The sequence below is a fragment of the Mustela nigripes genome, chromosome 1, assembly GCF_022355385.1.
Source record: "Mustela nigripes isolate SB6536 chromosome 1, MUSNIG.SB6536, whole genome shotgun sequence".
Lineage (NCBI taxonomy): Eukaryota > Metazoa > Chordata > Mammalia > Carnivora > Mustelidae > Mustela > Mustela nigripes.
In genome coordinates this window covers 110917491-111061669 of record NC_081557.1, presented here as the reverse complement: position 1 = coordinate 111061669, position 144179 = coordinate 110917491, and the positions used below count along the sequence as shown (strand labels likewise).

The 144179-nt window shown below is 39.1% G+C and overlaps 3 protein-coding genes and 1 pseudogene across 6 annotated transcripts; 3 read left to right on the top strand and 1 right to left on the bottom strand.

Annotated features, from left to right (window-relative positions):
* Window positions 1-14309: 14309 nt before the first annotated feature.
* Window positions 14310-14376, top strand: LOC132008950 (U4 spliceosomal RNA; annotated as a pseudogene).
* A 29005-nt stretch (window positions 14377-43381) lies between these two features.
* CDCA2 (cell division cycle associated 2) lies at window positions 43382-91856 on the bottom strand. 3 transcript variants are annotated; one of them, XM_059393166.1, is made up of 16 exons: window positions 91475-91856; window positions 90965-91028; window positions 90696-90869; window positions 89421-89575; window positions 77638-77788; window positions 76053-76252; window positions 74368-74452; window positions 68991-69077; window positions 68472-68680; window positions 66159-66243; window positions 65454-65704; window positions 61175-61253; window positions 59795-59883; window positions 58712-58849; window positions 48580-48751; window positions 43382-45447 (listed from the first exon to the last, which is right to left on the bottom strand). In XM_059393166.1, the coding sequence occupies exons 2-16, from the start codon at window positions 91026-91028 to the stop codon at window positions 44219-44221; spliced, it is 3168 nt and encodes a 1055-aa protein (XP_059249149.1). In that variant the 5' UTR covers window positions 91475-91856; the 3' UTR covers window positions 43382-44218. The 3 variants fall into 3 exon arrangements, with proteins under 3 accessions (XP_059249149.1, XP_059249158.1, XP_059249168.1); XM_059393175.1 differs by having other exon boundaries at window positions 91654-91856; XM_059393185.1 differs by lacking the exon at window positions 68991-69077.
* Window positions 91857-92437: 581 nt separating this feature from the next.
* KCTD9 (potassium channel tetramerization domain containing 9) lies at window positions 92438-135985 on the top strand. Of its 2 annotated transcripts, none has more exons than XM_059372009.1 (12): window positions 92438-92512; window positions 101917-102038; window positions 104664-104707; window positions 108253-108349; window positions 109198-109256; window positions 109461-109589; window positions 120008-120075; window positions 120163-120258; window positions 121169-121318; window positions 130945-131050; window positions 131786-131919; window positions 134112-135985. In XM_059372009.1, the coding sequence occupies exons 5-12, from the start codon at window positions 109229-109231 to the stop codon at window positions 134226-134228; spliced, it is 828 nt and encodes a 275-aa protein (XP_059227992.1). In that variant the 5' UTR covers window positions 92438-92512; window positions 101917-102038; window positions 104664-104707; window positions 108253-108349; window positions 109198-109228; the 3' UTR covers window positions 134229-135985. The 2 variants fall into 2 exon arrangements, with proteins under 2 accessions (XP_059227992.1, XP_059227984.1); XM_059372001.1 differs by lacking the exon at window positions 92438-92512 and adding an exon at window positions 92540-92694.
* A 4084-nt stretch (window positions 135986-140069) lies between these two features.
* GNRH1 (gonadotropin releasing hormone 1) lies at window positions 140070-143503 on the top strand. The gene is made up of 3 exons (XM_059393152.1): window positions 140070-140222; window positions 141490-141585; window positions 143331-143503. The coding sequence occupies exons 1-3, from the start codon at window positions 140070-140072 to the stop codon at window positions 143367-143369; spliced, it is 288 nt and encodes a 95-aa protein (XP_059249135.1). The 3' UTR covers window positions 143370-143503.
* The last annotated feature ends 676 nt before the right edge of the window (window positions 143504-144179 follow it).

Below are 144179 nucleotides of genomic sequence, written 5' to 3'. Positions count from 1 at the left end.
GTGTCCAATTTTTAGTTATTATGAAGAGGCTTTGATCAACATTCTAAAAGCAAAATCTTTGCACATATCCATGATTTTTCCTTTCAGACTGATTCTCACTAGTAGAATTTCTGGGTCACAGCACAGTGAAATCGTAAGGCTTTTCTTCTGTATATTGCCAAATATCCCTTGAGAAAAGTTATAGCAATTTACATGGCCACAAGTGGTATAAAAACAAGCACTAATTTCCCTGTAACACTGCCAGCATTTTTATTTTTATCTTTGCCAATTTTTTGGAAGAAAAATTAACTTTCAGTTGTTTAAAATGTGCAATTCTTGACTTTTGCCAAGGAAGTTAAATATATTTTCCATGGGTTCACTGGCCATTTCTCACATTTCTTCTTATATAAAGTGATGTTCATTTCTTTTGTCTGCTTTGAATTAACTTGTTCCTCTTTTTCTTGTTGATTTCTAAATGTTTTATTATTATATCTTCCACTGATAAATATCTTGTGATTAACTCTTTCATAGGCACCAAAAATATTGTCTCCCCGTTTGCTTTTTAATATTATTTAGTATTTGGTATACATAAGTTTTCATGATAAATGTTTATGACGTCAAATTATCTTCTGTATTTTTCTTTATGATTTTTGTACTTTCTGGAACCCTTAGAAAGACCTTCCAAGATTATAAAATATTTATTTCATTATTTCTTAGAACTGTAAAGTTTTGTGGGGTTTTTTTTTTTTCACATTTAAATCTTTATTTTGGATGTGGCCTCGAGCAGAAATTTACCTTTATGTAATGGCTAGTCATTCTCAGGTAATCCATTCTCCTCCCACTGATGTGAAAGGCCAGCGTTATCACAAAAAATTCTGTTCTATTTGGAGTCTCTTTCTATTCCATTTCATTGACTTCACACAGAGTGTCTCTCATCATTCTTCTGTCCTGCCTTTTCCATTTACCCTGCTCCACCAAGGGGAAACGAATTCCTTTTCAGTACAAAATGAAGACAAGTCGCCAGTTTTTAGTGCTCCTTAAAAAAAGCAAAAGAGTGAAAATAATGATTAACCATGGATATTTTTAAATAGAGGAGTGTCATTTCAAAGGGAATCATTCCTAAAGAAATGGGCTTTCATCCCCTTGTTTTTGTTACTATCAGCCATTAGCAACTGAAAGGAGGGAGCCGGGAGTCCTGCTAAAACACTTGTCTCTCTTTGTTAACCCTTGAGTTATAAGGAGATGCATGCAGTTGAAGGGAGTTGGCCAGATTAGCAGGGCTCTACAAGCCACATCTATGAAGCAGAGCGCAGTGACCTATCCATCTGGCCATTTCCATCTGTGGCTGCTCCTTTAAGATGGCAGAGTTAAGAACCCACTTATGATATTGGGTAGTGTAAGTAGGTCTTTGACCTTGCACCAAAGACCTCTATCACTCACTGTTTCGAATCTGTTTCTGGTCAACTCCGGTTGGCCCAAACGCAGCTCTAATGAGACTGAGGTCATGGGTTCAATACCAGTGTGGTCTAATTACCAATAAGTCAACTGTTCCAGGGTCTCCGCTTGTATTTCTAAACCAAGCCAGTCATTTTGCATATGCCCAGCTTTGGTGACTCAGGGGACGAGGTGAGAGAGCACAGATAAATCAGAACAAAACTCCCACCATACTGGGACTTGCACTCAATGCCCTGCTGTTGGCAGGTCAGTAGCAGGGTTTGGGATCCAGGCAAGGAGAGCTCATTTTTATATTGGAACAACAGCCATCAGTAATTGGCATATACTCCGCCCCATTCTCCACCCCATTCTCCCATTATGGGAGAAAGATTGCCAAACTCCCATCTCAAGGGACTTAGTGTTCTAATTTAGAGGATAGAGATTGGAGGGGATGGGAGGTTGATGGGGGGGAATCCAGTGCTTTAACAGGAATGTTTCAGTAACCACCGATACGTACGGGGAGATCAAAAAATGAAATGGAGATGCAACCCTTCTCGTTAATTTCATTATGAAGTAAATAAAACATGTGAAAACTTGGAAAACAAAAGAAGAAAAAGGTCCATTCTCACCCACACAACGCATGCACAATTAGAAATTTTAGATATCGCTTTTTCATTTCATTTCAATGCATTGCACAAATAACATTTTACAGGAGGAAGAAACATTTTTCAAGAAAATGGAAATCACCCACCATCTCTAACAAAGCTATTATTTTACATTTTTCCCAGAGATTTCCAGTCCTCACCCACAGAAGCACTGGGTCTGGGGGTAATTCCTCATAAATGCAAAAGTCCTCCAAGGCGATAACCCTAAAAAAGGCCCATCATTAAAATCCCCCAGGAAATCGAAGATGCCCGGTATTCTCAAGACCCCTTACACTTCACCTACTGAAGAAGTTTCTCTAATCATGAGTATTCAGCGCGATGTCATTTGGAAAACATCAAGGCGGGGGAGGGGAAGTGCTCCTGCCTAACACGAAGGCAGCACAATTGGAACTCCCCTTTAGAACGTACTGTAATTTCTCATGGAAACACTTTGTGAAAAGCCAGTCATATATCGTAGCCCCTAAGTATGAAACCATGGGTCCCTCCAACCACACAAAACAGCTGTGCCCTTGGAGGAAAGGTCATCGGCTGCAGTCGTGTTTCTTTTTACTTTTAAAGAACTGTCAGACCATGTTTTATGCAGTCCTTATGACAGGGTGCTGTTTATTGTATGACCAAAGCTGCCATAACTTCAGGACGAGGAAACTGCCTTTATTTGGAGAGTATATATCTTTCTGACTTGCAGGAAAGATGAAAATTAAGAACGGCCCCTTTTCGAAGTGGGTCTAAGTATTCTTTGACAGTCTCCTACTATATTTCAAACATCTTCGTCAGACCCATAAAACCTGATGCTGGCCTCGCTTAGCCCAGCTGAAGCTGGGTTGGAGTACGGACATTTATCGCCAAGTGTGGTGTGAATGCTGCCACTTGGCAGATGTTTTTGGCCAAGGATTTTTAAACCGGCTTGCTTGGTGCCCCTGAGGACAATGCAGTGTAGATAAAGAAATCACAGGGCGTTAGGAGATCCTAGTGAGAGCCGACGTTTATGTCATGTGCCAGGTTCTGTGCTAAGCGTGCTACATGCATTATCTCAATTCGTAATCCTGTGACACAGATAAGAAAGCCGAGCTGGAAAGAAATCAACCAGCTTGTCCCCAGGTCACACTGCTGCAACGGCAGGGTGTTTGGATTCAAACCCAGGGCTCCACACTCTGAGCCACCCTTGTAATTAACATATGTTGGTCACGTGATGCTTCCCAGGTGCTGTGGCCCCACATGCTAATGACAGTCTCCGCCGCCCTCCCATGTTCCTCTTCCTATCAAAATTGCGTCGGAGAAAGTAAGTTGCCTCCGCAGGGTAACACAACCCCATGACAGTTTACAGTTGAAACCAGCTCTGTATGACCTCCAGCTCCTTCCTCCAACGCCCAAGTTCTTGACCCAGAGAGTCTTCTCAAGACGAGGAGTAAAGCAAATGTGAACCATTTTCAAAAACCTGCTCCAGGGCTTGATTGTCGGAAGGATCAGTTGGGGAGGGAATGGGACAAATTCGCTTGAGAGCTCTGCTCAAAATCCTGGCCAAATTCTGCGTCAGTGTGTTTTTATATTCTAGTGCAGGTGAAACTAGGAACACTGAGCTGCTTCAGAAATCAGTTTGGATCTGCACCAAACTTATGAGGGACCAGTGGTTACTAAATAAATACAACCTGGTCATGTAAGTTAGTCAAGCAATGCCTTGCCTGGGGTCATGCAGTCCACTGTGGCATAGTGAAGTCCAGGAGAGTCTCCTGCCAACTAGAAGTCTCTGTCGGGATGGAGAAACCGTGAAGGTCAGATCGAGTAGATGAAGCAACCATGGAACCTTTTTCTGCTTCGAATAAAGTCACAAGAGAGCCTGACAGCTGACAGACACATTTACCTTTTCTCCTTCCCCTCAGGTCGCCCCTCATCTCACCCATCCCCCCCCCTTGCCCGCGCCCTCTCTCTTCTCACCCCTCCCTTAGCCACCCTGTGATGGTGGGAAATCACTGGATAGGTGGGCTGGCTTCTAGCCCTTGCTCTCACACTCACTAGCTTTGTAACTCTAGACAAGTCACTTAACCTATGTCTTTCGACCTCACTGCTTCATTTTTTTCAGCAGATTTGTATTAAACGCCAAATGAAATGCTCGTATTTCATGGGTGATGTGAGGACTCAGGCCAACTGGACTCTGCAGTCCTTTCAAGGTTTAAAATGCTGTGACTCTCTCCCTCTGCTGTGATACTCCTTTCCTTCTCCTTCTCATCTTCTTCCTTCCTTCTCTGTATTTCCCCTGTAACCTCATTCCAGTCCGCTTCTGCGGCTCCCATGGCACAGACGGAGAGAGACAAAGATAGAGGAGAGAAATTCAAAGATGGTGGGATCTTCCTTCCTTCCTTTCTTCCTTCCTAATCCCAAGGTGCTTTTCTTGGGCTTTTCAGGGACTAAAGAAACCTCTCTTAATTCATTTGTTCCTTCAGGCAAACTTTCTGAGTGTCTGCAGGTGCCAACATTTTGTTAGGCATGGTAAATGACAATGACCACCAATGGGATCTGGGGAATATTTGCTCACACTGATATGCAAACCGTGGTTCCTTGGGGGAACCCAAGGAGCTGATGCTCATTATAATCACTTACCACTAAAGGAATGTCCAAACCAAGCACATGGACTACCTTAAAAGTGACAGTCTCAGGAGCCCACCGCAATAAAGCCTTCCCATAAATGCAATTCTGATGGCCTGTAAGGACTCTGGCAAGTGCCAGTTCTGTGTGTGTCTAATGTACCCGCCTTTCTGGCTTGAAAATTCCAAAGGGCTCAAAGAACAGCTACAGCAGTGCAGTCTAACAGGACTCTAGGATCACGGAAATGTTCTATATCAGAACTGTCTGATACTACACGAAGCTAGAGGCTACCAGTTGGGACAGCACAGATATAGAATATTAGAAGCTCATATGAAAGGACACAGGACTCCTAGACTGGATAGAGCAAATACGTAAAATGGACATCAGGTGATGTCCATTATCTGATAATGGAAATGTTAAGGACAGTCAAATGCTGAATTGTGGGATTTTTAAGAGGAAAAATGCCAAAACAAGAAGGGAGAGATTTTAGTCTTAGAGAGTTTCAGGGGGCCCTGGCACACAGCTCTCTGAAACTTCACTGGATGGATGAATGGTTGCTACTGGTTCTGGTTAGGCTGCTTTGGTTATGATAAAGAACCACCCACATACATCAGCTTGAGCAAATGATGGCAGTAGTTGTAGTAAAACTGTATTTCTTCTACATAGGGGGCAGGATCTTTTGGACCGCCCAAATCAGCTGACGGCAGCTGGGTCTCACAGTGATTGGGTGGAAGACATTTTCACAATTTTTTCAAAAACATGAAGTCAGACACCCTTAAAAACGGTATAAGCACTTTTCTGGGTTTTAGTGCTGATAAATGTCCATGGTAAATGATAAAAATGATAAAATGATAAAAACAGCTTTTAAAGGGTATGTCAGAGGCAAGAAGAATAAGGAGGTCTTCATGTTTGGGGCAGAAGTTCTTGTTAATTGATCACGATAGAAATAAAACTACTTGGCTTCTGTTCATATTTTTCTTCCTATTTCATCCCAGGGAGATCAATCTTCATGTGATAAAAGAGAATGCGAACATTGTAAGAGATAAACCGAAGTTGGTTATTATAACACACCTCATTGCCCTCCGTGAGTTTAAGTCTACACAAATTATGCCACCAGCATCGTGTAGAAGCAATTAAAGCTGAAACGCTACAGATATCTTCTGAACACCCATGGAGAATGAAAGGAGTGTCAGTTGACTGGAGAGGACTCAACATATCCCCAGTTTTCCAGAAAATGTAGGGAAAATGCTTCATAAGCTGAAGACCAAAAGGCTTGATGGCAGTCTCTAGAATAATTTCAAAGTGCGTTTTAAGGGAGGTGGTATGTGGACACACTTCGAAAGGAAAGCAGTGATCACCAAAAGTCAGAATGGGGTCACTGAGAATAAATCATGCCAGTTTACCTTCCATTCTGCTTTTGGCACAGAGAATTGCAAAAACACGTACTAAACTGTAAGGTATTTGACGGGGTCTCTCATTAGCTCCTTTGGACAAGATTTAGAAATGTGAGCTAAATTGCTGGTACCATTGGATAGATTAGTAAGCACTTGGATGGCTATTCTCAAAAATTTGTGATTAATAGATGGCTGTCAACCCAAAGGGAGGCTTCTAGATCATGCCACAGAACTATTTGTCCTTGGCGTGCATGCTCTGTTAAACATTTGCATGACTTAGATGAGGACAGTGGTGATATGCTTATTAAATCAGCAGATGACAGGAAACTAGGAGGGAGAGATAACAGATTTCAGGCCCCAAATTTTCTCAGTCTGAGAAAATAGGCCAACTTTAATAACTTTTCAGTGTGAAAATCTGCCCTAAACCATGTTGACAAACAGCCCCCTTCAGCTCCTTGAAAGACCAGGTAGGATAAAGACAGGGAAACTTGGCCTGTCTTTAACTGAGCGACTATTTTAATTATTGCTGTTACCATCCTTATTTCCAGCTTCCACCATTTTCCATAATCAGACCACCCAAACTAATTTGCTTTCCAGTCTCTTGACTGCTTTGTTTTGCTGTCAGAATAACATCACGACACTTTAAAGTCATCCCCTGGCTCTTGTTAAGAACTGACCTTCAGAATGCCTCCTCTGTCCCTTGTCTTCATGCCCTACTCACCAATAAAAAGTTTCCAAGAGTCAACATCTACTTAGAGCTCCTAGTACTTTACTCCCCTTCCTGGTAAGAAACTCACCAATCTTATAATTTGCCTTGGGATGAAATTGAAGAGGCTTCAGTCCTCAGTGACACACACAGAGCCTGGGCTCTCTGTGTGGAGTTACACTATCCTCTGTCCAGTTCTGTTTGCTCTCTGATGTCATCTAGAAGCCAGCCCTTCTTGGCTCTTTAACACTTTGGGACTATGACCCCTGTAACATACAATGGGCGATTAGAGCTGGTTGCATTCTAAAAATCAGTAAGACAAGCCCAGAGGCACCAGCAACTTGTATTCAACTGATTATGAACTCCAAAATTGATGTGATCCTAAGATGTGCTCTCAGAAGTTACCAATCTGTCATAAAGGAAGAGAACCTCTTGCTCTTCTCTGCTGAGTCAGACCACGCTGGGTACTAACTGGAGAAACACTATCCAATCAAAACCTCCTTGGAGAAGAATGGTATTTGACGGGGTTAAGAGGCTTGACACCAAGTGAATAAAACAAACATTGAAAACTTGGGGTGTTCAGCCCTGAAAAGACCATAAGAGCTGCCCACAGATTTTAGGTCTGGCATATAAAGGACTGGAGTTATCCTCCCAGACAAAGCAAGCATCAAGAGATGAAAAGTCCCGAAAATCAGATTTCTTACAACAATCTCTGACACTGTCCTAGGCCAGCCCAGGCTACCTAAAAATGTTCTGAATTCCCTGCTGCTAGAAATGCTCAAAAAGAGACAGTCTATCATCTTTACTGTTAAATTTGAAATGCAGGGGTTAGCATCTAGTTAATTAGAAAACCTTCAAAGCCCTTTACACCTGAGGTCTATGATTTTATAACTACATGTGTGATTTAACTTGGGCTATTTTGTCTTAATTCTCCTGGTCTACTATTCCAAGAATACATTCTAGAGAAGGTATACGGTCTCTCTCTTTAAGTGTGTAAGGCCAGGCAGAGGAACATTGGGGAAGACCAAGATTAATCCTTCTTTAAAGATACAGCTGGTAAATATCTGCTGGGTTGTACAAAATTCTGCTCATCATTCGTAACAATCTTTGCCCCCACCCGAGCTCCCTTGGGTCCTTTGAAATATGACTTTAATTCTGTTCTCTTATCAGAATCTGGACAACAGGTCAGTTTTCCTCCCAAGCCTTCTTCTTCACAGATAGGAAGTTCTCCAGGACACTGCGGCCAAGCTTGGCGTTGGGGGCCTTGCTTACTCAGCCACTGAAACCCACACAACCACCTGATTGGCTCCTTTTTATCCCAGCATGAGAAGGGGAACAGAGAAAGGAGGGGGTCATTACACAGAAGAAGCTGACTAGGCCCATTCATCTTCCTGCATCAGCCCATGGCCATTCTGCTCCTGGGCTTCTTTCCATCGCTGGGCCTGTCTCTCCACTAAAGAGCCTCAAAGTGACTCCCATCTTTCTCCCATGCCTCTGCGTCAGCCTTCTCAAATAAGCCTTCTGTCTACATCATAGAAATCTCTGTCCAAAACCACACATCTTTTGCATTTTACACAGCTTTCAGACTATTGTCTCTGGGCAAGGAAGGTATGATGATTTTCATTATTTCTGTTACCATCACCATTTCCTGAAAGCTTACAATGTCAACCTTTTACCTTACTTTCTTTAACATATGAGGAAACAAGCCATGATAAAGATTATTGAATAATAGACAAAGGTCAGAGCATGTCCTAGAGAGAACCTAAAATATGTGGATGGAAGGTGCAACCAGATTACATTAAAAGATCTTTTCAAATCTAAGGACACAGAAAAAGGAAGAAAGAGAGAAAGAAGAAGGAAAGACGGAGGGAGGATAGGAGAGAGGGAAAGAAGGAAAAAAAAAAACCCAGAAAGTAGAATGGCAGTTGCCAAGCTCTTGGGGGAAGGAGCCCGTGGGAGTCAACATTTAAGGGGACAGAGTTTGAGATTTAGAAAGTGAAAGGAGTTATACAGATAGATGGTGGCCACAATGGCACAACAATGTGAATGTGGTTCCTACCACTGAATTATACACTTACAAATGGTTAAGATAGTGAATTTTATGTTAGGTGTATTTTACCACAATTTTAAAAATGGGGGAAAAAAAGATTTTTTTTCAAACCTAGATTTTGACTCTATGATTTTCAGTTAGAACTTCTAAGAACAGCACATAGTTAACACACAGGCCACAGGAATCTGAGACATGATGTGAAAGTAAGTGAGGAAGGAAGGAAGACATGCACCCCAGCAGAAAAGTCATAATTCTTATGGGTAAGAGAATTCCTCTATCCAACACTCGACAGTCACCCATCCCAGTCTTGGTTTTCTGGATTCTCAGCCAACAATAAATTCAGAACAGCACATCTGAAGAGAGTAGGACAGAGCAGGGAAAAGACGTTAGGCTAAGATCAGAGTCTAGAAAAGATATTGGATAATGCTTAAAAGCATATACAAAACTAATAAAAATCAGCAGGCTGAGACCATTTAGTGCTGGAGCAAACAGCTCTTCACAACTCAACGGGCCCTGAGGGCTTGACACAATGACTGATGTACATAATCAAGTCATCAAAGCATCATTGAGAAGGTTAAATAACACTCAAAGTTCTTAGTTGATGAAAGAAAAAAGTATCAAATGCTTTTTAGAAATATTCTCATAAGATGCCTTGAATTTCTGTCTAGGTTGTCATTTAAAATGGAATATACAGTTGTCTGGAAGACTCACTGATGCAGAACCCTCATTTTCCCATGATGCCTGATAAATAAGCAGACCAGACAGTTCCAGAAAGCTTAGTAAGCTCCAAGAAGGTTTCTTCCTCTCCTTGTGTTGTCTCACTCTTTTATGTGTGCTTCCAGTTAAGGAAACACACATGGGCCACAAGGAACCAGATTATCAATACAAACAACAGGCCACCCATCCGCTCGGCTTGAGGAAGGCCAGCCACCTCTGAGGACTGGCGGGTAAACTCTGCTCAGTGAAAGTACTCTCAACTGAATGGTAACAACCTGATCCAAATACATACTCTCTTTTGGTAAGAACAAATGTTATGAAATAAAGAGAAGGTGAGCTAACTGAGTTTAGTTCCTCTTCCAAAGCTATTATAGATACCAGACATGTCAGTCAGAATGCTTAACAAGATCACTGGCCATTTATAAGGAGACTTAAGCACCCATAGTCCTCAAGTGATGGCATGCGTTTCTTGAGCAAGGGATAGCCTTAATTGTACCAGAAATGGGCACCTGATCCAAGGTCGGCCAATCTATAGATTGATCTCGACCAGTGAGGGCATAAAACAATCTACCCACAAGGTAATAAGCAACCTTTCATTCCCATCAGAATTTGAAATGAAAAATATAGAGAGACTCAGCCAGTGTGCTTGGGATATATACCGAGTAAGATACATTCTCTGTCCTCATGGAGCTCATTTGTGTACTGGTAAATGCTATTACCATAATTGCCACCAAGTTGTGAGCCAAATGTAAATTGGTGCAACCATTATAGAAAATAGTGTGGAGGTTTCTCAAAAAATTAAAAATAGAAATACCAAAATTCTACTTCTGCATATTCATCTAAAGAAAACAACAACACTGAGTCAGAAAGATCTGCACCGCCATGTTCATTGCAGCATTATTCACAATGGCCAAGACAGGAAAGTAACCTAAGTGTCCTCCATGGGATGTATAGATAAAGAAAATGTGGTATATAGGTAAAAATGGAATATCACTCAGCTACAAAAAAGAAGAAAGTCCTACCATTTCTAACAACATGGATGGAACTTGATGCTATTATGCTGAGTGAGATAAGTCAGACAGAAAAAGACAAAATACTGTATGATCTCACTCATATATAGAATCTAAACAAACAAATTGAATTCATAGATACAGAGAAGAGATTGGTGGCTTGCAGGCTCCCCAGGGCATGGGGAGGAGGAGAGGGCGAAATGGATGAAGGGTGTCAAAGGGTACAAACATCTAGTCATAAGATAGAGAAGTCATGAGATGCAAATGTACAGTATAATGACTGTGGTTAACAACACTCTGTTGCATATTTAAAAGTTACTAAGAAAGTATATCTTAAAAGTTCCCATCACAAGAAAAAGAAATTGTGATGCTGTGTGGTGATGGATGTGAACTAGACTTACTGTGGTGATGATCATTTCACAATATTTATAAATATTGCATTCTGTTGTGTACCTGAAACTAACATAATACTATTAAATGTCAACTACAATACAATAAAAAAATTATAACAAAACCTTTCTACGACCCCCTAAGGCAACTGGGAAAAACATCCACACGTCTTTCTCTGGTCTACACGTGATCGGATCCCACATTTTTTCCCCATACTTCCCCATGTCATACAGGCCTCAGCTCCAGGGCTGTCCAGAGCCATACAGAAGTCTGAGACCAGAGGGGAAATATGCTCCCCTCTCGATGTTTTCATGTATTTTTTGACTGATTAATATTTTTCCAGAGCATTAAAGTAGTTGAAAAAATATCAAAAACTTTAAAAGTTTATTCAAACTCACATTATTTTAAGTTTAAACATTTTATTTATACCCAAACCAGAATTTATTGGCATCAACAGAAGCAAACTCACCAAGAATATGTTCAAAATTTCTTCCTAGATGATCTCATTTTCAATTGAGAGAATTGCCATATTTGATAACATTTCCTGACCAAGTGATAATCTTAAACAATTTTTGATTAGCTTCACCTTACTGATCCTCTTTTATTTAAAGTTTTGATATCTTATTCCTTATGTTTTTTTATACATTAATTTTGCTTTTAAAAAAATATTTCCTTAAAATAGTATTTATTTTGATTATTGAGATTTTGGTGCCCCCCCTAAATTCTGTGCCCAAGTCTGTGCTTACCTGGCCCACGGGGTCACGGGCCTCTTCCACTCAAAGGCCCGCTCCTCAAAGAGGTCTTCTCTGACATTCTATTCAAAGTAGCCTTCCCACCCTACACTTTCCTAGTTACCTTGTCTACTGTTACCCTGATTTAGTTTTAAAAGTAATTCTAGGGCACCTAGATGGCTCAGTGGGTTAAGCCTCTGCCTTTGGCTCAGGTCATGATCCCAAGGTCCTGGGATCGAGTCCTGCATTGGGCTGTCTGCTCAGCAGGGAGCCTGCTTCCCTTCCTCTCCCTCTGCCTGTCTCCCTGCCTTTCAAATTAAAAAAAAAAAAAAAAAAAGTAATTCTATTATTCTAAATCATCCTACCATTTAATTTTTTTTTAAGATTTTATTCATTTATTTGAAAGAAAGAGACAGAGATAGTGAGAGAGCGTGAGCAGGGAGGAGAGGGAGAAGCAGACTCCTCGTAGAGCAGGAAGCCAGACATAGGACTCAATCCCAGGACCCCAAGATCACGACCTGAGCTAAAGGCAAATGCTTAACTAACTGAGCCACCCAAGCACTCTGCTTTTAAATTTTTTCTTAAGTTCTGTCTTCCACAGAAGACATTTAAGTTCTGTCTTCCACAGAAGGATTTTCCACCCCAGGTAGAAAATCCATGCAATGTGTCCATCTTCTTCACTGTTCTAGCAACAGCCCCTATAACAGCAGCTGGCACACATCTGATAAAATAATGCATTTGGGAATAATTGGATTAGAGATGGTCATTGAAGCCTGTGTGTTTCGAAGAATGTATGATATGAAAAGAAAAGCTAGTCTAGAACAAATCTCTGGGAGACAACAACTTTTAGGAGCAGGAAAGAAGAAGACTCTAAAAAGGTAACTGAAGTATCAAATGTTGGTGAGAATGTAATGGCAACAGAGCTCTCATTCACTGCTAGCAGAAGCGCAAAATGGAATAGCTACTTCGGAAGACAGTTTGGAGGTTCCTTATAAAACTAAACATACTCTTATCAGCATAGTCTTACTGTGAGCCAGCAGCAATTGTGCTCTTTGGTATATATCCAAAGCAGTTGAAAATTTATGTCCACAAAAGAACTTGTACGAAGATAAGTATAGCAGTTTTATTTGTGATTATCAACACTTGGAAGCAACCAAGATGTTCTTCAGTAGGTAGATGGACACGAAAACTGTGGTACATCCAGTCTATGAAATAGTATTCAATGCTAAAATACTACTACTCCTAATTATTATTATTATTATTAGAAGAAGAAGAAGAAAAGAGCTATCAAGCCATGGAAAAACATGGAAGAAACAATATTAAGAAGAGGCCAATTTGAAAAGGCTACATACACACTGTGTGATTCTAACTGCACAGCACAAAATAAAGAGCCAGAAAAAGATCCACAGTTGCCAGGAGTTGGGGGAGGAGGAAATGACTAGGCAGACCGCAGATGTTTAGGACAATGAAACTATTCTCTGTGATACTACAATGGTGGATACATGCTATTACACATTTGTCCAAACCCATAGAAGGCACAATATCAGGAGTGAACTCAAATATAAATTATCTGGACTTTGGATGATAATGTGTCAATGTAGGGTCATGGATTGTAACAAATATGCCATGCTGGTGAGGGACATGGATAATGGGGGAAGGGCTAGCCATGTGTGGGGGTAGGGGGTAAAGAGGAACTCTCTGTCCCTTCTGCTTAATTTTGTTGTGAATCTAAAACTGCTCTAAAAAAAAAGCCTATTAAAAAGGAGGGGGGAAAAAAACAACTGCGAAAGTACAGAGAAGCAGAGCGAATCTGAAGAGTAGCTCTTGAAAACAGCAAAGGATAAGATTATTTCAAGAGGGCGTGGCAGTCATTGCCTAATGCTGCCAAGGGCTCATCTAAGATAAGGACTAAAGGGGGGGTCTCTTGAATTTAGAAAGAGGTCATCCTCTACTTTCGCAGAAGCAGATTCGTTGAAGGATGGTGGGTGAAAGCCAGATGGAGGGATGAGGAATAAATGGGTAGTATGACGATAGTAGAGCTTACAATAATGACAACTCTAAATGTCTGGCAGTGAAGGAGCCACAGATAGAGGAAGGGGACAAAGGTCAAGAGACGACTGATGTTTCTAGATTGGGACAGACATGAACATGTTTAAATATTGATAGGGAAAAGCCAAGAAAAAGGAGAGGTAAAGAATGATAATGTAGGAAAGGGGATAACTTATATTGCATCTTCCTAAGTAGGTGGGAGTAGGTAGGAACCAGGACACTGGTGGAGGGATTTACCCTGAACGAGAGGGGAATATCCTATTCTGTTGTAAAAGGTAGAGAGGAGAGAGGACCATGAATAGTCCTGATCAAAGAATGGTGCTTCCTCGGAAGCTTTCTATTTTCTCCCATGAAATTGGAAGTGAGATCTACTGAGGAGAAACTATGAAGCGATTGGATAGGAGGTTTTACTTATTCACTTCACAAATATTTATGGGGTACCTACTATGCCCAGTCACTGTCTTGGGTACTTGGAATACATTAATGAAAAAAGGGAAGACTCCTGTCATTGTGGAGTTTAAATTCCGGCATATGAAAATAGGTAATAAACAATAAACATAATAAATGAATTATCTAGTGTGTTAAGTTATAAATACTGTGAGAGAGCTTTGCGCAGTGGCAGTATCGTAGCCAATGAGGTTTATCCGAGGCACGATTATTGCTAATAAATACTGTGAGAAAGTAGAGGGAAGAGGTGGAGAATGCCTAACAGGGAGGCAGAGAGCAGCTTGCAATGTCCAACAGACAGGTGAAGGTGGGCTTCACTAAGAATAGGAAGTATGAGGAAATATTTGAATATGATGAAGGAATTTGATGAAAATCTGGAGGAAGAGTCTTTGAAGAGGAACGAAGAGTGCAGAAGTTCTAAGGTTGGACACTGTGTTTCCCATTGCTGCTGTAACAAATTACCATGAACTTTATGGTTTAAAACAACACAAAATTGGGTCACCTAGGTGGCTCAGTCAGATAAGTGTCCTACTCTTGGTTTTGGTTCAGGTCATGATCTCATGGATTGTAAGACTGAGCCCCACATGGGGCTCCATGCTTAGTAGGGAGTCTGCTTGAGATTCCCTCTGTCTCTGTCACCTTCCCCCTCTGGCCCCGCTCATGCTCGCTCTCTAAAATAAATAAATAAATCTTTGAAAAAAAAAAACCTACAAAATTTATTCTTTTAAATTCTGGAAGCAGACATCTAAGATCAGTTTCATAGGGTTAAAAGTCAAGGTGTCAGCAGGGCTAGTTCTTTCTGGAGGCTTCAGGGGAAATCTGAACCTTCTAGTTTCTGCAGGCTGCCTAAGTTTCTTCTTTCTCTCATCGCTCCAACCTGTTGCTTCCGTCCTCACATCTCCTACTTTGTTTTCTGTAGTCAAATCTCCCTCCTCTTCTAAAAACAACTGTGATTACATTTAGTGCCCACCAAGACAATCCAGGATAATTTCCCTATCTCAAGATCCTCAGTCACAACTACAAAATCCCTTTGCCGCTGTAAGGTGATATTCACAGGTTGAGCAATTAGAACCTGCATATATTTGGAGGCCATTCTTCAACCTACCACAGTCCATACTCTGGCTCCCAGAGATCCACATTCAACCAATATGTAAAATACATGTAATCCAGGGTGCCTGGGTGGCTCAGTCAGTTAGGCATCTGGCTCTTGATTTCGGCATAGGTCATGATCTCAGGATCATGAGATGGAGCCCTGTCTAGCATGGAACATGCTTAAGATTCTCTCCCTCTGTCCCTCCCCCACTGCACACTGCACATGGGTGTGTGCATGCACTCTTAAAAAAAAAAATACATGTACCGCCATCGCAACATACCTAAAAGTCTCAATCCTATACAGCATCAATTCTAAGTCCACAATTTCATCTAGGTGTCATCAACTCAAAAATCTCAAATATTATCTAAGTCAAATACAGATGGAACTCTGAATAGGATCGATTCTGATGCAAATTTCCTCTCTACCTACGGATTTGTAAAACTAGAAAACAAGTTATCTGTTCCTAAAATTCAAGGGTGGGACCATCATAGGCTGCCAGGTAGAGACATTCCCATTCAAAAAGGAAGGAAAAGGATGGAAAAAAGCATCACTAGTCCTAGACCATCTTGTAATCCAGCAGGGCAAACACCATTAGTTTTCAAGACCTGTAAATAACATCCTGTGGCCTGAGACTCTACGCTTTGGACCCAAGGTTCTGCTTTCTGAGCCATCCTTCTTATTTCATAAAGGGTAGCATGTGTTTGCAGCTGAACAGTTTTACCTGCTTCCTGTCCATAGAATTTGGGGACTTCTACAGCCCTCTTTCATTTTGTCTTCTTAGGTCAAGCTGGTGGTGCTTCCGCTGGTGTGACATTCTCAGAAACCTTGCGGGCCTCCTGCGTCCTGTGTATGTCATGGGGATCCGTTTGACTCCATTAGACCCTTCCACAGGCTTCTCCCAGTTATCTTTTCTCTGTTCCTGGCTTCTGTGGAGAAGGTTGAGTCACACACCTAATCTCTTCAAAGAGTCATCTGTATGACTGAATACTTTAAACCGTGATCCTAGACACTAACTAAAGTTTGCCCAGTCACACTCTTTGCTTTCTCTCCAAAGCACAGCTTCCCTGATAGTAAATCTCCTAGTTTTAACATCTTTTGCTGTCTAGATAACCTGAGAATTTCCCAAATCAAGTCCTCTTCATTTTTCTTAAAAGTTCTTGCTTCACAGAAGGCTATGCCTTCAACATCTTGCTTGGGAATCGCAGGTAAATACCTGCATTCATTGTTTAACAGTTCTGCTTCCCACAAAACTGTAGGACACAACTCTGTTGTTTTGGCTGCTTTATGCCAAAGATTCTTTTTTCTCCTGTTTCCAAAAATGTGTTCCTCATTTACTTCGGAATCCATCCTGGTAGCACCTTTAATATCCAAATTTCTACCAACAATTTAGTTATGGTCATTTGTGTATTCTCCAAGACAATATGGACTTTTCCACAACAGGGAAGGAGTTCTCACTTCCTCCTGAGCCCTCACAGGCAGAGTTTTAACATCTATATTTCTACTGACAGTCTGCTGAAGACAGTCTATCTAGGCTTTTTCTAACGTGCCCTTCAAAATTTTTCTGGCATCTGCCCACTGCCCAATTCCAAAGCCACTTCCACATTTTTAGGTATTTGTTAGAGCAGCAACCACTTTCAGGGCATAAAATCCATGCCAGGATTCAAGCAGAGAAATAAAACAAGTAGAATCAGATATATAGTAAGAGATTTATTGCAAGGAATTGGCTTACATGATGTTGAAGCAAGATGTTGAAGTCACTACTTGGAAATGAGATTGTGAGCCTGTCAGGGGTGAAGGTCAATGGAAAGAAAAGTCCAGCAGACAGCCAGGAAATTGGCGAGGCAAGTGCTAAATCTGTAGGGCAGGCCATCAGGATGGTGAGCTAGAACTTATAGGAATGAGCTAAAGTTGCAAGAACTGAAGAACTGAAGAAAGCTTCAGTTCTGCTCTTAAGGCCTTTCACTCATTGAATCAGGTCCACCCACAGTACCTAAGATAATCTCCCTTATTTAAAGTAAGCTTATTATGAGCTTTAATCTACAATCTACAAAATGCCTTCACAGCAACACCTATATTGATGTTTCAGTAACTAGGAATGATAACTTAGTCAAGTTGACACATAAACCCACCATCAGAGTCATGTTCAAGATTTAGCAAGTGGCTAAATTTGATTGTGGCTGGACAGGTGTCGGCAAGAAAGCAGTAGGAGGTGAGAGCCTGAAATGCTGAGTACTGTAGGGCACTGAGTAGAATGAAAAAGTTTTGAAATAGTTAATTCAGAGAATCAGAAGGCTGAAAAACCCAAGTGAAGAATGTACCAGCCTCCATGATAATGCTATTTTCTTCAGCAGTGAAGCAGTCCCCAGTTTAGGCAAGTTGAAGTCAGACACTAGAATGATCCAAGGGTTTTTAGAGTGTACATAGTGGAAAAAGAAAAGGGGGCAAGGAATTTAATTGGCAAGGAAGATGTGGAACAGTAAAGCATGAGGCCCAAACTGGGTGGGATATAAAGTGAACGGTGGATAGGGGAAGACCTAGGCGTCAAGAGACTCAAGGAAGACAATAATAACAAGGCCATATGATCAAGGAAAATGTAAAATAGGAGTAATTATATGAGACAGGCATGAAATTAAGAGGTCCGGTCAACAGTGGAATGTCTACACTTATTGTTTCTGGGATGGGATAGGTATGGGTCACGATAGGATACGTGATATATTTTTGGAAAGTACAGCTGATGAGGAGTACAGTAAAGCTCTCAGAGATGAGCCAGACCTAGAGTGGAAGTTAGGAAGATGAGCCCCATCCACCAGTGTCTTCACTGAATGAGGGGTATATGTCCAGAAGACAGCTAGTGATACAACCAGAGGAGTAGCCCTATGGTGCAGGCTAGAAGAAAGCAGGGCTTTTCTTTCTGACGGGTGGAGTCAGAAAATGAGAATTATCCATTTGAGATAGCTACCAAGAGAAGCAGTATCCTTAGGAAAGAGGTTGGTTTCAGTTAAGGAATGGATATAGAGGTAATCTTCAGTGAAAAGGTTGAGGATGCAGAGAATTTGCTTCCTAAGGGACCAAGGAAGTCTTGGAAAGGAGAGCAGTGGGAAGGGGAGTGGGGAATCAAAGCAGAGAGCTATAAAGATGAGAAGAAGTTACCTGGATGGTACCAAGGATCACAGAGAGAGGAGGCATGATGGGTTTACTGGTGGGGAGAGGGACACTCAGGCCTTGAGTGGCCCAGGGCCTGAATGGAAGCCACTTGCAAGGGAGGCCTAGTCTGCTGGATGTTTAGATTCTGGCTTCTCCGGCAGACAGCAGTAGTCAAGACTGATGACAATGGGTTCTCTGTAGATGCCATTATACCATCCTGCAGTGGTATTTTTTTTTAAAGGTTTTATTTGTCAGAGAGAGAGAGTATGTACAAGCAGGGAGAGCAGCAGGCAGAGGGAGAAGCAGGCTCCTGCTGAGCAAGGAGTTCAATACAGGATTTGAATCCAGGACCCTGAGATCATGATCTGAGCTAAAGGCAGACACTTAACTGACTGAGCCACCCAGGTGTCCCCTGCAGTGGGATGTAAGGAGATTTAGAACCCTATCTATACAGGTGACTACTTAGAAATGATATTATGAGTCTCTCAAAGGTGAAGTCAATGGAAATAAAAGTCCAGCAAACAGTAAAAACATTGGACAAAGTCATAGTTCTAGATACACACATACAATTTTATATTTATTTCGAGTGCTATCAGTATTAGATACAAATGAAAGTTGAAGTCGTGGTTGTAGAGAAGGCTAAGTGTCATCTAAAGATACCATCAGAGGGACACCTGGGTTTAGTTGGTTAAGCATCTGACTCTTGATTTCAGCTCAGGTCATGGTCTCAGGATCATGAGATGGAATCCTGCCTGGGGCTCCAGACTGGGTGTGAAACCTGCGTGGGTTTCTCTCTCTCTCTCCTACTCCCTTTGCCCCTCCCTCCCACCTCCTCTCTCTCCCTCAAAAAAATAAATAAAGATATTATTAGTAGTAACAATAATAATAATGATAGCAAAACATATTGAGCACTTACTCCATAGAGTAGCTGGCAAGGCACTACTCTAGCACACAGCCTATACCCATTCAATATCCAAACAACCCTATGCATAGGTATTAATATTTTTCCTATTCTACAGATGACATCACAAAACTCATAATGATGGAACTAGTATTGAATCCAGAACCCATACTCTTAATCCCAATGCTAGTCTACCAAAAAGAGAGAAGTGAAGACATAAGCCTGCAGAACATCATTATTAGGAACATACTGTAGAGAAAATATAGAAACTGTATGTTGCTGAGATATGGGTAATGGATCCTAAGTATGGTCTTGAAAGTTGATTTTAAGATAAGGTACTGACAGGGGTGCCTGGGTGGCATAGTCAGTTGAGCATCTGACTCTTGATTCTGGCTCAGGGTCCTGAGCTCGAGCCCTGTGTTAGGCATCATGCTCAGCAGGGAGTCTGGTTGAGATTCTCTTTTTCCCTCTCCCTTTGCCCCTCCCCTGCTCTCTCTCTCCCCCTTAGATAAATAAATAAATCTTTTAATAAAAAAAGATAAGTTGCTGATGGTATCTGGCTTTCTTGCCTTTGACTTTTTTCTTCAAAGTAGAATATGGGATAAAAATGAGTTCAATTTAGTTGGGTTTCAATTAATGGAAGTTTTGTGGTATCTGCTTAGTGGTTTAATAAAAGCAACTTAAGCACTGGGAAAATTTCCTCTAGTCTTCCTGCATTCCCACAAGAAATTTTTATTTAAAAAATAATAATCACCATAATAATAATCATAATTTTTCTTATCTTCTAAAGTGGACTCCTTGGACTTCACTGGCTAAAGCAGTTACTGTGGAAGGATCAGGGGTTAATTTTAGTTCTCCTGGGTTGTGAACACTGACTTGGGACTAAAGGAAAACCTTCATCCAATTTTTTTCCAAATTAAATCAAGAGCATTGATAATTAGTTTCTATCAAAGACATCTAGTGGGAAATGAAAGAACTGAGAAAGCCATAAGCTGCCTTTACTTCTTCATTAATATTTGCTCCCAAATGCAGGTCAAATAAACTACACTCACAGTTTTAAATGAGTTGCTTTAAAGTTGATGAATTATTTTTCTCCTTGGATTTATACCACCCGTTGTGGCTAATTATTCCCACTACATTCTCCTCTCTTACTTGAGGTTTTAGTCAAACAAAGAAAACAAAGCTAAGCTCCATAGATACTCTGTTTTGCTTTAAAAATTTCTTTCACCACATATGCAATCTCACTTTGAATACTGAGAGGTTTGTTCTCACAATCAAAGCCCCTCCTGGCTCTGATAGTGGATGAGGTCAGCTGATTTTATGACTTTTTGAATCCCCAGCACAGAAACACAGTTTAGAAGACAAGCCTGTAGGAGCTACAAGTGCAACTCCATTCTGACCACATCCTAATTTCCCCTGGTTAAAGCTTTCTTTCACTCCACCAGGCCTCAGCTTGCTCATCTCCAAGATAAGGGGAAGAACACTGTGGTAGAGATGGTTAGTTGGTCACCCAAATTTGTGCCTCCCCTCCTAATGCAGAGTTGTTCCTGGGAAGTAATCATTCAGCCAGAAACTAGATTGCCCCACCCCTCTTCTAGCCAAGTGGAGCCACAGGACTAGTTTTCACCAGCAGAAATTCAATGGAGTTCTGTGGGCTTGGGTTTTCAGATGGTGGACGAGCACTCCTGTTTCTGGCTAAAATAGAACAGCAGGGACTAGATTTACCCTGATGTCCAAAACGATTAAAACATCAGATAGTAGATATGAAGCAATGGTTCTCAAGACCTAGGACATCAGAAAACAAAGAGCAGTAGTCCTGGAGTGAGGGGAAAGAAATGAGGTGAGCCCACTTGACTTCCCAAACTAAATGGTCTGGAGAAAGTTTCCAGTGTGCATCATAGGGAGGGGAAATCCAAGCTGAGTCCATCCATCTCCCTGAATTGAGGATACAGAGTAGGAGTCTGGGGAAGCAGAAGCAGCTAGAGGTCACTGGCCAGAGTACAGGGGATGCGAGAGGGTGCTGCATGGAGAGACAAGTCTGGGGCTCCATAGACAGTCCCCATTGAGTACTTAGTCGAGTATTACTTAGCACATGTGTATAATAAACTACCCAAGGCCAAGAAAAGAACCACTCTAAAAGATTAGAGAGAATAATGCTCACACCACACACAGGGCCAGGATCAGTACCTGTTCCAAATACCCAGAGTGGAAGCATCAGAGTACTAAAAAGAGCCTTGCCTCACAACTGAAGACAGATTAATCTTAAATAAACCCTGCTCTGATCTCACCTAAAAAGGCTTACCCAAAAGGATTAAACTGGGGCACCTGGGTGGCTCAATCAGTTAAGAGTCTGACTCTTGATATCAGTTTAGGTCTTGATCTCAAGGTTGTGAGTTCAAGCCCTGCATTTGGCTCCAAACCCAGCATAGAACCTACTTACCAACAACAACAAAAAGATCAAACTGTTTTTAAACAACAGCATCCCAGAACAAAGCTCAAGGCTATTTGTTAGAATGCAAAAACATCCATTACCAAATAATATCAAATAATACAAAATTCACAATGTCTAGCATCCAACAAAAGTTGCCAGGCATACAAAGGAGAAATACACAATCCATAATGAAAAGAAAAAAAATCAATTGAAACTGACCCAGAAATGATACAGATGGTAGTGTCAATAGAAAAGGACAATAAAAAAGACAATAGAAGGTTTATAACTGTATACCATATATTCAAGATGATAGAGGAAAGATAGAACAAGCTAAATAGAGACATAGAAGTTTTTTTTCCCCAAGATTTATTTTATTTATTTTAGAGAGAGAGCGAGAGTACAGTGTGGGAGAGGGAAAGAGAAACACAAGCAGACTCTGTGCTGAGTGCAGAGCCCAATGCAAGATTTAACCTCACAACCCTGAGATCAGACCTGAGTGGAAACCAAGAGTCAGAAACTCAACCAACTGTGCCACTCAGGTACCCTGAGATATAAAAGGTATTTTAAAAGAACCAAAGTCAGAAAGATTAGAACAAATACAAGAAAACTACTAGAACTAATAAGTGAATTTGGCAAGGTTTCAGGATGAAAAATTAATATATAAAAATCAATTATATATATAATGATATATATATGGTGTGTGTGTGTGTGTAGTAGTAGTAGTAGTAGTAGTAGCAAGGAACAATTGGAAAATGAAGTTTAGAGATTTTATTTATTTATTTGACAGACAGAGATCACAAGTAGGCAGAGGCAGGCAGAGAGAGAGGGAGAAGCAGGCTCCCTGCCGAGCAGACAGCCCAATGTGGGGCTCAATACCAGGACCCTGGGATCATGACCTGAGCTGAAGGCAGAGGCTTAATCCACTGAGCCACCCAGGCGCCCCTGGAAATGAAGTTTAAAACAATACCATTTATAATAACAAATAATATAAAATACACATAAATTTAACAAAAGATTTGCAGGACTCGCACATTCAAAGCAACCCTCAGAACATCCCTATGATGAACTCTGTCAACAGAAAGCACCTTGCCTGGGCAAACTCAATGGGTGCTTCCATTGTCCCCGAATCTAATTAGGTGTTTGATCCCCCCCACTCTCCTACCTCTTGTCCACCAGCATGAAACCTGTCCCAAGGTTCCACCTTCTTTTGTGTCCTCTCTATGACTGGAGCTAGAAGGGCCTCTAGTATCCCTCCTTTCCATGAAAAGTCATGTCTTCAATGTCCCATCTTTTTTGTACCCCAACATCACCTCCATTTTCCTTCTCCACCCCTGGATCTCTCCCCTTGCTGGGTGATTGACCATAGGGATTTTCACTCTTAGAGAAAACTCAGTCCCCTGACCTCAAGGTAGCTCACCCCAAATCTCCCATCTGGTGGAGCCCAGGATTCCACCACCATCCGCAAGCTACTTAGGGCTGGATTATTTTGTTTGGAATAACATTCTCATGGGCCCTTCACACGAGTCTTAAGTACTCAGTTTGTTCTCAACTCAGGGTCCCTCTATCAGCCTTGTCTGGGGTTTGCTCCTGATCTTCCGGCTGAGGAATGCCTTTATCAGGAGCCAACAGTCATTTTTAGTGAGAGGACTATCAAAATCTGTATGGGGGGAGAAATTTTTTCCTAAAAAAGAAAATAATCTGTGGAGATACAACTTACCCACAAAGACAATCGTCTACATTATTCTGCAGAACAGCTTATGCTTTTTAGAGACTCTAATTGATTTGAAAACTATCCTTTCCAAGAAGGAAAAGATCTTTGATTTTGCAACACCAAGGTCCCACTAAGCTGGTTTTAGTGTGACCAAGAAATATTTGTCCTAAAATTCTTCAAGATCCCGTCTTTTAAAAGTACATTTTCCCAAAGTTTCCAAGATCCCAGGACTAACTCTTTGGCAGGGCTCAAATTCGCAATATCTGTTTTTGTCTTTCCCCTACAGACACCTCAGCAGTTCAGGCAAAAAGGAAATATTTCTAAACCCCCAGTCTAAAATGGGAAGCTGGCCACCCACAGCAAACCCCAGGGGTTCCATCCTGTATCTTGTTACAGGAAACACAAACATATACACGCACATATAACCTATATATATTATAGCTTCTATCATATATATATATATATATATATATATATATCACAATATCCATATATTATAGATAATATACAACACACTACATATTAAGTTTGCTGACTTATAACAGCCCAAGCCTATGAAGGGCTGCCTTTGCCAGTGTCCCCTGTACCCTCAAGTCTTCCCTCCAGAGTCTCTGTTCCTAACTGTGGGACAATGGTCCCTCTACCCTACATTTTTATTAGCTGATAAAATAAGAATTTAATAGACATGGGGAAGAGTAAACCTATACCATTCGAACTAAAGCATCTATAACTCTATCTGCACATTAATACTAGAGGACTGTAGTAATTATCTGCATCCAACAATGCAAAATAGATTCTGGAGGAAAATTCATTTTGTGTTCTAAGCAAGTAATTTTGAACACAATTCTTGGTGCCTTTATACATGCTTATAATGTCCTATATCCTGCAACATTACCAAAAAACATGGTTTTCTCTCTACACTTTCTTGGGAGATAAATAGCAGACCAAATGCTAGGTCCATCCTATTAATGGAAAACGTGGAGGCTAGGGAGAGGATAAAACAAATTCACCTTAGGTCCTGAGTAGATTCTCCTTCCGCTAAGCAGGACCGCTTGCCTGCCTGCATCAGTATCCCCAGTACTTAGGTGAAGCGCTGGAAAAAAAAGAAGGAGAGGGACGCCTGGGTGGCTCAGTTGGTTAAGCAGCTGCCTTCGGCTCAGGTCATGATCCCAGGGTCCTGGGATCGAGTCCCACATTGGGCTCCTTGCTCGGCAGGGAGCCTGCTTCTCCCTCTGCCTCTGCCTGCCTCTTTGTCTGCCTGTGCTCACTCTCTCTCCCTGTATCTCTGGCAAATAAATAAATAAAGTCTTTAAAAAAAAAAAAAAAAAAGAGAAGGAGAGTGGACCTTGCCCAAAGACAGCACTTTATCACCATGGTCCCACCCAGCAGATCTAGGAGCTTCAGTTATTCAAAGTCTTCTGTGTTGGCCAATTGGAAACATTCAGCTATTGCACTATGATGGGGGGAAACAACACAAGACCCCAAGGGATATTTTGACTGTGCCAGGCTTCCATCAATCAACCCAGAACTTTCTGACTGGAAATGAAGTATCCCAAACTCTAAATTCTCCTTCCTGGTTCCCCAACCCTGCCAGTTCTAGGGAATGCCCCCATGTTCCCTGGACTCGTTCCCTCATGTGTTCTCTCACTGGGCAACATTTTGTTAATACTCCAAAAGAAACCGTTATTTCTACTGGTTCCATGCCATTCCTTCATCATAACCCACCACAGGCTAGCATTTCCGTGGCTGTGCGGGGTATTTCTAGGCTCGGCTATTACCAGCGAATGTGGTGACATTAATATGAGTAAATGCAGGAAAAGGGATGAAATAAAACATATCCTATTGAAGGAAATGAGAGCTCCTTAAGAAAGGAAAACACACATAGGAAAAGACGTGGGCATATCAGAATACAAATAGGGCACTTGGGAGTAGTGGATTCCACAGGCATGATGTTATTGAAGTATTTGATACTAGAGTAAGCACCTGCAGATATGAATTACATCCTCATGCAGACCACTAACATTAGAGTACTGACATCTCAGGAAGCGCTTATGTTATATTTCAAATCCCCCTGCCCACTGCGCAAATATCCAGTAAATCAATCAGTAATAAAGGACACCAACTAAAAGGCTTAAAATGCTGAACAAGCCACCTCTCCCTCCTCAGAAAGGCTGCCGTCCTTAATTTATTGGGGGTTCCCTAGTTGCTCACACCTCAGCCTGGAGACACAAGGAGGGTGAGATGGGCTATTAACACCTTCAGTGCTGGATCAGGGGGAAAAGCAACAGGCCGACCATCTGGGAACATTTCCAACATAGGCATCGGCTTGGAGAAAGGGGATGGAATTCCCTGGAGTCTCTCAGGAATCCCCAATACCTCCCCTGCCCCCAACCTCTGCCTCCTTAACTTGGATGTCACTTCTCTTTCCTTTGGGTGAGACACAGGGTTGTGGGTCATGCTCATTTAATTTAGTTATAATGACAGTGTCATATATTCAAGGCAGGTTTTCTAAAATAATTGTTTTAGAAGTGTAAAACCAGAGGCATGGAAATTTTAGATACTTTTCTAAGTAAATAAGAAGAGACACTATGAACCCTCCAGTCACATAGAACAAGTGATTAAAAAACTGATCCATGGCACATTAAACAAACCAAACAGAAAAGAGTGAAAAGAAACATATGAAACATGTCAAATCTCTAATAATGGTTATCTTTGGGTGGTGGAATCCAGGCAGTTCTTGTCCTTCTGCATTTCCCAGTAATCTATTATACTAGTATGATGGTAAATTTTATGTGTCAACTTGGCTTGTCCAGATATTTTGTCAAACATTATTTTGGGTGTGTCTGTGAGGATGGTTTAGGATGAGGCTAATATCTGAATTATTAGACTGAGTAAAGCAGATTGCTCTCCCCAGTGTGGGTGGGCCTCGCCCAATCAGTTGAAGACCTGCATAGAATAACAAGGAACCCTGTCTGTCTGACTGTCTTTCAGCTGGGACATTGGTCTTCTGCTTCCTGAAACAGGTTCAGAGTGAAACTACAGTACTGGCACTCCTGGGTCTCTGCCTTGCCAACTGCAGATCTTGGGACTCTGTTTCCATAATTGCAGGAGCCAATTTCTTATAATGAATCTCTTTATATATATCTATATATAAAATATATCCTATTAGTTCTGTTTCTCTGGAGAACTCTAAGTAATACAACTGGTTTTGCATTTATACTTTACTATCTTCTACAATATTATTTTATAATTAGAAAATAACTTTTAAAATTTATCTATGCAAATTTAAGAGCGATGTACTATGCAAAGGGAGCCTCACAAAATTAATCCCACTGAGAACACTAGTATTTCATTTCAGGTTTAATTTTGGTATTTATTCTTACCACATAAATCTTAAGGCACCTAGAGAATATTAACATCAATATTATTTACATAACATTACTCAAAGCCTTTACTGGTTTTGAAAGCATATTTTTTGTGTTTAAAATTTTGCATTGGAAATGAAATGCTTTAATCATATACCAACAATACTCTTCTTCAGTGATTTCAAAATCAATAATACCAAGTCTTACCTTTGTTCTTAAAACAGATGACATTCAACAAAAACTTACATAATTTGCCTAGTGGTAGGCTCTGTGGGCAATACAATGAATGATAATGAACCTCTTTTTTAAGTTTAGCAAGTGCTATATTAATTATTACCTTATTTAGTCCTCACAATAACCTTGTGTTTTTAAAGGGTGCATCAACCCCATTTTGTAGCAGAGGAAAGCACGGATGGTGGGGGTATGGAGACTCATCCAAGGTCACACAGGCTGGTAGGTCACAGAGCTGGGACTTGAACCCGAGGCCCCTCCTTCTAAACCTTATGTTCTTTCCTGTGGAGTGTGACACTGTCCCCCTGCTTGAAGAGCTGGCTGTCAAGACAAGATGGATACACAGGAAACGACATAAGAGTATACAATTAAGCATTAAATCTGAGTGGTATTTTCATCGACTTCCATCAATTATAGTAAGTCTCGCCTGGCTTGTTCCATTTTAAAAACTGAAGTTCAAAGTTGGAAAATAATTCACCCACATAGTTAGTGGCAGCTCCAGAAAGAGAATCCTGGAATGATGGCTTATGTTCCAAATGAGGCATAAACAGAGACATAGCTACAGCCCAAGAAGCTGTGTTTTGAGGCCCCAGAGAAGGCAGCCCTCCCCTCTGCCCAGATGTTCAGGAACAACACAATATAATGATTCAGAGGGGAAAAAGCTTTTGTTTGATTGTTGACTTTTCATTAAGCCTTTACAAAAATCAATGATTCTCTTTAGGGTCCTCAAAATCACTGATTTCTTCTACATAGAAAGCCAAGAACTGAATGTTCTCTAATAATTAACGTCTTCCTTCAGATCATCCAGAATGGGGCTGGGGTAGGGGAGAGGAATGGGGAGAGTGTGGGAAGGATAGGGGAGAGAACAGGAAAGGAGAAAGAAGCAGCCGAGGAAGGAAAAGAATACAGAAAAAATTGGGGTTGACCCCACTCAAGTTTATTGCTTTTCTAACTAGCCACCATTTTGAGAATCTTTAAGGGCTACCATCTATATATAAGGTGTTTTACTTACATTAAGTCTCACAAAATCACTTGAACGAAAAACACTGCCATTGTTTTAGACGATGAATCTGAAATTACCTTGCTCCGGGTTGCACAGCTAGGCAGTGGAGCTGAACCCCAACCCAGATGAGTCTGGCTGTGGAGCCCGAGTTGTCCACCTCCAGAGGGGACTGTTTCCCCGTTTCCAAGCTCTGCAAGCAGGGACCCCAAATATTCCCAGACACCGTCTCTTGTCTTGGCCAAACAATGGCTAACTTGTTCCCAAGCAACTTGGAATTTTCTATTAAAGTGGCTGGTCTGTGAATCAATATTCTTTTCCCACTGAATTTGAATTTTTTAACGCGACTGAAAGCCAGGGCTTGATGATTAAAGCACAGGATTTTACTTGAAATAAATTAGTCCTGGTACCAAAAGGGTGGCCCCAGAATTCCTCAGTGAAAATCTCTAAAGGATATGTCACCCCAATGGATTGTGCTTGTTATTATTCTCCGTGTTTAGGCATGAGAACATTGAGTCAGACCAATCAGCTCCAGTTAGCTGAGAAGGAGAGCAAATCGACAGCTCTTGCTTGCTGCTCGAGTCTGGCCTGAGCTAAAGGCACGCCACCAGACCACATCTCCAGTTTCTCAAGTCCTAACCACCAAAATGTTAACAATATCGTCAGCACTCCCTGAGAAAATAAACCTTCATTTCAAAAAATAAACCTGACTAGAGGTATCTGAAGATAAAGTGTTGGTTTCCAGCCAGCAACAAAACTACACAAGAGGATTACAATTACTTTGAAATAGAGTTCTGGAGAGCTCATCAGAATTAGGAAGAACTGTGAAAACAAAGCCCCAATAGCTCCAGCCACAGAAGCATGTGACAGGTTAGCCAAGATTAGCGCGTGGAGGATCTCAGGGCCCCGGTAGAGCTGCTCCTAGTTTTTCTTACTTTCTCCATTTTTATAATAGAATGTGGTCAGCAATCTAGACCAAAGAACACTGTTTTTGTTAGGAGTGTAGTTTTAATACCGTTATGCTGAAAATATATTAAAAAAAAATGAGTGTAGTTTTAGAAAGCACACAGGGCTTCAAGGACTCAGAAATGGGTTCAAATCCCTCATCTTCCACTAATTGAGTTCCTGCTGGAAATTTACTAACTCCTTACATCTCTTTAGTTACTATGTTCTGCAAAATGTTGTTAATAATATCTGCTTCTTGACGCTCTTGAGATAATCCGATGGAATATTTTCCAAAGCCTCCAGGACTATGGCTGGCACATAATACATGCTCATTAAAAGACGGTTGGCTCCTGATCTGAATCAGAGACAGAGAAACACTGCGGAACTGTGGAAGTACTCCCAGCGCTGTAATTAGAGCCCCTTAATAATAATCATCATGACATGCTATCCCATGTTTTCAGGATGTTTACACTGAAGAATTCAGGCGTACAGAGGCATCATATCTGCAATCCTATTAAGTGGTTCAGAAAAAAAATATATTTACAGATAGACAAATATGGATATAGAGATAGGCAGTTATTACGGTCCCCAACTTAGAACATTTCAACTCAATGACTTGACTTTACGATAATGCAAAAGTGATACGCATTCAATAGAAGCCAGACTCCAAATTTGGGATTTGGATCACTTCCTGAGCTATGACAAGGGACACGATCCTGTCTCATAACGTAGGGCAGTGACAGTAGCTCCCAGTCAGTCACGCCATCATGAGGGTGAACAACGCATCCGCTTAGCACCGTACTGTACCTACATGACTATTCTCTTGTCACGTCCAGTATGGTATTTAATAACTACATGAGAGGTCAACACATTATTATCAAACAAGCTTTGTCAGTGTTTTGATCACGTTTAAGGTCGGCTAGGCTGAGCTCTGATGATGGGTAGATTCGGCACCTTAAGTGCATTTCGACTTAGGAGATTTCCAATTTAGGATAAGTTTATTGGGAGGTAACCCTTATAAGTCAAAGATCGGGATCTATACAGACATAGATCTCTTTATCTATCTATACAAATATGCCTTTCTTGAGAAAAAGCAGATGCAGTAAAATACTAATCTTTGGGGAATCTTAGTGAAGGTGATTTGTAGTATTTCTGTTAACTTTTCTTTAAGCCTGAAATCTCTGTAAGTCTGAAATCACATTAGAAAAAGTGAAACTTAATGTTATCTTATTCAATCACATGCCAAGCACTGAACAGGGACCTTTACCCATAATCACTACATAATTCAACCCTCCCAGTTATTGCAAGAGAAAATATTATTTTTTACCCTCATTTTACAGATGTAGCCACTAAGAGGTCCCGAGAGCTAAGTAATTCAGCCAATAATACAGTAACCGGGGCACTGAGATTCAAACTCAGGTATCACTCCAAATCCCTTGCTCTTGACCCACAGACGTCACACTGGCAACTTACATCAAAGGTAAAGCTTACAAAACGATTAGAAAGCAGAGAGCATAAAAAGCTCGAGATCTGTGTGTCTCAGGGTCCAGCAGCTGCTACAAGCAGTGGGTCAACAGGAACACTGATCTTCAGGTGGCATAAGATTGTTGTCACCTGTCTTTTTAAAAAGTTCCCTGACTTGTTTAAAGTGGGCCATGCTTTGAGAAATACTGGGATGATTGCAGGAGGCTTAGCCAGCCTCCCCCTGCCCCCACTCAACATCTGTCCCAAGGGTGTAGAATGAATTTGGATTACATGCTTTTCCAACAGAAACAATAGTCTCAGCCCCTAAAGCAGGTGTATCATTACATAGCCTGGCCCCTCAGTCCCTCAACAAGCATCTATGACATCTGTTCTGTGACCAGCAGCGAGCCTGTTGCTGTGGTTGATACACAATACACAGAAAGCCCAGTTGGTGGTCCTTTCAAGAAGGCTAGGACATGGTTAGGTGACAGAATATCATATATCCCACAAAAGCAACATGCAGAGGGAAAAGACACACGCCCTGTAATCGGCAGACCTTATCTTGGCAAGGAGTGAGCAAGTGGCTCCAAGTCCATGGCCATCAGTTTCCATAAATACAAGGCGAGAAGTTGGGGGGGGGGGGGAGTCCCTATTTTGTTCTTCATCTCTATCATTCTGTAATTTTCTTTTTTTTTCTAAAAGATTTTTTATTTATTTATTTGACAGACAGAGATCACAACTAGGCAGAGAGGCAGGCAGAGAGAGAGAGAGGAGGAAGCAGGCTCCCCGCTGAGCAGAGAGCCCGTTGTGGGGCTCGATCCCAGGACCCTGGGATCATGACCTGAGCCGAAGGCAGAGGCTTTAACCCACTGAGCCACCCAGGCGCCCCCATTCTGTAATTTTCTAAAGTTGTTTTACACATTGCATATCTCAAGGCTTCCAAACTACAAGCACAAAAATACTAGATCTTGAAAGTTTCTAACTGACGTTTTATGGCATCAGTGTTTATGGCACATGGTAAGTACAGGTTAAATGGGATCATCATGCAGTAGGAAAGTCTTAAAAATGTCTGTTCCCAGTGCCCCTTGCAGTATCTATTGGGGAAAGCAGGGTAGCATGCCCCAAACGTGGATACTAGCTGCTTTAGAAGGGAGCTCCCATTCTCACACTGAAATATCTTGGTACCACTGCCTAAACTAGAGCAATGAGTTGAAGAGACCCCTTCACTTTAACCAGCCTCTCAGCTAAAAGCTAGCATGCCAACTAAACTTATGCTCTACTCACTGGCAATTAGTGATCATTTGCCAAACATTTCTTTTGGCATTTGCCTCCCCAAGCCCTCAACACAGGACTTATGGCAGTCCTACTTCCTGGGTCTCTGGACAAAAATGGTAACAGCTTCCCAAAACTCAGATATATTTCTACACAGGGCTGAGGTGCCCAGAAGGATGGAGAAGTACCTATTTAACTTGAACCATTCCCAGAACTGGATTTAGGGTGGACAAGACTTGCTCATGGAAACCCGTTCTTCTGTCAGACTAGGGAGTCTAGTCTTCCTGTCAGTTCTAGGGAGAACATCTAGCAAGCTTCCTCCATTTTGAATGTTTGTTTTTGGCCAAAATGCACATGTGACCACTTGCTGTGAAACCATAGTTGAGTATATTTTGAGTCGATGAAAATGTTTGATTTCCACAGATAGGAAAACCCTAGGGGAAGTTTTGAGTAAGATAATACAACATTTTAGCAAAAGTCAGGGTATTCAGAACAGGATTACACAACCAACAACCTTGCTCTTGTGCATGTCTGCCTTAACCCCCATTTGATACAGAGATATCAGAACTAGGGAGTGAGGAGTGCAGCAGGTGGTTCAGTGGCTGAAGTTCAGGTACCTGAAATCTTTTAGGCCTGGGACCGATTTCCTTTTGAAGACATGCAGGACGAGGCTAGTAGCTAAGAACATGAAAGCAAGACAAGCAGTGGGAAGATGCCCCCCCCCCCCCACTCTGCCAAATGGAGCAAAGGGGGCCTTTGTGTCTGTAATCCTGAGGCAGAGGGTAACAGCCTTCCATCAGGGGCATTTCTAATAACACGAGCAAGTCTAGCACAGAGAAAATTCTCACCTTCACGTCCTTGACTATTTACAGCATTTTCCTCAAAGGAGAATGGACTTGAGAGCACAACAAACTCCTAATTCCAGCTCTGTCACTTACTAGCTACATGATCTTGAGCAAGTCACATGACTTAAAGTCTCAGCTTCCTTATCTGGAATGTAGGCATAGTAATGAGACCATGTAAAATGAGGGTCCGTGGGGAAAACCCTATAGCGACCACAGTATGGACAGACACCCGAGAAAGGAAATGAGCTTCTGTCACAGAAAAGTGTTGAAGGATAATGAAAACCAGGGGCACCACATCTGTGTTAGTTGATTTTTATGGCAGCCACATAAAGGAGACAGGTACCACTAACTTGCCCATTTTACAGACAAGGTAACTAGTGGACACTTTTGTTGTTACTGTTCTAAGCACTTTTCTTTTTTTCTTTAAACTTCTCACCATTGACCCTTGAACAACGCAGGGGTCAGGGGCACCACCACTGCCCCCCTAGTTGAAAATCCACTAACTTTAACTGTTAACTACCTTTTGACTCTCAAGAAACTCAACTACTAATAGCCTTCTGTTGACCAGAAGCCTTACAGATACCATAAACCGTGGACTGACACGTTCTCTGTATGTTATATAGGTGATAGCTTGTATTCTCATAACACAGTAAGCTCTAGAGAAAAAGAAAACGAGAAAACCCTAATATATTTATTTATGGTATCGTATTTGCCAAAAATCCATGCCTAACTGGATTTACGCAGTTCAAGACCCTGTCGTTCAAGGGTTCACTGTAATTCTAGATTCATAGGAAGTTGCCTGTGTGCGGGTTACCTAGTCTCCCCCCTGGCTGCGTCTCACCTAAACGGGGGCTGTTCCTATTTCCTCAGGGGCACCTCCGAGAAGTGGAGCCCAGTCCTCTGAGGCGGACAGTCGGGAGCGTGGCTGGGGCCACTGGAGGGCTTTTATTGGGATTAAGGGATGAACGAATGGATGTCAGTGCTCTGGGGAGCTTGCACTAATCCCTGATTGGAGACTAATGTGACAAGGCAGTAACTGAGGTTCACCGACTGGGTACGGCTGCTTCTGCCTCGGAGCAGGAAACTGGCCCTACCAACCTGATCGTTAGCGATCCGGGCCCGTGGAGGCTGCCAGCTCGCTCCGGTGTCCTCTAATCTGCTAACCAGGCTCTGGATGCTGACTGGCTTCCAGTCACCAGCTGGGCACGGGGTGATGAAAGGCTTGCTATTTTATTGCCGGTCCCTCCGGCTCATCTGCTCTTCCATGCACTCGGCTCCCTGTTCCAACTTAGCCCCATCTGAAGCCAGCAAACGTATAGGGCCAACTGTACCCCGCCCCTTGTGCACGCCAACTTTCAAACTTGGAAGGGAAAAGAGCTCCCACATTTCTTCCTGCGCTGTTTACTGGATGGGAGCGACTTCATCAATCATGAACATCCTTCTCCGAGAACTGGTTCCCAGGAAAAGAGGAAACTTCCATCCTTTCCTTCAACACGGATACCGCTTGCCGGGTGGGCTATCCGCATGACCCAGGTGATGTCTCCCGAATGCTCCGCATGTGAGGCCATCTTTCCTGTGGGCCACGACGCTCGGGGGGGGCCAAAAATCCTTAAGGAAAATTATAATCCATCTAGCGGCTCCCTGCACCCCAGCTGCGACTCCAGGTCCTCCGCTGCCCACGGGGAGGCAGCGGCTGGTGAAACTGGTTCGTGAAACTGACATAGCCCGGGTGATGGCAAAAACAAAGAATACTTGTATTCCTTAAAAAAATAAAGGAGAAATGTTCTCTCTGACCCCCACTAAAACAAAAACCTTTGCAGAAAAAAAGCACCCTGCTCAGCCGCGATAAGGTGAAAGGTTAAATGTGGACAGAGTAGTAATATATAAGCAGTTTCTTAGTTTTCTGGTGGGAATACTTAACAACCTAAGTATGTTTCCCCAGGAGGTAATCTATTATATTTTGTCCAATTTTTTCCTCCAAGAACTGAATCAATTCATGATGTAATGCCCAGGGGGAGAAGAGTCTTCTGGAAACAGAGTATCTTTCTGGGGACAAGGTTGAGGAAAACATCTTAATATTGTTACAGCTTTGGCCTGGCGGTAACAGCTCCTAGCTTGTGGAGATGGCAGAGCCTCGGCCCTGGGAAGGCAGGGAAATGTCAAAAGGACACATGCCTCGGAAGTGTTCGGCATATGCCCAGAACTGTTCTCCCCTCCTGGAGAAATACAGGATATAAATCCCCTCAGACGTTTACACGACAGCAGCGGGGCACTGGGCACATTTCAGCAATCCGGTTGAGAGTGCTGCTTGTTGGAAGTGTTGGCATCTAAAAGCAGAGGCAGTCCTGGTTTCTGGTTTGAACACTATTTCTTCTGGCTTCTTTCCTGTTCCCAATCTCCTCTCCCACCCCACCCCACCCCCCTCCCCCTCACCAAATATATTATAGAACAAATGGCAAATCAGCACTCATCATTCACTTACTTTTAGGAAGAGAGATGCAAATTTTGATTATTTGTGAGATCCTGGATGAGATTCAAAACCCCATGGCAGCTATTGACTTCAAGGGCTCCTCCAACTAAATTTTTTACAAGAACAGCCACCAAGTACCCAAATGGCCTGACCTCCTTAAGCACACAGGTGGAAGATGAAGGAGGCAGCTGAAGCAAGGGAAAGCGATGGGCCCAGTTTCAGAAGGCCCCTGGTCTTTCCAGGCTTTATTCTTGCTTCTTCTCTCTGTAGGCAGAGAAAACCACTTCCCTCTTGTTCATCTTATTCATGAGATGGGAGCATCGTATGTCTTGTTATGTACTTTGAGATAGCAGAATACCTCAGAAGGGTGTTTGTATGTTTTACTATAGTGTGGGTTGGAAAAAAACCTCACAAAGTGCAAGAGTTAAAGCCTTGATTAAGGGTTATGAATAGAAGGCAGTTGGGCCCAGGGTACATACCTAAAGAAAAGGTTTCTGAGGGGAAAGGAAGCCACGGTACACATTAAGAGATTCTGATTTGACTGAGAAATGTACATTTTTTTTAAATCTAAAAATAACTTTGCTTATTTTTAGGGGAAAAAAAAAATCCCACAAACCCTTCAGCTCCCATGGGATTGAGAAAAACGATAGAACTGGTAATTCGGTATCTAATTATTCTTAGACAACCTAGTGAAATTACCCTATGCATCCACACTTAGGTCTGAATAGTTAAGTTGAAGAATTTAGAGCAACATTTAAAATAGAAAAGAGTTTTGGTTTTTTTTTACCCAAGAAGTTTGCATTCCACCTTCCTATCCTCCATCTTAAATCTTACATTCACATTTGCTTCTCGACAGCCCGAGCCATGGACCTCGTGGACCCACTTATCCAACACAGGAGTCTTTCCATTTCCTACCATTCAGACACACCACACAACACTAAAAACCCACTCCTTCAAATGATTTATGTCCAGAACATGCCAGTCGGGCTGCTTGATGGGAATACAGTTGGACTTCGCAGGGCTTGGTAATTAGCTATCTTCACAGCAATGTGCAACTTTGCTAACTGAAATGCAAGTTGCGGGCAGCGTTCTCTGTAGTGTTCATTGTATGAAAAGTTAACGACCAATGAAATTAACCGATGGCTTAAGTCCATTTGCACAGATGTCTGATATTGTTCAACCAAACATTTGATGAATGTTTGTGTTTTCTATTTCAAAGTAAAGACCTAAAAGGTGGATTGAATGAAGTCTTTGCTACCATTTTTCGAAGCAGACTGCCTGGCTCAAAAATTTATGTTTCCAGTATTTCTTGGTTAAGGCACAAACCATGGTCATGGGTGACCATAAATTTAGAGTTATTATTCTAATAAAAAATATATGTTGCCAGGGTCATGAAGCACAATGGTGCATTACAGAATGAATTATCTTGATTGTGCAGAGTACTTTCTCCCTACAGATCCAAAGGGTGGGAATACTTAACAACCTAAGTGGGGGTAGTTGGAGTCCGTAAACAATGTTGGAGGCATCATCATAAAGGAGTCATTGATACTCACTAGAGTGAATTCTGGGGGGGGGGGGGGGGGGGGCAGAGAAGGCTACCATCAAGGGAGTTTTACTGCGTATTTGCTGGGTCTGATATTCCTAGAATTCTCAGATTCTTAGTGGTCTTTCTAAATGTTTAAATACTTAAATTCAAACTTTTATCACTCTTCAGGGACCTCTGTAGAATTTATTTACATTTGGCGTTACTATTATCGGAGGGAAGTTCATTTAAAAAATAGCAAAAAAACAAAAGTAGTCTATTTAAAAGCATTACCACAAATGCAATTACTTAAGACAAACGCCACACATTTGTTAGAAAAAAAGTAAGAAAAAAAGAATGTAAGAAAAAAAAATGCCACCTGCAAGCTGTAAATATGTGTATTAATTTTTCCCCACAATATTTGCTTTGGCTGCAAACTATCCTAATATTCAGTTGAACAAGGGCTAAAAATTGTCAAACCAAATTCTTGTTTGAGAGCTGAGCTCTAACTACTGCCAGTTTGAGAGAAACACACATCCAGGTTTAGGGAATATGTTTTGTTTGTTTTGGCTATGACACAGGGCAGAACACTTTCCATCCCATTCGAATGCATTCAAGAGAGTTTGAAATATTGCACAATAAAAGTCATTCATTATATCTGTCTCCTTTCCCTTCCAAAAACAAAAATGGCTGCCCAGTTCCAAATCTACACAGGGGGCAGGAAGAAGGGAGTCACAAGGTCACTGGAAATCACCCAAGACTAACACCAGGTTTTTCAGGTTTGAGGGAATACTTCTGAAATCTTCATTCCCAAACCATACTTAAAACAAGAAAAGACTGGTTGGTTTTGGATTATTGTTCTGTTATGAACAATTAGAAAACAAACACATTGTATTCAAATGTTAGGCATAAAATCACACACTTTACATCCATGTGCCTGGAGTCTGAACTAAACTTATTTGAACCAAGCAAATCCTTTAGCTATGAAGTTTCAACTATTCGACACCAATTTTATACTAAACAAAAATTATGTCATTCTTTGGGCCATATATGTGTTAGAACTAATTTTTGCAAACACCTGATGCTATTTAGCAGTTATCTGACATGCCTAAATAGACCCCCCCCAAAAAAAAAAAATTTAAAAAGACATTCACTTTGTGCTTACCAGATATCACAAGCCTGGAAATGCAGTTTGTTTTTAAATAGGAAAAACAGAAATGTCACTAACAAATCACCACATTTAACATTAAAAACAAGTGGAAGAATTGTTTTCTTAAAGTAAATACTAAGTGGGTAAATAAAGCCATGAGAATAAAACAATTATTAGATATAGAAAACAGAAGAGCTATCTTCACATTTCAGAGCTTAACAATTCACGAATACACTTAAGAAGTTGGGACTTCAACAAATATATATAATTGGAATTTTCTTAAATTACATCTAAGACCAAAGTGCCAGCTGTTTGCAATCCCACGGGCCATTTTGAGCACAGAGAACATAAAGTAAACCATTTATCGAACACTGCGTATGCTGTGGACAGATGAGGAGGATGCCTGAAGAAAAGCTGCTCTACAACTCTGCTCTACAACTGGATATTTTGGAAACCCCAACCTATCCCGCAGAAAATGCAAACTTGTATTTTTCTTTAATGTATATGCTCATTTATTTTCCCTTTTCATTTAACTGATATAATGCTTAAAGTATGTACAAATAGCAGCTCCAGAGGATGCTTCTCAATATCCTAAAATTTTCCAGAGTCCTAATAAATCTTAAAATTAAGGTCACCCCCAGGCTAAGCAGGATTTTGGTAGAAGATGTGAGACAAAACTATGTATCAGGAGAATGGCAGTAATTACTCCTCTTCTCACTAAAGCTATTATGTTACTTGTAGTCTATATTGTGATTTAATAAAAAACAGAGAAGCATCAAAGAAGGTACAAAAATGAACACATCAGTAGACACACAACAGTAGACAAATTTGTAATTGTTAGGCCATAGTACATTAGTAATTAGTCAATTCTAGAGCCAAGTTAAGATTATGAAATAATCTAAAAAAAAAGAAAAAGAAAAAAAGAAAGGAAAAGTAAAAGGAAATAATCTCCAAATAAATAAATAAATTTAAAGTTAAAAAAAAACTTTTTAAATATATAATTATTTATTTATTGTGATTTAATTCCATCCCAATTCTGTTCACTTGATCATGGATTCCAAGCCCTGAGTCAACCCTCTGACACAGTACCAAGAAATCTGGTAATACAAAAGATAGGAATTCATTAGCATTCAAGAGGGAAGATTTCTTTAAAACTTGGTTATGTGCATTCACAATTGCTAGTCTAGTTTCGAATCCGTGCTTTATCCAGATTTATTCATAGGTCAGAATTTAGTGGGAAGTTAAGAAAAATACTGAAAACAAAAACAAGTATGAGATGAAGCCAACTTACATTGCCTCCTCACAGCAAATGACTGCAAAAGTTACAAAATAATTACAATTACGTTTGGAATAGAATGTGTCTTTTGAATCCCCAATCCCCTAAAACTCCTGTTAGTGTATTTTGTTCAAGCATCACTTTTTCCAGAAAGAAACCAACCAAACTCACCTGATCTCCAGGTGATGCCACTTCAGGGTTGAGAGGACCAGGATCACCCGGATTATAATTCTGCCCCTTACACAAAACTGAGTATCCTGAAGGCAGTGATTACATTGCAAATTAATCCCTGGCATGTATATTAATGAAGCTACAATCTGCCTACCTCAGGTGACCTGCTGTAGGAAACTTTTCCCATGTTTAAGAAATAATCCTTAAATGCTAAGGCTACTTTATGAGTAAGCGTAGTGGCAGTTTTTAATACAAAAACCAAACTATAGTAAAAATCTTATTTATGAGAAGAAATGAATCAGACTTATAATATTTTTGGCAAAGACTTTTGAACCTTATTTTAATTCAACTCACTTTATTTCCTTGCTGATTTAGTGGTAGTGTTCAAAAAAAGAATTCTTTCGCAATGACTAAATCCTATAGTGGCTCAGGGTGACAGTTTAGAATCATGAACTATAGCAAATCAGTTTACAAGAGCACTGGGCTGAATGTGTATGGACTCACGGAAGTTGGTTTCCTTCCTATATTTCTGATAGCTTATTATAGATTCTTAGCCCTAAATGGAAATGCAGGTCTGGATATAATTGTAGGCTACAGATAGAATTGGTTGGTCAATCTCATGCTTCTAATGGCCTCTCACACACAAAAAAACTTTTAAACATAAACTGTGATAAAGAACCATGATAATGGGGGAAAAAAATTAAAGAACTTTCCATGGTAATCAAGATGGTGTGATGTTGATTTGAGAACACACACACAGATTAATGGAATAAAGTCCAGAAATAGACCTGTACATATAAGGTCAATCAATTTCAACAAAAGTGCCACAGAAATTCAATGAGGAATGCATAATCTTTTCAACAAATGGTGAATAATTTCCATTAAAAAAACCCTGACTTTACACCATATACAAAAATTAATTCAAAGTGCATCTAATACCTGAGAGCTAACTCTAAAACTTCTACAAGAAAACAGAGGAGAAAATCCCTGTGCTTTTGAACTAGGCAAAGATTTCTTAGCTAAAACACAAAAGCACAAGACATTAAAGAAAAAAAATTGATAAGCTAACAGATTACACTAAAAAGACGCTAAGAAAATAAAGAGACAAGCCATAGACCGGGGAAAAATATTTGCAAGACTCATCCAATAAAGAATCCGTATTCAAATAAACACCGAACTCTTTCCCTCAACAGGAAAACATCAGTAAGTAAAGAAAATGTGGGCAAAAAATCTGAATAGACACTTCACTAAAGAGGATACCAGAATGGCAAATAAGCGCAGGAAAATATGTCTCCATCATTAGTCGTTAGGGAAAACTCCATCAAGACCGCAGTGAGATACGACAGCACAGCGACCAGAATCCTACAATGAAGGCGGCAGACGGCGCTGCGTGCTGGTGAACGTGCATGGCAAACTGCACGCGTTGCAGGTGAGCATGCTCAATGGTGCAGCCACGATGGAAAAGCCTGGAAGTTTCTCAGAAAGTTAAACATATCCCCACCCTACACCCCAGGAATCCCCACTCCTAGGTATTTACCCAAGAGAAACGAAAACATCTCTTAAAAAAAAATGTTAATGTTCATAGCAGCTTTATTTGTAATCGTCAAAAAACAAATAATACAGATAGCCATCTATTGGTGAATGAGTAAAGAAACCTGGTACATCCGTAAAACAATACTACTACTTAGTGATAAACAGGAATCAACTACTTCTGACATGACACGTGGATAAATTTCTAAAGCATTCTGCTAAATTTCAAAATAAGACAGAAGGCTATTAACTCTTACATCCATTTATAGGACATTGCAGAAAAGGCAAAACTAGAAAGACAGAAATCTGCTAAGCAGTTGTGAGGGACTGGGGTTGGGGGAGAGGAGACTGTCCACATAGAGGGCAGAGGTCTTCCAGGGTGATGGGAATGTTCTTCTGCGGTAGCCATACGACTGGATGAATTTGCCAAAATTTACACTGTACTCTTAAAAAGATCAACTTCACTCAGTTTACTGGAGTTATTTACACCTTAATAAACCCGAGACTTCTGTAAAAACTAAGTTCTTTCAATCTAAACCATGAATCGGGCATTAATAATCCTTTCCTCCTTGTTGCACCAAGTCTAAGCCCTGAGTTCGATTCCACAGCTCAAGGGCCAGTTGAGCTGGGGCAGCGAGAGAAAATGGAAGCCAAATGGCATTCAAACAGAGGGAGGACAACGTGGCAAGCAGAAGGAAAGGAGATGCATCCCAAAATCTTTATGAAAGACCTGGATCAGGTATGAACTGTGGAGGATAACTTGATATCTATTTAATTTTAATTTTAATTTCAGGGAATTTATCTTACAGACATTTTCACACAAGCCCAGCGCAACTTGGGTCTCCACAAGGAAGTGGAGACAACGAGCATTTTTGTTAGTAAGGAGATGCGCAGAGTGTACAACTCTATGCAGGGATTCAAAAGACTGAAGGAGCACGAGGCCTCCCCATAACAACACGGTAGTTTATTGAATAAAAAAACTGAGCTGCAGAACCGCACATTACAGTGATCCCGTTCGAAAGCATGTTGACACAGGCGAAGGTCTGGAAGACGCAGGCCAGTTGTTAGGTGCTTACACAGAAAGCTTTCAGGAAGAGGCAGGTGTGGCTACAGGATGCTTCACATGAGGTGAAGAAGACAGTTTTCAATTGTGTACCGTTTTCTACTTGTTCCGATAGACATACAGGGCCTTTGATGATATAAATGAGTGAAACTAAAAGTTAAAGAGAAGCACCCACAGCAACAGTGACTAGCTGCCCGGGGTTTAAGGTAATGTAGCCAGATGTCATGCTGCCATCTTCTGGAACAAACAAGAATCTACAGGATCAACAAAAGATAACACAGATTTCCTAAGGCAGAATGTCAAGGGTTACTGCAGTAAAAAAGATAAGGCAAGTACAAACTCTTCCAAAGCCCAGTTTCTGATTCAACCATTAATGAAAAAAACAGCTAAAAAACAAGCAAGCATGATCAAATACAGAAATAATTAACTTTTCACAAATCTTGGGATACAAACGAACAGTGGATAAAATTATGTCCAAATTTCTTTGATTTTTCAGACCTCTTCTTTTTTTGAAAAACTGCCCATTTGTTATTTACAAATATCAACAAAACATTTATACCCACACACCCTAAAACCAACAAAATGCATCAAGGGTTTACATTTTTAACTGGAGATGCCAGAAAACAATTTTACACTTGAAAACTCAAGCCAAAAAAAAAAATCCCACAGATCAAATGTTTCCCTCATCCTCATTAGCACATTTTAAGAAATAAAATAAGTATGTGAAATTCTTAAAATTCAAATACAACTGAGATCATACATCATACAGCAAAAAGGGGAGAAAAAAAAATGATCAGTAGTTTTGGCCTTCACATTAAACGAGGAGAACAAAAAGCTTTAAAAAAAAAACAAAAAAAACTCTTAAACATCACATGTTTCTGAAAGTTTTAAATCTTTTCTTTTTAAATTTACCAAAACCAAAATGCTTCGTTTTTTGCAGGGAGTGGGGGGGCAGGGGGAGTGTTGGAGGGGTTGACTGTTTTCAGTGTTAGAGATCTGCCAACCATACCAAACTATAAACGGGGAGGGAAAAAAAGCCCATAAATAATTTACGTGTAAAGATAAAAGAATTTTTTAAACAATCCACCTTTTAGCAGAAGAAATTGGGGATCACTTTGAGTGTTAATGTAAAATACATTTAGTCTTTAGCAGCAGGGCTTCCAGACCTATTGGTGCCAAGAAGGTAACAAATAGTCTCTCTCTGAGGCGGGGGGAAATGGGCGCCCAGCAGGAGCTTTCTTCCCTGTTGTGTTATTTATAGAGAGCTCTATTTGTTAACATGTTTCTGCTATCAGGGAGAGAGCGAGTTTAATGATTTAAAGGATTTCAAAGACAATTGTTTAATGATACAATGATTTATGTGCATTCACAAATTCCAGACATATAGCAATTTAGATTTTCAAACTGCTGTCATCAAAACAGTGATAGAAGAGCACACTGCTGAAATGTAACTGGAAAATCCGAAACAAGTGACAGTACTTGCTGTTGTGAAATAGAACGGCTGGAAAAGACCATGTTAAAAAAGAAATCAGCCATCTACCACCACCTTCATGGTAAGTAAACGAATTTTCCAGCACCCTTTCTTATGAGTTTCTGGATTTAAAAAAAAAATATATATATATATGTTTTAAAGGAGAACCATGAATTAAATCCCAAATTACTAATTTGGGATTTCTTGGAATAAATCCTAAATGTGACTAATTGGAATGATCTGGAAGATGATTCAACTAAACTGCTCTCTTTTCACCAAAACCAGTCCTGCACCTCCCACCCCACAAAGCACGTAAGAATCTTGTTTGAAGGACAAAATGTTTTCACCCTAGTTATTTATAAACTATATATTCATTTTATAATGCTAGATTTATAATATTCTGATTATTAAAAGAATTTTCCAAAATGCCATGTTTAGGTTTTGATTTTAACCTATTAATATACAATTTTCACTTGAGACAAAGTAAATCATTAAAGCTTCTCAACTTTCAACCAACAAGTCTTATGATTTCTATCTTTCCTGTTAACATTTTTTAACCCTTTTTTGGGGGCAGCATTTTAAAACACACCTTTTCTCGTTTTCTAACAGTGTTTAACCTTGTATTTATTACCTTCAATTTTTACAAAATTACATTAATTCCATCATTTTGTTTTTTAAACTCTTCTCATGCAGACAGAATGAGTCACTTCTAAAAGACAGTTGTTTTTTACAACGGAGACGAGACTCTAAAGCTTCAGTGAACATGTACTAATGTGAAAGCTTTAGTAAATATGTACTATTTGGGGAGGGAAGAACATTTTTAATAGAATGTTTCCCTTTGGAATGAAGAAATTCACTTATTTCTACTTAAAAATAGGTTCAACTCAAATGATTTTATTTGAAACTTTCAAAACACCGAAGTTGAACAAAGGACGAGAAGCAGAATGAAAGGATCTTTTAAGCAAGGATGGTTACCTTCTCTGCGGCCACAGGTTCTGTAGGAAATGCCAGTCATTGCTTTAGTTCCTGAACATGTCCCACTCTTTCGAAGTCTTTAAGAGAGGTCTCTCCCTTTTGGCTGAGAGAGGTTCTTCTTTTGAAGCACTTTGACTGAGTCGTATCTTTTGAATTTGCGAGTGTAGATGTACAGAGGCTCTTCCTCCTCTTTCCAGAGGAGCTGGAAGCCCTGGCAGCAAAGCCCTCCCTATTTTCTTTACCTGACACGGGGAGCGAAAGACTCTGGTTCTGTCCAGAAGATGCAGTTTCTTGAGAGAGGGACAAGCTTTCAAATCCTCTGCTGTCAACCGTACATATTGTTCTCCTTTTCATGTTTTGGGAAGTGCAGGACGTGGAAGGAAATGGAAGTGAAATCCACACAAGCCCTTCATCTTCCAGATCTTTCCGTAGCCTTGTGCTACGTCTTACCTTTGTTTCGCTATTTGTTCTCTGGAAGGTTTGCTCTATGGAGGCGGATAAATCTTTATACAGTTCAGAATTTTCTAAACCAATTTCTAGAGAGTTGCTCACCATGTAGGGAGGTTTGTGATTTCCAGTTTTTTCCAAATATAAACTCTGGCCGTCGGAATAACACATAGAGCGCCTTCTGTGCTTCTTTTCTCCACCACTCACACCTGTGCCACTTTGACCTTCTATAGAGCTTCTTCCCAAAGCTGCATTCAGACTTTTACTGTCTTTTACATGGTCACTTAAGATCTCCTCATTTTTTAAGTCAGATGTTAAGGGCATGGCCTGCCGTTTTCCTTCAGTAGCTATTAAAAAGTCATCCTGTTTTTCATACTTTATGTTTACATTTTCTGAAATTTTAAAGGTCTGAAAAAGGTTCTCCACATTCTGACCGGCAGCAGCCAATTCCCGGGGTGGCGGGACGTTACTGGATTCTGCATCGTCTGATGCCAGGGGCTCTGCGGTCACAGGAGCGCAAGAAACATGACCGCTTCCACTCTCGGAGCCGGCACTCAGTCCATTTTCGCCTTCTAACTTAATTTCTGCTTTTGGAATAGTTTTCTGTTCATTAGTGGCTATGGCACTTTTATTTAAATCTTGCTCTAAAGTAGCATTGATAAGCGACAAGGACCTTTTTGTGAAAGGGCTGCATGATGCAGAGAGATCATATTTATTAAAGCCTTGACTCATCTGCAAATCTTCCGGGTTCTGGGGCAAAAGATTCTTTCTTTTAGGAAGCTTTGTTTCTTCAAGTTCGCCATTGGAGTTGAAATCATCTAAGGACATGTAAATAAGTTTAAATCTCACTAAAAAGTACCAATGGAAAGAAAGGTCAACAGATCAAACAGGTGCCATATCATATTTTGTGTTTTAGGCTTTCAAAACTCACAAGACTTACAAATGCTATGCCGTACTTGCTCCCATCTGTCATCCTGCTCTTTCTTTTTTAGCTCTTCCTCAAGCCACAGGTTAAGAAAATATGAATTTAATACATGAGTGAATAAAGTACATAACCTCAGAACATGAAAATGAGAAGTGTATCTCAAATTGCTTCCTCTATTCTACTGTAGTTTCCACACCTCAAGGTCAATTAGTATGAGGCAGCCCCACTTCCTGAAAAATGAATTACTGAAAATGGGTGCCCCCTTGCTTCGGCAACTTTTCTAGCTATGTTTCCCCTGAAATAGAGAAAAGAAAACTTGGAATTTTGGGGGATCTGAGAATTTAGCTGAAAGGGTACTTCTCAAGACGCTTAGGTCTTATGTTAAAAATTTTAATGTGATTTAAACTGCACTGAATTCTCAAATAGAACTGTTTGTTTCAATATTCTAAAAATCTTCCCCTTCCACCTTAACTGGAAGATACTGCATGTGGAGGCTATCCTCCACACTCTGTGTGTGGAGGATACACTCTGTCACATCACACAGGTGAACAAAACATTATCAACGTTTTAAAGCTATGTAGCACAGCCTTAAATAAATACATCTTAAAATAATTTTTATTTTTAAAAAATGGGGTGCCTGGGTGGGCTCGGTTAAGTCTCCAGCTCTTGATTTCAGCCTAGGTCATGAGCTCAGGGTTGTAAGACAGAGCCCCAGGTTGGGCTCTGAGCTCAGCAGAGAGTCTGCTGGAGGTTCTCTTCCTCTCCCTCTGCCCGCCCCCACCAGCTCCCATGTGCATACGTGCACACATGCATGCTCTCTCTCAAATAAATACATCTTTTAAAAAAAATTAGGCTATGTAACACAACCTAAACAAATTCAGGCTTTCAGCGTTCTAAACCTCAGTTCTATTGGATGCCATCTCTCTTGCTATCTCAGAGAGTAAGGTTTTTAACTGGCACAGTTACATAAGAATAAAAAATGTTTTAAACAAAATCAGAACTGTAAGATATACAAAACATCAGCTGAGCCACAAATCTAAAAAGCAGTATTTCATGATTTGATTACTTCAAGTCAGGTCACGTAAGGCAGAGATTAACATAGGGCCCATCAGTGGCAACTAACTAATGTGTCAGTTGGGCTTTTTATACAACTTTAAAAACCGATATTTAATGTATTTTTCATGAAAGTGGCATGCTAAAGAAGAAAGGTAGGGGACAGGGATGGAGGGAGAAGAGAGGTAGAAAGGGACAGGGGAAAATGGAAAAGGAGGGAGGGAAGATTTTGCTTTAAACCCTTATAAGGGGGGCGCCTGGGTGGCTCAGTGGGTTAAAGCCGCTGCCTTTGGCTCGGGTCAGGATCCCAGGGTCCGGGGATCGAACCCCATATCGGGCTCTCTGCTCGGCAGGGAGCCTGCTTCTTCCTCTCTCTCTGCCTGCCTCTCTGCCTACTTGTGATCTCTGCCTGTCAAATAAATAAATAAAATCTTAAAAAAAAAAAAATAAACCCTTATAAGGGATGATACCCTTTTATATGCAGATATATAGATATACATACATTTATATATATATAAAAAAATACTTCAGGTATTTTTAAAAAGAAATTCTCTAAGTAAGATGCAAGATGGAAAACATATACTAACAGTTATTGTTTAAACATCTTTGGAAAAACTCCAGTCAGGAACTGGAGATATAATGAGATCACTTAGTTTTCAGTCTCAAGGGGACTGCAATTTGCAGGGAAGGGAGATAGAGGGAACATTACAAACTTGATGGTAAATAAAGGTATAATGCGAACAAAGACTTCTGGAAAGGCGGCCAGCAGAGCTAAAGCTTCAAGGATAAGCAGCATTAGGCCAAGATTATAAAGAGGTGGGCTGGTCAGCTCCCTGTCCCAAGACAGGCACATAAATGGGCTGGGGCAGGAGCAGCGTGTTTGTGATGGCGGGCTAGCTGTGTTTGTTTAAACTCTGTGCTTTCCGGAAGTTGAGAAGTAGGCAGAAGCCAACAGTCTAGGATGGCATATGCCTATTCATCCTTGGATCTATTATAAATTCTACAGATATTTTGCAAATGGAATGCAGGTTCTACTCACATGATGACAGACAAAGACGGCTGTTTTTAAAACTATTCTATACAAAATTAACACACCAAATGTATGAAAACATACTCTTATTAATTTCAGCATGATTTGGTTAATTTTAAAACTCAGGCATTATAAAATAGAAGCAACTCCAATTTTTATCTAACCAAGGATGTCAGCTGATTTAATCTTTGCTTCTCAAGAAAACTGTTTCAAGGTAATCAAGTTCAATTTATAAATGTTATTTCTAGTAGATGTTTTAGCAGTGCCAACTCTACTGAAACATCATAGGGCAAACTTTAAAAATACTTTTGTCCTTGATTATAAAAGATCTATTACTGAGCCATCACCATGTTTACTCTTCATGATGGATCAAAACACGATACAGAATTCATTATAACAGAATGCTATAAAAAACATAAAATGCTTTACGAAGAAAAAGGATGGAAAGAAGTTATTTCCCCTAAAATTATACAAACTACCTTATGTCTTAAGTTTCTCTGGGGAGAGGATCCAGAGCTCCCATCAAATTCTGAAGAGGGTTAAAGTTATGAACTACTGCTTCTTTAACTTAAAATTCCCCCGTTAATATGAGGGATGGTTGCTATTTTTACAGTTTTTACAGCTTACAATTGCTTTTTTTTTTTTTTAAAGATTTTATTTGTTTATTTGACAGAGAGAGATCACAAGTAGGCAGAGTGGCAGGCAGAGAGAGAGAAGGGGAAGCAGGCTCCCTGCTGAGCAGAGAACTCACAAATGTGGGGCCTGATCCCAGGACCCTGAGATCATGACCTGAGCCAAAGGCAGAGGCTTTAACCCACTGAGCCACCCAGGCGCCCCACCTATAATCACTCTTTAACAGTGACAAGGAAAAAGGGAAAAGAAGGTGCAACAGCAATAAAGTGGTGGAGGGGATAAAACATCAATAGGAAAAGAGCTGAATACCTGAACACAGTCTTCCGGGGCCTGGAGTGGGAGGCATGATCTCAGAAAGCTCAGGCAGTTCCGGAATAGGACTGAGCAGGGGCTTCTTTGAAGCAAGGTCTCTTTCCCCATATAAAGACTTCTGAACGCTCTTCTTTCCCTTTGCTTTCTTCTTCCTGAAACTTTTTAAACCCTGTAAAATGTATTAAAATGCCGTAATCGGGAAAGATGTTACACCATATATAATTTTGACCCTCTAATTAATTCTTAACAACAACAACAAAAAAATTCTTACTGAAAAGGACCAGTTATGCCATTTAAACTTTTAGAAATTCTGAGTTAGGCGTGGAGGGCTGGGTAGCTTACACAAGTCAAATACAATGTGAAGCAGAACTCAATTTACAAGTGATCTGATAAGCAATGGTCTACATTTCCACAAAATATTTGCCAAAGTAAATTCTGGGTAAATGAAAGATAGATGCTATAGATTTGACAGGCTTAAGACATGAGATATTTGAAAGTAGGATAGTTAGGATCACTCGTGATTAACCTTGAATGAGCTATCTACTGGAAGCCATGGGATATTGTCTTCTGCTCAGAGGTGTGGAAGAAGAAATGACAGTTGTGTACATAAATGTTAAAGATAACACAAAGCTAGGTGAGGTGCTTCCAACAACAGATGATTTCATCAAGACTAAAACAAGTAAGTCAAAATAAGATGGGTTAATGAGCACAAACAGAAGATGACAGACAATGGCCTGGTAATAACTGATGAAAAACATGTGGGCTTCTATAAAAATTAAAACTGTTCTAATAATATCTGGAATGCAGTATTAAATTCAGTTTTGACTGCCATGTTAGCAACTGAGAACTAATGTTCACTGTTAAAAAAAGAAGTTTCACCTAGAAAGAACTTCGGGGAAACTCAAACATTGTATTGTTATGAACAAAAAGAAATATACTCAACGTGTTAATACTGGAGAGAAATGGACTTTAGGTCAACATAAAGAATATGTTTTTAGCAGATAAAGCTGCCAAAAAATGGAATCCATTCAAACATTCATTGAGAGATCACTATGTATAGGTATTAAATGGTAAGGTGGAAAAAACCAAACCGAATATGATTTTTAGGGGGCTCCCAGTCTTAACAGAAACATATAAATATATAAATATTTATATATATAAACTATATACATATATAAATATATAAACCATGACAGACGATATGGACTGAGATGGCTACCTGGCCTACAGGGGGCTCCATAAAGCAAGCAAGGCCCTCGTATGCAAAGGTTATGAGCCTGAAAACAATGAAGGTTCACTGCACAGTGATTCAGGGAGTTACAACATTTGATTTCACATTTAAGAAAGATGATTTGGGTGAAAGCATAGAAACTAATGATGTGAAAGAGTGGCTGATGTATTCAAGAGTACAAAAATGGCACAGAACTGTATGTTCCTTGAGATATCTATAGATATCCTGTAAAAACAAAACAAAATAAAACATTCCATGGAAAAATAATTTTAGAACTGTACAAGATAAATGTTCCTCTTGGTGATTTATAATATACATTAACATTACATTCTCTGAGAAGTCCTCAGTATAAATAATCTCCATACACATTAGGAATATGCTGGGTTAACTATTTTTCCATGAAAAAAAAATATATATATATATTTTTTTAATGGAACATCTGTTGACATTCCATGGAACAGTTGGGGAAACAACAGCTTGGTCAATGGATGTGGAAACCAAGAGAAAAATCTTAACTTGGGCTCCACAGATGAGATTCCATCTCTGGTGCCAGATGCCCGCCTCTGCCACCTAAATGCCTTCCCATCTTAGGTAAGTCACCTCACCTCTCTGTACCTCCACCTCCTCCCTGCAAAATGGGAACCACACCAGCACACATCACAGATCCCTGCGTTGAGTATGAAGTTAGTTAACATAAGTGAAATGGTTAAAAATTAGGCTTGGGCCGTACACAAAAGATCTGTGTCAGCTCTTCTCGTTCTCTCACATTCCTTCCTAGCACTATGAGAACAGATACAGGGAAAATTTTTAAATATTTTTTAATACCAAATTGTGATCAGTCTTACTGCGTGACACAGGCACTGCACGTTAATATGTGACAGTCACTGTTATCAGGTTATAACTTCTAGAATAGCCTCTAATTCATAGGTACAGAAAATACCCTTTTAGTAGGGTTTTGGACATCTTTGTTTATATGAAACATCTCCAGAACCTACAACAGTGCCAGCACATAATGATTCTCAACAAACAAGAACAAATGAATAAATGTGAAAGGAGAGATCTAGCTAAACTTCATAAAATTTGTTACCCACGATGAAAAGCTAATAATGCTTTTTCATTGTTATGGACCAGCAGAAGTACACCACCAGAAGATAAGAGGAAAGAGTAAAGCACTCATACTCTCATGAACATACATCTAGTACTGCTTCTCCATTAGAAGGTTTCATCTGCAAACGCTGAAACTTTATCAAAACTTAAGTCTGCTCCAATACAAAAAAGCCTTGCTTATACTGTAACAAAGCCAGCTGCATATGACTGGGATCCTAGGGAAGCCACAGATCTACAAATGTAAGGTTGGTTTATGACTTAAAGCAGATGGACAACTGAAGGTATTATCCCCAAAGTGATTCCATTCATTCCAGAATCATCAGTATTTCTTCTCAGTGAAGGAGATCGTGAAACAGATATAAATCCTTATCTTTTATTTGCATAAATAATACTTAAGCTGCTTCCAGTGAGTTGCTTCAAAATTATTTAAAAATAATTCATGTACATGACAACAAATCAAATTGTACAGGAAAAGTTTTATGATGAAAAGCACGTACTTCCTTGTCCTGTTTACTTCTTGGTTCCATTTTTAGTTCTTATAGCTAGTTACAGCTCTCTAAAGAAGAGGCTCATAGTATTGTATTTTTAGTTTTCTTATGGAAAATTTAAGCACAGCAGGTAGAATAGTATATTGAACCCCAGGTACCCATCCTCTAGCTTCAACAATTACTAACATATAGAAATCTGGATTCATTTATAATCCCCTTCCCTCGGATTATTTTAAAGCAAATCCCAGGCATTAGCCCATTTTGTGTGAAAATCCCTGCAGCATCCCCAGGAGATAAAGCTCCTTTTTTTAATTCCATAATAAGATGAAACCTTTTATTACTTGGCATTGAACTTTATTATTGATGTTTACCTTTTGTAATGTCATTTCCCCCAGCTTTATTGAGATATAATTGACAGATAAAATTTAAGTTTAAGGTATACAATGTAATGACTTGAGAAAAGCCAGTTCCAAGAAGTTACATAGAGTGTGATTACATTTTTATAACATTTCAGAAATGACAAAATGAAAGAAATGGAGAACACATTAATTTAAGGTGGGGAGAGGCATGGGAAGTAGGCAGGGTTACGAAGGCAAGAGGATATCCGTTTATTTTGACTGCAGGTATTTTTCTATGTCATATTTTCTAAATTTTCACTGGGGGAAACTGGATAGAGGGTACTTGGGAAATCTCCATAATTCTTGTTACAACAGCCATGTATCTAAAATGATCTCAAAATAAACAGCCTAGACACAAAGAACAAAAACAGCAATTCTCCCTATATTTCCTCAGAGGTCTAGTTTCTCCAATTGGCCCATCAATGTTTTTCACAACTGTTCAAAATCAGGATCCCAATAAGGTCCTTACACATTCCATTCGGTTGGCAGATCTTGTAATCTATGGTTCTTTCTTCCCTCACCATTTGATGAGTAAACTGAGGAACTTGTCTCGGAGAATTAGCCAAGTTCTGGATTTGGTTGACTGCAATCAGGGGGTCTTTATTTTCCTCTCTCCCCCACACTTCCTAAAACTGGTCATTAGATGTAGGCTTGATTAGATTCAGCTTTGATTTTTTTTTTTTGAAAGATTATTTCATGGATGCTTGTAGACTTCTTCATTGCATTGGAAGGACCATGTTCTCTCCCCTGTGACACTGTGATTGACCGGGGGGCTCAGGTGTCCACTGCAATCCATCCATTCTGACTCCCCCATCAGCCTACTACCTCATGACCAACAACTTTCATGAAAGTTTTTTTTTTATTTATTAGTAGAAATTCTCCTATAAGTAACTCCCTCATCAACTATTTGCTTCCCAGAAATAAAACTCCTGTATTTTCCAGTTTTCACAAAAACAAGCTGGTGAGCTCCTAAGGTGACCTTTAAGATTTTTTAACTATGATGAACTGAAGTATTTTTTTCACATTTGAAGTCTGTTTTAATCCACTACAATTTTTTTTCCTTAAAGGTTTTATTTATTAGAAAGACAGTGAGAGCGAACACAAGCATGGGAAGGGGCAGAGTGAGATGGAGAAGTGGGCTCCCCACTGAGCAGGGAGGTCCATGCAGGGCATGACCCTGGGAACCTGAGGTCATTACCTGAGCCAAAGGCAGACACTTAACCGACCAAGCCACCCAGATGCTCAGCCACTGTTACTTCTGACAGTCACACTGTCCTACCTTTGGTGAGTGGAGCCCCTTTGAAATGGTTTGAGGAACTTCTCCGTGGCCCCAGTCGTTTCTTAAAGCTTCCCTCACTGCACACTGGTACAGACCCAGGCTCATTTCCTACATGCGCTGTTCATAAATCTGAAAACAGCCATTTCACTCCGGAACATTGATCACTTTTAGTCGAAAATGGTATTCAGAAATGGCAACCTAGGTACCAGGGTTGCTCACTGCTTCTAAACCTTGACAGAGCTAGGTCTTTTTTAAAGGAAAAAAAAAACATGAGTCCATACTGATGTTTCTAATTCAAATTTAGCCTAACAAGATTCTGAATTTGAATTTTTATTTTTTGTCTAATGATGAAGTCTGGATCCCTGACAGTAAAAAAAAAAAAAAAAAAAAAAAAAAAACAAAAAACCACAAAAACCTTTATTTTCTTTATTCTAGATTGCGTTCCTCTCTCAAAGGACTCTTTATACATACTGTCTTTGGCTTTTTCTCCCACTTTTATGAAAAGATTTATGTGTGTGTATGAATATATACACATATTCACACATGTTTAATGTTCCCTATTTTCTTAGGTAAAACGTAGTATATTCGTTTGTCATATTGGCTGTCATAACAAAACACCACAGACTAGGTGGCTTACACAGTCTTAATCTCTTGTCTCACAGTTTGGGGGCTGGAAGTTCAAGACCAAGGCACTGGCAGGGTTGGTCTCCTCTGAGGCCTCCCTCTTTGGTGTTTAGATGGCTGCCTTCCTGCTGCCTCTTTATGTGGTCTTCTCCCTGGGTGTGTGCTCACTTAGGGTGTCCTTTTGTGTCCAAACTTGCTCTTATAAGTACACAATTAAGACTGAATTAGAGATCATCCCAAAGGCCTCATGTTAAATCAGTCACCTCATCAAAGGCCCTATCTCTAAATCAAGTCACATTCTGAGGTACTGGAGGTTAGGGTTTCAACAGAGAAGTATTTTGGCGACAGGGTGGGGGCAGCATCACAATTCAGTACCAAGAAGCCTACTATATATGTTATTTACACCTACTTTTTTTTTCACTTAACTGTAAATACATCCTGGCATCACATTGGATATTCTCTTCACTCTACTTTACAGCTGTAAAATACTTTGTCAGTACACCCTAGTTTATCCAACCAGTCTCATACTGATGGACATTTTGGTTTTTTGGTTTTTCCATTACAAAGGGTACTGCAAAAAATAACTTTGTTCATATACCTTTTTGCACTTTCGTCATTGGATCAGAGACAGATTCCCAAACATGAGATTGCTGGGTCAAAAGGTAAATTTGTTTCATTAGCTTTCAAAATAGATCTTGAACCCCTAATCCGTAAGACAGTTGTAAGGACAGCTGTAATACTTGCTATCGCCAGGCATCATTCTAAGCATTTTACAAGCACTAACTCATTTAATGCACGCAACAAGCTTATAAATTAAGTACATTACCTTTATTTTAAAACCAATAGAGGGGCGCCTGGGTGGCTCAGTGGGTTAAAGCCTCTGCCTTCGGCTCGGGTCATGATCCCAGGATCCTGGGATCGAGCCCCAAATAGGGCTCTCTGCTCAGCAGGGAGCCTGCTTCCCCCCCCCCCCCCAGCCCCGTCTCTCTGCCTGCCTCTCTGCCTACTTCTGAGCTCTGTCTGTCAAATAAATAAATTAAAAATTAAAAATTAAAAAAAAAAAAAAACTAATAGAGAAATCAAGAATCTTGCCTGCCATTCCACTGGTAGGAGGCGGTCAAGCCAGAATTTAGAACTCAGGCAGTCTGACTTCGGAATTTGCACATTTCCTCTTAGACTGAATGCTAACACTCTCACTGACATCTTCTCTACCCACTTCTCACCTTCCGATTCAGCTAATTCAGATCATCTTGCACAACAATCGGGTTCTTAAAAAGCTTTGCCCTTAGTTGAAAACAGCATTTACATTAGGACTGCCAAGGACAAATCTTGGCTTCCTTTCCTCTGGCGCCCCCTGTAGATGACTCTCGGCACTAGAAAACATACTTTTCCTTACACTCCTTTATTGCTTGAAATCTCACTAACTATTGCTTCATGTTTACTCCAGAACTTTTATACACGGACTTTTATTTGAAATGGTATAGGCATATAATTACCTTTCTTTTTCTTCTTATATGACATGCCTTCCACTTTCTCAATCATAGGTCTTTTTGTTTTTCTATCCAGACCTTCTCCCTGGAGCACCCTTTCCTCCTGCTCAAATTGGAACTGCTGCTCTTCTGCGCTGGCTGAACAACCACGTTTGGAGATTTCCCTTGCATCGCTCTCCTGTATTATTAGGATCCACTGTGTGTCCTGAATCCTTAAGCTTACTTCCTCAGTTTTGCTAGAGTATCTCCTTTAGTAATGCCCAAAGAAAAACTTTCAGAGTCCTTGAAGTGTCTAAATGTCTTTATTTTTTTCTTTTACACCTAACTGGATTTGACTGGGTACAGATTATTGGGCTGACATCAAGTTTTGTTCAAAACTTTAAAGGTCCTGTTCAATTACCTTTTACCATTCAGACTGCTGCTAAACTTGATACTCTCAGATTCTTGTTTCCTGGGAGGAAAAGTCCACTTTTCTTGTTATCCTTATTGTTCAATTTCATAATGACAGGCTGAAGTCCTGGCCTTTTTTTTTTTTTTTTTTTTTTTTTTAATTGTACTAGGCATTCAGTAGACCCTTATACCCTGAAGACTCTTTTCTTCCACTATTGGAAACCCCTTCTTTGGACAGTTTCTCTCATTCTATCTTCTTGTTCTCAGATACCTACATAGTCTCCTAGATTCAGCTTTCATATCTTACTACTAGTCTGTTTCTCTTTTGCTCTACCTTCTGGGATACTCCTTTTTTTTCTAGTCCAATGACTAAATTTTATGTATTTATGAATATTTCTCCCTCTGCTCCTTTTTTATAGCATCATCTTCTTAGTTTTATGCAGATAATATTTTCTTAAATCCGAGTATGTCAGGTCTTTTTAAAATAAAGTTTCCTTCCATTCCCAGAATAATCTTTCTTTCTGGGGTCAGTTTTTCAACTTTTTTTTTTTTTAAGATTTTTTATTTATTTATTTGACACACAGAAAGAGATCACAAGTAGGCAGAGAAGCAGGCAGAGAGAGGAGGAAGCAGGCTCCCTGCTGAGCTTAGAGCCAGATGCGGGGCTTGATCCCAGGACCCCGGGAACATGACCTGAGCCCAAGGCAGAGGCTTTAACCCACTGAGCCACCCAGGCGCCCCAGTTTTACAACTTTGAAATATAGATCTCTCATCTCTGGTTTGTACTGAGTTGTCTGATTTTACATAAGAAAAGTCTGGATAAATTGGTCAGAGAGTTCCCTGTTTTCCAGCAACTCTGTTTCCTGCAGGGAAATCCTAATGGCAGCTCTGTGCAGGGTCGGGCAGGGCAGAATGGAGAGTCTCAACCATAGGCATTGCTTGAGGGCAAGAGCAAGCTGTCAAGACTATGGGCCTTTCCAAATGCCCAGAATGAGGGCTTTCACCTACATGACATCATCTGTTCTGAGATGGGAGAACCTGATGGGACAGGACGAGGGGTGCCAACTGGTGCGAACTGTCTCGCATACAAACCTTCGGTCTTTCTGTTTTCCATTACCACTTCCCACTCTCACCTTCTACCGGATCCGCCAATACCGCACACAGATTCCTGGGATTGTGCGATGTGCCGGCTGGTTCCCAATGCCTCTCTCACTCCCTCCAAGTACATTCTGGGCTGTGAATCTACACCTTTCATCTGTCAATGTGCCCTCGTCTGCTTTGTCTTCCAGAGATGCACTGAAGGCTGTCCTGTTGCTTAACATCCTTCGTCCCTTCCTTCCTCTTCTCATTGCTATTCTGAGGCTAGTCTTTTTATTAAATCAATTATTTTAACTCCAATGTGTCCTGGGAGGGGTTGGAACAAACCTTAATGCTCAATCCTCCTTGAACTTTCTGGCTATCGATTTTATGTCAAAAAGTACATGTACATTCTTTGTAGCAGTTTTTCTTTAGTCTGAAAAAACCAATTTCTAATTTAATAATAAAGATGTATGCATATTTTTGAATTTATGTGTATTTTTTTTTCAGCAAGGGGATATTTCAAAGGAGTGTGATCTAAAAGAGGGATTGAACCAGGAAAACTTTCAGTTTTTTCGGCTTTGCTGGCCTGCAGATGTTTGGGCCATGTTTAAGTCAGTTTTTGTTTCATGGAACACGATGGAAGTTTACTAACTGTTTTGGGGGGGTGTTGGGGTAAGATTGATGAGCTTAGTTTTGGAAAAGTTGGTATCTGAGGGGCTTGTAGGATGGTTTAAGAAGAGAAGTCTAGTAGGCCATTTATCATATTTATAGATCAGACAGATTTGGGACGCATCAACCATGCTGCCAATGACACCACCCAGAAAATATACAATTTAGAACGGCAAAGAGGAGCTCCAGGTAATACAAACTAAGGGTGGATGGAAGGAAATCAACCCGTAACAGAGACTATAAAGGGATGTTCTGTTATGTCAAATGCTGCTGAGGTGCCACTTAACAAAGCATGAGACCTCAAATCAAAGGCTGCTCTCGATTGTCACTAGTTTCTCAACACCTTAGGAAAATAATTCCAATCAAGAGGTGGAAAGTGAGAGCAGACTTCACAGAGTATCTGCAGCTATGACTGCCATAGGATCACTGATGTGTGTCTCTCCAGGACCAATGTTAGATGGCAGGAGGGTGGTGGGAGACCAATCCAGACTAGAAGTGGAAGGCAAGGGATGGAAAATGCACGTTACTGACAAGAGTTGGTGAAATAGCTCAGGCAGTATGAACAAGGAAACGTAGGAAATAACGGGATATCTGAATGCCAGAGGGTACACGGAGGAGCCAGAAGACTGTTCACATCAGAAGAGGTATGTAAGGGAGTGAGAACGTGGCAGGAGAGGCCGCTGGGGTCAGCAAATGGGACAAAGTAGTGTGTACTATTAAAAGCAGGAAGGTCTTAGGTACCAACAAGCTGTGGGGAAAGGCAGAGGAAGGCCTGGATCACTGAAGTGGCCGAGGTCCAGTGACTAAGTTAAGGTGCTAGATCAGCCATCCATAAAGAGATCGTAAAGTCCCCTGAGCCAGCACAGGCCTTGAAGTATTGAGGAAGATGAAGAGCCAGTTTCTAAATTCTCCCTTAAATACGGGAAGAGATCCAGCCCTGGCAGAAATGAAAGCACACAAGGGCAGATGGCACACTCATCTTTGTCTAAGAAATTAGTGTGATTTCATAGGGTGAGATTAGATGAGATTCAAAGGTAAGAATCAATTTAACACTTGAGTTCTGAGTTTTACTGTGTTGAAAATGTACATAATACAATGAAGAAAATACAAAATACAAAAATGGTCCTCGGGTAATTATAGTGGATTACATATATTATAAATTTTATATGTACATACACACACACACATATATAAACACACACACACACACACACACACACAAATTGCCTCTGGCCCTTTCTATTCTATGATGATTTTAATACTCTTGGTCTGATGTTAACTAGAAAAATTTTGTTTCCGTGCATTCCTAATCATATAACAAAGATATGTACCAATTAATTCTTCTCTTACTGTATCTTTAAACACACACTTACCTGATTCTTTTTAGAAAGTACTCTTCCTGTGGACTTCCTTTCCTGAGATTTCCTCCTATTAATTTTCTTTTCTTTACAAGGCTGAGCTTCTGTATTAAATAAGTTGCAAACATTCTCTTCTGCAAAAGTGATCAATTGCTATAAAGAAAATTTAAAGGAGGGATATCACAAAACACAAGCAAGTGCATTTTAAGATATGTTTCTCACATTTATTTTCCTTCCCACACTGTTTCTACATTTTCTATCCCACTTCCTTTTAATTCACAAGTTCCACTGCAAGTATTTTAACCATCTTAAACCCAAATGGGAGAAGAGTAATTACCAATTTCTGATCTTATCAAATGTATACCCAGAAGCATATGCACTTTGTCCATTTTTTAAAAAAAGAAAAAAAAAGTGTAAAATTAGTTATTTCTTCAAATATTTATAAGCATCTACAATTTAGCAGCTAAGTGCTGTGGAGTTATGGGGGATGGTGGGGTAGGAACATGTACTTAGCTTATCTAAATGTGAATTCTGGGTTTATCACCCAACAACTTCAGCTAAAAGGCCCATCATGGTATACTATATATTTATAAATTTAAACAAAAATCCAATTTTATCTAATTTAATGAAATAGGAAAAGACATGCATTCAGTGGGAGTTATGCTCCTATGGAATAGTTAAAACCCAGTGTTAAAAAACCTGGAAAAAAAATGAAATATTTTATGAAAAGTTGTAATTGTCATTTTCTGGGTCTGTTAATTACACACTACTCTTCTCCACTGTGAACCTCAATAAAATTCATAAAACCACATAGACCCCAAACAAATGTTCCAAACAGATTACCTTCTACATTAACACAAACTTTGAAAGCACTGTATTACTACATTGTAATATTACTGTATTTTTCTTCTAACAGAACTAAAATGAAATCAGAAAAAAGAACATTACCATGGGTTATATGTTATGTAGGTAAGGCATGAGCTCTCAATGATATTAATCAAATCAAGATTTTACCTATAATCACGTGATTATAAAAACAAAAAAAAATTTATAGCAAGATTTAAAAACAAATACATTGTGCCAAATACAAATACTTACACTACTTCTGTTAGAGGCCCGTGTTACTCTACCAACTTTATGGGAGGCTATTTTCTCATGGTTTTTTTCAGAGCTGAAAGTATCAGTGCCTGATGAAGAAGACAAGCAAAATAAGGGTAGCTAACAAAAAGTTGTAAGAGTCATCATTTTTCAGTTATACTGGACATTGTTTTGGATATGCACCTTTGCTTTTAGCATAATATAATATCTAAACATAAATAATTAATTACCAAAGATAAATTCTGAGATCCAAAACATGTTTTAAGATTTAGAGTTTAATGAATACCCAAAAACTTTTACCACTTTACATGGAGAATGCATGCCATTTAGCCCTAAGATAACACACGAATTCAGATTATAATAAAATGCCATATTTTCACTCATGTCCATTAATTCCAAGCTACATTTCAATGAATTACAATGAAATTGCATAAAGGGCATTAAGATGATTATGAAAATAATTTTTTTAACTTACAAAATTCAGGTAACTATTTCATTTGATCACTTTTAATGTTGTATATGAAAAGTAGTATAATATGTAAAAAAGCATGGGCTTTGGAACAGACTATGCTTCCAGGTTTAGCTCTAACTTCACACTCCAGGTCTTAGATTCTGTACCAGTGAATCTGGTTTGTGTCTTCCAGCCAATGAGAAGCCACTAAGGGATTTCTTTCCGGAAAAAGACCTGAATAACGGTTCCCATGACATTTGTCACCCAAGTCCTGTCTTGCCTTGTCACGATCATAAAGAAGCCAGGGACTTAAAAAGTGCAAGTGCCCAACAGGCCAACTTAATGTTGGTAAACAATTCTGGACCCTGGAAAATGATCCTTGTGATCCACATCATTCAGTTGTGTCAATTGTCACAAGGAGCTTACTACTGACATGTTGAGAGGAGTTGAGAGGAGAGGAGTTGAAAGGAGAACTCCATTGCCTGCAGGGACTTGAAAAACAGGGCCCACCATCTACGGAAGTTAACTGTGGGTGATTACAAGGTATGGGGCCTGGATGGGCAAGAGACTACTTTTTTTTTTTTTTAATATTTATTTATTAATTTTAGAGAGAAAGCACGCAAGCAGGGAAGGGATAGGAGAGGGAGAGATTTCAAGCAGGCTCCAACTCCCTGTTGATCTTGGGGCCCTGCACGGGGTTCAATCTCAACCACCTTGAGATCATGACCTGACCTGAAATAAAAGAGTTGGATATGTAACTGACTGAGCCACCCAGGTGCCCCAAGAGACTTCTTGTAAGCTTTCTATACTATATGGTTTTTTAAAGTAAGTATGCATTGTTACAATAAAATTTTTTAAAAAGGAAGTTAAGTTTTAGTTTCATAATGAAAATGACACTTGTCTGATTTTAAGATAAAAAAAGTTACTACCTGAAAGAGTCTCAGAGATTGAAGACTTATTAACAGGACTCAGAACTGCCAATGATACCTGAAGAGGTTCTATGTTTTCCTAAACAAAGAAAAACAAGAGTAGAAATTAGACATCCTTAAAGTCAGTGGACATGTAATGTGCCCAAAAAAAAAAAAAAAAAAAAATTTTTTTTTCTTTTGGGCATTTTTGTAGATGGAACTTGAGTAAGCATACAGATGGGAAATCAATAAAAGATTAAGAAAAAAAAATCAGAGCAAAATAAACATACTGAATATAAAAATATTTTACAATAATTTACCAATCTTTAATGAAACTGTTTACTAACTACAGTCCAACAAATAAAATATTAAATGATGCACTAATAAGCTACTCTGTGGTTTACTTAAAAATCACATGTACTAATTCTAAAGTAAATAGGATATTCCATTAATAAACACAACCTAACATTTCAGTATTACTCAGGGGGACTTCAGGGAAAATGGCAATACAAATGCAGATATCAAATCTTTTCTTTCCCACATAATTAACATTATCATGGTAGCTATTGATTTTTCATAAATAAAACTTGTCAGTTTGAAGAAATTTTCTATAATCACCAGTTTGCTCAGAGTACTTATCAGAAATGACATATGGTTTCCTTAGTTTGTTAATATGGTAAAATATAGACTGTTTTTCAGATAGTAAACCAACTTGCCATCTCTGGGTTAAATCTCAGTTGGTGTTGATATAGTACCTTTTTATATATTATGTTCATGAGGTGATAGTTTTCTTACAATGTCTGATTATGGTAGCAGGTTAATGCTGACATTGAACTGAACATTACTTCTACCTCCTTGGCTTGAAAGGGTGTACATAAAATTAAGAATTCCTTAAGTGTTTGGTAGAATTCATTAGCAAAATCATCTGGACATGCAGTTTTTTCTTTGTGGGAAGGTTTTAACTACAATGTCAATTTCTTCAGTTAATATAGGGCTAATGAGGTCATTTATTTCTTCTAGTGTGAGATTTGGTTGTTTTTCAAGGAATGGTTGTTATTCAAGGAATAGTTTGCTTATGTTGTTGAATTTATTGGCATTAAGTTTTTCATAATACTTCCATATTATCTTATCTGTATCACCCTTCTAAAACCTGTTAGAAAATGCGGTCAAGTCACATTTTATTCCTTATATTGTAATTTGAGTATTTCTCATTTTTTTCTCTGAATAGTCTGATTAGAAGTGTACTAATATCTTCCAAAGCATAATCTTTTTACTTCAATGATTTTTTCTCTATTTTTGTTTTTTACTTCATTGATTTCTGCATTTATCTTAATTCCTTCTGTTCACTTTGGCTTTAATTTGCTTTTATTAGCTTCTTAAAGTAGAAGTTGGAATCATTAATTTGAGATGTCTCTTATGCTGAAATACAGGCTTTAATTATTTCCCTCTAAGCTACTTTAGTGTTTACAGCATACATGTTTAACTCAAACCGCTTTATGTAAAGCATAAGAGCACCTCCCAGCCTTCGTGCCATATTATTTTTGTTGTATTTCTTACTGACATGTTATAAACCAAACAATATGCTATCATTATCCTTGCTTTAAAGAATCTTTTATAGAGTTTAATAATAAAAAAAAAAAGTCTGTTACATTTGCCCACATGGGTTAGCAGCTTCAGTGGTCTTCATTTCTTTGTTAGATTTCCATCAGGAGCCATTTTGCTTTCGACTAAAAAATTTCCTTTAACATTTCTTCTAATGCTAACCCACTATGGCAATGAATCCTCTCAGCTTCCAGATGTCTAAAAAAGCCTGTCCTTCACCTTTGTTTTGAAAGATGGTTTCACTGGATATAGAATTCTAGGTTGATATGTTTTGTTGTTACTGTTTTGGTATTTCCTCCAAGTAAATGCTGCTGCATTGTCCTTTGGCTTGCAGTTTTAATGAGAGTTCGGCTGCCTTTCATGTTTGTTGTTCTTTAGGGTCATGGGTCTTTTTGTTCTAGGTCGTACCAGGCCATATATCATGGTTTCTAAGTAATGATGTGTCTTTGCATATTATTTCATATTTCTTAGGCTGGGAATTTGAACTTGAGGATTTGTGAGCTTTAAATTTTATCAAATCGGAAAACTCAGCCATTATGTTTCAAATATTTTTTCTATTCTGATCTCTCCTCTCCTTTGGGGACTCTAAGTATATGCATATTATGTCACCTTAAGTTGTCCCAGGCTCATCAACTGCTTATTTTTGTTCAGTTGTTTTCACTCTTTCAAGAATAGTTTCTATTGCTACATCTTTAAGTTTGCAAATCTTTTCTTTTGCAGTCTCTAATGTGTTATTAATCTCATTCAACATATTTTTCTTCCCGAAGCTTCTAATTTTCAGTGACTATAACCTCCAGAGTTCAAGTTAGATCTTTTCTGTATCTTTCATGTTCTTAACAAGTTCAAACTTTGCTCCACTACCTTGAACATATGAAAGATAGTTAAAGTAACTTTTTAAATGCCTTATCTACAAATTCTACCATATGTGTAATTTCTGGGTCTATTTTTTTTTTTTTAAGATTTTATTTATTTATTTGAGAAAGAATGAGTGAGAGAGAGCATGAGAGGAGAAGGTCAGAGGGAGAAGCAGACTCCCCAAGGAGCTGGGAGCCGGATGCAGGACTCGATCCTGGAAGTCCGGGATCATGACCTGAGCTGAAGGCAGTTGCTCAACCAACTGAGCCACCCAGGCGCCCTCTGGGTCTACTTTTATTGACTGGTTTTTCTACCCACTGGGGGCATCTTTTCTTACACAGCTATTAGTTTTTAATTGAAATGTCAGACATTTTGAATTTAATGTTATTTGATACTGAATAGTTTTCTGTTGAGTTAGGTTATACAACACAGTAAAGTCGCTTGGAGGAAAGCTGTGTCCTTTCGAAGTTTGCTTTTGAGCTCTGCTAGGCTTTTAGTCTAATTATGTCCTGCTAGTGAGGCAATACTCTCCCGAGTATCTGATGCCCTCTGAATTACAAGGTTTCTTCAACCACTCATGTTGGTGGGAATAGTTCCTGCCCATCTGTAAGCTCTAGGGATTGTCTCCTCTGCCCCATGTGGATAGTCCTTTCCCTGAAATCAGGCAGTTTATTCACAATCACACATTGACCAGTACTCAGCTACAGGCTCAAGTGAACCCTTTGCAGATCTCCAGAGCTATCTCTGCAGCTCTCTCCTCTCTGATCCTTTGCCATGAGCTCTAGCCTTCTTTGCTTTCCCAGACCCCAGCTCCATTTTCTCAATTCATGGAGATTGCCAGGCTCTACCAAGGTAAAACCTTCCTGTGCTGTGGCCTGGGAAGTATAGTCCAGGCAGTAAGCTGGGGTTCCTATGCAGTTTGTCCCATTTGTTCCTCTTCTCTTGGTGATTACTATCCTGTGCTTCCTGATGTTCAATGTCTGAGAACCACTGTTTTGTATGTTTTCTGGGGATTTTTTTTTTTTTAGTTGTTTCTTACAAAAATGTCAGTTAGGTCCCTCCAACTCCATCTTGGCTGAACATGGAATATTTTTATTTCAAAATATAACAGGCAAGGGAGAGAATGAATGATGGCCCCAATATAAAAATGGGTAAAGATTAATAGACAATTCTCTAGAGAAGAAATCCAAAGGCTTATAAACCTAGGAGAAAGGTTCAAACCTCATTAGTAAACTAAAAGTTTTCAAGTCATCTTTTTCTCTTATTGAGATATTTTTAAAAAGTGCTGTCAATACCCAGGTTTACAAAGTGTGGTAAAATAAAACCTTTATACTACACTTTCTGAATGCTCAGCAATATATATCAAAAAGGTTAAAAAAAATCCATTTTTCATCCAGTAATTCTCCTACAGAAAATCATCTTAGAGGAAAAAAGTTTGTATTTACAGTGTATCAGTTCTAAGGTTGTTGCTCTCTCAAATCTTTCTACCTCTGAAATCTGAGTATATCCTACAATTCACGGTGTATGACAGATTCAGTTCTGGCCCTTATCTTAGTGATAGATAAAATAATGGTACATCCTACAGTCAACTGTATTTAGGGTCATGAAATATGCAGTGCACAAGGTGTCATGCAAGTATGAGAACACGGCTAATCCCCCATACACCTGTCATGATAGGCACAGGGTTGGGGGGGAGGGAACCTACCTAGAAAACTGCATTAATTTATACCATGACACATCATTTAGTCCATTTCGTGATTTCAAAGCATAATTATTATTCACACAAAACAGGTGAGGCCTGATGGAAATAAAAACAAGTTTGTTTCACATTTTTCACACTTACAAGATTCTCCCCCTTGTCATCAAAATTTGGTTGTGATAACTGTAACTGCACAGGAACTGGTGATTGCTCAAGTAGCAGAGGACTGACACCACTTAAATCCCTTTTGCGGACAGGCGTTCCTCCTTTACGCAATGGAGTATTTGCTGGCAAAGACTCATCAAACACCTCAGGGCTTAGATCCTCTCCAAAAGTAACTCTTTTCCTCTTCCTGATATTTAGAGAAGCTGGCACTTTGCAATTTTCTTGACCTTCTGTAGATAATAAATGGGTAGATTAAAAAATATTAGGCTATATTTCTTATCTAAAAATGCATATCCTAGAATCTTTTAACATGATTAGATTCAGCTCTTACCCATTTAATAGAAAATAGTTTGTAGAAAAAAGAAATTCAAAATGGAAAAGGTTACAAAGTAGTTCTAAAATATGAAAATAGATTTTAAAGTAAATGTTGCATGAGTATCTTAGAAGTTTAGAAAATTGAAATATCAATTTTCTTTACAAGTAGTACCATTAAGTACAAAGGGGCAGATGAAATGGACAGAGTAATTGTCTCTCCAAAGAGATTCCAGGCAACTGTCCTTCCTTCCCATATAATGTGAGAAGCATCAAGGCATTTAGCAGATCATTGAAACTACCACATAGTAGATCTAATATTTCACAAGAAAAGGATACCATGAAGCTTCAAAATAAATGTGAATTTCTTACCTGCTTTTTGTTCTTTGCAATAGTTTGCAAGACTTGAGATTAAGCCTGGATGAGTCCCGTCATCACAGAGATTGTCACAGTGTTCCTAAACAAAATAAACATAAATGAATAATTTTACATATATAAATGCATATGCACTTCGGTAAGAAGGGCCACTCTGAACTGTCTGCCCAAGAGAGATACTATGCAGTGTTGCAGATTACATTTACTTTCATAATTGTTCTGGCTTACTGATATGAGCAACAAAGAAAAATTAGATGCCCTAAACATTACTTTAGTAAACAGTATTTTAGGTCAAGATTAAAGAACAGAAATCCATAAAAAGGGCTGAATTAATTCCATCATTTTTAATCTGGCAAATGAAGATCAGGAAAATGTGAGTGGCTAGAGTTATACCACAGTTGGTGTCAGATAAAAGAACTATCTACAGGTATGAGAATTGCATGAAAATAAGAAAACAAAAAGGTAAATGGCATAATGGGGTGTTTTGTCTTTTAAATATGGGAACCACACCTTTTCTAAGTTCTTGAGTTTGGAACAAGGCAAAAAGGTAACATCTGTCCCTGTATACTTCCCCAAAAGCTTGAGAGAGTTGGCAAGCTGGGGAGGGAGGGTCAGTCCAAGTCCTGAAGCACCAGACACGGTCCCACTCAACATAGGGCCCCAAGTGACGCAGGTGGGAGCCAGGGCTGTGGGCTCCATGAGTCACCTCCAATTCATCACCTGCTTCCTACACCCTGGACAAACTCCTGTTCTCTAGGGCTGTTCATTGACTCCACTGCCCCCATTTCAGGAGCAGCACCTTCTCTCAGCATCTGTCCTGCCCCCAACAAGCCTCCTTGAGCAACTATCTCTCAAGTCCATTTCATCTTCCTGATCAGGGAAATGCCTTTATTTATGAAATAAGTGAATGCAGAAAACAAAATTCTTGAGAACTTTGAGGCTATCGTTAATTAAAACAACCACAAAAATTAGCTCACGACTCAAACTGTATACACCTACAAACTTTAGAGAGCTCAGTGAAAAGATCATTGATCATAAAAATCTTCATAAAGTTTTCGTGGTAGGATTTGTTGTTGGCTATGTAATGCTGTTAATCAGTAAGGGTTATATGGATCATGAAGATGTTAAGTCTGTTTGAGGAGAAGATAAAACGAATACAACATATGAATAAGCAGTTTTGCATAGAAACCCACATCAGCTCTTTGATCGGAAAAACTGTTAAAATGTTTAAGATAACCGGTGACCATAACTATTCATGTCAATAGAAGATGGCTACCTCCTTTTGGCTTTAGAAACAGATGTGTAGGCCTGGTTATATATTTAAATGCCTGTGGACTGAAAACAAAATAACTTCTCATTTGCCAGGCACTGGTGCTAATTTCATATTATTATTGAAGTTAATGCTCAAATCACCTTGTAAGGTAGTTACTAGTGTTGTCCGTTCACAAGACTAGTTGTGAACTAGAAGGAAGCCAAGGTATAAAAAGGTGACATAATTGGCCCAGCAGCTCTTGAACTTCAGAGTGAGGATCTGAAACCAGGCACTTGGGACTCCAGAGCCCATTCTCTCCACCTCTCAGAGTTTATAGCCTGCCATGGATTTCTATATCAGATTTATCTGGGTTCGTTTAATAACCTCAAGCCTAAATTTACTTCAAATGGGGCTAATATTCTCCTTAGAGTACTAGGACTGCATGTCCATGATCTATGCCAGAATTGTCCATAGACATACTCAATAAGGGGCGCCTGGGTGGCTGAGTCCGTTAGGCATCCGACTCAGGTTATGATCTCAGGGTCATGAAATGAAATCCTGCATCAGGCTCTGCTGAGCGTGGAGTCTGCTTAAGATTCTCTCCTCGTGTCTCCCTGTATCCCTCCCTGCCACAACTTGTGTGCATGCATGCTCTCAAAAAAAATAAATAAATACAATTTTAAAAGACTCAATAAATGCCAGCTAGTTCCCATCAACCTACTCTTCGTTCATCCAAGCTGAGTTTAGAGAAACATACAGGCCTGTGAATAAGCTATCTCTGAGACCAAATATTTTAGGTGGAAATAACTAACACACATTAATAATTATGAAACTCTCATACAATAAAGTCTACATATATCAAATTGTCAAGTTATATTCTATGCTGAGTTTAGAAAGAGGAAAGAAGAAAGGAATGAACTCTGCACAGTGCTCTAAGTAAGGAAAGGAGGGGAAAACATTTGAAACCAGTATGACATATACAACAATTCACAAAAATTGCTTCAAGCCCAAATGCATATTTATTCAATTTGCTTTAGGAAAAGGAGCTCTAAACTTACCTGCAGGCCCTCTGGAAACAGCTTAACAGAGGTTTTCTTTAGCACAGAACGAAGTACAAAGGTCTCAGAGGATGAAACGTCCCTCGTACACTGTGAAGTAACCAGGGACCTGACTTCAGGAGTGGTGTCTGTGCTCACTTCCATCAAATTGTCAAGTGGAACAGCATCCCTTGATCTTTTGCCCTCTATACACTCGGCAACCATGACTCCTTCAAAGGAACATGTAAACAAGAGAGGTGGAAGACATCTGAATCAAGTGTTCTACACCAAAAATACTGTGCATTTGCAAAGAGACTAACAAACACATTAGAAGAAGTCCAACCCCAAATATCCACCTTAGGGCAGAACATCTGGAATTTCACTTGAATATATAAAGAAGACACGTGGCGCTGGCCATAGTTTTCAATTCAAATCTAACTCCTGAGGGTAAAGGTAAGCAAGGAGTTTGGCTGCCATGAATCCTAGAAGAGTGCCCAGGCCTCCACTCATGACCGCTGCGCTTTGCACCAGAAAACTAACCTGAGCTGAACAATGAAGGAGGACCAATTTCATTGCTGGAGTCAGAGGCATTTGAGGATGCAAGGGTGGTGCGAGGGAGAAGATGGGCTGTGAGGAGAGAGATGATTAAAAAAAAATTTTTGCATGTTGTGTGTGCTCTCAAACAAGGCAAGGCTTCCTCCTGCATATTTTTTTCTCACAAGAGAGCCTTTCCTTATGATCGACGCTTAACAAATATATATTGGGCACTTATGATGTGACAGGTGCTCTTTTCTAGGTGCCAGAAAGACAATGATCAATAAAAACAGACAAATCTCCCATACTCTGGGGTACACACAGACAATATAAAACCCGGGAGTGGTAGAAGGAAAGAGGGAGCTACACCTATTAAAGGTGAACATAGCAAGAGGGACCCCTATGCTGGAGCTGTTCTCTAGCTTGTCTGCAACATGGTCATATAAGTCTACAGGGGATAAAAGTACACGGAACTAACTATATACACAAATGAGTGCATGTAAAACTGGGGAAATCTGAAAAAGAGTCAGTGGCTTGTATCAGTGTCAGTTTCCTGCTTGGGATATTGTATGACCACTACCCAAGATGCTACCACCTGGGGAATTTGGGGGGGGTCGGGGGGACAACACTAAATCCTTTTAGATATGATTTTGTACAATTGCTTGTGACTCTAAGTCACCTCAAAATAAAAAGTTACAAAATGTATAGGTAACAAGTAGTAATGTATTCCTTTAAAGGAAATAATATCAAAATTAAAGGGATATGGCAGGATAAGGTGGGAGGGGGGAGTTGCTGTTTGGAGGTGTTCAGGGATCAAGCAGGCATCTGAATGAAGTGAGGAAGTGAGCTATGCATGTATCTAAGGAAGAACCTTACATGCATGAAACCAAGTGCAGAGAACTGAGATGAGAATGTACTGGACACATAGAGGTAGAACAAGACCAGTGTGGCTGGAACAGCGTGAAAAGGAGAAGAGAGCTAAGAAGCTCCAAGAGAAGGCTAAGGACTAGGTCAGGTATGGACTGAGTCCCATTCTAAGTAGGGTGGGAGGTCAATGAAAGATTTTGAGAAGGGGAGTGACATAGCATAGCTAACATTTTAAAAGGACACCCTGGACGCCATGTAGAAGACTCCAAAGAGGGGGGGGCTGGCAAGAATGGAAGCAGAGCAATCACATAAGAGGACACACGAAACAATCCAGGCATGAGAAGGTGGGAGCCCGGACCACAATGATAACAGTTAGGGGGTGGGAATTGGTTAGACACCTGCTATATTGTCAAGATAGAACAACCAACAGCATTTGTTAATGGGACTGAAATTGAACTTTTCTTTTTTTTTTTTTTTTTTAAAGATTTATTTATTTGAGGGAGAGAGGTGGGAAGAGGGCTAGCAGGAGAGGGAATGAGAGAATCTCAAGCAGACTCCCTGCTGAGTATGGAGCCCAACATGGGCTCAATCCCAGGACCCTGAGATCATGACCTGAGCCAAAGTCAAGAGCCGGACACAACCAACTGAGCCACCTCGTTATGCCCGGAAGTTTAACTTTTAAAAGGGAGGTGGCCAGAGTTACTCCAATGCTTTTGACTCAAGCAGCTGGGTGAATGGTAGGATGGTTTATTGAGATGAAATAAAACAAAACAACAAAAAACAACCCAGAGATGAGCAGACTGGGGAAGGAAAAATAGTCAAGATCTTCTTGAGTATTAATTCCTAAGTCTGAGATGTTTATTAAACATCCCTGTGGAGACCAGAAAAGGCAGTTGAGCACTTCAGAGTTCAGGGAAGAGGCCAAGGACGGGTATTTAAATTCTGAAGTCAACAGCATACAGGTAGCATTTAGTGTTGTGGGAACGTCCACAATCACCTAGCGAGTGAATGCAGAGAGAAAAAGCCTGAGCACTAAAGCCAGGGCACTCAAATGCTTCAAGGTTAAAGGATGTAAGAGAAGAAAATAAACAGACAAATAAGGAATGGTCAGTAAAACAAGGAAGACCAGAGAAAACGGCGTCCCGATGCCCAGTGAAGAAATGGTTCCTCTAGGGAGGGCAATGGCAGCTCTGCCTGCCGTGCTGGGGCCCTGGGGAGAGGGTCTGGTGAGAATGCCTAAAGGGATAGCAATGAAGAGGTGACCAAGGCCTGTTAGGAGCTGGTGCAAGTGAGAATGGGAGGCGAGGAGACAGAGCTCCACCAGCTCTTAAAGGGAGCTTTGCCATAGAGGAAGCAAGGAAATGTGGTTTTGACTGAAGGAAATCCCGGGACAAGGGTCAGTTTAAGAAGGGAGATAATACAGCACACTGTATGTTAATGGGAGAAGTGAACAACTCAGAACAGAGGGAACACCTCAGGCAGGAGGTCCTCCAAGTGGCAAGGGATCACCCTCAAGGGACCGGCTTTGGGTCAGAGCACAGAGGATCTACTGGAACAGGAAGGGAGGGGGGAGGGAACAGACGCTTGTTCAGAGGGGCATGAGCATGTGATGGTGAGTGGCCCAGCCCATTTGCTTTGGACATATTTCATTCTCTCCATGACAGAAGCATCCAGGGACAACGAAGGGGCACCAGGGAACTTTATCTCAGTCATTCATAGTAGGGCTGTCAGATTTAGCAAATACAAATACATGAAGCCCAGTTCAATTTTAAATTATATCTAATTATTTAAGTGTATGTATGTTGATATAAAAGAAAAAATACTGCACGAAACATAATGTGTAAAGCAAAAACAGTGCAGGATTTAAAATGAATATAAAAGTAATATAGAGGTTATCAATAGTGTAAAGGACCATAAAAGACATGGGTGGGCAGACAGGAAATAGAAACTTTACAAACTGTCTGGATCTATTTCCCCTAACACCAACTCTTTTTTGGTTCCAGGACCCAATTCCAGCTTGGGGGAAGGGGATTCTCCCACACACAATGCCCCCAAGCAATTCTTAGACATCAGCAGGAGGTCCAAGAACTCAATCCAAGTCTGACCCTACCCAGAGATTGATCAGGTTCCATAGGTCAAGGGCTCAGTCCAACAAGAGCATCCCTCACTCATTTAAGATGCCAGTCTCGGGCACCTGGGTGGCTCAGTCAGCTGGGTCCTGGGATTGAGCCCCACATCAGGCTCCCTGCTCAGCAGGGAGTCTGCTTCTCTCTTTCTCTGCCTTTCACCCTGTTTGTGTGCTCTTTCTCACTCTCTCTCAAATAAACAGATAATTTAAAAAAAAAAAAAAGCCAGTCCCAAGTCCTGGGCTGTCACTGGTGCCTCTGACATGCTATAGACTGGAGGTTCCAACAACCTCCTCCTTAGATTTCAGACACCAGTCACAAGTCCAGATTGCTACCTAAACTTCTGACTGAGTGGCTATCAATCAAGAGGTTCTCTTAATGTTCTTTTAATTTGCCAGAGCAGCTCACAAAACTCAGGGAACCACTGTGTTTGCCAGTTCATTAGAAGAAATGAGAAAGGATATCAATCAACAGCCAGATGATGGAACAAAAGAGAGATCTGGGGAAGAGGTAGAGAGCTTTCATGACCTCTCTTAGAAGTAACACGCTACCCACATTACCATGTGTTTGTTCACCAACCAGGATGCTCTCTGAACCCTGTGTTTCTGAGTTTTTATGGAGGCTTCATTTCATGGCCATGAATGGTAACGCCATTGGCTGATTCAATCTCCAGCCCCAATCCCCTCATCAGAAGTCAGAAGTGGGGCTTAAAATTCCACCCTCCAATCACATAGTTGGTCCTCTTGGCAACCAGCTCCCCACCACTGGGTGGGGTCCCAAAGGCACTTTCATTAATAGTAGTAAGATATCATGTCACCTTTATAGGTGTATTTTCAGGAACTGTGGAGGAAGACCAAATCTATCTGAAAACCGTGTATTTGGTCATCTATTTATTTATTTATTTATTTATTTATTTATTTAAAAGATTATTTATTTATTTATTTGACAGAGAGAGAGAGAGAGAGATCACAAGTAGGCAGAGAGGCAGGCAGAGAAAGAGGAGAAAGCAGGCTCCCTGCTTGAGCAGAGAGCCCGATGCAGGACTCGATCCCAGGACTCTGAGATCATGACCTGAGCTGAAGGCAGAGGCTTTAACCCACTGAGCCACCCAGGCGCCCCTGGTCATCTATTTATTATTATTTATTCATTCAGTAAATATTCATTTAGATAATGAATATAAATATATACTTTATAAATTATTATACTACACTGTCTTTTACATGAAGTTGTACAACATTAACTCTAAGTAGACTGAAAGGTTAAGAATGTATTTTGCAATCCCTAAGGTAACCTTAAAATGATACAATGAGGTATAGTTTGAAAGGTAAATGGGTAGGGGGTTCTAGCTGGCTCAGTCAGTAGAACACACAACTCTTGATTTTGGGGACATGAGTTTGAGCCCCACTTGAGGATGAGAGCTTACTTTAAAAAAATTTTTTAAACAAATATTTAAAAAAAAAAAAAAAAGGTAATGGATAACTGGCTTTCCAAAAAGAATATTTCAAATAAACCTCTAAAAGAGAGAAGGGAAACAGAGGAACAAAAATCGGAACAGAAAATGCATGAAAAAAATGGTAGATTTATAAATCAAACCATATCAATAATGACTTGAAAGGCTAATGGACCAAGTGCCCCATGGAAAGGCACAGGCTCTTGGAATGGATAAAAATGCAAGACCTAACTCTATGTCTTTAAGTTTTACTTTAAAGATAAAGACACAGGTAGGCTGATAGTAAGCCTAATACCTTACTGGTGACTTTCACACAATACCAGCATACTGATTTGGGGAAAGTTTTGAACATTGGTCCCTTTCCACACTTAAAAACCAAAAAAAACCCTCAAAAAACAAAAAACACAAAACCAAACCAAAAACCAAACCAAACAAAACAACACACATGGAAGTGTTTTCTCTTACAAAATACATGTTATATGTTCAGACATCCTGTTTTGCTTTGTTTTTTTAAGATTTTATTTATTTGACAAACAGATACAAGTAGGCAGAGAGAGAGGGAAGCAGGCTCCCTACTGAGCAGAGAGCCCAATGTGGGGGCTCAATCCCAGGAGCCTGGGATCATGACCTGAACTGAAGGTAGAAGCTTTAACCCACTGAGCCACCCAGGTCCCCCAAGACATGCTGTTTTGTTTTTTTTTTTAAATAACAGATTCTGTCAACTTGGAAATATCTCACTCTTACCAGCAGCAGTTTAAGGAAAAAAAAAAGTCCTCTCTCATACAAGAATTCTGAAACATTTCTACTAGACCGAGAGCTCCTAAAATGTAGGGTGCTGCCTCAGTTTCCCCAAAGATTAGTAAACCAACCACAAATGTCTACTGAACACATATTTCAATAGGTGAAATGGCACAGGTACTACGAAAGATTAAATACTTACCACTTGAAGCCTCTGTGAGCTTGGAAAGTGAAACAGACTCTCCAACTAAATATCCAGACCGTGTTAAACCAGATTCAAAAGATTTCTTGGCAGGGGGATAAAATTAAAGAAATATTAAGTCTTATTACTTACTTGAGTATTGAGATCTTTATAAAGATTAAAGTATTACAGATTACCTAGAAATCTGATCTTAAACCAGTCACTACCTAGCTGTTAGGAAAGCATACAGGGATGGAGCTAAAAACACTGTAACTGCAGCCTAAACATCCTACTGAACAAATTTCAGCTCCCTAGGAAGTCTGGAGGGCACGTTTCGTTGCCTTACTATTAGAAGTCTAGAAAACTATAATGATTAATTTTAAAGAGGAAATTCTCAAAAGTAATGAAGAATGGGGGTGTCTGGGTGGCACAGTCGGGTAAGCATCCAACTCTTGGCTTTGGCTCAGGTGATGATCTCAGGGTCATGAGATGGAGCCTCACACTGGGCTCCAATGCTAAGCGTGGAGTCTGCTTGAGATTTCTTTCCCCATCTCTACCCCTCCCACCCCCTCTCTCTTAAATAAAGAAATCTTAAAAAAATAATAATAATAAAAAATGTTACATAATTATTTTAAAAGGTATCAATAGCTAGGAAAAACATTAACGGCTAGGATAGAAAATACATTCCTATTAATGTGGACACCATTTCTAAATCATGATGTATGCCCAAAGTGCTGATGAAAAACTATTGGTTTTCCCGGCTGATAATTTCCTATCAACTAGAAAAAAAGAGAGGGAGCAGAAATTGTAAGTGACTGTAAGCTACAAATGAAACCTACTGGGCCCTGAAGAATCTTACTATCAAACATTTATTATGCCAGTCCAAATCAGATCAACAGAATATGCTCTGAGTCTTTGCGACAGAGAAGTTACAGATAAAAAGTTTCAGATCTAATGGTGTCAGGTGTCTGCTCTAACTAAAGATATGGGAACCAGCTATGTCACACCAGAAGTAAAGCACAGAAAGCCAATAATGAGAGAACCAGCTTCCTGTTTACATGTGAGTGAAGGTCAAGATTCCTCAATAGTAGTATTTAATTCATGGAGCTTAAGATCTTTTGATAATCTTGACAGGCTTTAGGTAGTCATAAACAACAAAAATCCCTACACCTATTTGAAAGAAGTGAGCAGAGCGAAGGAGAAATTGCTAAACAGCACCCTGTTTCCTAACCAGTAATAAAGCAGGTAGAGGCAGAAAAGCCAAGTGCAAGACTTCTCAGACCTGAGCAGCACAGCCCAGAGAGAATCTTCAGCTCATTTGCCAGTTGTGTAAATAATGTGCTCCTGTTTCTGCTTCCTCCAGCAGACTAAAAGCTGCTCGAGGGGAGGACCATGATTTTCTCACAGCTGTACCATCAGTATCTAGAACAATAGCTGGCAAGCAGAAGACCACAGGGCTTAATATTTTCATTAAATGTTTTTTTGTAACCAAAAGCAACATATTCATCAAAACTTGTCTAACCAATAAGCTAACAATGAAAAAATTTAACAAGTAGGAGATTCATACACACACAACATAATTGAAAACTCAGCTACAATATAAAAAAACAAGGTACCCTAGCTGGAAAAGGGTTCTAACAATGTTAAAAGTGTCCAGCCAGAAAAACCAAAGCTTCATTTTCCTAGGACTCTGGTCAGTGAATTACCTCGGAAAAATCTGCAGATGCAGCTTCAACAGCACACATTTTGCCTGTATCAGGAGAAGGGGCACTATGGAATATCTGGAGATGAACCGCATCCGTGAGATTTTCATCAAAGCCACTCTGAGAGGATATCCTTCGACGCTTGGATGATAAGTTTGCGGGGAACTCAGACTCTTGACATCCACCAAGATGTTCCTTTTTGGCTATATACAGGCAAAAATATTTTCTTTTACTATACCACTCTTAAATTTTGCACATAATAATTTCAGTAAAATGTAGTGCTTGAATCTAAATATTTTATCAATTAAAAGTACATTTTTCTATTCAGAAGAAATCTAGCTGAAAGATAAGAGAATATCACTATTAAAAGGATAATAACTATTATTAAAATTTTTTTCTAGACTTTAAAAATGTACAAAGATACACTAATATGTATTTCTATTTCTGATATAGTATCTCACTATTTTAAAATATACAAGGAAACCTTCTTTTTTAACTTTTTTTTTTTAAGATTTAAGATTTAAGAACACATGTGAGCAGGTGGAGGGGCAAGAGAGGGAGAAGCAGGATCCCTACTCAGCAGGGAGCCCGAAACAGGACTCCATCTCAGGAGCCCAAGATCATGACCTGAGCCTAAGACAGATGCTTAACTAAGTCAGCCAGGGGCCCCTCTTCTGAACACTTTAAAGGATGTGGTTATGTTCTAATACTGGTTCTGCTTTGACTGTGTATGGTTTTATGAAACATATAGCCAAAATGTGCCTCAGTTCTTCCCAGCCACAAAAAGTGAATTTGGTCATCTGCAGAACTAGAGCAATCATGCCAGTAAAATATTTTAAAATACAGGTCAGGAGTGAAAAATAGGTAAGTTACAAACTACAAATACAAACGAGTACATCAGAGTGGGTCACACACTGGGGAGGTAGATGAATGGGACTTGAGTAACAGTGCTCTGTGCGTGAGGAGGTGTTGAAATGCACCTGAAGTTGGTTCAAGAAACCAAAACAAAATCACGTGGAACCTCAGCGTGCAAAGCACCGAGGAATGGTTATGATGATTATGGTAATGTCAAAACTTTGTTCAATTCTGGCATTTCAAATGCCTTGTGATTGCAAACCTAGAAGTGATAGGAAAAAGTGAGTTATGGTAAAGAAGAGAACAGGCTATTAAGATGCCAGATTAAATATATCTGTTTATAACATCAGGGCTGAGTGTTTGGTATTCATAGAAATGCTTGCCAAGCTTAATAATCAACTTCCAAAAATCAAGGTTTAAATGTTCAAATTTCCCTCATTCTAAAGATAAAACAAGCCAACCAGCTCTGCCATGTTAACACACAAAACTCCACTGTGGCCATGTGGAATTATAGGCTCGGGAATGAGCGAAAAATCAGGTTTTTTTCGAGACAAACCAGAAATCCAAATTTTTGTGTGAAATTTCCCAAATTTTAAATGTTAGGCTCCATTTAAAAATACAGCTCTGCTCAGAAAAGACTGCCTTCACACTGTGGAACTAAATCTTTTTTATACCTCACAGGCATCTCTGAATAAACACAGAAGTCCAAACTCACTGAATTCTTTTTACTTACATGAGCCTGTTGTCTTGAATTCTCCTTCAGCCTCTGAGAATTCAGGATGGTCGATCATGTTTTCATTCTCCTTTATGCAGTGAAAAGCTGACTGGAAGGCAGACATTCGCTCCCTTAAAGAATTAACATTTCGATACGGTACAGGACTGCCCTGTTAAAATACAGACATGGAGGGTATTATAAAGAAATCAAACGGAGCATCTCTATTCTAGGCCTATAACCATTGTATCCAAGACTAAATACATAAAGGCTTTTTGAAGATCAGAGGTAATGAGTGTGGCAGAGCCTCTTCTCCCTTGAATCACGTATTTTCACTTTGAATATTTCAAACTGCTGCCATCACCCTGGTTTCTCCTCTGCTCCTCCCTCGGTTTTCAACCCGAGCCCAGAGAACAGCTGTGTGGTTATGTCTAGGCGTACAACCTGGCTCAATACTGTTATTAGTCAGGCCACACACATGACAGAAATCTGGAGTAGGTGGGGAACAGCTTTAAAAAAAGCACCTGTGCAAAATACATCCCCAGTTATCTGGGGACTAAAAACTCTAAAAGGATTCTTCCTGCAGAGCTTAAGGTCTCTCTTTTAGAGTTCCTAACTTTGAGTTCGTAACCTGAGACAATCTCGACGAATCAGATTAGGAAAGGGAAAGAAGTTGAGCACAAAAATGTTTGAGAGGTCTAAGTAAGCAATTACATGGAGAACTCAAGAAAGCACTGAATCCAGAGACGGGTAAGAAAGAAGAACCTGCCACTTTAGAAATTTCACCATATGTGTGTGTGTGTGTGTGTATATATATATATATTTTTTTTTCACATACATACATACATAAAATAATCAACTGAAAACCATCTGCATGACACACGAGGGTCTCAAAATACCCAGGTCAATCCAAGCTAATCTGACTGCCTATTTCCATCCATACACACCCCTTCCCCAGGAGGCCAGGACAAGACGCAGATGTTCCCGGAGCAGTTCAGAGACCCACCTTCACACTTACCCTCTCCCCAGTTAAATTTTCCTTATTTCATAGGACCTTACTTCCTCAGCACTAAAAGCTGTCGTATGCTAAAACTACAAAGCCAAATAGATGGTTTAAGCACAAGAGCACTCTGGAAACTCTGCTAACAGGGTTAGCCAAGGAGTCATCAATTTCATGGACACTGGCAGGGAGATAAGTGCCAGATACATGCGAGTAACATACAATTAAAGAGTTCTGTTACCCAAAAATTATTAAGTTCTTTATCCAGTTCCCCCCCCGTTACTATTTAGTCTAATATTTCCAGTAATTTGGAGCTAATAACAATTTAAAAATTATACCAACAGATAAAAGTAAAAAATTACCTCCCTTTATGATATCATCTGGAGGAAAATCAGTTAAAAGTTTGAAGCCATGTTTGATGGTGGATCTGTTCACACACTTGATTCTATTCCCAGTTAAATACATTCACAAAGTGAACTGTTACATAATAACAATATTTTAAATCCAAATATGGTTGATGATGTAAACCTTTATGACATAACACACAACATTCATAAAAAGCTGGTGGCCAACTCTTCTCTATGAGATACGGAGAAAAGAAACAGGTTATCCCAAAGTCATACAATTTACCTCCAATGGGCTTCTTTTGGGTCCTCCCATTTGAACACGGTAGGGATCGATTAAAGCTCTGAAATGCTGCCTACCACAAATGCAAGTTCCCTAGTTAGAATTGTTTTTCTCTATTTCCTGATGGAGAATGGGAATATATAAGGGAAACAAAACATTCAAAATGCATTGCTTTATTCTTTTGTCTTATGACCTTTGTTAGTCAACAACATTCCTTCCACGTACCAGATATTGTTCTAAGGGCTCAGGACATAGAGTGGGGGGGGGGATCACACTTTGGACAGAAATTCTGAAAACATATTAATGTAGTTTCAGGTACAGGAAGTGCTAGTGAGAAGATGAAAAAGGAACGTGATGAAGTAAAAGTGCTGCTCTGGCTTGAGTCAGAAGAGCATCCTATCAAAAGCAATAGCCAAGCTGGAACCAAAACAGTGAGGAAACCACGAATTATGGATCACTGCAAAAAAGTGCAAAAAAATTAAATTAAATATTAAAGTGCAAAAAAAATAAATTAAATATTAAATGAAATTTTAAAAAATTTTTTAAAAAGTAACAGTGAGAAAGTGGCAGTGGAGGAGAAAGGCATTCTGTAGTAACAAAAGCTTGGATGAAAAAAACAGGATGCAGCAGGGAAAAAAAAAACCCATTATGCCCAGGAAACAGAAGGAGATGGGGATATGAGGCTAATGGTGGGCAAGGCTCAGATCAAGAAGGGCGCTGCAAGCTTCAAAGAAGGGGTCTGGGTTTAATTCAAGGCATAACAGAAAGCCAGTGGAAGGTTTTAAGCAGCAGAAGGAATGATCTGATTTCATCTCTCTCTGACTGCTCTAGGGGATGCTGGGTGGATTAGGGAAGGAGGGAATTGAGGAGAACAGTTAGGAAGTGCATTTGGTAACCTAGGCAGGAAACATATGAGGGTTGTTGTAGCAGTGGAGCTGTGGGGACATGCAGACTTAAAAGAGTTCTGATAGGTAGTGATGTGCTGGATGTGGAAGAAAGAAACCAAGGAACATTAATAGGTAGTTGGCCTGAACAGCTGGATGATGGTGCCATGTCCTACAACTGGGAAATGGGCTGGAGAAGCTGGTAGGGAGAAGAAATGTACAGTTTGGCTATGGCCAAATGCTTATAAAAACACCCAAGTGAAGATGTTGAATAGGCAACTGGATATCTAACACAGTCTAGTGTTCTATGAAGCTCTGGGCTAAAGTCAGACATTTTGCAGTCAGTCTACAGCTGCTGATAGAAGCCATGGGAAGGGGTTAGGTAGCCTAAGGAAAGCAACCGAAAGGGGACAGAGGGGAGCCCTAGGGCACTCAAGCATTTCTAAGGAAAAACTGGAAGCAGGGGTGGAATTAGCACATGAAACAGAGGGAATGACCTATGACATAGAAGGAAAATTAGGTCAGTATGGAATCCTATAAACCAAGTGCAGAAGGTGTGTAAAGGGGGGAGTGGTTGAAGACTTCAAAAGCTGAGGAAAGGCTAAGATGCATGCTTAGATTTAATCTTTGTCTTGGCCAGGGATCAATGGTGACAAGAGTCTTGCTGACAGAGTGGTAGAAACAAAAGCCCAGTTGGCGTGGCTAGCAGCCACAGAGAGGATGAGAGAAGGGAAGTGGGGCAAGACAGACTCACCAAGTTTTGCGGTGATGAAGAGGCACAGAAATGGGATGCCTAGAGGTCTACGAGGAGTTAAAGAGATACTAAGATTTGTTTGTACTAATGGAAAATGAACCAAATGAAAAGGAGGATAACATAATTGCAGAAGAAAAACAAGCTCAGTATGACCTGTGTGGTCATAGTAATATAAAACCTGAATACTTATATAACCCAACTATTAGGAAATTGTGGAGAATGGGAAGTACACATGTGTATGTAGGATAGAAAGCATAAGGAAGAGAGAAGGGCTAATTCTCTACCATCCACAGAGGGAAGTTAATAGTTAGTCTTTATACTGAAAGATTAAATAGTAGCAACTAGACAAAAAGTAAAAGGCATCCAAATTGGAAAGAAACAGGTAAAACTGTCACAATTTGCAGATGGCATAATAAATATAGAAAACTAAAGACTCCACTAAAAAACCATTAGAATAGAGGTGCCTGGGTGGCTCAATGGGTTAAGCCTCTGCCTTCAGCTCAGGTCATGATCTCGGGGTCCTGGGATCAAGCCCCACATCGGGCTCTCTGCTCAGCGGGGAGCCTGTTTCCCTCCCTCTCTCTGCTGCTCTGCCTACTTGTGATCTCTCTCTATCAAATAAATAAATAAAATCTTAAAAAAAGCCATTAGAATAAATGATTTCAGTAAAGTTGCAGGATACAAAACCATCATACAAAAGTCTGTTGTGTTTCTATACACTACTAATGAACTAGTGGAAACCAAAATTTAAAAAAAAAAACAATTACATCAAAAAGAATTAAACAGCTAGAAATAAATTTAATCAAGGAAGTAAAAGACCAATGCAAGGAAAACCATAAGAAACTGATCAAAGAAACTGAAGATGTAAATATATGGACAGATACTCTGTGCCCACGGATTGGAAGAGTATCATTAAAATGTCATACTGTTCAAAGCAATCTACAGATTCAATGCAATTACCAACAAAATTCCAGTGGCATTTACCAAGAGCCAAGAACATCCAATGGGGAAAGGACAGTCTCTTCAAAAATGTCATGCAGAAAACTGGACAGCCACATTCAAAGCCATGAAACTAAACCACAGTTTTACACCTACACAACAACTAACTCAAACTGTTGAAAGACATGAATTCATAAAAATAGGTGGTGAGCAACTTGACACCAGTCTTGGCAAGGGTTTTTGTTTGTTTGTCTGTTTGTCTGTTTGTCTTAAAGATTTTATGTATTTATTTAACAGAGAGAGATCACAAGTAGACAGAGAGGCAGGCAGAGAGAGAGGAGGAAGTAGGCTCTCTGCTGAGCAGAGAGCCCGATGCGGGACTCGATCCCAGGACCCTGAGATCATGACCTGAGCCGAAGGCAGCGGCTTAACCCACTGAGCCACCCAGGCGCCAGGGTTTTTGGTTTTAACACCAAAACCAAAGGCAACAAAAGCGAAAATAAATGTTATTTACTATATCAAACTAAAAAGCTTCTGCACACAAAGGAAACCATCAACAAAACAAAAAGGCAACCTACTGGATGGAAGAAAATATGTGCAAATAACATATCTGACAAAAGGGTTGATATAATATACAAAGAACTCCTGTAATTTGGGGCACTTGGGTGACTCAGTTGACTGGGCATCTGCCTTCAGGCTCAGGTCATGACCCCAGGTGCTGGGATCCAGCCCCCCGTTGGGTTCCTCGCTCAGCAGGGAGACCGCTTTTCCCTTTCCCTCTGCCTGCTGCTCCCCCTGCTTGCGCTGTCAAGTGAATAAACAAAATCTTAACACACACACAAAAAACAAAAACCCAAAACTCATGTAACTCAATAGCAAAAAAAGCAAGCAATCCAATTTAAAAATTGGCAGATCAGAACAGACATTTTTCCAAAGACACAGATGGTTAACAGACATGTGAAAAGATGCTCAACATCACGCATCATCAGGGAAACGCAAACCAAAACCCAATGAGATATCACCTCCCATCTATCAGAATGGCTATTAAAAAAATAAGCCATAAGTGTTGGCAAGGATATGAAGGAAATCCCTGTACACTGTTGCTGGGAATGTGAATTGGTGCAGCCACTATGGAAAACAGTATGGAGGTCTCTCAAAAAAAAAAAAAAAAAAAAAAAAAAACAAAAGTAGGGGCACCTGTGTGGCTCAGTAGGTTAAAGCCTCTGCCTTCAGCTCAGGTCATGATCCCAGGGTCCTGGGATGGAGCTCAGTAGGGAGCCTGCTTCCTCCTCTCTTTCTCTCTGCCTGCCTCTCTGCCTATTTGTGATCTCTGTCAAATAAATAAATAAAAATCTTTAAAATAAATAAATAGAAGTAAAATGACCATAAGATTCAGTAATTCTACTTGAGTATTTACCCAATGAAAATGAAAACACTAACTTGAAAGGAAGTATCTACCCCCATGTTCACTCTATCATTATTTGCAATAGCCAAGATACAAAAACAACCTAAGTGCCCATCAGTGAATGGATGGGCAAAGAAGATATGGTATATATACACAATAGCATATTTTTCAGTCAGAAAAAAAGAAGGAAATCTTGCCATTTGTGACAACATGGATGGACAAACCCTGAGAGCATTACGCTAACAGAAATAAGTCAAAGAAAGACAAATACTGCCATGTCACACTTACATGTGGAAGCTCAAAGTTTAAAAAGAAAGAAAAAAAGGAGTTCATAGTTACAGAGGAGAGTGGTGTTACCAAAGGCAGGAGTCGACAAAATGGGTAAAAGGAGTCAAAAGGTACAAACTTCCAGTTATAAAATGAGTCATAGGGAAGTAAGGTGGAACATGGTGACTCTAATTAATACTATATTCTAAATTTGAAAGCTGATAAGAATAGATCTTAGAAGTTCTTATCACACAAATAAAAATTGGTAACTGTACGATGGATACGATCAGACTTATTGCAGTGATCAATTCGGAACACAGTTGAACCCTGAACAACAAGGGTTTGAACTTCAAGTATCCACTTAAATATGGATGCTTTTTTTCCAATGAATACCATTCTGTTAGTGTATGTTCTCATTTTCTTAATAACATTTTCTTTTCTCTAGCTTATTGTATATTTTATGGTACACAGTGCATATAATATACAAAATATGTGTTAATCGACTGTTATCAGTAAGGCTTCTGGTCAATAGTAGGCTACTAGTAGTTAAGATTTTCGACAGCGTGGGGGTTAGTGCCCCTAATCCCCATGCTGTTCAAGGCTCAACTGTGTATAAAATTTTGAATCAGTACATTGTACACCTGAAACTAATGTTGTATTTCAATTAGAATTCAATTTTTTTAAAAAAGGAATTGCAAGGAAAATTAAGATCTATGAAAACCACTACCAAAGCAACAGCTACAGAAGTTGAAAATGAGAGCCCCGGGAAAGCAAACATGGAAAAAAGGCAGCTGCACACCGTAGTTCTTATAAATAAATCCTAAAGTACTGTTTCCTTAAACAATGTGCATACATAATATTTTTATTTGTATAAGTTTTAAAAACTTTAAAAAATGTGTTTGCAAGAAAACTTCAGAGGGTTAGAACATAGATCTAGACTGTGTAAGGGTGAGAGAAGACATAACGTGAGCAGTAGATAGTACAGGTGTGGTGAGATCAATAGTCTGGAGGCTTCGACAGGATGAGAGAACTGTGAAGTAAACTGGAAAGATGAAATCTGGGTAAGACTGAGGTGGGCTGAAAGAAGATCTCAAAGGTGCAACAGTAGCTGAGTGAGCACATAAGCAGATGCCTGAGGTAAAAAAGATCATTGGAGCTAGGATGGTGGATGATAAACCATGTGCTTATTGAAATATTCAAGAATGAAAGCAAGGGTAGTGGAGGAAAGATGGAGAGCCACTGCCCTTTAACTTTTCCTCTAAAGTATTTTCTTTCTAAAACAGAAGAAGGTCAGGGTGCCTGGGTGGCTTAGTCAGTTAAGCATCTGCTTTTGGCTCACACCATGATCCCAGGGTCCTGGAATCGAAACCCAAGGAGTCTACTTCTCCCTCCCCCTGCTCTTGTGCTCTGACTCTCTTTCTCTCTCAAATAAATAAAATCTTCAAAAAATAAAGCAAGAGAGAAGGTGGAGAAAAAAGATGAAATATGTAAGTATAGAGGCCCTTATAATTTACAGAAAGAAAAAAACAAGTCCTACCAGTATATTTGTGGAAACTTCAGTAAATTAGAATATGTGAACTAATATTATTTATGCAGTGAATTAATTTGTTGAGCAAGGGAAGAAGAGATAGGTTGAGAACAGGAAGCGACATCAAGGGTATTTACTATAGAGGCAAATCTCGAAAGGTCAAAGGACAGCACTGATTGTCCATAAAAACTGCTCACATGGAAAGCCCTTACTCTTAACAATGCTAGATACTAGAGCTATTTATTCAAGGAATTCCTTTAATACATATAATCACATGTCATGGGTATGGGGTGTTTTCATATATACATTTATACACACACATATATATATTTATATGGATACAAAAAAACCCATAATTATCAACAGCACATATGGAATGTCAACAAAAAAGGAACTTAGGCCAGAGAAAGCTGAAACTGACAGGGACTTTTTACGCATTCTGAAAACAGGAAATGAGCAGACCTGCAGTAGACCCCAGGAAGGCTCAGCTATCTAATGTATCAGGTATTTCTGAAAACTAGGGTCAAGGGCAGAACTCACAACAGGAACACTGAAACTCTACCAGTAGCACTTGAACCCACGGATCTCTTCATAAAGAAGAAAAGACCTTTACAGTCTGGAGGGAACACAGAGATTCAGAGATTCAGGATTCCATGATTTAAGACTCCACAAACAGCTAAGGAGAGGACGATCTGCACTGAAAACAGAGGCCATCCAGGACTTCTTGGTGAACTTCTGACTTGCAGGCATTTTCGACACTTAATTTCCAGAGTCGGGGGGTTCAGGTTTATACCCCAGGAATTCCTTCCAGAGGAAAAAAGATCTGCCAAAAGAAAAGTACCACAGGATTCTGATACTTGGGAGTTCCTCCAGTGAAAAAGTGGCCATGTCTACACAGAAGTCCACTGGCTAACAAAACTGGACCATGCTCCCTGACCTCTCAGTCAAGTTTTTAAAGAGTCTCACTTTTAAAAATGAACAGAGTGTCAAGGATCACTAGATATCTGAAGAAAGATCTGAGCATGAGTCAGAGTCTGAACTAATCAGGTAGCAATGGAACCTGAAGGCAAAGAGATCGTGCAAGGGGAGGACGAAAACATCCAGGAAAATATAATGTCCCTAACAGGCCACAATGTTCTTTATTTAATACAAGAACAGAGCTTAAAATGAAAAAAATAGGCCATACAAAAGATAGGGAATCAAAATGGGTGTTGAATGAATGAATGAATGAATGAATGAATGAATAGGATTCTTCATTTCTGTAAACTAAAATACCATGGAGCAATGCCTTCAAATTTTGATGGGAAATATGTGCAACCTAGATTCTATAGTAAGACAAACTATAATCCAAATGTGCTAGTAGAGTAAACGTCATCAGATATGCAGAAGCTCCAGAAAAATGAGCTAGTAAAACAAGAAGAAAGATATGTGGACAAGGAAACAGAAAATCCAAACAGAGGAAGAAAAGAAAATCACCAGGGATGGTGAAAGCAAGTCACAAAGTGACAGCTGACCAACAGACCCAGATGGCAACCAAGCCAACAGAAGACAGAGAACACCAAGGAAAAAGAAAAGAACCTGCAGATCCTTAAGGTTAACAGATAACTGTCAAAGTTTGGGGAAGAAATTATGTGATAAAAGACTAAACCAAAAGGTAATAAAAAGTACTTACTAACTAGAGGAAAAATAAAACTTGTGTAAGAAAAGAAATGGAACATAGCATACCAAACAGCAGTTTGTGAAAAATATCTGCATGGTTAAATAATGCACACGAAGTCTTAATTCAAACAAAAATTATAATTGTATTGGAAGGATGGGGAAGGGGATAGTGTTAGGATAGCTATGGCTAGGAGGTATAAGAGCAAAATCCTCATTTTTTCACAGAAATAACTACAATGATAGTAAATCCAAAGCACACCGTGTTCCAGGCACAGATCTAAGTACTTCACCTCTACTAATTTAATCATCCTCATTGAAAACCTTGCTATTATTTTCACCCCCATTTTATATGTGAGAAAACAGAGACAAAGAGGTAACTTGAAGTGCTGGCTGGCTCAGCCTGTAAAGCAACCAACTCTTGATCTCGAGGTTGTAAATTTGAGCCCTATAACAGGTGTAAAGATAAAGAAAGGAAGGAAGGAAGGAAGGAAGATAAAGGGAGGAAGAAAGGGAGGGAAAGGAAAGAAAGAAAAGAAAAATTAAGTGACTTGCCAAAAGCACAATTAATTAACAATAAAGCCAAGAATCAAACCTCAGCAAATAGCTCCACAGTCCATGTTCATACCTACCCTAACAGCAGTTCTCAGAAAGTGTTTACACTCTTAAAAATTATTGAGAACACCAAAGGCTCTTAGTTCATGTGCACTATAGCTATCAAGAGTGTTTTAACAGGCTTTCCAGAATTGTGGCTACTCTTCCTTTCATGGAACATAAAACCCAAAGATTTCCTAAAAGTCAGTTGCAATGTCAAATATGAAATTCTATCAATGAACCTTCATATTCTGTGGGCTTGCAATTTGAGGGTATATTTTGCATGCACTGGTCATTAGGGAAATACTGATTCACTTACTTTTGCAGATCTTCCAAATGTTGACACCTTTTATTGTGTAGTATTAAAGAAAATCACATTCATTAATATCTCCACTGATCTTATCAGGAAAGTTTAGCTAGTGGGAAGTTCTCAAACTCATGGTGCTAAGCAGAATTTTTCCAAATTCTAATTTTCTCCTGAAAACTCGAGTTTTTTAAGCAACATGTTTTAAGAAACATTTCCATTTTTCCTTGAAGTGGCAGGTTCACTGTTCATTTCTGAAAAAACGTTATTCACATTTCCAAGTCTGACTAAGCATGATGACTGTCAGTCTTTCAAGTAAAAATGATGCTCCATGAAAAAAGGGGCCAGAGTTCAGATTATGGCTCAAAACAATTACACACATGATTTTTTTTTTTTTTTTTTTTTCAGAACATCCATCATACTTCTGTATGTAATTTGGAAGTGCCTGAAGCATACTTCCCATTTTAATCACACATAACACAAGGGTAGAGAATAAAATTTACAATGTTCACTGCATCATTATCAGGGATATTAAGTGAACCTGGCATTATCATTCCCTGTGAAGGCTTAGGAGTGTGGAATAAAATGATAGCTTGGTGCCTTCAATCTTACCTACCATTGCTTCTGTGCTGTGAATGCAAACATAGTGGGAAAAGGAAAACACCTCTGTGCTATTACAAAAACCTGTTTTAACCTCACAGACCTCTTGAATGGGACACAGAGCTCCCCGGGATGGTCAGATAATCTCTGAGAACGACTGCACTATGTAGCCTTGTGCACAGTGTCTAAAACTGAAAAATAAAGAAGTGACAATAAAGTACATTTTAAAATAGGAAGGCCTGGGTCGCCTGGGTGGCTCAGTGGGTTAAGCCGCTGCCTTTGGCTCAGGTCATGATCTCAGGATCCTGGGATTGAGTCCCGCATCAGGCTCTCTGCTCAGCAGGGACCCTGCTTCCCCCTCTCTCTCTCTGCCTGCCTCTCCGTCTACTTGTGATTTCTCTCTGTCAAATAAATAAATAAAATCTTTTAAATAAATAAATAAAATAGGAAGGCCAGTACCAAAAGAGACAATATAAATAGCTGTCCTTCAAGAAGGGGAAGCATTAACTGTGTCTTTCATAGACACAGTTGTACACTATTGACTTTTTAGGAACATGGATTATTCTTATAAAAATCCGCAAAAATAGCTATATCCTTCCTCATCAGAAGACAAGTAATTTTTTCCTTTTCGTCAGGTTATCCCAAATATATTTTGTCCTGGGGGAACTCTTACTCCTACATTCCAACATGCAGGAGTCAAAAAAAATGAAGATGCTTCAAGAATAAATATTAAAAGAAAAAGGTTGGAAAACACTACCTCGGGGCACCTGGGTGGCTCAGTGAGTTAAGCCTCTGCTTTCGGCTCAGGTCATGATCCCAGGGTCGTGGGATGGAGCCTGCGTCGGGCTCTCTGCTCAGCGGGGAGCCTGCTTCCTCCTCTCTCTCTGCCTGCCTCTCTGCCTACTTGTGATCTCTGTCTGTCAAATAAATAAATAGAATCTTAAAAAACAAAACACCACCTCACTTCATTGTAGAGAAAAACATCAACTGGCAAAAACAAAACAAAACAAAAAACCCTGCAAAATAAAATAGCTCCTCTAGAAAACCATTTCTATCCAGGATTTCCTGATTTTTAACATAGCCATGCTCAACATCACTATCAATGAAAACTGAACACTCGCCGTAAAGACGAGTATAAAACATTACCTCCCCAGATCCAAAAACAGATGAGATGCACAAGAAGGTAGAAACACCATATGAAAGCTTCGTAAGAGAATTCATGACAGAAGTTAGAAGAATACCATACCAGAAAAGGGGAATTCGGTGTCAAAGGAGACTTCTCTGCCTTCTTTAAACTCCGCTGCTGAGCAATGAAACGAATAAGATGGTTTGTTTCAGGAGAGCCCCGAGCACCGATTGTAGAACGTCGTCTGGATTTTTTAAGGTAGGATGAGGACTTTCCTATAACGAAAACTGTCTTTTACATTGGAACAAAACAAGGCTATCATGAGTAATCATGTACTGAATTCCCTGTAATATACCAACCTAAAAGAGAACATGAGAAGCACCTATTACGGAAATCTAAATAGAGAATTATAGAGGAAGTTATTCACACATCATCAGATGGATAGGGATCTTTGTTTATTGATTTATTCCATGCTTCTGGAAGTGCCTGGCACATAGAAAACGCTGATCAGAGAGTTGTGGAATGAGCACATGAACACATATTTTGATAGTTCTCATTTTTGTTTTATATTTCCTGCACACAGGAATGGGTAATGTCTAGCTTTGGACTAATAACTTCTCTTTTTTCGGAATTAGTCTGTCTTATCCCCAAGAACTGAAAAGAAAGCTCTCTCCACTTTGGCACGTGCACTCCCATGTTCTCAATTTTCAAAATCATTTTTCTCTGAGAAACCAATCCACCTTCCACACACTATGCTGCATTCGGGCCACATGCTAAAGAGCACAAAATGAATCCAGTTTTTCCTTTAAAGGCTTATAGATAATGTTCTTGAGAATGGAAACAGAATGGCACATCACTGTGTCTTGTCTACATCATGCATTATTCAGTCTAGTGCCCTCTGACTTTTCAGCCTTCCTTCACCTTCTACTTCTAAATACTCTTCTCCAATCTAATCCCAGTTTCACGTTTATTTCCTCTCTTAGCTAAATCAGACTTCACAGATGAATTTCATTTCTACTCCTTGCAGATTCGTCTGAGTCAACTTTGCTTGTGATTTTGAAAGAGGCATATCCAATCTTTCTTAATAGCTCTTCAACTTTCTTCTATTTTTGCCATATGTAAGCATAAAATTTATTACTACTTAGAGGAGTCAGGTCAAAAAATGATTCACATGTGTATTCTTTCCCAGTCTGAGCACAGGGCACATTGTTGAACATTATGCTGCTTGCCCTGGGAACCGAATATTCTGCTATGCTAGTTGCACCGTGCATATTCACAGAAATCTCCCTAACAAAACATTTGTAGAGTCAAAGTAATGGGAGAGGGTAGATTAGATGCACAAAACTGCGTTAGTTATTTTTAAACTTCAAAAGCACTGCAATAAACTTCTTTTACCTGAAGAGTTCTTTACAAAGCTTTCAGGTGTAATTCCCAATTGCTCTACTGTTACTGTGGAAAAGTCCAAAGGTGACTTGAAAGTATCCAGTGTGCAACCATTAGGAGTCACTTCAGGTTCATGCTTCTGAGGAGTTACAAGATTCCCATTTCCCAAAATGAAAGAGGAATTTTCTGAAACAGACAACATGTTGTGAGGGCCAAACATCATTATGAAATCAAACACCTAAACCTCACATTTTACAAGGAGGCAACAGATCACTACATACCATCATCACGAAGAGCAGGCTCCTTGGTTTCAAGACGCTCGCTGTCTTTGGGGTTGCTATCCATCTTTAAAAAAAAAAAGCCATTTCCGAGATTAAAGATTTAATCAAGATTCTCATTCAAGACTGAATTCTAATCTATACACAATCTATACAGGCATGAAAATAGAGGCCAAGCGGGTATTTTGAGGGCTTTTCAAAAAGACAAATGCAGGAAACTGCTGTTGGGGAATGCAACAAAGCAGACCTCCCACTAGAAGCCAAGGCTTTTCAACCTTGGCGAACATCTGAATCATCTGGGTACCCTGTTACAGACACAGCTTTGCGGATTCCCAGAAATTCTATTAAGTAGGTCTGGCGGGGCTCCAGGAAACCTGCATTTTAGAAAGCACGCGGGGGGTCCGGCTCGGGTCTCAGGAGGACCACCATCTCCGTGGAGCAGGATAAGTGAGAACACGCTTTTGAGAAGCACGGCCCAGAAGCAGCTCTGCAGGACCAGGGCCCCTGCCCTACCTCTCACTCCCGCAGCTGGGCTCTCCTCCCACTGGGTGTATTTGCAACGTTCCACCGCCCGAGTGTCGTGCAGGGGCTGACGGTTCGCCCGAGAAGGCAACTGTCAGCAGCCAAGCCGGCCGCCGGGAGCTGCCTCGTCCGGCCCGAGGAACTCCGACCCAGCCGTCCGCGATCCCTACCTTCTCCTCCGCCGGCCGCTGCCCGCCACCCGCCGCCAGATTCAAATCGCCGGCCCCGCCTCCCTGGCGTCGGCGTTACTCCAGGAATCTCTACGCCGCGGCTGTCCACACGTGTCCACGCGCACCCCGAACTCTCCCGGGCCTGTATCTAGTCCTCCCAGGACCAGGAGTGGCTTGGTGAGCTCGAGAGAAGCCACCACTAGCTGCGGGTGACGCGCCAACCAGAGAGAGGGGCTGCTAATCTGTATCCAGGGGGGACTACTTTCCGTGAGAATCTCGCGGAAGAACCCTTCGGTTAGCGCCTTAGCTCCGCCCTCGCTTTGCAATTGGATGCTGCAAACTTCGAAAAGAATCACTGGGCCAATCCTGGTGGAACGACGGGCGGGCTCTTGCCCAATCATCCAGTCCGGACAGCGGCCATTTAGTCCGTGGTTTGAGAGAGTGGGCGGAGGCGCTGACTTGTATGGGTCCCCGTTAGCGCTCCACCTCTTTCCTTCCAACCCCGCCTCCCCATGCAGATGAGCTCTACCTGGTATGGGGTTTGCGCCTGCTCAGTAACGCCTAGAGCCGCCGTTCGGCTCCAGGTTGTGCTGATTGGCTGATAACCCTTCCCGTCTGCAAGACTGCAACCTCTCTTCCCTCCCTCCACCTGGGCTGGGTTAGTATGAGCCCACCCAGTGCAGGGCGATAATTGGCTGAGTTCTGGCCGGCGCTGCCGGTTGATTGGTGGAGCTTAGAGTCAGTCTGGGAGAGGTGGGGGAAGGGTCCCAGGCTGGCTGAGGAGCCCAGGGGCGGGGTGGGAAGGGAGGACCGGCCAACCCTGGGGTGTGGGACCGAGAGTGCGTGCGAGTGTGTCTCTGTAAGAAAAGGAAGGTGGCGAAGGGAGGAGAGTCCGAGTGGGTGGAGGGAGGGGTAGGGCGGGAGAAGAAAAAGGTGGGAGGAGAGCCAGGTGGGAGGGTGGCGACTCACTCAGGACCCAGTGGGGGCAGCGCGATGAGGCGGGTGACCCTGTTCCTTAACGGCAGCCCCAAGAATGGAAAGGTAAGGAGGTCGGTAGGAGGCTGGCCGCCTGTGGGGGGAGAGGGCAGCGGAGCGCGGAACGGGCTGGCAGGGCAGAGGGCTGAAGTTGGGGAGAGCGGCTGGGAGGTGGGCGTGCGCCGGGGTGGAGGGCGTCCGGGAGGTGAACGTCGGGTTCCCGCGGCCTCCTCCCAACCCGCGGGATTCCTGGCCGGAGCCTGCCCTTCGGCTCCCCCGCCGCCCTGGGGGCCAGCGCAGGTCAGCTTGTGCTTTATCGTTCCCTCGTCCAGGTGTGGGTCCTGGAAAGCGGAGGACTCGGACGGCGAGGGGAGGGCCGCTATCACCTGAGCGCTTGGTGCTGGTGTTCCTCTTTCCACTTCCTCCCCGAAGACCCTGCTGCCCCCCACCCTGGCTGTAGAAGGGCGCGCGTTGCCACCTTGGTGCTGACTAATGGTCTGCTCCAGAAAGTGGTGGTTAACAACTAAGGCAGACTCGGAAGGTTGATCAGGTAGAAAGAATAAAATTGTCTGTCGGTGGCTAAGTCAAGTATCCTTCTGTCCTAGGGCGAATAGAAGATTGAAAATTAAGGACATTTGCGTGATGGTTCCTACCTCTCTATCTTGTAGGCGCCCCAAGCCCCGCCGCCGCCAAACTTACGTACTCACTTTTTTATTTTGCCTTGTTTTATTTTACTTAGTTCCTTAGAAGACTGTCACAATGGACCAAAATGGGTTGATTTGATTACTAGTTGCTGTGTTAGGCCTTTGTTGAGGGTGTGGTACCAAATGTTTTTTTCCAAGGCTGGAGCAAGCCAAAATGAATCCTGTTCCTTCTCAAGCCTCTTGCCCCACCCATGGAACTTGTTCGGCTTCTTTGGAAAATTTGACTGTTCAAGGCAGACATTTATGATGTGGCTAAATGACATCTAGAAGTAACTATGCCTTAGAGTCTAAGGTAAAGGTAAATTGACCTCCCTATATTATTTGCCAGAATACAATACTTCGTTTCTTGCATGTTTTGGAAACAGTACGTTTTTAAATAGTGTAATTGTGCCCCGGTATAAAAAATGGTTTTCGAACTACTCTGAAATTTTAAATAAATCTGCTCCAAAAATTTGAACCACGTATAGTTTGTTGACTATAATTTTGTGTAATTCTGATTTTAGAGATTTAATATATAAAAACAACTGGCATATATTCAAGTTCTTGAGTTTTCATAAATATTACTTCAAAATATACTTCACAGGGCTCATACTATTTCTGACCATTAACTTTCTAAACCTGTTTGTCTGTTAGCTACTAATAATCTAAAACTTACATTGTTACTGGAAGAAAAAATTAGTATAGCCAAACAACTGTAATATGTTCTCAAAAACAGACCTTTGGTTGACCTTTTTATCTAGCATCTTTTTGTTTCTCTCTGAAAGACAAGATGTTTAGACTCAGTCATAAATATTTAACTGTGCTCTAATTCTCCTCTGAAACCATTGGATTTTGTTCTTTCAAAGATCGGTATGTTAATCTTACCATATATATTTTAAAGCTATCTCGTTTTGACCAGATTAGGTTTTGGGGTTTAAATTTTTAAATTTTTAAAAAATATTTTGAAGGAAGTCTCAAAACATTGAAAAAAAAACCACATCTCAAGTAAATAAAGATAAATATATTTATGTTGTGAAGATCATAAAGACCCAGACTGGAGAAAGAAACTAGTATGATTCAATATTAAAAACAGATCATACTATAATCCTTACTACTCAATTAGAAAACATATTCTTTGCCAAAGTTCTAAGTGTTTCCTCTCTATCCAGCTGATTAAAAAAAAAAAAAACCACTGTAATTACTCTTATTTGACAAAAGAGCACAGAATACGTTAACAGCTTGCATGTTTATGTAAATAAGGTGACTAGAGTTAGCCAGGATTGGCATGATCATGGCACGATGTTCATGAAAGACATGCTGAAACAGAGCACTACTATTAGAGTTTGAGTTCCCATCCAGCAGCTGGAGTATCTGTCGCTTTCAGTCTCTCCTTATTAACCTACCTTCTATTTTTGCTTCCTGTTCTAAACTAAAAGATCAGTGTCTGTTTTTTCAAATAAGTTTCCCTCCTATAAAGCTGCTTCTGTGGTTGCCAGACGGGGCCCTAAAACCTGGGCTTGGAGAGGCAGAGAGTTACTGCAGGGAACTACATCATATGTTTACCGTGACTCTTCTATATACTGAATGAACATTAAGTGTCACTAGTACATGCTTTGATGTTGTGGTTGTAGAGAGGGCTGTGCGTGCTCTAACACAGTGCTTGCCAGAGTGAGGTGGTACACCACAGAGGGTGTGCAAGAGGAGCCAGGGGAGTTTAAGAAGAAATATTACACTTTTTATTTATATTTTTACCTGGAAATATATAACTATATGAAAACTTGATTTTTTAATCCGTAAAGACACATGTTTTCCATTACTGAATGTGTCAGGTGGTCTCAAGTCTACTGAGAGAAGGAAGTGCGTTCATATGTGAAAACTTCTTCCCCAGTTGGTTCATATTGGTGTATTGTGATAAACTGAAGCATACAGTGCAGGTTAAGATTGCATTATCCAGGTTTTTTGTTTGTTTTTTAAGATTTTATTTATCTATTTGACAGAGATCACAAGCAGGCAGAGAGGCAGGCAGAGAGAGGAAGGAAAGCAGGCTCCCCACCAAGCAGAGAGCCTGATGTGGGGCTCAATCCCAGGACCCTGGGATCATGACCTGAGCTGAATGCAGGGGCTTTAACCCACTGAGCCACCCAGGCGCCCTGCATTATCCAGTTTTAACTAAATTAACCTTCACCAAAATGCCAAGTGACTTTAAAAGATTCCTTCAAAGCTGCAGACTGAAGACTTACCTGAACACAAGTAAGCAATGAGAAGATGGCAGAGCTACCACTTCTCCAAATATAAACCATGAGATTTGGAAAAGAAAAAAAAAAAAAAAAATCTCTGAACCTAAGAAGTCCAAAGTTGTCAGGGTTGGTTTTTGTTTGGTTTTGTTTTGTTTTGTTTTTTAAAGATTTACCTATTTATGTGAGGGCGCTCATGCACGTGTGCGAGTGGGGGGAGAGGCAGAGGGAGAGAATCTTTCAAGCAGACCCCCCACGGAGTGCCAGAGCACGAATTAGGGCTAAGTCCCATGATCCTGAGATCATGACCTAATCCAAAACCAAGAGTTGAATGCTCAACTGACTAGACCACCCAGGCACCCCCAAAAGGGCTGAATTTTAAGAAGACTATTTAAAGTCCTAATTAGTAGCTGTTTTTAACTGTAAGCCACTCCCTAAGTGTATATTGTTCTTTGAAACTTAAGCTGATGATGAGATGAGGTCACCCTAATTAGCAAGATGTTTAAAAATATTTTCCAGTATATGAAGACAATAAGATGTTTTTCTTTTCCTTTCTTGTTTGTTTTCAGTGTTAAAAATCAATTTTACATTTTGGCATGATTTCCCTAAATTTAATGATATTTAGGGGATACTTACCAGCCAGCAGCATATTGAAAGTCAATAAAGATCCTCATTTGGGAAATCATGTGTTTTTTCTGACCGTGGCATAAACTTTATATATAAGTAAATCAATATACAATACAAATGTTTGAGCACATGCCCAAAAATGTTTTACTGATGGGGTACATAATCAAAAATGTTTGAAGGCCATACTTCTAAAAAATTGGGATCTTCAAATTTGTTTTTTTTTTAGTTGCTCCAAAAGGATCAGTGTATCCTCTCATCCTTTCTCCATATGCCTCAGAATTCCCATTTTTCTCTTTTTAATATTCTCTGTAAATAGCATTAAGGAATTTGAAATGAGGACTCAGACATCTGAATGTTGTAAGTGGCTTCTGAATAACTAATGTCAGCTCAAAATTTCTGTAAATTTTGAACAAGAGTTGCTTTAACTTCAGAATATTTAGTAATAGGCTGTGCAAGTCACAGACCTTTTTATATCTTATTTTTTCAGCCAGAACTTACTGAGTACCATCTTGTACAAGGAACCATGCCAGCTCACTGCAGACATAATGGGATGTGAGATAGGTCTTCTATACTGATGTTTACACTCTTTATCCAGGACATAAGTGTTTTCTTCTGGCTTTGATATTAGGTCAGAAATGTTGTTAATATAAAGTATCCAGATTTAAATCCATTATATTAAGTTGAAGAAAGATGAAATCTATGTGATCTTTGCCTATTGAGATCTAAACATTAAGAACTTTGCTCTTCAGCTTTAAAACATTTAAAAAATACATTTGATACATATAAAGAATATTAATATGCATAATACTTAAGAGGAAAATAACATACCAAATATCAGTAAACCTGCCACACAACATAAGAAAAAATATATTACCAAAACTTAATGTGCTTATTCACTTTCCTATCCCCCTGCTTCTCTGTGAAGTCAGCTAATTTCATGAATGCTGTATTTCCCTTTGCTCTGTGTCTTTAGTAGTTCAGTTATAGATAGTTATATATATATTTTTAAATTTGCTATATACATCTTTAATAGATATAACTGATCTGTATAGCTATATATAACTGAACTGTATATTTGTCATCTTTGGGACATATCCTAAATAGATGTCATATGTAATATCTTTGGACTTATATTTTTCATTTCAATATATTTTCATTCAATAATATTTCTAAGATTATATCCATAATGTTACACATAGATTAGTTATTTTTGTGGTTTATAATAGTCCATTGATTACAAGCACTATCCCATTTTATCCATCCTCCTGTCAGTGGACATTTGGGTTGTTCTTTTCTTTATATTTTGCTATTAAATTAACAGTGTTGCCATGAATATTCCTGTGTAGGTATCCTGGTGCACACATGCCAGCATTTTTCTAGGGCAGTGGATGGCAAACTTTAGCATGCATTGGGATTCGTTGAAGAATGGAGAAAACACATTGCTGGGTTCCATCCTCAGTGCTTCAGATTCAGTAGATCTAGGGTGGGGCTAAGAATTTGAATTTCTAACATATTTTTAAGGTGAGTCTAATGCTGCCAATTAGGGACCACCCTTTTTTTTTTTTTTTTAAGATTTTATTTATTTGAGAGAAAGAGAGAAAACATGAGCAGGGGGAAGGGCAGAGGAAGAATCTGGCTCCACTCTCCTACCCTTTGCTCTGTTGGGGCTCCATCCTAGATCCCAGTACTCCAGGACCATGACCCAAGGTGATGGCAGCTGCTTAGCCTACTAAGCCACCCAGGCACCCCTAGGGAACACATTTTTGAGAACCAATGCTCTGTGAATATAAGTTGTACTAACAGTTGACCCTTCAACAATATGCATTTGAACTGCACAGGTCCACTTATGTGTAGATTTTTTTTTTTTTATAAATAACGTATAGTACTATGAATATATTTTCTCTAGCACACTTTGATATAAAAATAGAGTAACATAACTTAAACATTATGTGTTAATTGACTATGTTATTGGTATGACTTCTGGTCAATAGTCGGCTATTAGTAAAGTGTTCGAAGAGTCAGAAGTTCTATGTGGATTTTACACATCCTCTACACAGGAGAGGGGGAGTTGGTGCCCCAAAACCCTGCATTGTTCAAGAGTCAACTGTGTTGGGTGTTAGGTATATGAATGCTTAATTTTTTTAAATGCCAAATTGTTTTTCAGAGTTATTGCAATAATTTTATATCCCACCAGCATTGCATAAACCTTCCCACTGATCCACATCCTCCTCAATGCTTAATATTCTCAATACTTTTCAATATTTAATATTTTAATATTTGCCTTCTTGACCTAAGGTTATGTTCTCTTTTTTAGGAACAAAATAACTTTAAAATATGTGGAATTTAAGAAACAAGACAAAGAGGAAAGGGGAAAAAGAGAAGCAAACCAAGAAACAAACTTAACTATAGAGAACAAACTGATGGTTATCAGAGGGGAGGCAGGATTGGGGGGATGTGTGAAATAGGGGATGGGGATGAAGGAGTACACTTATGATAAGCACCAGGTGTTGTATGCAAGTATTGAATCACTCTGTCAAACACCTGAAACTAATGTTAAACTGTTAACTAACTGAAATTTAAATAAAAACTGCCCCCCCCCCATTTTAGTATTGAACTAAAAGTGTAGGTAGAGTAAATTGAATTCTGTGTTTGGTAATTGTGATTGATGGTTTGGTTGAATAAATCAGCCTGCATAAATTGAATAAGTATTTTTTGATAGTATATTAGTTAATAGATAATATGAGCATAAAGAAAAATGCTTTATGTACATTTTATGTAATTTTTAAATTTGAATAACATAGGTTACAATTTGAAAATGGTGTTTAAAGGCAAATTAAAACTCACTAAACTGATATGCCCTCCTAGACACAGTATAACATTGGCTTTCCCAGTTGGTATATGGCTTTCACTTGTCTTGGGGTCTGAAATTTAGAAAGGATTAAGTTAAATAGTAGCATAATATGGTGATCATTAACTTAACTAGAAGCACTTCTCAATTTACTCCATAGAATGTTTCCATTCTAAGTATAGTGCCTTATTTATTAAAGTGGATAATCCCAGTAACTTGGGAACTCCAGGTCCACCCTGGGGAGCATACCACACAGAAAGCAAATAACCATTCTTAGCATGATCATTTTATAAATGCTTGGCCTCTCTGAGGACTAAAATAAGCTTAGTGTATAACAAAGCTCATATCTATGATATACAGGATTTTCATTGCTACTTTCTCCCCAACAAAGCTGTTACATAAGGAAAGGTACATGAGCCAGTCTATTGGAGACTTTCTTATCAACTTAAAATGTTTTCCAAGCCTATCACATTTTTATGTTGGTACTTATATATTTTTAAATTAGATATTCTGATTGGTTCATATGAAAGACAGATTTCAAATATATGTTTACAATATAATTCCATCTTATTTGTTAGTATGCTTAAGAAAGTAAAGCTAAAGTGATCTAATTAAAAAACAAATGCCAAAAATGCCCTCCAAATGAAAAATAAGAGTGGTAGCCCAACTTGAGAGCAGTTTTCAAATCTACAGAACTGTGAGATTTCTTGCAATAATTTCACTACTACTTTCTCTAATTGCTAGCCTTTTGATTATTTCATTTAGAGGAAAGTGTGAGTTGCATAACATCAATACATTAAATTTTCCTCCATTTTGTGATAGGGCTGGTTGAGGGAGAGGAGTGAAAAGAAATGTTGGGGGAGAAAGTTGATGTTCTATCTAGCAAGGAGAGGATAATGTCAAATCAACTAAAGCCATGTAAAGATATATAAGAAGCAAAGGTCAATTAAAAACTTCTTACATAATGGCAACTATGAAAAGAATGCTGAAATTGGAAAGGATTTTCTTACTCTCCCCTGGCAGTTTCCAGGCTGTAAAAGTTGATCCTACATTTGCTTTGGTCAGTCTCTTGGGCTTCTATGCTTTTGATTCTTTTCAGTTTTCTCTCCACACCCTTTCTCTGCCCAGATGGGTTTGCTGCACGTAATGCCTTATGTTTTTTCTCTTCCTTTTCTCCCAGGAACATGTATCTGCAGTAACAGAATTCCAGGCTCTATTACAGAGGCGAAAAAATGATAGGAAATAAAGGAGACACATTTTATTCAGGTTTCAGTTATGTATGGCATGTCTGCTGTGTTGAGACACTGCCAAGTGCTTTCCATTATTTTTTTCGAAACCATGGCAAGATATACATAACATAAAAGTTACCATTTTAGCCATTTTTAAGCATATAGTTCATTGGCATTAAGTACATTCACCCCTACTTCCAGAACTTTTTTATCATACCTAGTAGAAACTACATACAAACAATGACTTTCCAATTCACCCTCTCCCCTGGTAATCTTTATTCTACTTTCTGCCTCTATGAATTTGCCTATGTCATATAAGTGGGATCACATAATATTTGCCCTTTTATGTGTCTGGCTTAGTTAGCATATGGCTTCAGGATTCATATATATTGTAGCATATATCAGAATTTCATTCCTTTGAATAGCTGGATAATATTCCATTGTGTGTATTTACCGCATTTTGTTTATCCAGTCATCTGTTAAGGACAGTTGGATTGTGTATGACTTTTAATCCACCTACATCCCATTAAAATTGTGCTTGCCTACAACTCTTCCCTAGAATTCACCAGCTTGCTATAGTTATCTGTCCTTTCATCTTTATTAACCAAGAGAAGACAGTTGGGAATCTGGGTACTCTGCCATGAAGATTGCACACTTCCTTATTGGCAAACAATTCCCTCTATACCCTGCTATTCATTGCATTTATTTAACTGAAACTTCAGGGTCTCCTAAACTCCAGTCACTGGTAAACAAAGGATCAGCCTTGTTTCTTATTTCATAAGGCACTTTGATCTAGTATCCTGTGGGAAGTTGATTGGCTGTTCATTCTTCATGTTCAGCCCCTCATCTATGTTTTATTCTTAATTTTCAGTGATCCTAACTGATAATGGTAATGCTATACAAATCAGTCACTGGGAGCCCATAGTTAAAATTATATTGTAGCAAAAACAACTTAACTACATGTAGAGATTCTCAGCCTCCCCACCTATGCATTTGCATTGCTCCTACATCTATCAGACTGTGCCTGATGTAAAGCAGAAGAGAACAATTCACTGTGTCCCAGCTGTTGGCTGTATTTAGAATTAGCTAAAATCTGGCTTTTATAATATCAGTAGTTACTGAAGAATTAAATGAAGTGGGAAGTTGTTACCTTTCACATGGTGATTGATGTAGTGAATGGTATCATAAACAGTAAATATTCCTATTTTTAAAATAAACCATTCCTATAACAAAGGAATAACATAAAAGCAACATTACAGAGGTCTCAGGCACTTGGCTAAGCTCATACCATGCAGTAACTCATTTCATCCTCATGATCTGATGTTGGTGTGACTTTTATTCCCTTTTGGTTAAAGCAACAGAAGCATGAAGAAGTTAATTTGTCTCATGTCGACAGCTAGAGGATGTCAGAATCTACATGCAGGTGTGGGTCTGTCTTCAGAACTAGAGTGTTATTTAACATACATAAGATAGTAGACTATTTTCATGCAGAGATGATTTCTTACACTCTAATTTTGGATCTCAGCAATATTAGATATATGAACCTCTCAAGATCTCCTTTTATTGATAGTCTGATTTTTAGTCCTGTTTATAGTATGGTGGTTTATAATTTGTAAATAATGAAATTCATTATATAAGTTGTCCAAATTAATCTGGTGTGTTCACAGGTGGTCGCTGTGTATGGAACTTTATCTGATTTGCTTTCTGTGGCCAGCAGTAAACTCGGCATAAAAGCCACCAGTGTGTATAATGGGAAAGGTGGACTAATCGATGATATTGCTTTGATCAGGTAACCTTCACCTTCTTATAAGCTGTCTACAGTGTTCCCTCAGCATCTTGGTGCTCTGCTGTTTCCCTTAGGCAGTAGTTTAATTACTGGTAAGAATACAGAATTTTGGCAAATGATTGCCTAAAATTTGCTCTTTAGAATTTAAGTAATTTAGACTAATACTATATGGTAGAAGATCCTCAGTACATTCCAGTATTCTGATAGTCTTTCTGCATATTTCATACATGGAATTTTTTTCTTTCTGTTGCTAGAGGTGGATCTAATAGGATATGCAATTCAGGAGGGGTGTCAAAATTTATTTTGGTATTACAGAATTGATGTACTTACATTAACTCATGACTTGATTGCCTCTGAACCTGTGTTTTTGTAAGATAAATTTAAAATGTTGATCCTTCTCTACTTGTTACACAAATAGTCCTCACAGCAAATCAGGCCAGTTTGCTAAATGACTAATTTACACAGTTCATCAAAAATCAATTTGTCGGGGCGCCTGGGTGGCTCAGTGGGTTAAAGCCTCTGCCTTCGGCTCAGGTCATGATCCCAAGGTCCTGGGATCGAGCCCCGCATCGGGCTCTCTGCTCAGCAGGGAGCCTGCTTCCTCCTCTCTCTCTGCCTGCCTCTCTCCCTACTTGTGATCTCTGTCAAATAAATAAATAAAATCTTTAAAAAAAAAAAAAAAAATCAATTTGTCAAATGACCAATTTGCCCAGTGTTTTCTAGTTGTTAATTTCACCACATTTTAAAAAAAAATTTATTTATTCATTTGAGAGAGAGAGTACACAAACAGCAGGAGAGGCAGAGAGAGAGAGAAGAGAAGCAGGCTCCCCACTGAGGCAGCCTGGAACCTGATGTGAGGTTCAGTCCCAGGACCTGGAGATCATGATCTGAGCCAAAGGGACACCTACCCATCTTAGCCACCCAGGCACCCCTCACCACATCTTTTCTACTTCTTTTCCCACTGGCTTATAATTTGGGTTTGGCTAATACCCCGTTAGCATGTTTCAAAATTCAGATGCCTAGAACTTTTGACTCTGAAGACATGCATTTTTTTAATGTTAGAAATCTGATTGATCTCTTTAATTTTATATGCTCCTGCTTATTGTTTAGTTCATTTCCTAAGAATGCTTTGAATTTCATAAACCTTACAAGGACCTACTTTGGTAAAAACTTGCTAAATAAAGTAGAGCTTTAAGTAGGGTTAACTCACCAGTGATCACCACCATAGTGATTTTTTTTTTGGTTCGGTTTTGTTTTGTTTTTAAATATCCCAGGCAGATATGTCTCCTTAAAACAGATTAGTTTACCTCATTCCATCCTCGTAGGATCATAGAATTTTGAAGCAAGAAGAGACTTGAGAAAGAAAATAGGAATGAATGCTAAGTACTGACTCTGCCCAAGTCACTTCCATTTAATTGGCAAGACATGGGATTTTTCAAAATGATGGTATGAAGATAATGATGCGCTGAATTACAGTGCAAAAATACAAAGCTAATTCAAAGTTTAGTTTTCATTTAAACTCCGGTCAGAATGACCTTTCAACATAATATACTGCTTTTGAAGGTAATCGCTTCTAATCTCTTCATTTTATAAATGAGGAAACTAAACATCTGAGAAGTTCAATGTCTTACCTGGGTCACACCGTTTAGCAGTTGATTTTTGTTAATGAGAAGAAAACAGATGTTCATACTAGTCTTAAGTTAATTGGCATAGTGATTAAGTAGAAGAGATTGTAGACTTAAAAGATAGAGCTTTAAAATCCAAATCAATTAGAATTTCTAAATTTTTCAACATCTGTCTCCCAGCTTCTTTCTGTTTTGATAGATAATTGAGTCTCATTGTTGGATGATTTGCATCAAGCTAAATTTCTCCTTAACCCAGATGCTGCCTCTAAGAAACATTTAGTGTATTCCTGTGATGCCTTATAGGAAATAAAAATTTCTGCAACATAGAAGGTCAGAACTGAAGCCTTCTGAACTAGAAAATATCTACTTGATTAAGAACTGGTGGCTCACAGTATAATCTCTAATCATTTATTTGCGCAAATAGATATTTTGAGGTAGGGGAGGAGAATATGCACTGATAATCTAGAATTTTGGATTATATGCAATCATTTTACCTTTGGGTGTGTGGTGGGTGTTAATGAGTTTTTATAGCAGAGTTCTGATTGCAATTTTATTCTTCCTAGATGTAACATAAAAATGTATTTTCATTTCCAGAGCACAGAGCAGCTGATGATTTAGAAGAAAAACCCAATAATTTATTTAGGGTTATAGAATTAAAGTAAAAAAAGAAGAGTTGGCAGTGCCTTTAATCATATCCCTTGAGCATGAGAATATGTTCTCCAGTTGATAAGAAAGCTGTGAGTTCACAGGATTTGCATAGTGGGTTTTGTTTTGTTTTTACCATTTTAAAAGTTCTTCCATGTGCAGGACCCTATTTGAATTTAAATTTAAAGACCCTTAAATCAAGAAGTTAAGCAAAGCACTGAAACTTAGTTTCTTTGCAATATAGACTGATAGCAAAACCTGTCTTCTACATAATTCTAAGGTATAGGTCCTCTAGTCAACTGATAATTAATGTGATTTCTGGATTTTGATGGTGGCTTTTAAATTTTGATTTTCCCAGGGATGATGATGTTTTGTTTGTGTGTGAAGGAGAACCATTTATTGGTAAGTGACTTCCTTACAAGCCAATTTTATCTGCCAAAATGAAAAAGATGGCAAATATTTTACATGCACTTACTAAGCTTAATTGAAAAGGATCTCATGGCAGCATTCAGATCTTCATACCTTTTTTTATTCTAAATTGGGTGTGTGTTGAAGTAAAGTTTTAATTTGAATTATATTATCATATTTTAGTGTGGATACCTCATCTTTTACATGCCTTTAAACTGCACTGAAATTGCATAGGTTCATCAAAAATGACATGGTAAGGTCATTTTGATTGTGAAAATACAACTTTTTTCTGATATGTTCTCCTTGAGAGTAATTGTCCCAATTCCTGTAAGTGTTAGGTTATAGAATTTTGAGTGTGCACTGCTTGCATAAGTTAGCATTTGACAGTCATTCACAGTGGCCATATCAGATCAGTCAAAATGACTTAATATCAACCACATACACAAACACATAGGCTACTTTTTGATTTGGAAGAAAGCTTATACAATTGTGCATCTCAAGAAAAAGAGCCTAAGGCTTAAATAACATCACTGTTCTTTAATGAGTATTTGATATATTTAGGTCCATACAATCTGACCCTGAATATTTAATGATTTGTGTAAGCCATGACAGTAATTGTATTTGGTGAGCAGAGGGAATTCTTAGGATCATCACACAGGCAGTTGCCAAATTAGAAGTAAGTACATTCTCTTCTCTGTCTTTATCTTAAGACGATGAGCACAAATTTTTCCACATCTTTTATCCATTAGCTTAACAAAGTATTTAGCAGGCAGTGGTCACTTAATTGGTTCATTGTACACATACAAACAAAAAGTAATCAAATAATGTTTTTGTCTTACCATTATGAACTTCTGGATTTAAAAATATTTGGTATGTTTTCATGCTTTGCGTTTATGGATGCTTACATTGTTTTACATTTGACTGGTGGAAACCTCTTCAACTCCTTTTATTAAAACCCTATTGGTCTTTTATAGCTTCCTTACTATCTGGAATAACAAGGCATTCATCTTATACTTCTGTTGCAGACCCAGATCAATATGTTTTACAATAAGCCTTAATGTCTTTTAGTAGGAAATGTCATTTCAAAACACAGTCTGGGTGTCAGACAGGCTCTTTGCCACTGGGTTCATTATTTTTACTAGGCTTTTTGGTAGACAGAGTTGAAAATACATAGCTAGCTAGAAATGCAATTTATGTGTAACATATGATAAGAAAGTTTATATAATATATGGCATTATAAGAGGTAGAATTTCTCCTGGGTTCATACTCACTCACACTTTGGTTTATAATCAGGATTGTTAAGATTTTTATTTAACCTTTTCTGTCTTACACCTATGTCTCCTTATATCCATATCAATAATTCTGGCTTGGGGGACTGTAGGGAATGATAGAATTATGTCACATAAGTACTCATTTCATCCCACACAAAACACACATAAAAGTGTCAGTATCAATTCCAATAGTTTCAGTACCAATATGAATCCTAAAGACAGTTAAACATTTTTTTGCAAATGCTCATTCCTTTCTTTCCTTCATTAAAAAATAATTTTATTGTTTCTACATTATCAGCTTACATAGCCATTATAGACTATACTCTCTCTTAAAACTGTCACTTAGCTTTACTCTTTCAAATGTATTTAATGCTCACCCCCAATCCTTATGTTGATGCCTCCAGTGGTTGTCTGAAACTCTAATAGATTCTTTACAAAGAACTTCCAAGAAGAACAATGTTCTCTGACATCTCACATGTTAATAACAGTTTGTGGCTTCTATTTTTGACAATCACTTTGACTAGATATAAAATCATATGTCAAAACTGAACAAATTGAAAACTTTAATGATGTATGTTTTATTGTGTATCAGTTATCTCTCAACTAAGCTGTTAAAAAAAAAAACCCTTGGTTCATATTTTCTTTCTTCAGATATCTTAAATATGTTGTAGTCTGTCTTATTCTGGCATAAAATGTTCATGTCCAAAAAATATTATTAATAATGATTATTTTTCCTAGGTCACTCAAAGGATTATTCTCTTTCTTTAAAGAACAGTAATTTTGGTAGACTTTTTCTGAGTATTCTGAGCTGATTCTCTCTGTCTGATAAGTGGTGGACCTTGTCAATATGTACTTTCAAATCTTCTTTTGATTTCAGAAAAGTTTCCTTGAATTCTAAATTATGCATTTCTTTTGTCTCCCTGCTTTAATTTTCTTTCAGTACTCCTATTGTTTGTATGTTGGATATTCTACACCTGTCTTCTATATCGGAAATTTTCTCTGCACTCCTTTTCATCTCTTCCTTCATTTCTTATTATTTTAAAAGTTTTTCTCTTTTTCATCTTTTCTTTCCTTTAAGGTATTACCTGTTTATTCTCTCCTGTGCTGCTTCTAGTGTAGTTTCATTTCTGAATTAGGTTTGGGTTTTTTTTTTTTTTCTTTTTTTTTTTTAAGATTTTATTTACTTATTTGACAGATCACAAGTAGGCAGAGAGACAGGCAGAGAGAGAGGAAGGGAAGCAGGCTCCCTGCTGAGCAGAGAGCCTGATGCAGGGCTCGATCCCAGGACCCTGGGATCATGACCTGAGCCGTAGGCAGAGGCTTTAACCCACTTAACCACCCAGGTGCCCCGAATTAGGTTTTCTTCATAGTTCTCATTCTCTCCTCTGAGTTCTCTCACTTCATTGGTGAATTTTGTAATTCTGGGTTATGTTCTTTTCATATTTTATACTATTTACTACTTTTAGCATGTTTGGAATATTTGGTAATAGTTTTTATCTATTTTGGGGGCATTTCTTTCTGGCACATTTTCATTGTCTATAGGGATGTAATTCTTATTCTTTGAAAATTTTTGTATGAGATTTTCTGTTGCCCATTTAACGTGAAATTGTTTTCTTTAACTTGAGAAGGGAAAGCTAACTTAGGGAAGGTTTTCTAATTTCATGGCTCTGAAGTTCACTTTTCTATTATTTGTGTGACATATTAAAAAATATGTAAGTCACCTTCTGATGTATTCTGGCTGTTTTAAACCTTTTTAACTTTTATTTGGACTCCCTTCTCTTTTGTCTCTGTCTTTGTTCTGTTCAGCTTGGGTTCTTTTTCCAGCGTCTTATCCTTGGTGTATTGGGCTTTGTCCTAGAAGGGAGTTTTGGCTGGTGGGTTTTGAGGTTCATTTATAGCCTCCTCAGATCTTACTGCAAACTACTTGCTTCATCCACCCATAGATTGAACATACCCCTTCCACTTTCAGTCTGCTATTCTCAAATAGATTTGCCAAACTTTGAAGTGAGTATGGATTACTTTGAAATTCTTAGGTTCATCACCTAACCTGTTGTTTCTGTCAGCTTCTTCCTTCAAAGACGCTAATACTGTGGTGCTCTTGTATCTGTGGGATTACCTTATCAGTTTTGTCTTAAATGCTATCAATGCATCGCTAGTAGCTCTGTTAAGCTTTTAGGTATGTTTTTCCTTTCAAAGTTGAAGCTTATTGCCACCTTCCCCATTAACTCAATCATACCTTTTTTATTGTTTTCTACATGTCATTTCTAGATCCTCAGACAGATTCTAAACTACCTGAAGGGTTGTCAGGATCTCACACAGACTGGCTAACCTTAAATGTTGGAGGGCGGTACTTTACAACTACACGGTAGGTGCATGTGAATGTGTGCACAGGTGTGTGTTTGAGGACACTATGTAGTATTTGTTCTTTCCTTCAGTTTTTTTTTTTTTTTTTTTTTTTTTTTTTTTTTAAAGATTTTATTTATTTACTTGACAGAGAGAAATTACAAGTACACTGAGAGGCAGGCAGAGAGAGAGAGAGGGAAGCAGGCTCCCTGCCGAGCAGAGAGCCCGATGTGGGACTCGATCCCAGGACCCTGAGATCATGACCTGAGCCGAAGGCAGCGGCTTAACCCACTGAGCCACCCAGGCGCCCCCTTTCCTTCAGTTTTGATGATTTCCTTAGAAAAGACTGTAGTACCTTGTGATCTTAAACCATTTTTTAGAAAGTTTTTTTAAAGCGTAGGAGAATGATTCACAGGTCCTTCCAAAGAAAGCATGAAAGGCATGAACATGCTTTTTAGGTATCAAGTATTTTAGGGTTTTAGAACAGGTTTTTTAGATGTCAGGTAATAAACATGTGACACAAGTAAAAATGAACAGTATTGAAATTTGTAGCAACTACAACTGCGTATGTTAAAGGGGTAAGAACAAGGCAAGTTTAGGTCAAGAATATTGTGATATAATAGCTTGCTAGAAGGATAAATTAGTATTTAAGTTAAAGGAACCTAAAACTATTTGAATCAAAGGAAATGCCAGATTAGAAAGGATTTTGACAAGTGGCAACTTATTGCACATTTTTTTTCCCAGCATCACTCCTACCAGGTTATAGCATGCATCTTTTTGAGAGAGCAGCTGGGATCAAGTATACTCTTGACTTATCTGTTTGTTTATAAAGACAAATGGAGAAATCAATTTTTTTCCCTGAATTCTTAGGAGCACTTTAGTGAATAAAGAACCTGACAGTATGCTGGCGCACATGTTTAAAGACAAAGGTGAGTGCAACACATTGTTTTCACATTTTGTGAGACCTCTTTATAGCTGTATTGGCTTAACTCTGTCCTTCTGTACTTTTTAATGATACCAATAATTTTTACACGAGTGAAAACTTACTAGTATGTTACACAGTTTTTCTTCCTAAATTTCTAACTTTGTTTCTTGTTCATGGGGGGGTACTCTTCACTATAATGGTGACACAGGTGTCTGGGGAAATAAGCAAGATCATAGAGGAGCTTTCTTAATTGACCGAAGTCCTGAGTACTTTGAACCCATTTTGAACTACTTGCGTCATGGACAGCTCATTGTAAATGATGGCATTAATTTATTGGGTGAGTTTTTATGATTCCTCACATTTTTGTAAAGTTGGGATTTTTAAATTTTGTTTCCACTTGCAGAGTAATATTAGTAACATAATATATTTTCATAAAGTGAAAGTATATCTTTTTCACTTTTAAAGCTAAATTTTTTTTTATATATATGAGTATATATAGGTATGGAAATAGATGTAGGCACAGATACAGTCTTTGTGTATATGGGTATATGTCTAACCCATAAATTTTGATTTTAGATTCTAAAGAGATTTAGATTTTATCACAAGGGACTTTAAGCGATTTTGTTGTTTTTAATCAAATTGTGACTGTGACTTCACTTCAAGTTATGCACCTTCCCATCATGTTGAGACATAGGGTCATCAAAAGGGGAAATTATCTTCAGAATCGTAAGACTGGATTAGAATCTCAATTCTACAACTTACTAGAAGTTTAACTTGGGGGAATTCTCTCTTGAGTCTACTTTGAAAATAGAGTATTAAAAATATGCTCATCCCTGACTACATCACAGGATTTTCACATCATAGAGATGATGTCAGCCAGATCCTTTATAAAGCAGTACAAGCATCTTCAAAGCTCATGGACCTCTACCTGACTAAATTTGGTGTGACTTGATGAGTGGAGGGGTGGTGAACTTGAGTGCACATTCCTAGTTAGCTTCCACAGTTTGTTGCCATGTAGGTGTGTGGACATAGGGTGTCAGAGCCTTGATTTTTAAAGAAAAGATAGAAATCTAAAATTTTATGTGAAATCTTCTTGTTTTGAAAATACTATAAGCCAAAAACATCAGAATCAACCTGGGCTGGTGGTGAGGCAAAGGAGCTAATTTAACAATCTCTGGAGTATGATAAATAACATTCAGTAACTTTCATTGTTTCTGTATTAAAGTCTGCATTGCCTTTAAAGCTTACCCATTGCAAAAAAATGGCCTTATTTGACCTTTCATCTAGTGTCATACCTATTCATTACAAATTCTTTGTTGCTTTCTTATTTTTTTTACCTACCAACTGTTGCTTAAAACCATGTAAAACCTATTTTCATTTTAGTCATTCTGCAGAAATTATCATTAGACAAATAAGCAATGGTCCTCTGTTGTACAGCCCTTTGCTTTTCAGCAGCTAGACCACTCCTGCTTACATTCTGGTGGCCACTTTTTTCTGAGGACACTTAAACTTCACTGTGCATCCTATGGGCTCTTCGATGCTTCCTAGTTTAATTTTTCTCTATATCGCTGATAGCCTTTCATATCCTCCCCACCTGGGAAAGAACATCAGAAATACATATCCATGCTATCCCAGACTTCAGCTATTGCCAAACTATGCTTGTTCCTTTTTCAGGTTTCTCAGCCATTGTTGTATTTATTCAGTTGTTCAGCAAGCAGAGCTCTGTACTGGATTCATTTTATAAAGCGTTACTACTTCTAATTAGTACAAAATCTAGCCAGACTCTTTATAACATTTATAGGTTGCCCAACTGATTATATGCTTTACAATAATCCACACTGACTTATTTCCCTTCTACCTCTATTTATTTAAATGACCTTATTTCTTACTCTTCCTAATTTCTGCTTTCATCAGTGAATATATTTTTTCCTTACTTTCATTATTTGTTTTCTGCCTTTAATGACCTTCACTTTTTCCAGTGAATCATGTTGTCCTATTCTGCTACCATTTATCTTCAAAACCTTCTTTTTCTGATTTTTTAAAAATATTTTACTTATTTAAGAGAGAGAGAGCACGAGTAGGGAAGAGGGATGAAGAGAGGAAGAAAAGCAGACTGTCCACTGAGCAAGGAGCCCAGCACAGGGCTCCATCCCAGGACCTTGAGATCATGACCTGAACTTAACTGAACTTAACTGACTGAGCCACCCAGGCACCCCTCATTTTCTGCTTTAAATTACCATTCCTTTCCTTGACTTATTGACTTCAATTATTCTCTAACGTGAAAGCTTTTCTTGCATTGCAATATTTTATTTCCTTGAAGTCACATAAATTTCTGAACACATAAATTTGGTCTGAAGTCACATAAATTTTCTGAACCCCAGTTTGATACAGTAAAAAGAGAATTGTCGTAAATGTCAGGAAACATACAATTTAATAATGATCAAGGTGATCATTTGCCTACCAAGTGCCACGCATTATACCTAATTATATATTGCATATCACTTTTTTTTTTTAAATTAACATAGAATGTATTTTTTGCCCCACAGGTACAGGTCTGTGAATCATCAGATCAGACTGACACATTTCACAACACTCACCATAGCACATACCACCCCCATGTCCATAACCCAGCCATCCTGTCCCTACCACCCACCACCCCAGCACCCTCAGTTTCTTTCGTGAGATTAAGAGTCTCTCATGGTTTATCTCCCTCTCCATCCCATCTTGTTTCATTCCTTCCCTCCCTACCCCCAACGATCCCCCGCCCTACCTCAAATTCCTCATATCAGAGAAAGCATATGATAACTGTTTCTCCAGTTGACTTATTTCACTTACCTAATACCCTCTATTTCCATCCACATTGTTACAAATGGCAAGATTTCAATTTTTTTAATGGCTGCATAGTATTCCATTATATATCTATCTATACTACATCTTCTTTATCCATTCTAGGTTCTTTTCCATAGTTTGGCTATTGTGGACATTGCTGCTATAAACATTGGGGTGCACATGCCCCTTTAGACCATTATGTTTGTATCTTTAAGGTAAACACCCAGTAATGTAATTGCTGGGTCACAGGGTAGCTCTATTTTCAACTTTTTAAGGAACCTCCATACTATTTTCCAGAGTGGCTGCACGAGCTTGCATTCCCACCAACATTGTATGAGGGTTCCCCTTTCCCCACCTCCTCACCACTTCTTTCTTTTCCTGACTTGTTAATTTTAGCCATTCTGACTGGTGTGAGGTGGTATCTCACTGTGGTTTTAATTTGTATATCCCTGATGCCAAGTGATGTTGAGTACTTTCTCATATGTCTTTTGGCCAATTCTATGTCTTCTTTGCAGAAATGTCTTTTCATGTCTTCTGCCCATTTCTTGATTGGATTATTTGTTCTTTGGGTGTTGAGTTTGAGAAGTTCTTTATAGATTTTGAATACTAGACCTTTATCTGATACATCATTTGAGAATATCTTCTACCATTCTGTTGGTTGTCTTATGATTTTGTTGACTGTTTCCTTTGCTGTGCAAAAGTTTTTGATCTTGATGAAGTCCCAGTAGTTCTTGCTTCCCTTGCTTCCCTTACTTCCTTGCCTTTGGCAGTGCTTCCCTTGCCTTTGGCAGTGTTTCTAAGAAAAGTAGCTGTGGCTGACTGAGGTCAGAGAGTTGCTGCCTGTGTTCTCCTCAAGGATTTTGATGGATTCCTGTCTCACACTGAGGTCTTTCATCCATTTTGAGTCTAATTTTGTGTGTGGTGTAAGGAATTGGTCCAGTTTCATTCTTCTACATGTGGCTGTCCAGTTTTTCCAACACCATTTGTTGAAGAGACTCTTTTTTCCATTGGACATTCTTTCCTCTGTTGTTGAAGATTAGTTGACATAGAGATGAGGGTTCATTTCCGGGCTCTCTGTTCTGTTCCCTTGATCTATTTGTCTGTTTTTGTGCCACTACCATACTTTCTTAATGATTACAGCTTTGTAATAGAGCATGACGTCTAGAATTATGATTCCACCAACTTTGGTTTTCTTTTTCAACATTCCTCTGGCTATATGGGGTCTTTTCTGGTTTCATATAAATTTTAGGAATATTTGTCCCATTTCTTTGAAGAAATTGATGGTATTTTGATAGGGATTGCATTAAATCTGTAGATTGCTTTAGGTAAATGAACATTTTCATAGTATTTGTTCTTCCAGTCCATGAGCATGGAAAATTTTTCTATTTCTTGTGTCTTCCTCAGTTTCTTTCATGAGTACTTTATAGTTTCCTGAGTACAGATTCTTTGCCTCTTTGGTTAGGTTTATTCCTAGGAATCTTATCGTTTTGGATGTCTTCAGTCTTTCTGTTGGTATATAGAAATGTAGCTGATTTCTGTGCATTGATTTTATATCTTGACACTGTACTGAATTCCTGAATGAGTTCTAGCAGTTTTGGAGTGAAGTCTTTTTGGGTTTTCCACATAAACTATCATATCATCTGCAGAGAGTGAGAGTTTGACTTCTTCTTTGCCGATTTAGATGCCTTTTATTTCTTTTTGTTGTCAGATTGCCAAGGCTAGGACTTCTAGTACTATGTTGAACAGCAGTGGTGATAGTGGACATCCCTGCCGTGTTTCTGATCTTAGCCGCAAAGCTGTCAGTTTTTCCCCACTGAGAATGATATTCGCTGTGGGTTTTTCCTAGATGGATTTGATGATATTGAGGGATGTGCTCTCTATCCCTACACTTTGAAGAGTTTTGATCAAGGAAGGATATTGTACTTTGTCTAATGCTTTTTCAGTATCTATTGAGAGAATCATATGGTTCTTGTTCTTTCTTTTATTAATGCATTGCTTCACATCGATTGACTTACCGATGTTGAACGAAACTTGCAGCCCAGGAATAAATCCCACTTGGTCGTGGTGAATAATCCTTTTAAATGTACTGTTAGAGCCTAATGGCTAATATTTTGGTGAGAATTTTTGCATCTGTGTGCATCAAGGATATTGGTCTGTAATTCTTTTTTTTGATGGGGTCTTTGTGTAGTTTTGGGATGAAGGTAATGCTGGCCTCATAAAATGAGTTTGGAAGTTTTCCTTCCATTTCTATATCTTGGAACAGTTTCAGGAGAATAGGTATTAATTCTTCTTTAAATGTTTGGTAGAATTCCCCTGGGAAGTCATCTGGTCCTGGGCTCTTGTTTTTTGGGAGATTTTTGATGACTGCTTCAATCTCCTTACTGGTTATGGGTCTGTTCGGGTTTTCTATTTCTTCCTGGTTCAGTTGTGATGGTTCATACATCTCTAGGAATGCATCCAGTTCTTCCAGATTGTCAAATTTGCTGGCATCAGTTGCTCATAATATGTTCTTATAATTGTTTGTATTTCTTTGGTAGTGGTTGTGATCTCTAGTCTTTCATTCATGATTTTATTAATTTGGGTCCTTTTCCTTTCCTTTTTGGTAAGTCTGGCCAGGGGCTTATCAATCTTGTTAATTCTTTCAGAGAACCAGTTCCTAGTTTCATTGATTTGTTCTACTGTTCTTTTGGTTTCTATTTCATTGATTTCTGCTCTGACCTTTATCATTTCCCTTCTCCTGCTTGGTTTAGGGTTTCTTTGTTGTTCTTTCTCTATTTTAGTATTTTAGTTGTAGGGTTAGGTTGTGTATTTGAGACCTTTCTTATTTCTTGAGAAAGGCTTGTATTGCTATATACTTTCCTCTCAGGACTGCCTTTGCTATGTCCCAAAGAATTTGAACAGTTGTGTTTTCATTTTCATTTATATCCATGATTTTTAAAAATTCTTCTTTCATTTCCTGGTTGACCCAGTCATTCTTAGTAGGATGCTCTTTAGCCTCCATGTATTTGAGTTCTTTCCAACGTTTCTCTTGTGGTTGAGTTCTAGTTTCAAAGCATTGTGGTCTGAAAATATGCAGGGAATGATCCCATTCTTCTGGTACCTGTTGAGACCTGATTTGTGACCCAGGATGTGATCTATTCCGGAGAATGCTCCATGTGCAGTAGGGAAGAATGTGTATTCTGTTGTTTGGGGATGGAATATTCTGAATTTATCTGTGATATTCATCTGGTCCAGTGTGTCATTTAAGGCCTTTATTTCCTTGTTGATCTTTTGCTTCGATGATCTGTCCATTTCAGTGAAGGCGGGTGTTAAAGTCCCCTACTATTATTATATTATTGTTGATGTGTTTCTTTGAGTTTGTTGTTAATTGGTTTATATAACTGGCTGCTCTCATGTTAGGGGCATAGATATTTAAAATTTTTAGATCTCTTTGTTGAACAGACCCTTTAAGTATGATATAGTATCCTTCCTCATCTCTTATTATAGTCTAAGGATTGCCACCCCAGCTTTCTTTTGATGTTTATTAGCATGGTAAATTGTTTTCCACTCCCTCACTTTAAATCTGGAGGTGTCTTTGGGTCTAAAATGAGATTCTTATAGACAGCTTATTGATGGGTCTTGTTCTTTTTATCCATTCTGATACCTTGTGTCTTTTGATTGGGGCATTTATCCCATTTACATTCAGGGTAACTATTGAAAGATATGAATTTAGTGCCATTGTATTGCCTGTAAGATAACTGTTACTGTATATAGTCTCTGTTCCTTTCTGGTCTATCTTACTTTTTTTTATTTTTCCACTTTTTTTTTTTTTAAGTTTTCATTTATTTGACAGACAGAGGTCACAAGTAGGCAGAGAGGCAAGCAGAGAGAGGGGGGGAAAGCAGGCTCCCTGCTGAGCAGAGAGCCTGATACGGGGCTCAATCCCAGGACCCTGGGATCATGACCTGAGCTGAAGGCAGAAGCTTTAACCCACTGAGCCACCCAGACACCCCAGCTCTAACATATTATTAATTTCCATATTGATTAGGTCCCTAGCCTTCAGTACTTCAGTACTTCCTCTTGTTCTTTTTTTTTGTGGTGAGTTTTTCAGCCTTGTCATTTTATCCAGATAAGAATAGATGAATGAGAGAACAAATACTAAGAGGTTAACAATGACCCGAGAAAAATATATACTAACCAAATCAGGGGGAGAAGAAAGGAGAGAAACAAATATATGAATATATATCTTTAATTTTTATTTTTATTTTATTTTACGTATATATATACATGTATATATGTATACACACATATACATATGTGTGTGCATATATATAATATAATATTTTATATATTATATATATATATATATATATATATATATATATATATAAATAAAAGACTGGTGCATAGAATAGAGCCATACACTTGATTTTGAGTGTATTTTGGTCTGTTAAAAGAAACTATCTCCCAAAACTTTGAAGAAAGAAAAACTTACATATATTTTAAAATAAAGGTAAACATATCAAAGGGATGGAATATTACTGTAAAGATGAAAATTACATATATTTAAAAATAAACACGTCAAAGGGATGGAATATTACTGTAAAGATGAAAATTTAGAAAGATTCTAAAAAAGCATTGATAAGAAGTTGGTTGAAAAAAAGAGGAAAGAATGTTATCAGGCTGGAGACTAGAACAAAGCCATGCAGTAGATTTAGGGTATATTTTCATCTATTAGAAGAATTGTATTCCAATTTCCTTTAGAAGAAATTGTATTCCAGTTTCTAATTGGAATTTCTAATACAATTTCTAATAGAAATAGAAATTGTATTCCAAATTTTTAAAGAAAAAAACCTGTTTGTATACAAAAAATAGGTTAACTACAATGAAGGGATAAAATATACCCATAACAATGAAAATTTAAAAAGATTTTTAAAAGGGTATTGTTAAGGTAAAATAGTTTAAAAAAATTAAAATACCAAAGAGAAAAGGTTAAAAAAATTTAACTTTGGAAGAGTAAAGGATCATGGGGAAAAAGCCATTTATTCCATGTGTTGCTTTCCCCTAGCTCTGGAGTTCTGCAGTTCTCATTGATAAGTGAACTTGGTCCTAGCTAGATGTTCTTGCTGATCTTCTGAGGGAGGGGCCTGTTGCAGTGATTCCCAAATGTCTTTGTCCAAGGTGGAATTGCACTGTCCTTGTCAGGATCCAGGCTAAGTAACCTGCTTGGTTTTGGTCTCTGGAGCTTTTATTTCCTGAACACTTTCCATATAGCTTTGGCGGACGGTAATGAGGATGGTGGCCTCCCAATCTCTGGGAGGAGCCGAGAGCTCAGGGCCCCACCCCTCAGTGCACCCTCAGAGAAAAGCAGTCAATCCCTCCCATTTCCGTGGTCTCCAGCTGCATTCTGTGCTCACCTGGCCTGTGACTGAGCGTTTCTGTCTCTGGTGCATGGTCCTGTTTGGAGTCTAGAAACCCAGCAGATTTCTGCAGTGTACTTCCGTGCTGCTCCTCTCAGGAGGAAGGAGGGAGTTCTCCCTGGATCTGCTACTTGTGGGGCCCCTGCTCCGAAAGCAGTGGCCTGACTGCGCTGGAGATTATGGTTTAAGGTAACCCCAAGCTTGAGTCCACTGCGTGGCTCTTTAGCCTGCTTCCCTGCTCCGATACCTGGGGCTCTGTCACAGTCCGGTACCCTGGTCTTTTTGTGACCTCACTGGTCCTGAGACCATACTGTCCCCGTGAGGGCTCCGCTCCCACTTAGCCTCTGGAGCAATGTCCCTCAGTGGACAAGACTACTGAAAGTTCCAATTTTGTGCTCTGCTGCTCTACCTCTTGTAGTGAGCTGGCTCCATGCCCCACATTCTCTCTTCCCATCTGTTGCCTCGGAATCACTTCTCCACATGTCCTACCTTCCAGAAAATGGTTGATTTTCTGTTCCTAGAATTGCTGCTCTTCCTCTCTTCTATTTCCTATTGAGTTTGTAGGTGTTCAAAATGGTTCAATAACTATCTAAGCTTAACTCCTGGGACCTGATATTTATGCGTCCTACTCTTCTGCCAAGTTGCTCCTCCTATTCTATTGCATATCTCTCTTAATACTTATGTCAGCTTTGTGGAGAAAGTGATAATACTACCATTTCACAGTGTAAACAGGAACTTTAAGAGAAAGAATACATAGCTTCTCTAAGGCAAAAAAGGAAGTAAGGGGCAGAACTGGGATTCAAATCTAATTCCTACTGGTGCTGACAGAAAATTTGCTAAATATTACTTCCTTTTCTCAACTATGCCCCATAGGTGCCTTCTGTGTTCATAAGGCTTTTCTGGAATTTTTAAAGTTTTGATTCTAAACCTAAAAGTTGGGGGAAAAAAATCCTTACTCTATTCCTTGGGGGGCTCTGATTGACTCAGAAGATCTAGGCACACTGAGAGTGAAACTCATTAGAAATCTCATTTTATGGTGGGTGTCTACCAGGGATAGATAGGAAATATGGCTGCCCCTTCATGAGGAATCCAAAGATGAGGCCACTCTGGCGTGGACTGGAAATTGTTATGTCAGAACAGCTGCCTAAGTAGTGTGCTATTCATCAGATGACCTTTGTTTTGCAACTGGAATATTAGAAGCGGAAATGGGCTTTCCCTGAGAAGATCATAATCTTCCCAGATAACTGCTGAGCTTCCTATATCTACCTATAGTTACCCTTATTGGCTTGGAACTATTCAAAGGAAGAGACTATGTCACTTAACTTTCTTTGTAATTTCTAATCCTTGGGAATTTTTTTTTTTTGGTAAAGATTTTATTTATTTACTTGAGAGAGAGACAGTGAGAGAGAGCATGAACGAGGAGAAGGTCAGAGAGAGAAGCAGACTCCCCATGGAACTGGGAGTCCGATGCGGGACTCGATCCCGGGACTCCAGGATCATGACCTGAGCCGAAGGCAGTCCAACCAACTGAGCCACCCAGGCATCCCTAATCCTTGGGAATTTTTTTTAACAAGTTAAAAAACTTAGCTAGATGACTGAGGTCTTCATTTGAAGGAAAATGGATTCTAATTTTCTTCCCAAATATCCTGATGAAGATGTTTAATAGATGTAAGAATATACAGTATATATACTAAGTCACCTAGAGAATGTACAGATTTTTTTTAACCGAGTTAAGACAAGCAAATGATACATAAAAATCCCTTTTATCATTTAGAAATAGTTTTTTTTTATCATTTATTTTATTTTATTTTATTTATTTATTTGACCGAGATCACAAGTAGACAGAAAGGCAGGCAGAGAGGGAAGGGAAGCAGGTTCCCTGCTGAGCAGAGAGCCAGATGTGGGGCTCAATCCCAGGACCCTGGGATCATGACCTGAGCTGAAGGCAGAGGCTTTAACCCACTGAGCCATGCAGGTGCCCCTAGAAATAGTTTTTTTAATTGATTCTCCTTCAGAGAGTGTTCTGAGTCATTCTGTTTCTTTTATTTTGAAACTAATATACTTTTATTCATTTCTATAATTTCCTGATTCAGTAAGTAAAAGAAAGTTGTCACAAACCCATTCATATCTACTCCACTGAAGAAGTCAATGAAATGTTTAAGATGAGGTGAATTAATCATTTATTAGATTCACAATCAAACTTATTTCAATTATTTTAGGGACTCATAAAATTAGGAGGTTTTGCCTGTGGCCTATTATCAGAAAATTTAGAAATATAGAAGGTTTTCATTCTGATTCATTAGTTTCCTGTTTTTATTTTGCTGAATGTAAACTATGTAGAAAAACTTTATATTACATATATTTAAAAGTATTCTGTATACATGTTCTACACTTGAGTTATTTTTCTTGTATATTGATTGCCTGCTTGTTAAATTTCACTTGTATTGTGAGGATTTAACAAAGAATTTTTTACAAATATTAAAATGAATAGTTTTCTGTAAAAGTCACATCGTTTTTATTATGATAGGTGTGTTAGAAGAAGCCAGATTTTTTGGTATTGACTCATTGATTGAACACCTGGAAGTGGCAATAAAGGTAAGGCTCTTTTTACATTAGCCAGTGTTACAGTTATTTAGCTGCCTCCCAAAATGCGCCACTGATTTCTTAATAATCTGTTTCAAGAATTCTCAACCACCAGAGGATCATTCGCCAATATCTCGAAAGGAATTTGTTCGATTTCTGCTAGCCACTCCAACCAAATCAGAATTGCGTTGCCAGGTAATTAAAGCAGACTTTTATGTGAATTATTTGTGTCAGCAAAGCTGTGAGTAAAGTTTAACATTTTTCTTGGATTTTTTTTCCCCCTCATGTTCCTTTTTCAGGCAAGATACAGTTTAATTATGGGTGATAGCATTAATTTAATCCCAAAATGGTTAGCAAAAAAAGAGATGTAATGGCCTTTTTTATTATCTAATATGCCCCATGTGGCAATTTGAATAGTTCATCAGAATTGCAGCAATTAAAATAAAAAGTCCATTCTTCGTACATTTGTTATATATGGCCAGTCAGTGGTAGATACTTTTATGTATTAAAGATTTTATAAATCTCAATACTTACTTTTTAAGAATAAAACTACCTTGAATTATTGAATACTTATAAAATAGATAAAAATATATAAACAATACCTATTAATACTTACATGGCCAACAGAGACAGTTCTTTAGAAGTTTTTGCACATGGGGCAACTGGGTGGCTCAGTGGGTTAAGCCTCTGCCTTTGGCCTGGGTCATGATCTCGGGGTCCTGGGATTGAGCCCCATGTCGGGCTCTCTGAAAAGTGGGGAGCCTGCTTCTCCGTCTCTCTCTCTCTGCCTTCCTCTCTACATATTTATGGTCTATCTCTGTCAAATAAATGAATAAATCTTTAAAAAAAGAAAAAAGAAAAAAGAAATGTTTGCACATAAAGTATAGCCAGACTGGATTTTAATGTTATATTTAAAGTTGTTTTTCTAAGAACCCATTAAGGATGCTGGTTTTATATCTAAGTTTTATCTGATCATGTCTTCTAGTAAACTCCAAATGACTGACCTGCCAGTTGCTTCTAAGAAACTTGGGGTTAGCTACAGTCATTAAATGTAATATAACAGATGGTTTAAATTTTGTGACAGTTTGTCTTTTCTTAATTTTAGGGTTTAAACTTCAGTGGTGCTGATCTTTCTCGTTTGGACCTTCGATACATTAACTTCAAAATGGCCAATTTAAGCCGCTGCAATCTTGCACACGCTAATCTCTGCTGTGCAAATCTTGAAAGAGCTGATCTCTCCGGATCAGTACTTGACGTAAGAATCATTTTTTTGTTATAAGAGAGAATTAAATGTTTAGTCTCTTGAACAGTATCAACAAGCAGAAATGATCTCTCTCTCTCTCTCTATTTGGGGTTTTATTTGAAAACATAGTTTAAGTTGATAAAACCCAAGGTTCTAAAAGTGAAATATGTTAGTTTTGCAACTTTAATATCCTTCAATAAATGAAGACCTGAAATATTTAGCAACTAATAAGAAATGAAATCTTGAAATTAGATCCTCATCCCTTCAATATACTGTACTTTAAAAGGACTTCTATTTTAAGTGAATTAGGAGGGTAAAGCTGAATAGGACCTTTGAGATCTTTTATTCAGCCCCATTCTTGGAGTGGGGAAATATTGCTCTACAGGTATTTGGCAGAGATATTGTGAAATAAACATGATGTGTGTCAGGTTGTGTAAGTTAGCATCTCTGTGTCTCTCCTTCTCTCTCTATATATATATACTTATGCGTGTGTGTGTTTACCATGTTTGTGTGTATATATATATATACATTTGACCCTTGTACAACACTGGGGCTGGGGCATTGGCCTCTGCGCAAAAATCCACATATAACATTTGACTCCCCCAAAAGGTAACTACTAATAGTCCACTGTTGACCAGAAGCCTTACCAATAACATGAACAGTCAATTAGCATTTTTTTTAAGATTTTATGTATTTATTTGACAGAGAGATCACAAGTAGGCAGAGAAGCAGGCAGAGAGAGAGAGAGAGAAGCAGGCTCCCCGCTGAGCAGAGAGCCCAATGTGGGCCTCAGCCCCAGGACTCTGAGATCATGACCTGCACTGAAGGCAGAGGCTTAACCCTCTGAGACACCAAGGTGCCCCAAACATAATTAGTATATTTTTTATATGTTGTCTGTATTATATACCCTACTCATACAGTAAGGTAAGATAGAGGAAAGAAAATGTTATTAAGAGAATCATAATGAGAAAATACATTTATAGTACTATACTATACTGATTTTTAAAAATCTACATACAGGGGACCTGGGTGGCTGTCGGTTGATCTTGATCTTAGGGTCACAAATTTGAGCCCCACATTAGGCTCCACATTCAATCCCAGGACCTGGGATCAAGACCTGAGCCAAAGTCAGATGCTTTACTGACTGAGCCACCTAGGCACCCCTCTATTTTTAGTTTTTTGAGGAACCTCCATACTGTTTTCCACTGTGGCTGTACCAGTTTGCATTCCCACCAACAGTAGATGAGGGTTCTTTTTTCTCCACATCCTTGTCAACACTCGTTATTTCTTGTGTTTTTTATTTTAGCCATTCTGAGAGGTATGAGGTGATAGCTTATTGTGGTTTTGATTTTTGATTTGCACTTCCCTGATCATGAATGATGTTGAGCATTTTTTCATGTGTCTGTTGGCTATCTGGTTGTCTTCTTTGGGAAAATGTCTATTCATATCTTTTGCCCATTTCTTAACTGGATTATTTATTGTTTTGTGTTGAGTTGTATAGGTTCTTTGTATATTTTGTGTGTTAGCCCCCTATTGGATATTTTATTTGCAAATATCTTCTCCCATTCAGTAGGTTGTCTTTTTGTTTCATTGATGATCTAATTTGCTGTGCAGAAGTATTTTCTTTTGGTGTAGACCCAATAATTTAATTTTGTTTTTGTTTTCTTTGCCAAAGGAGACTTACGTAGAAAAATGTTTCTTTGGCTGATGTCAAAGAAATTACTGCCTGTGTCCTCTTCTAGCATTTTTACAGTTTCAAGTCTCACATTTAGGTCTTTAATCCATTTTTAGTTTATTTTTGTGTATGGTTTAGGAAAGTGGTCCATTCTTTTGCATGAAGCTGTCCAGTTGCCCTTACACCATTTGTTGAAGAAACTGTCTTTCCCATTGTGTATTCTTGCCTCCTTTGTCACATTTTTTTTCTTTTGACGGGGACAGGGCAGAGGAAGAGGGAGAGAGTATCTTGAGCAGGCTTGATTTCACAACCTAAGGTCATGACCTGAGCTGAAATCAAGAGTCAGATGCTTAACTGAGTTGCCTAGGCACTCCTCCTTTGTCATAGATTAATTGACAATAAAAGTGTAGCCTCTTCTATACTCTATGCTGTTCTGTTAACTGTCTTCTGTTTTTGTGTCGATATTATACTATTTTGATTATTATAGCTCTGTTTTATACCTTGAAATCTGGGATTATGTTACCTTGAGTTTTGTTCTTCTTTTTCAAGATTGCTATTTAGAGTCTTTTATGTTTCCATATAAATTTTACGATTATTTGTTCTAGTTCTGTGGAAAATGCTATTGGTATTTTGATTGGAATTGCATTAAACCTCTAGATTGCTTTGGGTAGTATGGACATTTTAACAGTATTGGTTCTTCCAATCCATGAGCACAGAATATCTTTCTATTTGTGTCATCTTCAGTTTGTTTCATCAGTGTGTTTTATAGTTTTTAGAATATAGGTCTGTCATCTCCTTGGTTAAGCTTATTCCTAGATATTTTATTCTTTTTGGTGCAATTATAAGTAGAATTGTTTTCTTAATTTTTCTTCTACTTCATTATTAGTGTATAGAAATACAAACAGATATCTGTATATTCATTTTTGTATCCTGAGACTTTACTGAATCCAATTATCAGTTTTAGGATTTTTTAGTGAACTCTTTTGGGTTTTCTCTATAGAGTATCATATTATCTGCAGATAGTGAAAGTTTACATCTTCCTTACCAATTTGAATTCCCTTTATTTCTGTTTTCTTGTTTGATTGCTACGGCTAGAACTTCCAGTACTATTTTAAATGAAAGTGGTTCAAGTGGATATCCTTGTCTTGTTCCTGATCTTAAAGGAAAAGCTCTCAGTTTTTCCCAGTTAAAGATGATGTTAGCTATGGGTTTTTTTTTTTTTTAAATGGCAGCATCCCATTGTTTTTTGTTTTTTGTGTTTTTTTTAAGATTTTATTTTTATTTTATTTGACAGAGAGAGAGATCATAAGTAGGCAGAGAGGCAGGCAGAGACAGAGGGGGAAGCAGGCTCCCTGCTGAGCAGAAAGAGCTATGGGTTTTTTAAGTATGTTCTTATTATGTTGAAGTGTGTTCCTTTGTTTTTTTTTTTTTTTTTTAAAGATTTTTATTTATTTATTTGATAGAGAGAGATCACAAGTAGGCAGAGAGGCAGACAGAGAGAGAGGGAGAAGCAGGCTCCCTGCTGAGCAGAGAGCCCAATATGGGACTCGATCCCAGGACCCTGAGATCATGACCTGAGCCGAAGGCAGTGGCTCAACCCACTGAGCCACCCAGGCGCCCCGAAGTGTGTTCCTTTAAACCTACCTTGTTGTGGGTTTTTATCATAAATGGATATTGTACTTGTAAAATGCTTTTTCTCCATCTATTGAAATGGTCATATGGTTGTTACCTTTTTTTTTTTAACATGATACGTCATGTTGATTGATTTGCAAATATTATTTGTGTTTTTGTATGCTGGAAATAGACCACTTGATCATGGTGAATTCAGTTTTTTTTAATGTGTTGTTGAATTTGGTTGCTACTGTTGAAGATTTTTGCATCTGTGTTCATCAGAGATCCTGGCTTGTGGTTTTGTTTTGGTTTTTTATAGTCTTTCTAGTTTTGGTATCAGTAATAACACTGGCCTCACAGAAGGAATTTGGAGGCTTTCCTTCGTCTTTTAGTTTTTGGAATAGTTTGAGAAAAGTAGGTATTAACTCTTCTTTAAATGTTTGGTAGAATTCACTTGTGAAGCCATTGGTCCTGGGTTTTTGTTTGATTGGAGTTTTTCAGTTACTTATTCAATTTCATTGCTACTAAGCAGTCTGTTGAAGTTTTTTATTTCTTCCTGATTCAGTTTTGGGAGATAATCTATATTTCTAGGAATTTATCTATTTCTTCTAGATTGGCCCATTTATTGGCACATAATTTTTCATAGTAATCTCTTAAAATCCTTAGTATTTCTGTGGTGTATCAGTGGTTATTTCTCCTCTTTCATTTTTTTTTAAATATTATTCGTGTCCTCTTTTTTTTTTCTTTAATGAGTCTAGCTAAAGGTTTATCAATTTTGTTGAACCTTTCAAAGAATCAGCTCTTGGTTTCATTGATCTGTTGTTCTTTTAGTCTCTTTTGAATTTATTTCTATTTTAATCTTTACTCTTCATTCCTTCTACTGGCTTTGGACTTTGTTTATTCTTCTTTTTGTAGTTCTTTTAGGTGTATAGTTAGGTTTGAGATTTTTCTTGCTTCTTGAGGTAGGCCTATAGTGCTATAATCTTCCCCTGAGAACAGCTTTTGCTGCATTCAAAGGTTTTGGACCATTGTATTTTCATTTTTCTCCATGTAAAATGAAAATGTTATTAGATTGCTAATGCTAATTAGCAATTAACATGTTGAACATGTTAATAAACATTAACAGGTTTAGTATCTTATTATTTAATCTCCCATGTATTTGTGTTCTTTCCACTGTTTTCTAGTTTCATGCCATTATGGTCAGAAATTTGCATGGTATGATTTCAGTCTTTTTGATCTATTCTGGAGAATGTTCCCTTTGCAACTGAAAAGAATGTGTATTCCACTGTTTGGGGTGGAATGTTCCAAAATAACTTTTAGATCCATCTGGTCCAATGTGTTACTCAAAGCCACTGTTTCCTTGTTGATTTTCTGTCTGGTTGATCTATCCATTGATATAAGTGGGGTGTTAATGTCCTGTACTTATTACTGCATTATATATATTTTTTTCCCCTCCTGTGTCTGTTAATAGTTCCTGTAGGTGCTCCAAATAAATATTTGCCATTGTTATATCCTCTTGTTGCATTGTTCCCTTTATCATTATGTAGTGTCCTTTGTTGCTTGTTACAGTCTTTGTTTTAAATTCTATTTTGTCTAAGCTATAAGTTTTGCTACCCCAACTTTCTTTTCACTTCCATTTGCATGGTAAATGATTTTCCATTCCTTCACTCTCTTTTTTTCTTTTTTAAGATTTATTTATTTGAGAGGGTGAGTGAGCAGGGGGAGGGGCAGAGGAAGAGAGAGAATCCTCAAGCAGAGGCTCCCCACTGAGTTTAGAGTCTGACATGGGGCTCAACCCCAAGATCATGAGCTCATGACCTAATTTTAAGAGTTGGGTGCTTAACTGACTGCACCACCCAGACACCCTTCCACTTTCAAACTGCATGTATCTTTAGGTCTTAAATGAGTCTCTTGTAGGCAGCTTATAGATGGTTCTTGATTTTTTAGCCAGTCAGTCAGCCTACATTACATCAGCCTACTTTTTTTTTTTTTAAAGATTTGTTTATTTATTTATTTATTTACAAGAGAGAAAATGAGCAGTGGGGGGAGGGCAGAGAGAGTAGGAGAGAAAATCCTCAAGCAGATGCCGTGCTGAATGTGGATTGTGAAGCTGCGTTCAATCCCAGTACCCTGAAATTATGACCTGAACCAAAACCAAGAATTGGACGCTCAACTGCCTGAGCCACCCAGGCACCCCAGCCTATATCTTTTGATTGTAGCATTTAGTGTATTTACATTCAAAGTAATTAATGATATGTATGTACTTACTGCCATTTTGTTACTTGTTTTACAATGGTTTTTGGAGTTCTTGGTTTCCTTTTTTCTATTGCTCTCTCCCTTGTGGTTTGATGGCTTTCTTTAATGATTTATTTGGATTCCTTTCCCTTTATTTTTTGCATATCCATTACAGGTTTTTGATTTGTGGTTACCAGTAGGTTCATATATAACATCTTATATGTACAGGTATCTGCATAAGGTTGGTGGTTGCTTAAGTTTGAACCAATCTTAAATGCACTAAATTTTTTACTCACCTCCCCACCCCCAACACACAAACACACACATTTTATTTAGATGGTGTCATATTTTATCCTTTTATTTTGTGAATCCCTTGATTTATTTTTATGGGTATAACAGATTTTAATGTGTTAGTGTTTTAACTTCCATAGGTTTTATAAGTGATTCATCTACTACTTTTATTATATTTGCATTCACCTGTGAAATTTTTTCCTTTCCTAATTCTCTTACTCCTGATAATGTCCTTTTTTTTTTTTCCATTCGAAGAATTGCCTTTAACATTTCTTGTAAAGCTGGTTTAGTGGAGATGAACTGCCTTCTACTTTTGTTTGTCTGGAAAACTTTCTCTCTCCTTCTATTCCTAATGATAGCCTTGCTGGGAAGAGCATAACTAGTTTCAGGTTTTTACCTTTTAGCACTTTAAATATGTCATGCCACTCCTTTCTGGCCTCCAGTGTCTGCTGAAAAATCAGCAGATTGCCTTATGGGGTTTCCCTTGTATATAACTTTTTTTTTTTCTTGGTGCTTTTAAATTCTCCCTTTATCACTACTGTTTGCCATTTTCATTATTATATCCCTTGGTGTGAACCCTCACCGATTGATTCTTTTGAGGTCTCTGTGTCTCCTGGATATGGATTTCTCTTTTGTTCCCCAGATTCAAGTTGTTTGCAGCTATTATTTCTGGAAACAAATTTTCTGCCCCCTTTCTGTCTCTTCTCTTTCTGAGATCTGTGTAATGCATATGTTACTACACTTAATGTCACTGAGTTCCCTTAATGTAGTTTAATTTTTTTTTTCTTTTTTCTTTTTGCAGTTCATCTTGGTGGATTTCATTACTCTGTCCTCCATCTCACTGATCCATTCTTCTGCTTTCTCTGGTCTACTGTTTATTCCCTCTAGTGTATTTTTAATTTCAGTTCTTCATCTATGATTGGTTCTTTTATATTTTCTCCCTCTTTGTTAAGGGTCTCACTGAGATCCTTCTCTCTCCTCAGATCCAGTAACTCTCTTTAGGATCATTTCTTTGAATTCTCTATCAGGCATATAGCTTATTTCCATTGCATTTAGCTCTTATTTTCATTGCATTTAGCTGTGATTTTGTCCTATCCTTTCATTTGGGACATATTCCTCTGTTTCCTCATTTTGTCTAACTCTCTGTATCTGTTTCCATCTATTACAAGAATCAGCTCTGTCTCCTGCTCTTAAAAGTAGTGGCCTTAGGAAGAAGAGGTCTTGTAGTGGCCTGTAATCCAATGGTCCTTGTTCACCAGAACCAGGCACTTTGGGCAGAGGTGTCTCCCCTATGTGTTGCATGTGCTTTACTGTTGTGGCTGAGCTGCTTTTGCCTTCAGTCTGGTTGGCTGCTTCAGTGCATTTTCCTTGTGGGCACAGTTTGGTCCCTGTGCTGTTGAGTTCACAGTCTGGGGCCACCTTGGGCTTATAGTTGGGTCAGACCAGATGCCAGCCCCCAGCCTGTTGCTGGTGCTACAGTCACACCTAACTGCAAGGTGCTCTCCCTGTGCTGTCACCTTGGGAACTTTTGATAATAGTTACAGCATATTTTACCTGGGTGCACATCAGAGAACCAGAGACATTTATCTTCATATTATCAGCTTTCAATCTGGTTAATATTTTAATATTTAAAATACAGTCATTGGGGCACCTGGGTGGTTCTGTGGGTTGGCCATCTCTCTTCAGCTCAGGTCCTGGGATCCAGTGATCCCATGATGAAGTCCTGCATTGGGCTCCCTGCAGGGAGCCTGCTTCTCCCTCTCCCTCTGCTTTTCCCTCTCCTTGTGCTCTCTCACTCTGTCAAATGGATAAATAAAATATTTTTTTTTAAAGTTAAAAAATAAAATAGAGTCATCTCTTAGTTATTTTGTCCTTCCAGTCCCTCATTTATCTTACCACTCAGTCTGAGCTTCTGTACTACCTTGTGTAAATGCAAAGGCAGATATGGGAACGTATGTGTGCATTTCTCAATTTTCTGTGATTTGAAATGATCTGTAGCATGTTTCCCTTTCCATAGAATTGACTGTGGGGTAAATGGAATTGCACTTATAAAATACAATTTTTTTATTAGGTATGGCAATAACATAACTTGATCAACCTTAGGATTTTAGAAATCTTCACTATTATAGTTTTTTTGTTTGTTTGTTTTAAAGATTTTTATTTATTTATTCGACAGACAGAGATCATAAGTAGGCAGAGAGAGGGGGGAAGCACACTCCTCACTGTGTGGAGAGCCCGATGTGAGGCTCGATCCCAGGACCCTGATATCATGACCTGAGCCAAAGGCAGAGGCTTAACCCACTGAGCCACCCAGGTGCCCCGATTCACTGTTGTAGTTTTTTTTTTTTTTTTAAGATTTTATTTATTTATTTGACAGACAGAGATCACAAGTAGGCAGAGAGGCGGGCAGAGAGAGAGAGGGAAGCAGGCCTCCTGCGGAGCAGAGAGCCCGATGCGGGGCTCGATCCCAGGACCCTGAGATCATGACCCGAGCCAAAGGCAGCAGCCCAAACCACTGAGCCACCCAGGCGCCCCTCACTGTTGTAGTTTTAATGACAACTACAATTATCATTTATATAGTGCCTTACATTTTTGTATGTATGTGCCTTACAGTTCTTAAGACAGCTTTACGTTCATCATCTACTTTGGTCACAATTAGTGAAGTTCTTTTTTTTTTTTTTTTTTAAAGATTTTATTTATTTATTTGACAGCGAGAGATCACAAGTAGGCAGAGAGAGAGGAAGGGAAGGAAGCAGGCTCCCCGCCGAGCAGAGAGCCCGATGCGGCACTCGATCCCAGGATGCTGAGCCCAAGGCAGCGGCTTAACCCACTGAGCCACCCAGGCGCCCCCAATTAGTGAAATTCTAATGTTAATGTCACCTTTATAGCTTCCTGCCTTATCCAGTTGCTGTTGGAGTTCTGATCTGATGACATTGAATCCTCAGAGATAAATTAACATAATTTAAAATTCTAACATATATTTTATAGTTTTTTACTAGTTTTTTTTTTACTAGTTTACTTGTTTTGTATTTTGCATTATAATTTGGGTGTTCAGGGTTGTCAGTGTTGTATAGTAGTGGTTGATACAGAAAGAACCAACAACAGTTTGTAGTGTTCTGTAGCCAGATGATGCCTGGAACTGTTGGCCTTAGTATTCTTACCTTTGAAATGAAGGTAGTAATAGCAGGATTGAACATCAAGTTGATTCCTACAGAAATAAGGAAGAGAAATCCCTACCCCTGACAAGATTATGCCTTCTTTACCCATACATTTCAGCTCTCATGTCACAACTAGGGCTGTTCCTGAAAGTAGAAGTAGGATGTCACAGTTGACTCTCCCAACTCTTATCTAACCTTTAATGTTTTGTGTAAAATGGACGTATTAATTGGGCTATTCTTTCTTTTAAAATGGTTCTTTTAAAAGAACTATTTCTGGCGCACCTGGGTGGTTCAGTGGATTAAGCCTCTGCCTTCAGCACAGGTCATGATCTCAGGATCCAGGCTTTCTACTCAGCAGGGAGCCTGCTTTCCCCCTCTCTCTCTGCCTCCCTCTCTGCCTACTTGTGACCTCTCTTTCTCTCTGTCAAATAAATAACTAAAATCTTTAAAAAAAAAAAAAAAACCAACACTATTTCTTAAAATAGTTCTCAATTCTTTTTGGGTCTAGTGAGAAAAGTCTTCATTGTAAATAGAAAATAATTGATGGTGAATGTATGGAATTGAGTTTCCACCCCTTGTCTATCTTTTCTTTTACTGTTTGAGCCAATTTTTTCTTGCCCAAACAAAATTCTGAATGTTAAAACATGGACTTCTCTCTTCCTTGCCAGTGTGCAAATCTCCAAGGAGTCAAGATGCTCTGTTCTAATGCAGAAGGAGCATCCTTGAAACTGTGTAATTTTGAAGATCCTTCTGGTCTTAAAGCCAATTTAGAAGGTAAGCTTCTATCTATAATTACACTGTCTAAGGTAAAAACAAACCATGAAGTAAAAAGCCCAACAAAATAATTGTTACAGGGAAGTCATGACCACTATAGGAAGATACAGATTTCTTCTGTCCTCATACTTGGAGAATGAGCAAAAGAGTAAATTCTTTCTTGGTCTCAGTCATATGTTAGGCAAGAAGTTAGGGAAAATCCAGCCTTTGATCATGAATAAGGCTTTAGTTGGAGCATTAAATACCAGCATCTCAAACTTGGAAACTAAACAGCATACTCTTACACTGATTAAAATGAATTTCAGTTTGCACAAAGCCAGGCAGTTTTTGTCATTGTGATTTAATGTTTTTTCATGAATGCCTGGTGACTGTTGTGTCAGTGAACTGGTCACTTGGTTTCGTTGCAGGTTAGGGACACAGGGTGCTTCCCTTCCTTATAACCTTCCAGAGGCTGCTGTAAAAACGCTACTTGTCTAAGACTGAATTGAATCCTTCCCTCAAAAATATCGACTAAAACATTCTTCATTCATAGTATAAGCAAACAGTTTTTTTAACAGTGAACTCTTTCTGTGTGGAAGTTGGTTGAGAGACTGAGATTTATGGTTCTCAGAGTTCTTCCAAAAGTTAAAGAAGCCTGTCATCATTCACCTCCATTAAGTCATCCTGTGGTTTTTTGAAGGTAGAGGACTATAAATATTTTTAAGTTCAACTACTCCCTAAATATATTCACTTTAGGTGCTAATCTGAAAGGTGTGGATATGGAAGGAAGTCAAATGACAGGAATTAACCTAAGAGTTGCCACTTTAAAAAATGCAAAGTTGAAGAACTGTAACCTTAGAGGAGCAACTCTGGCAGGAACGGATTTAGAGGTGAGTCACCAATTTCTTAGGAGTTTTTGTGAATCCACAGTTACCGGGTATCTCATGAAAATTTATTGAAATCATAAAGTACTTGGCTGGTAAAAACCGGCAGGTAGCATGCCAGCACCACTGGAGGGATGTTTTTTTATCGATTGCTTGTTTCAACAAATTTGAACCCCAAAGCAGGGTTCAGTTACACAAGTCCTAGCTGCCAGTCTCAGATTTGGCGATTCATCTGACATTCACTCTAAGTTGATTTCCTTTCTCCTCTTTTCCTTGGGTCTCCTTCAGGTAGAGCAGTTTTGATGGGTGTCTTTATTAATCTAATTTATTGTGGATTTTTTTTAAAGATTTTTATTTATTTGACATAGAGATAGCACAAGCAGAGGGAGAAGCGGCTCCCCGCTGAGCAAGGAGCCCAATGTGGGGCATGATCCCAGGATCTTGAGATCATGATCTGAGCTGAAGATAGACGCTTAACTTACTGAGCCACCCAGGAACCCCTCATTGTGTTTTTCTTAAGTTTTAATTCCAAGCAGAATTGAATGGGGTCAAATTATTTTTTTAACTACTTGAGAAATTTAAAAGATATCCAGGTTTGAAATCAGGTTCAAAGCAAGCCTGTTCTAAACTGGAATCATGTTCTTTTTGAATCTCAACTTGAGATTTTAATTTTGTCCATGTATCTCTTTCATCAGAATTCTCTGTGTTGTCTTAATTGCAAATGCAGATAGCAGACTTAAGGGCTATTGGTCAGACTCCAGTGTTGTCCAATAGCACTTTTTGCAATGCTAGACAGGTTCTAAATCTGTTTAGTACAATAGCTACCAGCCCCGTGGCTGTTGAGCACTTGAAATATGGCCAGTGCAACTGAGAAACGGATTTTTAAATTTTATTTCATTTTAATCCATTTAAATATAAGTAGCCATGGGGGGTGGCTCAGTGGGTTAAAGCCTCTGCCTTCGGCTCAGGTCATGATCCCAAGGACCTGGGATCAAGCCCCACATTGAGCTCTCTGCTCAGCGGGGAGCCTGTTTCCTCCTCTTTCTCTGTCTGCCTGCCTCTCTGCCTACTTGTGATCTCTGTCAAATAAATAAAATCCTTAAAAGTAAATAAATAAATATAAGTAGCCACATGTGGTTGTTGCCATCATATTGAACAGTACAGCCCTATCCCAGAAAATCTGGCCTATATGGGACTGGAGAGAATAGTAGAAATCTTTTTTTTTTTTTTTTCTTTTAATGTTTTTGCCTGTTCTCTTGATAGATGTTAACAACAGAGTAGCAGGCCCCATTAAACTTAAAGGCAAAAATAATCAGCCTAAAGCCAAAAGTATAAACCTATTTATTTAATTTCTTATTATTTATTTAATTTTTTAATTAAATTACACACAGTTATTTAATTTTTTATTATTTGGTACTGTCAGACCAAAGATGATGATCCCCCCTACCCTTGGTTTTAGTTAACCATGTAATCAAAGTCTTCCTGATTGCAACTGATTGCAAAGACTAATCAGGTTGACTGTTGAAGGGCAGCTGGTGACATTCTGTCCTAAATGGTTATGTGCCATCGCCCAACATCTCCAGGGACTTAACCAAAATCTGTCTCATCTGTCACTGTGATCGCAGGAGCAATTTTAAAACTTCAAATTGTGGTGGTAGTTAACTGTTATATACATTTATTAAAACTCATTGAACTGTGCATATAATTTGGGATTTTTAAAAAAAGGCAGTTCCCTGCTATAAAAAAGTTCAAGTTGAGGAAAGGCAAAATCTCCTACATAATTTAATTTTGTAAGTAAAATCTCTTGCTCAGATGTTTTTTAATGATGTTTCCCAGCCCTCCTCAGGTCTTTTGTTATTGTTGTTGTTGGATTATAGTAATTTGCACAGATAAAATTTATTACATTGGAGTCCATTCTGGGTTTTAAATGACTGATTCTTAAATATATGAACAGAAGAGACATGCTTCCTCTTTAACCTTTGTTTATCTCTATTTGTGATGGTCAGCCTGAGCATCACCTAGAGAAAAGAAATCCAATAGAAGAAAATCTGACTTTCATCCTAAAACAGAAGTTTTCCAGAAATAACTGATTTTCATGATAACATGAGTTTCATGGGCCCGGGAAATCATTTTGAGAGGGAGCAGAGAAGGCCCTCACCCTGCACCCAAATTTCGTGAATATTGGTTTTGTCTTGCAGAATTGTGATCTGTCTGGCTGTGATCTTCAAGAAGCCAACCTGAGAGGTTCCAACGTGAAGGGAGCTATATTTGAAGAGATGCTGACACCACTGCACATGTCACAAAGTGTCAGATGAGAATTTCAGTGCTGAAGGAAGAAGTCCAAGATGCAAAATATTTTCCTTATCAGTTTTTTTTTCTCCACCCACTCAGTTGTCTAGAAGAAATAACACTGTAAGAGAATTTAAAAAAAAAAAAAAAAAAAACCCATTTAAAGGATTATGCTTGTTCTCAGAGGTACATAAAGGAAAAAAGTGACTTTTTTCCACATTCTGGTTTTAATGGAGAAGCACTCATGTAATAGATGTAGGGAAGCTAGATTAGCTTGCTGCCTTTTGAGTGGAGGTAGAGGGATTTTCCTGGCTTTATGACCAGGAATAGGATCCATTATATTTGCTTTTAAATAGGCATGATGTGGAAATACCATCTTGGTTTGAAATGTACTTGAGGATTTTAATTTATGAAAAGCACAATATATGCAATTATATTTATTGAATCTTTAGATGCAGTATGGATATTTAAATTGTTAAACTTTATGAAAATTTTGCAGAGTTCAGGTTTATTAATAGCTTTAGTGATGCACTCCCCTACTTTAAATACCTGTCACGCTGTGTGAATATGGTGAGATCAGATTCCCCAAGGCTCTCTTTTCAGGTTCATTTTTATCATGTTTATTTTTTAGAACAAAGCAGTAGCTAAATTAAATCCTCAGTTCTTACTGATTGAGACAGAGTGAAAGAAAAGACATCATTATCAGCTCAAGTTAAGGTGGAATTCTCCAGATGGACAAAGAATTTACCTATTGCTACAGCTTTTAAAGAGCATCATTAGAATTTCATTCAAAGCAGGTTCCACTCAACGCCAGACCAGGCAATTTTATCAATTTACACTACTCGCCTTGTTTCCTCCTGTATAGTCAAAATAAACATAGGAAGATATGTCAGAACCAAAAAACCAAGGTGCATTATTAATTTAATTCAAATGCCAAATAGTTTAAACAGGGCCAGCTTAGAAATAGGCATAAATCCCAGTCCACTGCAATCCAAGCTATAAATAAAATATGAATGAGTATGGCAGTCATCTTTTGGGCATTACCATAACTGCAGCTAAAACCCTACAGTGAGGAATGAGGGGACTTTAAACTGACAGTTTGATTATAGCCACCAAAAAACTGAAATAAGAGTAAAGGCATTTGGCTGGTCCAAGGTGTAATACCAATCAGCACCTGTCTTTGACTTCTATTTTCTGGTTTCATTTAAATCAATTCTAGACTTATTTTCTCTAGTCCTCATCTCTGTGGTAGCAGAGACAGGGCCTCTACTCCTTATAAGCTGTGTCCAAATAGGTTCTGAATTCTGCAGACTCATCGGTTTGAAGCAATGAATCATTCAAAACTACTTTGTCTCCTCTGGGAGAATGACATGTCTTCAATATTTACGTAGCTTCTTCTATATATACATATGCAAAGCTTTCCTTAACAGTAAAAGGTACAATATGCATAGTGGGAGATCGGACCTTTACCAGTGAGGGAAAGCAACTTCAGAAATGAATTATTTTCTTTGCTTTATTATTTTTACCAAGACAGAGAAGTATTGTATTGAGAGATATCTATTTTCATAATCAATATGTGCCTAAATTATATTTAAATCATTTCACTCTGTACTATATATTTTCAATAATTATAGAACGTGTTATTCATCCACTTAAGGGTACCTCTGTAGACATAACTTGAAACTGCAGAAGAATCCGAAAGAGCTAAACGTGGTATGCTTAGAAACTGCAGATTTTGGATCTAATGTATACTGCATTAATAAATGATGTGAAATGTTGAAAAGGAGTTTCTTGTCATGTTTTTGAAAATCAGCACTTGTAATTTGCTTACATTTCTTCACCATATGTTGATGACCAGCCCCAAGGTTCGGGTTGGAAATGAAAATGCAACATTATAATTAAAACCGATTAGTCTCTTTGAAAGTGCCATTCAGGCAAATTTACTTCTTAAAGTGTGATTATTTTATGACTCTCTTTTTAAAATCCATCATGCTAACAACACAAAGAGATCTCATTAATTCTGAAAAGACAAGACTGCCGTCCAGTAATACTTTGAGTTAATTTGAGTTACTCTTCAGCTGATGAACATTAAAAGTTAGCTTTATTAGGTTAACATTTTCCCCAAAACATTCTCACCTAACACCTGGGAGAGAGGATTTTGAGGGAGGGGTTTCAAAATAGTAAAACTTCTATTAAACCTAGTGATGGAACATGTCTGTACACGGGTAAAAATACAGGTGGGGGTGGGAGACTAGAAAAAGGTCAAACCTAAATTAACATTACCAACATGGATAAAATTCAGTACTTGTGTAATTACTCAGGTTGTAATATAATCTAGTTCTTCTAATTAGTTTCAAAAAATTTTAGTAGGAAATACTGCAGATTCATTTTCTTACAAAGGTTACTATTTAAAATCAGGACTTGGAATATTTTCTCCAGTTGCTCATTTCATGAATTGGTGACTTACACTGTAGATCTACCCCCATGTCAGCTTCAAATCATGTTTAACAAAAAGCCCTAGAATTTCCAAGGAGGTATTATCTTTAAAATTAAAAGGTACACCTCTGTGAAGAAAAGTGGTTACGTTTTCTGTACAAAGCACCTTAATGCAAGGATTAATTCTCTGAAAGCCTTTCACAATTTATAATATGCCAGGAGGAGTTCACCATGGATTCCTCCTGCTGAGATTTTACATTAGGCAAAAAAGAGGGTTGTATCCATCACTCATCAAGATTATGGAGTCATTATTGTAACACTTAAATAGTTTTGAGAATGTTGAAAGTGAAACCATTTTCCCTCTAAAGCCATACACTTTAAGATCTGGAAATTTCTAAATTGAGAAAAAAATTATGACAAACATAAAATCCATTCATGATAAATGGTCTATCCTTGGAACTATGAAAAGCTTCAAAGTTTATCACTAAACATCAAAATTCCATTAACTGCATGTTTGATCTCTTACATGATACTGTAGAAAATGAATCTGGCCTTTGCCCTTGAGATCTATGTGCCCTAAGAATATGACACAGATTTGGCATAAAGCATACTGTATGTATTTTTATACTATGTGGCTGTGTTCATCCCAAAATTGCAAAACATGTTTCAAAAGTTTAATACCAACCGATAGAAATAAGCTACAAGAAATCCACTGATGCGTAACCAAAGAGAAGTGCTTAACATGAAATAAGGGTCAGATGTCTTACCTCCTTAGTCCTGACCAGTGACCACTTCTGCTTACACAACACTGTTAGAAGCACACCTCTTTCAGCAAATGGGAAATCCGTTGGAGAATTTGAACACTATTCAAACATAATGAACTCCTGTTGAGAAAGAGCCTCTCATTACCTTTGTATTACAGTGAGATGAGATAACTTTCAGGTCAAAATGGCTCTTAAAATTATTCAGTGTCTAAGGAAATAAAATAATTTAAATGAAATTAATCACTTTATTTTTTTTCTTTAAATTCCCCTCTGTCTGCAATTATACTTGAAAGCTTATCCCCTTCTCTACCCTATCATGAGACTCTGACAGCCTCCACAGAAATGGCTGACGAAAGCACAGAGTTAAGTTGCCCTCCACATTGCTCTTTATGCTGACATCTTGCAAATGTAGTTGATCCAGAAGACACTGGGCAATGACTGATTGGTTTAGATCTTACCTGAGGAGAAACTGCCAATCCTAGCTCTAAGATGAATATTCTAGTCATTTTTAACCATTTTACAACTTAGCTAATGTAACAGGCCTCACACACAATTGTACAGGAAGATTTAATTCTGTGTCTGATAAAACATATCTTTGATGCAGAAATAGAGGAAGCCTAATCTGGTTTAAAGGTCCTTACTTTTTATTCATTCATTCATTCATTCATTCATTCTAACTTAAACTTACTGAATGCTGACTAAATGCTAGGGATTTAACAGGCTTTTAAATAAGATGGGCTCCTTGAGTCTCCTGAGTCACAACCCAGCAGTAATTAGGGGAAGACAATCATGTGTTCAAATAAATGAAACAAGGAGTAATGGCTCTCTCTTTCTTTTGTAAATGTTTATACTGTGTAAATGTTATACTGTATAAAATATCCCAAGGGTTCACCACTGGGTTGGCACATCTATCTCTGAAATTTGGATAACAATATCCACTTCGCAAGCCTGTTGTAATGAGTGAGGTTGGTCTTATTCAGAAGCCAGTTAACTACTATTTCTCACCTTGGTGTTCCCACTGCCTTTAGCACAGTGATTTGCATATTTTAACTCAGTAAGTATTCTACTGAAATGAGCCAACTGTCCACCCACCAGGTGGTCTTGGGCTTGGTGTACTTGAACTACAATGTTTCTCCCTAACATTGTGATGCTACAGAAGGCTTTCCAGATAAGTCAAGGAAGGGAGGAGATGGGGGAATTTTCAGACTCACAGGATCTACTTTAGGGTCCTAGATGGATGCAGGTATAGTGCCAATAATCACTTCTAGTATTTATAAATCAGCTCTGCTTACAAATGAAGAATTGAAGAGCTGAGACCAGTTCCCAGGCATCCTGACTCAACTTCTTTCTATAATTATTACATGGCCTCCTTTGTGAAAGCTTTATGGTTTGCATTTAACATCACTTAATTGAACGACAGCCATTTTCCCTCAGCTCTGGATAGGTCTATCAGTTTCCTCAAGAGAATCTAAACTAGCTAGATTTTAATCTCTGAATTGTGTTCTCAGCTGTAAAAGTCTTAGCTGAGGTTTTAATGGCCAAGATTTAAGTAAATTTTATAGAGACACCAGTAGGTGTTCCAATTACATACACCATTAAAGGGCTTTATGTGAATAGGATTTTAAAAATTACAATTAAAAAAACCCCCCATAGTCCATGTGCAGTATAATTTACCAGCAGGAAAGATTTCAGTACTGAAAAAGTCTCATATAAAAAGGAAGCTAAGAAAATGAAAAATCACAGAACTCTACAAACTCAAAAAGCAGCTCGGGATTCTTTTGGCTTTTTGTCCGCAAACAGGTAAAACAGCTTTTCTATTTCTAGCACTGGTTTGAGACCACATGCTTTTGCCTGTCTGTAGGGCATTTTTCACCCAAAGGGCTAAATCCAAGAAACCTTGACCTTCATGGTCCTTGTCAGGGGGGGGCCGCAGAGATCCAGCCTTTGGGGAATAATTACCACAGCTCATCGACTAGTATTTGATTTTTGTCTTTAGCCTCTTTCCCATCAGATGAAATGTAACTTGAAGACTTTGTGAGAATTCCTCCTGTAAGCAGCTAATTCAAGGCTACCTTGGCCACAGAGACATCTGGTCTGGGGCTTGGTGCTTTGAGAGGTGTTGAGTTCTCTCTCATGTTCACAGATGGTCCGGCCAGCACTAATGACAGGAAAGTCACTCAGCAAAATGTAATTAGTGCCACAGTGTATGCATTTAATGTCCTACAACTTCATATTAGCTAGAGATGCCTAGCAGGATCTACCTTTCCAAGCCAATGGTCCAATTCTCTTTAACTCAGGAATTGGTAAACAGTTGAAAACTAATCTGGTGTGTGGGGGAGTGCCAGGGCAGTGGATGTTAAGGCAAAAAGGTGAACTTGGTAAGTGAAGGAATCAGGGAGTTTGGATAACCAAATAAATACTAAAAATAAAAGCAGACTCACTTGGTACGAAAATGTATTGAGTGTGCAAGTTCCAAGTGCCTTTATCTCCTGTGGCTAGGACACCAGAGGCAAGCGCATGAGGATGTGTGTTTCACGTCTATGTGTGAAAGCCGGCAGCTGCCACTTCCGCCTCCTATAGACTTAACATAGAAACATTAGGCTTATCACCAAAAAGGTCTTGACTTTTTGCTCAACCCAGTCCAGGTCTGTTCTCACTGTTGCACTGATGTTCCTTAGAATGGAACCGATTCCAAAACTTGTCACTGGTCTTCTCCTGCTGGCGTTATGTGTGGTGGGCTGCTCTGGCCAACACTGGTCCTATGGACTGCGTCCTGGGGGAAAGAGAAATGCTGAAAATTTGATTGATTCTTTCCAAGAGGTAAGGCTCTTTCATCATCAAAGTAAGATGTGGCTTATGTGGTTCAGTCTGCAGTAACATTCTGTGTGTGCCCCAAAGCGTGCTTTGCTGGGCTCCATGGACTGTCGGTATTCTGGGGGACATGAGACAAGTGCAAAGGCAAGTCCCATCCCTGCTTTCTATTCAGACAGGAACAGTTCCAAGGGAATATGGCAACAGGTGCAAAGGAGCAGGTTGTACTCTGAATATCTAGAATTGCCAAGGGAGTTCAAAACGGTGGGATGGACCCAAGGTCTCCAGAGGAAGAGGATTCCTTGGGATTCAGAAAGAAAATCTTAGAACTTCAGCTTATTTTTTTCTCCTTGTTTTGTCTTTTAAAAGTACCTATGATACTAGGCTGGAATACATTTCATAGCTCATAAATAAGTATTCTTATCAAGGATGCATCATGCCTTATCATTTCTTTTTACTGAAATGGGCGTTTAGGCAAAGAACTTGGAGGCTGCTAGTGGGGAGGGGCTAGTAAGCTCAAGGACACAAAATATATATTGGGAAGAATCTGAATTTGATTTCATATAAATTTACCTCAGTACGTGTACCAGGACTAACATAGGGTACTTGGTTTTTTAATCTATAATATGAGACTTCTTGGGGTCATATAAGGATCACATGAAAGAGGTCTTAGATATTAGATGGCTAATGTCCAAAATGATAGTGGATTAATAAACATACAGTTGTTATTGTTCTTAAATTAATGGGAAACAAACAGAACCTAAAGGATGAGTGATTTGGGGCTGGGACACTCAACATAGTGCTGACAAAAGGAAACTAGAGAAACTTAAAATCATTTCTCTTTCTTTTTGGAGACATAAGAAAGATAACTAAGTATGAAATAAAGATGGCCTGGAATCTGAAGTCTCCTCTCCACAGATTACATGTGAAGTAACTCTTATTTAACTATGACATATTTAGTGGAAATTGAAAATAAAAGTCATCCCTATTCGTAACTAGAAGATCCTAGACTTTTTGTAGACCATCCCTTCATGAGGTTCAAAGTACTTCATTCTCATCATCTCTAGGGAGAAAATATACTCTCCTTACTACCAGTACCCCCAGAATACCCCACCCCTCTGTATAAATGCCTCAAGGGTAGGTCCATGTTCATAAAGTCCCCGTCCCACAATTCCCTTGACCTCACTCTCCACACATAGTTCTTGGTGGAAGTGGAAAATACCGTTCCATTCCATTTGTCTCCATCAGCAAGAATCATGTTCTTCTTTTTTCTCAGCTAGCGGAAGAGCTTGATCAACCAGCAAAACCTCAGCGCTTGGAATGCACAATCCACCAGCCCCGACCTCCCCTCAGGGACCTGAAAGGAGCTCTGGTGAGTCATAGCTATAATGACATGGAGTTTTAGAGATGGAAAGGTCCTTGGTGCCACCTCCCAGGTTGTCCATGTGGGACAACCACCTCTCAGCCTCTGTGGGGCTTACCTTTCTGACTGCCTGAATTCCTCCTGGGGTAGGGCCTCACTATTCTGTGACACCCTCTCTCAGTGGGTAGACAGTACTAACGGTTAGAACCTTTTTTCCATTAGGTTGAAATCTCTCTGTAACCTTTATCCCCTAATCTTGGTTCTAGCCCTTGGGATGATTGTTACATTTCTTCCCACTGTTACATGTCAGTTCTTCACTTGTTTTCATCTACCACGGTCTCCCCCCGCTCCTTACCCCGACTCATCTAATCTAGGCTAATCCTCACCTCTCCACGGGATTCCTTAACTCTTCACTAATGTTCTTGGTATGAAATGGCTTTTGCCTGGAAAATTGTAGAAATAAAAAATGGTGCTCTAGTTTATTTTTCCCTTTTGGAATAGAAAATTCCAAACTAGTAAATTCATAATTCAGAGCCACATATTTGATTTCCAGTTTTCTGACTGGATTCTAACCATCTCCAAATTCCCACCCAAAATGGGAATCTGCTAACCTCATGCGGGTTTTTGATAATAAGAAAGCAAGTATGCAGAGCACTGAATATAATTTGAATTGAACTCACCGTTGTGTTCTTTGAGCTCCCGTGGTCCATTTGTTTGCAGCAGTTGAGGCCACTATAGTTGATTAGCTGCTCTGCCAGGAGCAGGGAAAGCCTGAATAACTCATATACAAACACAAGCTATAGCTTTCATTTTGTCCACTGACCTTGACTTCCACACCTCCAGTTCAATGAAAAAAAGCAGACAGACATCTTTATTGGCTTTCTGTGTCTACTCCTACTTACCACATAATAAAAATAATAGCAAGCAGTGACATTTCCCAAACGTACCTTAGAAAGAAGGTATTGAGGCAAAAGTTGGTTAAAAACAAACTGAGATCGGGGAACCTGGGTGGCTCAGTGAGTTAAGCCGCTGCCTTCGGCTCAGGTCATGATCTCAGGGTCCTGGGATCGAGTCCCGCATGGGGCTCTCTGCTCAGCAGGGAGCCTGCTTCCTCCTCTCTCTCTCTCTGCCTGCCTCGCTGCCTACTTGTGATCTCTGTCAAATGGATGAATAAAAAATCTTAAAAAAAAAAAAAAAACAACCAAACTGAGATCAAGGGTGTCTGCGTGGCTCAGTCGGTTGAGGGTGTCCCCCTTTCAGTTTCAGCTCAGATCGTGATCTCAGGGTCGTGCGATCAAGCCCCACATTGGGCTCCACGCTCCGCATGGAGTCCACTTGTCCCTCTCCCTCTGCTCCTCCCCCTCCATCCTACTCACACGCGTGTTCTCTCTCTCCCTCTCAAATAAAATCTTAAAGACAAAACAAACCAAAAGGAGATCAGACCTTTTTGTCACCTCCTTCACATCTTATCCTTAAACTATTAATGTGAATCTTATGTTTATTAAACAAGTTAGAAATACATGATCTGTTACATCTTTCTAGCTCTTTCTAGTGCATAAAAATAAACAGATTTATTCTTTCTGTATCAATACAGAAAGGGCTGCGCTGGGCCCTTGGTCCAGTGTTCCTGCTGCTGCACATGGTGTCCCTGCATTCACCTGTTCCAATATTTTGGAAACTAAAAGATCAAAAGCATAGTGAAATTCAGCTAGTAAAATCAACCTTGACATATTTTTTGCTCATGTATTTCTTAGGAAAGTCTGATTGAAGAGGAAAGGCAGAAGAGGATTTAAATCCGCTGAACCAGAGCGACTGACAACACAAGTGTAATTCTGATATTGAAACTTGTGACTCATTTGACATCTTTAAATTGTGCGAATTCCAGATATGCTTATGCTAAACTCACATATTTATGGCGAAGTATAGTGTTGTGAATAAAGTGGCACAAATGTTAATTTTTTCTCTAAGGCTGAACTCTGGTGAGGAAGGGGCCCTATCCCTGCCCCAAGTACAGTCACCTACTGGGCCGGGCCCCAAAATCTGACGCAGCAACAGTTTTCTATTGGGGTTGTAGCTTGATTTTTGACTATACTCCGTAGAAGTGAGATCACAGCCAAGACTTCCCCCGGCTTGGGGAGCAGTCCCTTCCCAGACTGCTTTGCATCTCTTTGGAAGTCAACTGGAACCTGAGAGGTTCTCTCCTCCGGAGAGAGTAGGCTGCGCTGGGCCCTTGGTCCAGTGTTCCTGCTGCTGCACATAGTGTCCCTGCATTCACTACATCCAGTGGTGCACACAGAGGCTTGGGACCGAGGCCTGAAGGTAACAGCGTTCATCTTGGGAGAGGCTCTGGAGTATAGAATCTGCTGAAGACAGGATTCAGGTATTCCCGTGCACCCTGTTCAAATACTGTGGCCACCATTCAACTCTCCACAGAGACCAGTATCCGGCTTTGTGAGGGGACAGATGCATAAACGTTTTCATTAACCCTCACAGTGACCTTGGAAATTAGCTATTCTGGTCTTCCCTTTAAAAGGAGACCGGGGTTTAAAGGGCCTGCTCAGTTCCATCGGGGTATGTGGGCAGGGCTCCCATTTTGCACTAGA

What these genes read in the sequence shown, in the direction of transcription:
- KCTD9 (XM_059372001.1), top strand. Translation starts at nt 92,647, where the DNA reads ATGAGGCGGGTGACCCTGTTCCTTAACGGCAGCCCCAAGAATGGAAAG. An exon ending in TGAAGGAGAACCATTTATTG is followed by an intron (nt 104,708 to 108,252) that starts GTAAGTGACTTC and finishes TGTCATTTCTAG; the next exon opens with ATCCTCAGACAGATTCTAAA. An exon ending in AATCAGAATTGCGTTGCCAG is followed by an intron (nt 120,259 to 121,168) that starts GTAATTAAAGCA and finishes TCTTAATTTTAG; the next exon opens with GGTTTAAACTTCAGTGGTGC.
- GNRH1 (XM_059393152.1), top strand. Translation starts at nt 140,070, where the DNA reads ATGTTCCTTAGAATGGAACCGATTCCAAAACTTGTCACTGGTCTTCTC. An exon ending in TGATTGATTCTTTCCAAGAG is followed by an intron (nt 140,223 to 141,489) that starts GTAAGGCTCTTT and finishes CTTTTTTCTCAG; the next exon opens with CTAGCGGAAGAGCTTGATCA. An exon ending in GGGACCTGAAAGGAGCTCTG is followed by an intron (nt 141,586 to 143,330) that starts GTGAGTCATAGC and finishes TGTATTTCTTAG; the next exon opens with GAAAGTCTGATTGAAGAGGA.
- CDCA2 (XM_059393166.1), bottom strand. Translation starts at nt 91,028, where the DNA reads ATGGATAGCAACCCCAAAGACAGCGAGCGTCTTGAAACCAAGGAGCCT. An exon ending in CATCTGCAGATTTTTCCGAG is followed by an intron (nt 74,453 to 76,052) that starts GTAATTCACTGA and finishes CCCCCTGCCAAG; the next exon opens with AAATCTTTTGAATCTGGTTT. An exon ending in TTGCAAAGAACAAAAAGCAG is followed by an intron (nt 65,705 to 66,158) that starts GTAAGAAATTCA and finishes TATTATCTACAG; the next exon opens with AAGGTCAAGAAAATTGCAAA.